Here is a 104,690-nt window from a genome sequence, read left to right as displayed (position 1 = left end):
CACAGATTTCCTCCCAATCTGCTGGATTAAACTTCAACCCCAGATCATACTCCCACACCAGCTTCATATTATCATAATTATCATATTATCATTAGCTTTAATTTGTTCAAAGGGTTTAACAGAGTCAGAGTTCAATATGTCCATAATATTTGACAGTCCCTTCGATGACCATTCAGACAAGCCAATGCTTCTAATTTCTGCTGGTAAATCTGGATTCAAAGTCAACGATGACCAAGAGGAGATGGTGGGGGAGATATTTAGATATTTCTTCACACCTCGCCAGGCCAGTAAATTATTATAAACAATAAAGTTACTTTTGAGATGAGGTATTTGATCTATGCCATTTATAAAGAAAAGAGCAGTTTTTTGAACTGCAATACTAATATAATCTTATTTATTTTATTTTACTAAGGCAAAATTATTATAACCTCATTACATTGTTTAATACTTCCAATTGTGTAATGAAAACACTTAGTTAATCTTCTGTTTCATAACTTAGTGCTTTAGTTTGATGAAAAGTGTTTAATCGACTCTCTACCCCACCAGAACATTTCACCAGGAACAGACCTGAAGCTGCAGCAGCTTCTTTCCCAATCAATCATGACAAAGGTGCTGCATAATGGCAGCCCACTGTTCGCCGTGTGCTGCACAATGGCAGCCCACTGCTCCCCGAGTGCTGCACAATGGCAGCCCAATGCCAGTGTGAAGCATTCACAAGCGTCAGATAGCTACAATAATGTATTTACTGAGAAACAGTGTGGGCTTTCTTATAATAGTGAACCCGGCGGTTTTGGGTTTTGGGTGAAGAATGAGGGGTTAATTAATAAACTAATAGGCAGAAAGCTGTTGGTTTATATATTTAGGGCTGATAAATGCTGCACACAGGGGCATTGGGGTAACTGTTCTTGATCATTATATAAAGATAGATTTACTGGCCGTCCAAAAACTATGTACGTTTTTCTGCAAACAGATTTTGTTTCATAGACCTACGTCATTTTTACATGCAGCACTACATAGTTTCAGTCTGGAACAAGTTGAGTGAGAATAAAATGATATATGACTCACACCACAAGAAAGAATTCCTAGGTTCATATCCTGCTTTGAACTAAGGACCTGATCTTCAAAACATCCACATAAAGAGAAGGTAAATTGCGTAAGCAAAAACAGAAATGCATTTACAATAAGTGGGTGTTTTTCTGGGTGATCTAAAAAGAAATTATGAACAAGGAAAATGACTGATGTATTGATCAGGCACACAAAAGGATGCAACGTGATTCATTTTGTGCTTTAGTCTTGTTTGTGTCCTATAGACCTGCTGAAAGGATTGACAGTCTGTCCCTAAAACTCTAACCAATACAATGTGGCTTCTTGATAATTTGTTAATTAGATTAAATAGTAGCTTAAAAAACAGGTGACACTTCATCAATCTGAGGATGATGTTTTTAAAGGTTTGTAGAAATCAAGTTTATGAATTTCTCCATCTGTCCAAAAATTTAGTCCATTTATTTGACAGGGACTTAAGTAATAAATATCTCAGTTGGTTCTGTTTACATTTTAACAATTTACTACCGTAATAACAAGTAAAAAGGTAGCAATGCCCTAAAAGCTCAGTCCATGGTTTAATCTTGTTCACATTCTGCAGGCGTGGGTTTTCTTTTTTAAGATCTGGGACTTTGAGGGCGTGGAAAACATGCATGAAACAAGCCACACCTTGGTTATCCCCTGATAGCATTTTATTTATTTGGTGAACAAGTTTAGCAAGTCATAGCAAGTTACAGAGGACCTACAGTAGTAGTGTCTGCTAAAAATGGCTAAAATACCTGACGTTTCCAGCTTTGGTAAGTGAGATTTTAATAAAACTGTGCCTGGTCAGTTAGCTGTTTAAATAGTGTAATATTTCAACTTTTTCTGTACAAATTATGTGCATATAAAATATACCAAACTCAATATATTTCTATACACTTTATGTAGTCTTTTTACCGAGTGTTGCTGTTAATCACTTTTTTTGTGCTAATCACTAAGCTTTCTGAACCATGTAAATATTTCATTTTATCAGGAGACTTTATAAACATTGTTGTTGTTACGAGAGTAGATCATGTGAGTTGTGCTGTGTTTCTATAAACAGGATCAATGGATTCCCTTCCAGAGTTGAGGATGGTGTTAATAGGAGGAGAAGAGGAGAGCAAAAGCTCCAATGTTAAAAGTTCAACTGGAAACTTCATTTTGGGCCAGGAGGTTTTTGACATGAGCAGAAGAACAGCTCAGAGTGAAGCAAGGCAGACGGAAATACTCGGTAGACGAGTTACAGTGGTTGATACACCTGGCTGGCTGTGGTCTCATATGCGAGAAGACACCCCAAAACTGGATCAAATAGAAATCCAGAACAGTGTTCATCTGTGTCCCCCAGGACCTCATGTCTTCCTTCTGGTCATTGATGTCGAATCAAATTTATGCCAGCATGTACAGCAATCACTTATGGAGCACCTGGAACTTTTCAGTTGTGATGTTTTCCCTCACACTATTGTGATTTTCACCACAGTCACTTCGGATAGTGATAAAAAGATAGAATCCAAAATCCAAAGAACTCCAGCCTTGCAGTGGATCCTTCAACAATGTGGAAACAGAAAGCATGTTCTCAATATCTGTAACAGAGAAGACAGAGATCAAGTCAGGCTCCTATTTGAGAAAATTGATACAGTGGTGGCAGCCAACGGAGGAAGACACTTTTCTGCTTCTAATGTTAAAGATATGAAAGAAGAGATTTTGGCTATTAGAGAAAGAGCATCAAAAAGGGCTAAGGGAGTGGTGGAACAAAGAAAAAAAGCTAAAGCAGTGCTTGAAGGTAAGTTACGCATTTTCTACATCTAGAAAATAAAAAGAAAATGACTTGCTTGACATAATTAAATACAATCCATTTAATCATAGAGTCTGTGTATTAAAGTATATGCAAAGTTGTTGGCATGTGCAAAGCTGATGATCTTACAAAATCTAAAGCATACTGCTTGTGCAACACAGCGGGACAGCAAATTCAGTTTTTTGTTTGTGCTCCCTCATGAATATGCAAATCACAATATAATGAAATAACCACCAAAAGTATTCCTTATCACACACAAACACCTGAAAGTGATCAAGCCTGAAAGTAATTGCAATAACAGTTCTTGCATCGACATTTAACACGTTTACATTTTTTTTCTCCATTTAGCTCCATACAAAGCAGAGTTATGTTGTATTAATATGTTCTGGTGCTATCCTCATTTGCAATATTGGGTTGTTGAGAGGATTAAGTGAAAGGTAAATCCAGCTGTTTAGATTGTAATCTGATTGTTAATCTTTGGATCCTTCTCTATCAGATGAGGGTCAAAAAGGGTGGAGCAGAGAAAGTTTTCAATTTTAATTTATATTTATTCTTTTAAATATTATTAACTTTTGTTTGTAGCACTTTGAAATGTAAAGTTTGAAATTAAATTTGTTCATCATTCTAACCATTATTTATAAAATACGTAGCATAAACTCAAACTCCAAGTAGTCACGCAATTTACGTATTTAAAAAGACAAACCGAACCGGTTTGCATGACCTATCCTTGTTTTCAGCTATGCAACCTTTGTAGATCAGCTGCAACATAATACACATGGAATCTATTTTTACAGGGAAGTTCAGTGCTCTTTATTTTGGATCCTTTGAGGATTTGCCCTTCAGTGTTTTAAAAGCAACTATGAAGTAAAAGCTGTGAATCTTTTTTTTTAAAGGCACTAGTGGCTCGTTTTTCTTACAGTAGGCTGACAAGAAAGGGGGTATGAGAGAGGGGGAGAGACATGTGGCAAAGGACCACAGGCCGGATTCAAACCCGGGTCACCTGCATCGAGGACTGAGGCCTCTGTACATGGGTCATGCGCACTTACTAATTCTATGGGCGAGAGGCGGGGTACACCCTGGATAGGTCACCAGTCTATTGCAGGGCAACACAGAGACAAACAGGACAAACAACCATTCACACATACACTCACACTCAAGGACAACTTAGAGAAGCCAGGTAACCTAACAGTCATGTTTTTGGACTGTGGAAGGAAGTGGGGTACCTGGAGAGAACCCATGCATGCTCAGGGAGAACATGCAAACTCCATGCAGAAAGACCCCGGGCCGCTGTAAGGCGGCAGTGCTACCCACTGCGCCACTGGGAAGCCCAACTTTGCCACCCTACTTGTTTGTATATTTGCATAAGTTCATTTAGTTGAATAATTTGTACTCAGTCAACTCAATTGACTAATTTTCTTCTAACACAAGATGCTTAAAAAACAAAACTAAAAACTGAGGCTGTAGCATTATTCTGCCCTGCTTGTGCAATTTTTATTTTTTTATTTATTTTTTTTACTCTTGTAAGCTTTTCAATCAATATTTTCCCTCATATTCTTGGATAAGTATTCTTTATACAAATAAACTAAATGGTCACTAGAGGATTTGATCTATCTACAGCAGTCACTGGGATGTTAGAATTTAGACAAGTAGGACAAACAAGTTTGCACACATGCCTTCATAATTAGGTGCAATTGAAAAGGGACTAATTACCTTGAACAGTGATACTTTTGGACTGTGTAAAGAATCCTGTCCTTGAAGAAAACTATGCAGGCCTCTGATGCTGGGATTGGATGACATAAATAGAAAACCCCCAAGCCTCTATCAACAACAAAAACAACAACAATATATCACTCATTCTAAATAAGCCTAAGCTATATGTAGAAAAACATTTCATTATTTAGATGTATCCAATTTATCTTACTCACAAATATATATCAAAAATAGTTAACTTGTTTAACAAGTTATTTATTTCTTTAATCTCACTTTATCTATGTTGGAGTTAATCCTACTGTGGAGGTTTGGTCTTGCTTACTGTTTAGAGTCTGACTGATTCTGCAAGATGTTTTGCAAAAAAATAATTTGTGTGTTCTATGAACCATTCAATAATGGTCTTTAAAAAAATGTTCTATTGTCTCTTACATAAAAATACTTATACTTTTATATTATTGTTCACTTTTGTTTTTTTCTCCAGGTGGAAAAAAGCCACCGGAGCATTTAAAGCTGCTGTTAATCGGTGCACAGGGGACAGCGAAAAGTTCAGCTGGTAATACCATTCTGGGAGGAAAAGTATTCAGTGCAAAGTATAATGTAGATGGCAGAACTACACACAGTAAGACATGCAAACGTCTGGTTAATGGACGGGAACTCACAGTGGTAGATTCTCCTGGATGGTTCTACATCCATACCCTTCAGGAAACCAGTGAGATAGATAAACTAGAAATTGAAAGGAGTGTGTATCTCTGTGCTCCAGGACCACATGCTGTGCTGCTGGTTATTCCTCTAACAGCAGCAATCCATGCATCATATCTGACAGCTGTCCAGGAACACATGACTCTGTTTAGAAAAGACATCTGGAAACACACACTAGTTCTGTTTACTGTGGGTGACTGGTTAGGGGGGAAGACTGTGGAGGAGCGAATAGAGAGTGAGGAAGGTCTGCAGTGGATAGTGAACATGTGTGGGAACAGGTATCATGCCCTGAATAACATGGATGAAAGTAATAGGATTCAAGTAAATGAGCTCATTGAGAAGATTGAAGAGATGTGGGCAGGGAATGAAGATCCTTGTTATGAAGTGGACCTGAACCAAGCAGAACAGATAGAAGCTGAGAAAGAGGCTGGAGACAAGATGGGCATTAGGCTGAAGAAGATTAACGAGAGAAAGTCAAGAGTCCTGAAAGAACTGATAGGAGGTAAAGTCTAATTTTTGTATTTTCTTATATTGAATCCATTTAATGTTATCATGTTCAAAAACATACATTTTACCCTATTTTGCAGGTCAGCCTCTGCCACTCTCTGACATCAGAATTGTTCTTCTTGGCCAGAAGTGCTCAGGAAAGGGAATGACAGGAGACACAATCCTTTTTAAAAGGGTATTTGGAACAGCTTTTAATACAGCTCAGTCAAAAAGGGTAAGTAAATCTGCTCCCAGTTCAGAACTAACTTTATCCATTATGGGAATTGGGACTCATTAGTTCTTTGAAGCAGGTCACAGTTTTATTTTCTGTCTTTTTTAGAACCTCCCCCATGCAACATGTGTGAAACACGAGGGAGACTTTAATGGAGTAAAAGTCTCAGTTGTAGAAACACCAGGCTGGTTCTCAGACTCATCACCACCTGACTGGATCAAGAAGGAGCTTCTCGAAGGTGTCTCCATGTGCTTTCCTGGACCTCATGTTTTTCTCCTGGTTGTTCCGATCTTCAGATCTTTCACAGAGAAAGATCTCAAAGCTCTGGTTGAGGTCTTGAAGCCATTAAAAGAGAGAGTGTGGAGACACTGCATGGTGCTGTTTACCTGGGGAGACTGGCTCAGTGACTTCCCTGTAGAGAACTACATCGTCAGAGAGGGAAAGGTCCTACAAGAACTTCTGGAGAAATGTGGGAACAGATACCATGTAAGAAATCCTAATCGTTCTGATAATGCTGCTCAAGTCACTGAGCTGTTCCAAAAAATTATTGACTTGGTAAAACAAAACAAAGGATTCTTCACAACTAAAGTCAAACAAAAGAAAAAACAGAAACGCCCTTGGACAGATAAACAACAGCAATTCATAAAGGAGGAGTGGAATAAGAGGGAGGAGGAGCTAATTGGGAAAGTGATGAAAGCTTTATCAAATGAACCAGAGGAACCAACGGTGCCCTCGGTAGAGGTGGCACATAGCATGAATGAGTTTTTCATTCCCGACTGTAAGTTTGAAGAATTAACTACTGATTTACCACAAACTCTTGGCTCGATTTATTGTTATTTAATATGATCCTTCTCATTATCTGTTTCAGTGAGTGGAGATGAGACCTCAGAATATGGGAGCATTTCGGAGTTTAAGATTCAACAAGGCCATGGCCGTGTTGCTGAATGGCTGACTAAAAAAGTGAGGGAGTCTGAGATCAGCTCTTGGAGTGGCAACCTTTGTTCCTCAGACACGTCTGTAGAAAACCTTGATTAAAGTTCTCCAGTTGATGAAAATCTTCCAAAAATGAGTTACCCCCCCACAAGAAAATAAGGATGATGCTTTGAAAATGCTCCCAAGTCCTTCAGTGATTAAACCCAGGAACTCTCATTAGGGCCAAAGAACTGCAGAAGAAAGTTTATTTAATAAGTTTTGTCTTTAGAAACAAGCATCTTTATCTGTAACAAATGCAAAATAATATACTGGAAAAAAAAGAAAACATTAATTCCAGAAGAAAACATTTAAACAGCTCCTCAGAGGCACTGGAGGCACTTCTTTGAAAAAGAAGTATATTAATGGTTTAGGTATGGAATACCATCCATACCAATGGTTTGACTGAAATACCATCAGGTGTAATCATCCAGTGAAGAGAGCTGATCCTTCACCTCGTTATTTACACGCCAGTCATTTGACTGAGAAATGCTCTCAGGTTTGCAGTAACACAGGTCAGCCCTGCCACCAGCATGGATCCTCTCTGTAACAGAAGATCACTCAAACCAGAAAAACCCCAGAAACCCTAACATAGATGGGTATCTAAACTTTATTATATTGAATAAAACTGTGAGTCTTACTTTCGGTGCATTATTATTGTAAATAAAAACCTAAAGACATAGTCTATTTTGAATGCCTAAGGGTTATTTCACTGGTCCAGGTATAAGTACAAATAACCATATGGGGGTAGGCAGGACATAAATAGTTGACATGAATGAAAGTTATTGATATTTTAATTATTCATCAACTCTATATCGTAATGAGCGAATTGATTCAAGTTTGACCGGATAATAAAACTTTTTTTTGTTATGATGCATTGCTGCAGCCAATACTGAATTGAAGACACCAAGGAGGATGCTTTGGATGTTTTGCTCTGGTGGAATGAGCATGCAAAAATTAGTCGACTGGGATCATATGGGTTTCCATCTGTACCAAAAGATGTATACATGTCAGTGTATATGTTGATGGTAATCTGCTGCTGTGTATTTGTTTATTTGGGGTGTTGCTTAATCTTTAAAGATTTCAAGGAGTGGGACTTTTCACCTTACACTTTTTGGTTCATGGGTTCATTTTTGTGATGATTGCCAAACAAGGTTGTGAATCATAAAATGTCTCATTCCAACTTTAAAAAACTACTGAATTTATTCATTAAACCATTTTTGGAGTTCAGAGTCACACAGTGAGTCTTACTTTTGGTGCATTATTATTGTAAATAAAAACCTGAAGAAATCATCTAAAGTGTGCCCTTACTGATGCATCAATGCTTCTGGATGTCAGAAATACAGAACAGCACACAGTCTAACTCACGTTGTGTACCACTAGATGCCGCTGTTAGTTTGCAGATTAACCAATCTGAAAATATTCATTATATAGTCTAGCTTCAGAATCACTGTGATATTCTACAGTTCATGCATCTTTTTTTACAAGTCCATGAAGTTATTTTATGCTTCTCTTTATTATGTCTTTTATTGGAACCAGCAATAAAAAAGAAGAACCCTAAAACACATTCTATTGCAGTAGCATGATCTCTGCCATAAAAAAAAGAAAAATCCAGTTTTTATTCTTAGTTTTACCTCTAATGACTCAATTATAACTAACATTCCTCTCAAATAAACAGAACCAAAAAACCCCAAGAAGTAAAGTTCCAGTTTCTTTCAACTTGTTATAAGTTTAAAACATTATAAAACATTGTTAAGGCTGTACTGCATGGCAATGTTTTCCATAATAAAAACTGCCACTGACAATTGATAAGGGCCTATGTTTCTTTTGCCAGAAGGCAGAGTGGACTGTTGTCACTAATTACAAAAACTATCTAAAAGTTCACTGTTACAGAACTGCAGCAGATGGGCATCTTTGGGTCAATCAGATTAAAAGATGAAAACAATTTATATACTTTCAGTTTCAAAGCATTCAATACAAGAAGCTAAAATAAACCTTTGGAACGAAAAAAAACCTCAAATGCACAAATGAATATACTGTATATGTATGTGCCAAAAGGAAACGTCTTCAAACGGATTTGCTGTGCTTATAGTCATTGTGTTTTCTTTGTTGTTTCTTGCAGTAATAGCACTTTCAACAAATCCCAGTTAGCAGTAAAGGTATATTTCTTAATGTCAGGTAAATTTCAATAAAAAACAAGAAAAAACAAATAGTTCAGATAATTTCTTTAGGCAGAAATGAAATATAAGCCTGCTATTGATGATTCATGCTTAAAAGGAAGATTATTTTGCTCATCAGCATACATTTATTGTAGACTATCTCTGGCCCTCTTTAATGATACTATATTGCTGTTTATCTAATAGAACTGTTATGGTTTCCCAGCTACCCCCGATTTTTTTGTAGGATTATAAAAGCTGACTCAAATAAGTTCAATCTGTTTAACTTTGAGAAAATAAATCTCCAAAAGAAGCAGGTTTCATTTTAAAAAGTCCTTTAATTTATATCTTTAAAATTAGAAACATCTGATTTGCATTCTACCACCTCCAAAGGCACAGTCATACTTATAGCGGACCAAATTCAAAAAACACTGCCACCGAACATCTTATTTTATTAACTTCAATTTGTTTTGTACATAAGAAACAACGCACTATAAAAATGACTAAACAGTTTCACTGGTTGAACCACTCTGAATGGTGTCGATCATAGAAAGCCTGGAGTGATATGTTCTCAGCTGTAGTAGCATTAGATTCCATTTTAAAAGCTAATGTGCTGGTTTGAAAGCTGTCAATCCCTGTGCACTGCAGCCATTTAAAGACAGAGCACTAAAATATTCCAGAAAAAAAAATAGATGAAATGTTTACGTCAACCAATTCTGATGAACAGTGTTTAAGAATATGGAGGGTTGAAGCAAAACAAAGCCAATGGCAGGATGGCTGAAATGCAGTGAGATGAGACACGGCGGTGCAGGCCGTGCAGGAAAAGAAGAAAAGCTTTCAGACTTCTCACCTCCAAAGTCTCTGAACTGAGCGATCTGAAATATTAACATGCGATCTGATGCCTACATCTCACCACTAGAAATACACTTAAGACTTCAAGGATGAAGGTGAAAACAAAAAAAACTAGCTTTGTATCACTTTTTTAAAGACAACAGTCAATATGTGCAAAGAGAGCCTGTCTGTGGTAAAGTCATCAGATATAATCGAGGGTTTGATAACTCAACATACAATCACAAATCAATAAAGCACACAAAAATGCTGCTTACAATGTGAGACAACACAGCACCACACACGGCACGAGAGGTTCACTTAGTGACAACAGAATTCAGAGATAGTGGATAAATATACAGTAGGATATTTCAATGTTCTTACTCAGGCACAGTCCTCCTAAAAACAAACCCAGAAAAATAAAAAAAAAAGGAAAAAAAAAGTAGCCACAAAGAAAGAAAAAGGTTTGGCACAAAAATGAGGAAAACTAATGAACAAGGCAAGAAAATAACATCTCAAAGGAAATGAGGCCACAGAGGAACTTATTAGGCAGGATTAAAGCACTTTGAACAAAATGTCACGCATACAGTACACCTGTTGTGAAACTATAGTAGGAGTCCCTATAAAACAGCTGTAGCTTCTGACTTTACAAGTGTGTAGCAGCTGAAAGGAGGCACCCAATAAACACATGTATGTTTTCTTTACAGGCTGATAGAATCAAATCCTCCCAAATGTGTAAGAAAATATCTACAGAAACACTTCCCATTACTTACAATCACACACAACCAAGGGAAAAAATAAACGGGTCAGCTTTCAGAAACAACAGCTTAATGGTGCTGACAGAAAACAAAAGCACACTAAACAAAGCCACCCCAACCTGCTGTTTTTGTTCTGCTTTGTTTTTTTTTACAGCTCTCAGATCAGTTTTTTTTAATATCGTAGCTCTTCACAGATAAGTAACAACCACATTTAGCGCCCACTGTTTGAACTCTGCTGCTCTCCTCTACACACAAAGATTGCAGCATTTAAAGACCACCTACGTATGGCAGTGATGGGTTCAGGTTGGAGGGGAGAGCAGGGGTTTTAACTAGGCAACAGGTTGATGTGATTTAAATAAAACATGCCTAGTTTTAGGTTCTTATTATTTTTTTTTTTTACAGATTCACACAAAAGTTATTCTGTGATTCTCTGTGCATCAGGATTATGGTTTTTAAAGCCACACATCCTGTTGCAGCTGTGAATGTCGTGTAACTCTACAAGTGGTTTTGCCATCCAGGCAGCAGCAGTTAAAAAGAGTTTGGATAGCATTGCACCCACTTAAAACAGTTTGCAGCGACAGTGTTCATTGACTGGATCTACATACATACAGCTATCAAACGTATAAATTAGTGGAGGGTTTTGTACATCTGTGGATGTGACAAACAGGAGCAGGTTAGTTGTCAGCGGAGCCCGTGGTGAAGAGGACTCGCTGATCCGTTCTGGCTAACTTGGCAGGAGGTTCCAGAGACTCCTCTCCAAGAACCGCCCCATCAGGAGGAAGAGACAGCTCCTGGCCTTCTTCCTCACTCTCGTCATCTTCTTCCTCGTCTTCTTCTGTGGATGACAAATGTTAATGAGAAACTATTGATGTTTGAAAGGTGTTACTGGTGGGAATGTGGGAGATCGAATGCAGACCTTTGTCAGGATCCATCTGGTTCAAACCGCGACCTAAACTGGCAAACTGAGAGCAGGACAGGAACGAGTCAGCAAATATGGCCTCTATTTTGGCATTCATTGTTTTTGTCAGATCATGCATCATAGTTCCTACACATTATCGTGTCAAGATTAAATACTTTTTGGTATTTGAGCTCAAGCAACATTTTTAAGCCAATAAGTAAGTTATGAATACAAAAAATGCATGACTTGTGGACAATAGATTAAATTAACAGAATGATTCATTCATTAATGAATCCATAGAAGCATGCATGTAAGTATGGAAAAATTTAAGATAAACTGAGAGAAGAATGAATGTCTTGGTTAAAAAATCATGTATATATAGATGGATAAATTATTACATTAATGAACTTGTTATTTTTAGAAAATTGCAAAATTGAATTTACAGATATTAGTCCACAATCTTCTTTATCTCATTCGTATTCAGACCTGATTTACTCTAAAATGATTCATTCTGTGGATCAGTACCTCTCCCATAACAGCAATGGGGGTTTCTCCTTTAGCCTGGGCCACTCTGTGCTCTATAAGGTAGTACATGTACTCATCGTACAGCAGACGGATCAAGTGAAAGGAGCCAAAACTGGCCGCACTTCGCAGGGTCAGATCCCTGATGACCATGGAACTGGAGGGCAGGAATGGGGAGAGAAAATACAATTAGCCACAATGCAGATCTCCTTTCTGTTACCACAAACAGGATGTAGCACCTCTCTGTACGTTAAACTGTGACACACCCCTTTTGCAATTCCTCATTTTCTATATCCTCAATTCATCATCTAAACATGAGCTTTCTCAGTTCTTACCACAAGAAGTGAAACGGGTAGTTACATAACAGCAACTGGGCTGGGAGCCATTTATAGAACCATCTTTTAATCTAAACTTTAAATGGTTAAAGAGCCAGATAGAGGATTGAAATCTTCTTGAAATGTTTACTTCATGTACTGTCCAATTTAGATTACTAAAAAACTTCAAAACTTCACTTCAAGAGAAAATCCACTGACTTTAATCCACCTTGCCAAATGTGTTTGCTGAAACTGAATTTAGATATTTAAGGAAGAGGAGTTAAGGCTTTAATCCTATATAAACATTTTAAAAAGTTACAGCCTAGAAGAAGCATATATCTTTCCCCAAAAAGCTTTTCTGGTTAAAAATGGGGCTGCATGACATCAGGAAAATGTCTCATTGGGATACTATTGTGGAATATTGCATTTACATTGATAGTGATTTGATTTTAACCCACATTTTTCTCTTTTCTTTACTTTCCTTCATCACACAGTTCCCAACACTCAGTCAGATCAGTCTAGCTTTAGTGTGTCAGCACCTAAAATGCACATCCAGTTTTGGAAACGAAGGCATTGAAAGCACAATGATCAGGCATAATACATCACTGGAACACAGAATTGACCTAAAAATATATGATATCCTACCAAATATTAAAGCTCTTTTTGCAATTATGATACCACAGAAAAGATATTGAGGTGCAATTGATGCGTTATACGTTTTTTTTGTTTAAAGCTCTTTAAAGCAGAACTAAAGAAATTAACAGTAGTTGTTGTTTTTTAATCTATCTGCATGCAGCAGAGCATAATGAGATTGGGTCACGCCCACATCACTGAATGCACACGGCTGTTCAACTGACCATTAGAAAGTTGCTCTGATCTTCCCTCGCTTAAAAGGCATAGAAAATAATCTGTTTGGAATGGTATAACTCTTTTATTGCATATATTAGCATGTCTGTTAAGAAAAAGAATAATCAGCTAAGATTAGCTTATGTTACTCTGAGAAACTGAACTGTAAAACAAGTTCAATTTAGCTGAAGTTTATTCAATATATTTGCTTAAGTCTCAGCAAAATGACTAATTTTGCAGCAATAATGTCAGAGATACTGTTATTCTCACTGGATCTATTCATAAAAATAATTATCTGACTGTTTTACCACCAGGAGGAAAAGCTGTTGCCTTTCAGTTTTGGAGAAAAATTGAAATAAGCTCCTGACATTTATCTTTTTTTTTATTTCAGCTTCAAGCAGCTTTTCAATTTCATACCAGCCACAGCACCTATGATAAGTATTTATTTAAAACAAGAACTCACATTCTGACTGAAATGTGTAACTTGTAAAATAACAGAGCCCTACTCTCTGCTGTCTGCTATCATACCTGTAAAATGACCACTTTAGTAGGAAGAGTTTTGCAGCCTTTGGAAAGGCTGGACTGTGCTGATAGGGTTTCAGGACCTGGGAGACCACCCCATCAAGCCACACGGCCCACTGCTCCAATGAGTTCTGCTGCTGCAAGGTCAGCTTGAAGTCCTGCTCCAGCCGCTGGACGACACGGTCTTCACATCTACACACCCATGAGGCCTGCTCCTACAGAGCATTAAAGAGATAGATACAACTCTAAGGTGAACTGTAAGTAAAAGTAGGTAACGCTAGGCCTAAAAGCTAATGCTAAGTCTGATTGGTGTTGGTGTTGAGACTAACGCACATTTTTACCATCTTAAAGAAACATTTTAAGTATGAAAGAAGGTGATGTAAACATGTTTTAATCAACCTTTAAGCCTTCCTAGTGTTTGTATAAAGACGCTGCTGGTTATTTAAACAGGAAATAGAGGCGATCTTCCTGTGTGAAACGCTTTCTCAGAACATAACGTGTCGAGTATTTCCTGACAGAAAAACCTCTCTGATATCAGAGCAAAAACAATCAAAGTTTACCAAAGCACCAATCAACACAGGTAGTATAGTTGTTTGACCTCACACCAACCGACTTTTATTTCAGATTGGTTCTTTTACCAGTAATATTTTACATGCTCTAATCTCAGAATACATTTCAAAAAGACAAACAAGTGGTAGTGCACTGCTCCCTACCCCTAATTATTGTGTAAATAATCTATCAGGAACAACTAACCTGTATTGTTACAAATTGAAAATATCAAGGGATTCAGTTACTGCAGGTAAGATATTATCTATCTTCCAACAGAACCTCACTTTAAAACTCCTGAATTATTCCTTTGGCAACAAGAGGGAAATATGTGTGCAAAGGCATGCAACCTAAACTTCAATTCAGGTTATAAATCTGCCTCATATCTGTGTAAAACACCTGCAGAATCATTTCTGAGAAATGGAGAAGGGGCTTCCTGGCTTCACTTCACACCTCATCAAAACCACAAGCTACAGCAAAAATAAATGCTCTCTGCACAGAACTAAAACAAAGACTCAAGCCCCAAAAAGGAGGCTGCAGACATGCTAGTGGGATGCTGTCAGGGCGGCAAATGTGGAGCCTGAACCGACCTGGACGTTTGCAAAGTCGACTCGGTTGAGGTCAGAGAGCATCTGGTTTATCTGAGCTGTGTTCTGGAGGACAGCCCGGGCTGCCTGGGCAAGATGGTTTAGACTGGTGTAGCGGCGCAGCGTCTGGGCAAAAGCATTGGCTGATGTCACCTAAGAATAAGGAAGGGTCAGAAAGGACTGATCAGACATAAAACCTACAAACAACCTTTATCAGTACTTAATCTTGGTAAAGCATCTTTTTAGGTGTGCCTAAAATAAGCAAACTAAAAACCTTTTAATGATATCTTTACTCTAATTCATACTTTTCATAAATTATTTGGTTGAAGAAAATGTTTTTATAGCTCTAAATAATATTATAACGGTCCATCCAGGCATTAAAGCAGCTGGATTTTTTATTTTTTTGCAAGCTTTAAGGCCATATTGGAGAACGGTACCTTGATGCGGACCATTTCCTCAGGGATGTTCATCATGGCATTAGTCAGCCAGCTCTCAAGGCTCTTGGCAAAGTTACGAATGGCTTGAGTTAAGGCACCTGTAGGCAGCAAACATGGTTATTAAGTTTTTAATTCAGCAGCTAAATAAAGATTAGTACATGGAAACACTATAAAGGAAAACATCCTATAAACGTCTGTAGAAAATCAGGCAAAAACTTTAGAAACAGAAAAAAGTGTAAAAAAACTAGCAGCGAAAATTAGCTTTCAAGCTAACGCTGATCTTTGCAGAACAACTTGGATCCATGTATATTAAAGTACACTTTCCAGTATCTGTAACTCTATGTGTGGTTATGTAATGCAGAATCTTACTGGGGATGGGTCTGAGGACGTCAGGGATAAGGATCTCCACCAGGCTCTGGTAAAGGCTGTTGTCACAGTCACGACTCCAGCGCAGCACTGGTTCGTACTTACACAGCAACACCAGGCAGGATTTCGGGAGGCGCTTCTCTGACTCATCATGCCTGTGAGAGAGCCGAGTTTGAATGGAAAAGGTACCACTACAATATCAGAAATAATGTCCTCGCTCTTACACAGCCATTGGGGCATCTCCAGCTTGACTTTGGCTGAACCTCCAGAAGGTTTTCCACAGAGTCTCTACCAGTGTAAACTGCAGATTGACCATCACATCCAGTATGGCCTGAGAAAAGACATACAGACTCTTTAAAGGTGATCCCATATTTGGTTAACAGCAAACTAGAATCCAGAAAGTTGTACTTAAAAAGAAAAAAATGAGTAATCGAAGAAAAAATTCCACTACTAAGCTTCTTTTACATCATCTTCATCTCAACAAAGAAGGACTACATTTATTTTTATACAATATAAGGATAAGAATAAAAGGCGTAGAAAAACTAAACTATCACATTAAGAAACAACATGGAGAAGCCAGCCTCATAAATATTTGGTGTAGGAGCTTTGTTACCTCACAGTGTTCCCTGTAAAGCAGCTGAAAGCTTTTTATGTGGTCCAGTTCAATTCCCTCTGGGAGAGACTTTCCATGGAGGTCGATGTCTGGAAACTCTGGCAGAGCTCGGGAAGCATCTGGAGACAGGATACCACCACAGAGACAAATCACATCAAATGCATTTTAAATAACGTTGATGGAGGTACAGTGGAATGGAAGGGGATTGTGGAATTCATCTTCAAGTCCTAAAATCTAGACAAGCCTTAAAAACACTACTCATAAACTCTGTGACCCAGCACAGGATTTTACAGATTTGGATCCATGTTTACCCGTTGGAATTGTCTGATAACTGTCATCGTAGCATAAACCATCACCGAACCCACCCAGGAACTGCTGGTACTGCTGAACCTGGGTGCTGATGTCCACATGCCCTGATCCCTGCTGCTGCTGTTGCTGCTGGCCTGCTCCTGCTGCTGTCCCATTGGTCATCCCTTCCACTTTGTGCACAGGCTTCAACCTGCCAGGAACAAAGGCAGAGACTGAAATAAACCATCATCACATTAGTGTAAAGATAAACAGGATGCATGTTCTTACCTTTGTTTCTGAGAGAATGGCTGCTGCCTCATGGCCAAATGTTGTTGGTCTTCCATCAGGCGCAGGAGAGATGACCCTGCCTTGATTCTCAGTCCATAATAATGGTATTTGGAATTACCCCTAACAGGAGCAAAATGTGTTAGTCTGCTCTCATTTATCAAACTCTACCTTCATTCATTACCAAGTTCATCTTGACAAAGTTGAGAGAAGGGGTGTGATGATCAATACCTTAAAAAACATCTAGAGATGAATATTTTGGCTTAAAAGCTCTAATTTTATCAATTTAATCAGGTTGAGTTATCGAATTCAGAGCTTGACTCAGCTGGGTTAGACACGCTTCTCTCTAAACTTTGTCCTCCCATCCCTGGCTATGTTTAGGGATTTTGTTCTGGTAGGAGTACTAACACCAAGGTTTCAAATATTTAACAGCCTCTAACAGTCTTTCCTTCAGGACAGAGCTGCATTTAGCTCCTTCGTTCTCCCCATTAAGTGTGGCCATCTTCCCCATTGAAGATAAACATCCCCTTTGCTTAAGGCTGCCGCCACAGTGTGGTCAGGATGATTGGCAATTTGAGGCCATGCATGGCGTTACGCAAGTAGGCCACAGAGTTCACCTTAGGTCTCATCTGAACAGAGCCCTTTTGTGTGTTTGCTAAACTCCAAGTGAACCTTTAAATAGCTTTTAAATAAATGTAATATTTTTTCCTCTATTAAATGATGGCCAGATTTGGGGAATTACTCAGTTGATCTATTCCTTGAGCGGATCTGCAGATCTACCATCATGGTGCTCCTGAAGACTGTAGACAGACATGTCTGTACAGTTGCAGTAATAATCTTTTCTTTTTAGATAGCACATTGAACTGTGCTTAATGAGATTTTTACAATGATTATTAACCTCATTCTGCTTTAAAGCTACAGTGTGTAATAATTACAGGGATATACAGTCAGAAATGTAATATATTATACATAACTATGTGATTTATCATCATCTACGAGCTCAGCCTCTTAACCTTAATATTTGCGTTGCCTTAGAATTCGTTGTTTATAATTACATAGGAGCGGGTCTCGCAGCCATGGAGGCAGACATCTTTGCGCTATGGCAGCGCAGAGCCAACAAACTAGCGATTGCGAGATCGCCCATTACGCTCGAAAGTAACTACGGCAAGTTGAGAGAGATGAACTGAGACGGTACTGAAAAATAGATGGCAGTATTAAAATTATCTATGTAAACAAACCTCATCACTTGAGAAGGTAGGTGATGCGGACGTCGTGGAAGACATTTTGTCCCGTAACGCTCGCCGTACTGTTGGGGGGGAGAAGCGGTGGGGGGGAGATGTTCATGTTGCTGCGGTCTGCAGTCTGAACGTTAGATGTCGCTAAAAATTACACACTGTAGCTTTAACATATTACATATTAGCCCTGATCCTGTGTATTTCTGAGTCAACATCGAGCTGTTTGTTCTCTAAAGTTTTTAAAAACACCTATAAAGCCTATACAGAAAAATAAGCTCTATATATACTAGGGGTGGAACGGTTCACAAAATCCACGGTTCGGTTCGGTTCACGGTTTCGTGGTCACGGTTTTCGGTTCGGTATAGGTTTGTTGTTAGACCGAAAAATAAAAAAAATAATAAAAAATAATAAAAATTAATGAAAATTTTTTTATGAAATTAATGAAAAAATCCAAAAAAATTAATGAATTGTAATTATTTTTTATGATTTGCAGAAACCATGGATCATTTCCGCAGGTTTTGCTGCTTTGATTTAATCATCTCGCACATGCCCTCTACGATCCACAAGGAACTCAGAGCGGAGCGGACGGGAGCCACAGCAGAGGCTGTATGCTTTGCTTTGTGCAGGCGGTCTGGAGCGCAGCGGGGCGGTGCGCAGTGGAGTGCTGACGGAGTATGTGGGATTTCGGGATTAGCATGACATGTTGGTCATGTTGCTGTTAGCATAAACAAAACGTGTTGCGCAATGCTTGCACACGGTTGCACTTTTATCCACAGCTTTCTTTCCGCCTTCATCGTAGGTCACTCTAAATGCAAAGTGGTCCCATACAGCAGACCTATAAAGTGCTGCTGGCGCGTCTTCCAACTCCTGTTCTTTCCCACTCGCCATACCCACACAATTCTCCACAACAACTGATTTTTTTTCTGCTACACTTGGCTATGCTGCTTCGCTTCTTCTTCTTCTTGTTTACTACTGGTGGTTGGCTTTGGTCGTGCATGAACCGAACGAAACACACGCGAATCGAACCGAGACAGTCGAACCGAACGGTTCGGACGGTTTTCAAAAACCGGTCCATCCCTAATATATACTGATGTTTCGCAGTGCATCCTCTCCATAGCAGAGTCTGGGTTCTTGGCTGTCTTACCGGGTGCCCAGGCGACGTGTGCGTAGCCCCATGAACACAGAACGAATGAGTTTCCCAAAAGAAGCGGCGTTGACTGGTTCGAGTTTCTGCTCCTGGCAGTGCAGCAGGTAGTGGCAGTACAGAGTGGACCGAGGCAGACTTACTCCTTCAGCCGTCTCATAGTTGTCCAGTAACCACTGTACCTGACACACATGCAAAAAAAGAGAAAAGAGAAAAGGAAAAACAGCTGGTGCGATTAGAAAAACCAGTCAATACCAGCAAGAAACATACAGCTTTTATTTACTTTATGATAAATAGAAATAATACATGCAGATTATATATTTTTTTTAATAATTAGATCGTGACACAATAAATCCATTCACATTGACAGCTCGGTCATCCATTCAGGAATGAAAACACAAATACATCTGTTTGCGTGCCGTGGCATACAACTTTGGTATGCAATGAATCAATGACCTGAAATACTGATGGGATGTCGGCCAAACATGTTTTAGTTCATATTCCTTTCATATGGGAATCAGTATGATGAATTTGGGATGAGCTGTATCGAGTTGGGGCATTTCAAGCACTTTATAAATGCCCCTCATCGCATGCACTGCAATGACATGACAATGATGAGGTCATGGTTTAGTTTTTCTTTGAGGAGGAAAGTTTTCCACATTTGTGATCAGATTGTTCTCATTGACATAACTCCACTATGACATCATCATCGATTGGTGTGCGCCATCGAAGGGTTGTGTGGATGGGAACGGAACGAGTAGAAACTCCTGCGCTTGGCGCCTCTGCATACCTTCTTGTCTGCCGACGGCACGCTACTCTCCTCGCCCTCTGTAATACTCACAGTGGCTGGGGAGGCGCGGGCGCTGTGTGAGTAGTTCTGGCTGTTCCCAGCCGCCCCTCCATTGCTGCTGCTGCTGTTGCTGCCACTGCCCAGCATGTAACCACCCTGGATCACATAGCTGCCTGCTGCGCTACCATTGGTGCCCGCCCCTTCCTCTGACCCGTTGGCCGTACCCCCGGCGGTCACTACAGTGGCCCCGCCCCCTGCCGCACTAGTGGGCTGGGCCACAAACATGGACACACCCCCTGTGGTGCCTGCAGTCACGGCGACTGTCAAACTTGTGCCAGGGGATGAGGCCTGAGCGCCCGATGTTGGCTGGCCTTCGTAATACTGGGCAGCTGTGCTCTGGGTGTACAGGGGCGTCTCAGTGTAGGGGAAGTTGCTGGAGCGACTAAACAGGAGAAAATGAAAGAGTCAGTAAAATGTTTTTAGAGAGCGCAATCCTCTTTTGACATTTTAGGATGTTTATCAAACAAAGATTGATGCTAACATGGTGCTAGTGGTGTAGCTGCTGTCTCCTCCCTCCACATACTGCACTTGGTTGGCATAAACATGCTGCACCGGCACTGAAGCTAGCTGCTGCTGGACCTAAAGGGGGAGCACAAAACAAAATGTAAAATAAATCCAACGACTCCATCTTTTTGGATTTCAATTCCTTCTGCTTACTTTCCATTTGAATGAAAACTGCATGTTTCTTGCACTCACACGCTATGTTCACTCAGTTTGAACGCAGCCCTTTCCCTTGTGTTTCCCTAACCTACTTGGTAAAGAACAGTCCAGAGCCCGCTGCTGCATGTCTGGCCTCCAGCCACCAAGCAGGGCAAATATTGAGGATCTCCTGTTTGATGATGAAGCTGCACCACGTCTACTGTTCTATCTCTGCCTAACCAGACGGCTTCCACTGAAACAGGAAGCTAAAAGTTCCACAGAGACAATGAGCTGACCAATACTGAGCCAAATAAAGAGGAAATTCAACATTTGTTAGCACTCCACTATATCTTAAGAACTGAGCTAAAGCTGTTATGTCTGGTTTATTTGTGCTCACATTTCTACACCTTTGGTGCGCTATTTTGACTTACTTCTTGTGTGATGTGAACAGGCTGTAGATTGGTGACACTGAGCTGTGTGTCTGGCTCAGTTTTGGCAATTTGAGAAGTGGCCTGCACCACCGACCTCTGTGGAGACAAAGATCCACATAAAACACAAAACAAAAATTAAACCAAAAATCCAGTTTAACAAGAATCTTTGTCTGTCGCATGCATTTTTCATTATGTCTTACTAAAAGATCTATCTGAGAATATCTCACCTGCTGGGCTGTCTGCACTTGCTGAACAACCTGTGTGGGAACTCCTGTCTGCACAACAGCTGGAGGTGGGCTAGAATCTGACACGCTGTCACTTGAGTGAAGAGAACCCTCTGAAACACAGATAATGAAATGTTCAGCCTGAATGAGGTGTTCCTGTCATGTAGATATTTACTATCTCTTGTCTGATTCAACTGTTGTCTCCATCCGATTAAAAGTAGAGAAAGCAGTGTACCTTTCCTAGAACCCATATTTAGGAGTAAAATCAACCAAACCTCCAAGACTGATGGAGTTGCTGTCTTTTAAATACAAAGGGCAGCAAATACCAAATGAAATGCATAAAAAGGACCTCAATATACATTTAAGTTTTGGTTGCTGCGTGTTTCAGGGGGAAATTCCAAATTAAAAAAATGTTCAAAGCAACACAAAGAATAATACAGAATTTTTTAACCCCTCTCATTCATAGGCTTTCAACAGCTTCCAGAGCGGATAAAATTGTCTTATATTTAAGTTACGCTGATCACCTGATAGGCGTGACTGAGAATCGGGACCAAAATAATGAAACACACTACTGTGAGAGGCACTGATCATTCTGCATTTTGACTAGCTATAACTTAAAAACTGAAATATTTAAATTTAAATATTCCATGTATTAATTCAATTAATTCTAAAATAGGTCATTATTTGCTTTTATATTGTTAACATCACTTTCAAAATGAACAACTAAACTACAGCAGCTCACGTCCACAGACTGTATTAACCTCAATCCCATGACATTGGGGTCATTTTAGTAAATAATGCTAAATGCTTCACCTGTGACTGTGACAACAATGTACTGAGGGGTGCTTTGAGCGTTTCCAGACTGCGTGGGGGAACCCTGGATCTCTGCCGTCACGTACTGCGTCTGTGATGCGCTCTGGGTTTGACTCCCTGCTGCAGGCTTCTGAGAGGCAACAGAGGAAGCCTGTTCGGTGGGAGCAGTTTGGCCTGTGGGCGTGACGACAGTGGGGGTAGCCACAGTAGTTTGAATCTCTGCCAGAAACTGAGGAGTAGTTGCAGGGCTGGAGGCAGAATCAGGCTGACCTGGTGTAACGGTCACAGCAGCCCCCTGGAGTTGGGCTGGTGATTGCAGCTCCCCTACATAGGCTGAGGTGGCCATCTCAAATGCTGGCAATCACCCTAAAGCAAAACAAAGCAACAAAAAACATATCCGTTGCTGGTTAATTATTACATTTAGAATAACTGTGAAGCTGAGTAAAACACAAATATGATAATACCTTTACAATATCCATCTAACCTGTAGGATTATTTATCTACTTTTTCACATGTTGGGGAATCAGGGTTAGCTCTACATTCTTATTTGTTTACAAAACGCAAATGAATGAGACAGGCCTGATAGTACTGCAGTAGCTGACCTGTTCCAGGAGCAGCTACTAAACAAATGAGAGGGAGGAACAAGGTTGGGAATAAGCAGTTTGGTGTATCATTACCTGTAACCTGATCTCTCTATGTAATGGCTTTCATTCAGTTTTGCATGTTACATAAGCTGGGAAAACACCTTGCTACATTCTCTTATTGTCAAATCATCCTGCTTTCACGATTTCTGTCACCGCATCCCATCGACTGTGATCAAGATTATTGCATCTCCTTACATTGCCAAGTAACATTGATCTATCAGCATTTACCAAGGGTTGCAGTGGAGTAAACACAAACAATAGCATTGATATAAAACTTTACTTTTCTCCAACCTACAGAGCAAGGTTTACCCAAACTCTTCATGGATAGTGAAACTAAGCTTCCAGTTCATGTATGACTTTGTTGGCTTTTGGCTTGCTTATTCATTTACCAAAGTTCAATGACCACAAAAGAGATTGAAACTATTATATAAAGGATGACGTTAAACTTCCTGAAAAGTCCACGTAAAGCCCCAACTTCAACTATGATAAATAAAGATCAGGCGTGAAAGTGTAGTTAACTTACAGGAACTTCATCAATATGTAAAATTAGGTATAAACAAACTGCCAGAATTAGTACATGTTAAGTACATGGTTTAGTTTATTTATAATTTTGTTTTTTATACCCTGTTTGGATAGAAACAGCCCATAAAAACCCACATAAGCAAATCTAATTCCTGTTTTATGTTCACACTAGAAAAAGCACAATCTAACAGGCATCTAAAAATACATATATATTCATGACCAATGATATAAATTGTCTGGAGCTTTTTGTCTGTCAGAATAGCTTTAAAAATAACACCATGAATTTACCAGAACATACAGTCAGTGTAGATTGAAGAGAGAAAAATTGAAAATGATTCCCACAGCAGCTTTAACATCTGAGAACCATTGATCACTAACAACTATCAGATCTTATTGGTAAAATATATCTTTTTGACTATTTCTAAAAGCTTAGTAAATTCTACTGTTAGTTGTATTATTCTCTGTCTTAGATGAAGACAGCAGAAAGAAACAAACCCTTACAAATAGCCCACATGTTGCAGAATACACACCATAATGCTGTAGTCACTATTGTAAGAGGGGAAAAATAATACTCCTATATGCAGTATTTAAAAAATATACTTAGAGCAGCCATAGTTAGAGGTAGTTGAAATGACAAAACTAATCATTTTACCCATTATTCATAATAGGAATATTCATATAGCAATAGGCGAAATATAGGTAGGATTTTAAACTACTTTTGCTCTTAAATGTCGATCAATCTTTCCAGAACGATGCCTCTGAGTCTGAGATGGGGTTTATGGTTATCTAACCATAAAAAACGCAATATCTTCAGGTTAAAGGTTTAGATCTAAAAGGCAACCTGGTTCGACTTGAGTCTGGTCATTAACTGTTAATAAAGGAATACAGTGCATTCCTATAAGCTAAATCAGGGGTCTTCAACATTTTCCAGGCCAAGGACCCCCAAACTGATGGCGAGATGGAGCGGGGACCCCATAATTATATATATTGTATGAAATTGTGTTATATTAAACTGGTCCTATAGTCACTCTATTACAGATGGAATCATGTAATGAAAGTATTTCTGAATCCTGGTTGATGGGACAGGTGTTGTGAATGAAACGGTGCCCAGCTTGAAAGAGCCCCTGTGTGTCGCTGAATGTGTGCATTGATGACTGAAAGACATCTTCTGCCTCCATTTATCTGTTTACTACAGTGTGTTGAATTCATGTTAATGTGTTTTTAAAGACATTTCAATTAGTGGAAAAAAATTGCAAGGGGGTAATAAAAATAAAATAAAAAATCTTATCAACCAAAACTTCCCCGACCCCCATGCAGTACCTCCGTGGACCCCCTAGGGGTCACGGACCCCCTATTGAAGACCTCCGAGCTAAACACCTGCATAACGCCCTCCTTAGCCACGCCCCTCACACGTTAAACGTCTGCCACCTGCTGTCTCAAATTTCACTCATATCTCATTCCAACGCTTTCCGAGCCCAGGCGCCAGCATAAACAGAATTCAGTCATTAGATTTATATACCACTCTCATTTAATCTCCCTATTGGCCTGTACACGTTATTAAACCAATATGTTGTGTGACATGATGAGGTTTCAACATACCGCCTCGTGGACAACATACCCCGCAATATATACAGACAGGCTTTATTTCTGGTTATTTGATAAGATATATCAAAGCTGTAAACGGAACAAAATCCTGTCGTGACAGCTTTCTAGCAGGGTAACTGGAGCAGCAGGCTAACTGGTCTCTACAACAACCGCCATTTTGTACCTTTTGCATTTGACATCGCCATAACAACGGCCCGCTTGACTATGCATCTGTAGCTGCGCCGTCATGGCAAGCAAGAATCCGTGTCATTCGAGGGAGATGTACACACTAACCGCCGCGGTTAACTCGTTACTCGGCCAACGGCTAGCTTTAGGCTAACCTCGCTAAGAGACTCCCGTTATGGCTTCTGTAACAACAAGGAAAAGGCAAACGCACAATTCAGATTGAACCCCAGAGGGAAAAAAATGTTTTAATTTACCTAGAACTTCACGTCCGATTCCACGTACGTTTGCCCCCGAAAGTGAAATATCTTCTTTTTATTTTTATGGTGGATTCAGTTGTTGTTGTTGATTCTCGTTGCTGGGTTCTTGTCGCCAGGGCTACCGTGGCTATGGCGCTTCGTCCTCACCAGGGCAACTGTTGCTACCCACCCGCTGCCTCTCCTCCCCCTTCTGCACGCTGATTGGCTGAAGCCAACCAAATGTTGTTAAAGTCACAGCAGCTGCAAAAAAAGAAGAATAAAATTTCACAAAGCACCCCACGCCCAAATTATCATTATTAAGATATCTTTTTTTTAGTGAGCAGGTTCCAATAAGACAGATGAATCGATTCAAATAAATAACAAAATAAAAATAATACATCTACATACATATTTTTAAAGCTTTTATTTGAGATAGTTTCAATGATTAGTGTCATTTCATGAGAAGTGAGATTAAAGTCTTTCGTGAATAATTAAATAGTGTGAAGTTTTCTATTTTAAAAATGTCATATTATTTTTATGTTTTAGCACACAAAATGAAAAGTAGATAGGAAGGAACAATGTAGTAGAAAGAAATGCATGAGTAAAATGGATATCCTTGATGGCAAAACCCCAAATTTGGGCAAAATTCAGCTATATATATATATATATATATATATATATATATATATATATATATATATATATATATATATATATATATATATATATATATACATACATACACACACACACACACACACACATAGCTGTACGCAGGAAGAGAGACTCTTACTTAGTGTCCAAAACCTTGAGGACCTCTATGCAGAAATCTAAATAAGCTGCCACTGCTAAATTAAAAGGAAAGTCTAATAAAGGATTGTTCTTCTCTATGAAATCTTATCTTTAGTTTAACTGTATGAGAGCTGAAGTAATATGCCTGAAATTATATTAACAAAAATAGTTATTTTTTTATTGATTCCCTTAATCATTCACCAAGACTTCCTGCTCTACAGTCAGCTGTCAAGGATGCAGACTGAGAGTAATGGGAGAACTCTAAAATAATGCAAATATGGTAATGTTTATCTTTGTAGATGTGAATGCAAATGTTTTCTAATTCAATGAGTAAGCTCGCTGAATTAGAAACAACACAAACAGGTTTCATTTATCTAACACTGACTGGTTGTATTTGTCTAGAATTTAGTTTTTTCAATTCTCACTTCCTGTATTGTTTCTCCAGGTTTCTGTTTTGAACAAAGTCTAATTTTAACAAACAATTGAACAAATCTCACTTTCTCACCACGTTAAACAATCAATTATTTTGTTATGAAATTATATTATTTAAAGTTTAGAAAACATTTTTAATGTAATGAATGATGATGAATTCAAAATATAAAAGCTTTAAAATAGTATTTAAACATGCTTAAAATGGCATATGCTTTATAACTGTTATGCTTCCTTAAAGGAGAAATACTGGATATTTCCTTTTTGTTTGTATTTTTTAATGTCCTTCAATCAACAATTAAGTTTTTGAAGAAAAACAGTCTGCTATGATTTCTTGACTTAAGCTCAGGAAGATTAGAATTTGTCACGCACACTTAAAAGGAAATACGACACAAAACATAAGCAATTGATTTCTTTTTGTAACATATTATATCTCAACATATATATATATATATATAAAAAAAAAAGGCATAATACTTCCAGTGTAGGATACCTAATTAGTAGGGTGTTCAAAATGCCATTAAAATGGACTCATTAATGAATCAATTATATTCTAACAGTACCGCTTCAGGAGCCATGGTGATCTGTTAATGAGTGTCAGGGGGGATGCCCTGCCAAAATGCCATTTAGCTTGTATCTTATTCTTTCATTAATTAAAAACTCACCATTTATATTGTAATTTCCTAAACGATTGACCTTTGACTGTGTAGGAATAGATAAAAAATGTATTTTATAGTTTTCTGACTCATGGCACGACTTCAATGTTATCTGAGTCTGAAAATGTCAGCCGTCCTTTCTCTGTCCTTCCTGTTCACCTTTTGGCAGAGGGCTAACTTAAAAGGTCATTTTTAATTTGAAAACATAACATTCAAAAAGTAATATTGGGTTCCATGAAAATCCAAAAACGGCAAAGTTAGAATAATATCAGATATCATATGGATAATTATAGTCAGATAGTCTGATGTTGAATAAACAGTTGTTTAGAAGGTAATGTCTGTAATCTAGACATGTATTTATGTATTCCCTTTTTACACCAATGCATTCTATCCATGCATGGAAGAAAGTGGCTGTTGTCCATCTCCTCCGGTTACTAGTTGAGAGGTGGGTACGCCCTGAACTGATCGCCAGTCTATCACAGGACAACAAAGAGACATACATTAACTTGCTTTTGGACTATGGCAGGAAGTTGGAGTATCTGGTGAAGAATTGAAATATGATGTATTTAACGCATTTTCTTCAGGAACTAAACTGTATGTTAACCAGTGAGTTAGAAATTTGCCTCTATTACCGAAAGAAATATATCTCAAGACTATTACATTTGCAGAACACATTTTAGAAGAGCATAGGACCTTTATGGTACACTACAACCTTTCAATGCCAAGGTTAATGTCTTGATATAGCCCCTTATGAAGTTTAATATGATACAATTTTGACCGGAACCCATAGATTGTTAAAGGACACCTACTGGCCATCCTTTTAAAAAATCTCTCTAGAAGGATCCCTGCTATGAAAGGGTGCATTTCTGCATTCTTTCATATCAGAATGTCCTCTGATGAGTAAGGTATTGGTTTAATTGATAACAACTATGATATTCATGAGGTAAAATTTAGTTAGATTTGATGCAGCATCACACTAAGGGATGGTGAATGTGATGAATTTACAACACATGCTGAAACACAATTGTATCACAAAGACTTCACACAGGTTTGTTGATTATGCCACCTTTGGTCCACCTTTTGTTTCCATAAAGGTCTTCCTGTATATCACTATTTCAGATCTCTTCCTCTGTTGGAGAAGGCCTGCATGCGTAGTGCCATCCCCTCTGAAATGCATGGCAACAAACTCCTTTATAAGCCACACCTGGATCACCTGCAGAGCCACAACTCAAGCAAACTGAGACACAAGAAGTAACAAAAAAAAGGAAAATATATTTTTTTTCTGTCTCAATTTATTTATTTGAGGTACAATGTGGAAAGCAGTGGTAATGGCTGTATGTCTGCTCGCGGCTGGGGTTGGTGCTCAGCCCATGGAGGATCCAACATATGGAGTAAAGCTCTGTGGCCGAGAGTTTATCCGAGCAGTCATCTTCACTTGTGGAGGTTCACGCTGGAAACGGTCACTTAGAAGTCAAGGTAAGACTGGAGAAGCTGGCAAATTCTTGCTTTTCCCTATTTCCTGATGTCTGCATCTTCTTTCATATCTGGGTAACTTGACTTTAACTATAGTTGTATACTTTATATAGTATAGTTGGAGTCAATTCCATATCAATGAATAATCTCCTTTTTTGAACCATTTGATAGACAGTTACTTCTAGAGAGCAAGAAGTGCATTTCATAGTCCAGGTCCTCCTACTATCATATCATCTCTGTCGCTTCTTTAAAGACAGTAAACATAATGAATAAGCCATGTTGCTCCGTCCACCAGATGTTTCAGAAGACCCATTCACCTCCCATCAGGATGAATCTTCAGAAGGCTTGACCTCTGACTTTGCAATCGAAAGCCTCCTTCAAAGAAGCAAAGACCTCAGCTTCATGCCCAGAACCAACCCCGATGGAGCGTTCAGCAGGACCACCCGCTCATTTATCACCGACGAGATACTGGAGGCTCTTCGCAAAGCTGACCGAAAAGGCCGGGATGTGGTGGTGGGTCTGTCCAACGCCTGCTGCAAGTGGGGCTGCAGCAAAAGTGAGATCAGCTCTCTCTGCTGAGGGTTGGTGAATGAAAGTGATGGAAAAGGTTGTTTTTATTGTCCGTCCCACAAATATACACACAGAAACGTGCTTTTTATTTCACCCAGTTGTCAAAAAGTAAATTATTTTTGATATGTTTTATGTTTTGTTAATAAGTACATTTGTTGAGATAACTTCTATGTTTACATATAATACCCAGGAACAAATGTATTTCCTTTCATTCTTGGCTAAATGATTGTCTGCTGCAACTTTTGAGAACTCTGTGTTATGTTTTGTTGGGCTTCATAAACAGTCTGTCATGTGAAATAAGGTCTAAATTTATTTGTGTTACGACATACTTCACTGAATTTTAATTGAACATTATGTGATGTATCAATTTCAGATCCTCAATAACAAAACTGTGTCATAAAGCTATTAAATGCCATACAAACACAATGATGCGTGTCTTTTCTCAGTTACTAAACAAAGAACAATCACATTTCTCAAATCCACTTTTTAGTAAAACACCGGGGAAAACTGAAATATGCGGAGGAAATGATCAACCTTAGAAGCTAATATTCCATAGAACATAAAGTTTGTTTCGAAATGACTTTTGTATTAAAAATAGAAAACTACAGGAGAAATTCTTTTCCCATTTATAGCCATAAAAATTATATGTGTAATTTATTTGTAGTACTATGAAAATAGTGTTATTAATATCTAATTATCTTTCAGCAACAGTGTGCTAAGAAAAAATGTACCTCCAAATAATTCACTTAGATATGTCCCAAAAGGGTTTTGTCCATTCAGACATGCAAAGTAAAATAACATGCCTCATTTGCCTCAACCCCTCCACAGACACTCACAAAGAAACAAAAAGTGAAAATGGAAAGTAACAAAAAAGTGGAATAAACGCAAAACATTTATCATTGTATTTATAATCAGAAGTCCTTGTATAAAATATACATCCAGTTACCGGTATTATCGGCATGTGTGTAACATTAATTTGAAATTATATTGATCAGTTTGAACTATTCCTCTGGTCATTATCACTTTATTATCACTCCTCCACACTGTGGGAAAAATGATTATATTTCAATCTGAATACATTTTACAATGTAAAACTTTAAAGAATGTAAAAAAATTAAGATTTTTTTAAAAGAAAATGTAAATATATGACTAAATTGCCTTATCCAGTGTCAAACTAATATAAAAGAGGGAAACTAAAGACAGACCCTCAGTGGTATGTGGTTCATATATCTTGGCAAGTTGCAGAGAAATGAGACCTTCAATATAAAACCATTAGTTTGACATCTTAATTATTAAAAAAAATAATACACTACTTTCAGTTCCACTTGTCTTTGTGGCCACTCAGTCTTTCTCTTGTCTAGCCTACCAGATTCTCTTATTTGAAACCATATACAGGCTTCCAAAAGGACAATAAACCTTAATTGTCATGATACACAAACCTGTATTGAAAAAAAATAAATCAGGTTAAATTTGCTACTTAGCCAAAAAATGTTTATATAGTTTATATAAAAGTCATCTTCTTTTAAGGAAACCAAATAACTTGATAAATAATATATATCCATATATATTTTAAAATATAAATTTAGGACTGGTTAAGTTTAGATCCTTGAGGACACCTGTGTTTAAGTGGGGGTCAAATTTAAAAATGTAAATATTTAGACATATAGGTATACTTATACAATGAAACAAATTCACAATAAATTGATCTCTGTGTTCATCTTTGTGGTTTAAGAAATACTGAAGTAAAATTTTTGTAAACTCTGACAGTTATAATTTTGATTTCTATAATATATTTAATTAGAACTATTTTTTTAAATTATACATGACAGTATAGAAATGATTATTTCATCCTTGGATAGCAGGGTAGATTAAAGACTTAAAAAATAAATAATCTGTTATAACAGCTAATTCAGTTGCAAAAAAAAAACCCTAAATGCCACATATCAATGCCACATAGCAAACATTTGATAATTATAAGAGCACATTTTTGGCACACATCTGCAGGGGGGAGCTAGATGGGGGGCCAGGGGTGGCCACCCTTAGCCAATCATTGGCCACCCCTACCATTTTTTCCCCCTATAATAAAGACAGTGGCAGCAGCAATACTCTCAATATTCAAAACATTTTAATTTTTCATACATTAACAATGACTTGACAACAAAAACACTGTGGTTAATAATGCACATCAATATACTAACATTAAAGATGATAAATACAGAATTCCTGCTCTTTTCAGAACTAGATTTTCTTATATGGGGTAAAGAGAAAATGCAAGTCATCTAGGAGTCTTCAGTTAATCATAGATAAATAACTATTTTAAACCTAGTAAATAAACAATTTTTGTAGATATTAGTGCTTGTAAATATCAATTTTATGCATAATGATTATTGATAAAAGTAGGTAAGTAATGACAATGGAAAAGATGTTTGCCGCAGAACTCAAACTTCAAATATATATCCACTATAATTTATAACTAGGAAGGATGTTTAATATGTGCCTATTTGTTAGCAAAGGTTGGAGGAAAGTATATTTAGTCTTTATTTGGGAAATATGGATGTTGTGGTTGTTACTTACTTACTTAGTGTCCAAAACCTTGAGGACCTCTATACAGAAATTAAAAGGAAAGTCTAATAAAGGATTGTACATGTAATGTTCTTTTTTGTTTCTGCATGTTTTATTTTTTTTTTCCTACTTGCTTTGATTCTGTTTTATTTTCCTATATTTCAATCATGTAAAGCACTTTGCATTGTCTTTGTACTGAATTCTGCTATACAAATAAATTTGCCTTGACTTAGTTCTCTATGAAATCACATATTCAGTTTTACTGCATTAGAGCTGAAGTAATAAAATATACCTGAAATTATATTAACAAAAATATATATTTTTTTTCTATTCGTTCCCTTAATCGTTCAATACTTGCTGCTCTACAGTCAGCTGTCCAGGATGCAAACTGCAAGTAATGGGAGAACTCTCTAAAATAATGCAAATATGAATATGTTTATCTTTGCAGATGTGAATGCAGATGTTTTCTAATTCAGTGAGTAAGCTCAGTGTAAGATCAGTGTAGATTGACCCTAAGGTTGATGTCTATCCGCTTTCGGCCACCCCTCAGAGTACATTGGTTATTGCATGGGCACCCTTATAAGAATTTTATTGCTACGCCTCTGCACATCTGCTGATCAGTAGGAGGTCCTTCTATCGCATGTCGACATGTGACAGGAGGTAACTGTAATCATAGATATCCATAATGACTGTAATCGACAATTTTCCGTTTGAAAAATGAGTCAAAGTCAGCTACGCGGCTCTAAAGTTGAACGTACACTAGTTTAAGTATGATAGGAAAAAAAGACAGTAAACATGACTGGGTCGCGTGCGCTTTTTTTCTAGTAGACACAAACCATGAGGAAACGCTGTTTTACCCTCGCTCCTATGTCATCGGCAATTCCTGAAAGGGGCGGAGTTTTTTTATATCTGCATTAACTTTACTCAGCTTCTGTAAAGCGCGTCTCTCACAGCCACAGAATGCGCTTCATGCGGCTGGTGACAAGTAGCAATGAGGTAAACATTATCTTGTCTTGGTAAAACATACAGTGAATGTAGTTTCCTATTAACAACGCTACAGAATGAGGGGGAAGTGAACGCAACTGGCAACACATCGGAGAATTTGAATGAATTTGCTGAATTATATATTTTTTTGTTTTTATAGAATCCTGAGATCCAAATGTGATGGCCACATCAACGCCTTGGTGGCTCCTGGTGTTCGCCTTACAGCACTGTTGTTTTTCTAACCCAGGTAAGTTTATTAAATATATAAATGACACGTGTGTTTTTCTTCGCTTTGAGCGGATTTCCTCCTTACTCAGAGCATTAAAACTTTTAAACTGTCTGCATGATTAGTATTGTCTAAATTTACTCATTTCCTGTTGTTTCTTAAAAGCTACATTTAGAATATGTTTGCAGTTGTCTGAAATTTTTGACTTTATTTATTTAACAAACCAATAGTTTACAAAGACCAAAAGTTTACAACATGGGTAGAGAAAAAAATAGACAGAACATGGGGCTAAAAACAAGAACAGATTCAATTTAATTCAGTTCTTTTATATAGCGCCAATTCACAACACATGTCATCTCAAGGCACTTTACAGACCATACAGTCAAATTGATTCAAAGTTTTCTATCTAAGGAAAACCAGTTGATTGCATCGACTCATTGACTCAAATGCAATCCTTCACACCAAGGATACTTGTAGTGACAGTGGAGAGGAAAAACTCCCTTTTAACAGGAATAAACCTCCAGCAGAACCAGGCTCAGTGTGAGAGGCCATCTGCTGAGGCTGACTGGGGTTCAAGGAGACAGAAGCAGAGACACAAAAAGCAGCTCTAAAAAGCGGCCCGGTCCAGGAAAAGTCAGTTCCCATGTTAGAGAAGTAAAGAGAGCACATCAGGTCAGTCACAGTCAGAGAAACAGGACTACACTGGAAAACAGGCCGATCTGCAATATCTATAAGCAAAGGTGTTGATGGCAGAAGCACAGCTGATATTTCTCCCCAGGATGGTGTCTCAGCCAAACAGGAACAGACGAGGCAAAGCTACTATGAGAAAAAGCAGAGAGAGCAGAATGTTAGACATTAAACAGATTCTGCAGAGTGGGAGAATAGAGATAGAATGATGAAATAGGGGTCCCTTTGTCCTTCAGCAGTCTAAGCCTATAGCAGCATAACTATAGCGATAGCCCAGGATAACCTGAGCCACTCTAACTATAAGCTTTATCAAAAAAGAAAGTTTTAAGCCTACCCTTAAAAGTAGACAGGGTGTCTGCCTCATGGACTAAAACTGGTAGTTGGTACCATAGGAGAGGAGCCTATTGACTAAAAGATCATAAACAATAAGGCCAATGAATAAATAGAGCAAGACTTAAAACAAAAGAAAAGTAGAAATACGGGCAGTTACTTTTTTTTTGGCAGAAACAGTGAATGGAAAACTCATGATCAGGATTAGGGGTCTGATTTATCAAGTCCTGAAACTATTTCATGTCACTTTTCCAAGCAAAAGTTGAGGTCTATCAAATACAAACTTTGTGTGGAAATGTGCCAGAGCTCAGCTGGCTCACAAAAATAAACCGACATTCATTCAGTGCTTTGCGTTGACCATTTATGGTTAAAGGTAGGTGTGTAGAGGGCTGAAAATGAGGCGTTGTCCCGTGTGTGCAATTGGGGGCACAGGTGCTACATTTGCTTGTTTTGTGTATGCATGGTTTTAATCAATCTAAAACATCTTTCGGTACACCATTTGTGGCTTTTGGATGTCAGCTTAAAAAATCTCAAAACCCATATATTTGTTTTTTTGCTACCTTATTGAAGAGTTACCACAGCTAGTCAGTTTATCTTTTTCACTGACTTGATACATTTTTGTTTATTTTTTATTTTTTAAATACCGGATGCCTTTCTGATGCAACCAAGATTGTAACTCGAGTCCCTTGCATTAAATGGGAACACCGTTTTTTTTTTTTTTTTACATTGGGCCCTTGATTTTACGTTATTACATCATGTTCTACTCACCCATATTAGTTTTGTGTCACGTGGAGCTGTTCTGAAGATATTCTGTTTTGTTATATCCAAGTAACGTCTTCCTATGAGCAACGAGTTGAAGGCACAAACTAAACTGTTAATTTATTCTTTATGGTACGCCAGCATTTCATAACATGTAGGCGAATCACTGTCCCCCAGACATCCACGGTTATATTTTTTATATTTATATATTTTAAAAACAAAGCAGGGCGTGTATGACATCATATATTTGGCTCCTACTTCCTGTTCCAAGCTCCTATACCCTCACTGGGTCAACTATAAGAAAACTATCCAGTAAGGCAGGCCGTTTTGACATTTATAAAAAATGCTGTCCTATCTTTTGTTCCACTTGTTGGTTTCTAAAATAAGATTCTTCCTGGTCAAACCTACATTAGGGAAGTGGTGGCCTAGTGGTTAGGGCATAGAGCTTGGAATCCTGAGGTTGGGAGTTCAAACCTACTCCCATAGATTGCCACTCTGGGTCTCAGAGCAAGACCCTTAACCCCTGATTGCTTCCTAGGCGCCCCAAGATGGCAGCCCACTGCTCCCCAAGGGGATGTGTTAAATGCAGAGGTAAATTTCACCAATGTGAGATAAATAAAGTTCAATTATTACTATTTTCCATTCCTACTAGTCAGAACTGTACATAAAAATATCCTAAATTTCATTTTTTCCTGCAAAAATTTTACTTCTAACTTTCGGATAGCTAGAAATCTTTACAAATTTTAGGTGGCCCTTGTGACCTTTATTAGCTTAGCTGAATGTATATTTCAGATGTCTCAAATGCATTTCTTCCTAGTAAAAATGCACGTTTTAAATATCTACAATAAAAATGTTCCTATCTAAAATTAACATTTCAGATATCATAAATGTAATTCTTACTACTAAAAATGTCGTCACGTTTCCCATTCACTTGTATTGGGCATTTACTTCTAGATATCTACAATAACGTTCTTCATTAGAATTTCAGATATCTAAATTATAATTTCAAATCCTGCCCTGCTATAATCCAGGGTAGGAAAATAAACTCAAGACTGCTTTGCTAACTCAGCCTCACTCAGCAGACCTAAACAAAATGGGGCTACAGCCTTCCAGAAAAGAACTACAACAAGACAAAGTTTACAGATATGTAGTGAACGACTGAAGGTCTCCATTATACAACCAAAAAACATGAAGGTGCTTATATCTGCTAGTATCACACAGAGTACATGTCACTAAATACTGTTTGTTAAACTCTGTGAGGTGATGTTGGTGGGAACGTTGGATCGAGCTAACCCTAACTTTTGATTGAGAGAAATCCACTTTCATCCTTCTTCCTTACTGCCTGCACTATTCTTACAACACTTATGGTGACCCCATTGATTTTTACATTTTTCCATCCCATTGTTATTTTTCAAATGTATTTATTCTTTCGGAAACCTTGGGCCAGTGTCCATGTAATGTTTTTGGTGACGATGTAGTAAAGTACCATCCCAGCCTGCCCGTTTGCTGTGACTCAGAGGAGTTTATCATGCTGCCTGGGTGAAGGGGTGAGGTGGGGAGCAGTGTGGGCTGCTTATCATGGGTGTGGCGGAGAACTCAAATGAATACCCATAATTAATCAAGGCAATTATGAAGGGAAATAATAAGAGTGAGGAGTAATCCCAAGGTATAAATAAAGTCAGTCTAAGTTCAACAACCTTATTTTCTCTATTCAACTCTGAATTGTTTTTTTATTTTAAAGTAGAAGTGGTCTTGTAAGATGAACACAGTCATTCACACTGAAGCAGCCTTCTTCCTGTTAACTGTAGCTACTCTTTCTTCTGGTAATGTCTCATGTGCAGGTATTGAAGTGATTACTGCAAAAGCTGCGTCGGCTTATGAGAAATGGGTGAAGGTAACAGGCATGTGTTGAATGTAAGAAAAAAAAACGTGTGTTTGAGAGACAGGCGGATGAGCGTGTGATTGACTCACACATCCTTTGTATTTCTTGTGGTATCAAACAGCACACCTATCTTTTGTTGACTTTTCTTTTGATCTGTAGGGAACAAGTTTTTTTTTTTTCTTGCTTTTATTTCGAACAATCTTACCTACAAGATCAAATTTTCACACAACAGTAAAGAAGGCTAGGGGTCTCTTTCTTTTTCCTCTCTGTAGTGAAAATGAGAAGTTGTTAGATTTGGATTTTACGTTATTTTTTTCTGACTCAATCACACTCCAGGAGCTTCACAAAGTGGTCCTTATACGGGTGAATTGTTACTAACATAGGTAGTTATTTACATTGTTTTTTTATGCTTTTTTGGGGGGCGGGCTTTATCTACCCAGTAATGCTTAATACTCCATGTCTGGGTTATATGGTTCAACAAATTTGAACTAAAGGTTGTTTTCTGTATTCTTATCTGTCCACTTTTATGTAATCTATCCACTAAATTCTAAATACAGACAGAATGTTACTCAAAGCTCTATTTTCTAAAGAATAAATGGGCCCAAATAGGGATCAAAAACAAAACAAATGGTAATATGATGAGATACATTGACATTAGAAATTAAAATGTAATTTTTGAACTATAAAGAGGTTTAAAGCATTTTATGGGCTTGCATTTCTATTATTCTCAACATGACTTTGCTAAAGAAAAATATGAATTATATCATGGTTTTATGTTTGTAGGTTTGGAAATAGTTTTTTTTTTCATTTTTAATGTGACTTCTTCAGAGTCACGTTAAAAGGAGTTACTAAGTCAGCCTTTTAACACCCGAAGAACATTTCCATTAGTAAAGGATAAATGTCCAAACAGGATCTAAAAAATCGAAGTCATGCATTTATCTTTAGTAGAATTGATTACTGCAACAGTGCCTTCATAGGTTTAAAAATAAAAACAAGACAGGTGCAGTTGATCGAATTACGCTGCTGCCCGTGTTCTGACTAGAACTAAGAAAGTAGAGCACATCAGCTTGGTTCTGAAGTCCTTCCACTGGTTCCCTGTAGCTCAGACAATAGACTTTAAAATCCTTTTATTAGTCTATAAATCACTGAATGGATCAGCATCTCAATACCTATCAGATTTATTGTCAGTGTATCAACGTCACAGACCACTCAGGTCTTCCAGTTCAAGCCTACTTTGTACACCCAGAACTAGAACCAAACATGGAGAAGCAGCATTTAGTTCCTATGCTCCACTAATCTGGAACAAAAGACTGGAAAAGCGCTGAAAGCCTGAGTTCTTTAAAGTCAAAGGTTAAAACCCATTTGTTTAGAGCTGCCTTTGACTGTTGAAGATAAACTTATAATAACTGGATTATTATTGGTTTAAGTTTAAGTATTTGCTTTACTACCTTTTTTTTGTCATGCTTTTTTTTATCTTTACTTGCTTTTATTCTGCGTTTATTTTTGTTCAATGTTATTTTTCATTCATTTAAAGACTTTGAAGTGTCTTTGTGCTGAGTTGCGCTTTACAAATAAACTTGCCTTGCCTTTTGGTCATGGAATGGAAGCCGAATGGGATAGAATTTGGAAAATTAGCTTGATCCAGTTGTACCATGCTGGAGTTAAAAATCAACTTTACGATCACAGTTAGTCCAGGTTTTATTTTAGTTCTAGAGCTAAAACTGCTTTAGAGCTTTGGTCTCAAGCCCCGGTCCTCAAAAGCTAGTATCCCTCAGTCTTTAAGTGTGTTTCCAAACAAATGAATCAAACATTTAGGTGATAAGTAGGAGTCTTTAAACTATTTGCAAAGTGAAGAGGTAATTCATAGAGATGCACCGATCCAGTGTTTTCCAAGCCGATATCAATACCTGGGCTGAGCGTCTCGGCCGTGATATGATCCGATTCCACTGTTGAATGAATGAACAGTATATCTGGCCATTTGAGTGAAGGCTTTGGCCTTGACATAAACTTTGTTTGAACAAGGTAATAACTTAACAGACATATATGTACTTTATATGTTTTATTAACAAATGAGCAACAAAAAGATATATTTTCATATAAATGGTCTGAATTGGATTCCCAATAGTAAATATAAAAAAATCTATATAATTGATCCAGCTAATTAGTTAATATTGTGCTGATATCCAATCAAGGTATCGGATCAGTGCATCTCTAGTAATTCAGTGAGACTGGGAATGTGCGTAAATGTGGGACACTGGCCCACAGGAATGATAAAGATGAAGCAATCAATTGTTTCACATTTTACATTTGCTTATTTGATGCGGAATGATAATTACAATATGGTACCATGGAACAGAGCATGCACAGATTATATCAGTTTAATACCTTCCTTGCTGTTCATAGAACAGTCTGTGCTACAACATATGTGGTCAAAACCAGTTTATGAGGCAGACATCACAGGACTAAACTTTAATGGGCACAAAGTATATAGAGGAAATGTCCTCTAAAAGAGCAACCATGGAAGGAAAACATTGTCTGCATACATTTACAACTGTGATAACGGAATTTTTTTTTTCCTGTCATGTTTTTTTAACTTAAAAAATGTATGCATGCCCATGTGTATGGCAGAGAAAATCCATCCCTGTTGAGGATTTTTTTCCTTTCTCTATGAAACCCCAGGTCCTCCTCCACCTCCATCTAATCTCCAGTGCCATAGACCATGTAGTGGGAGTCACTGCCTAGATATAAAATGCATTTGGAATCCAAAGCCAAACCTTGATACCTCCACGACCTACAGCCTTCACTGGAAGAAAAATGCAGAGTAAGCACAACTTGGAAACATCATTATCCCCCACAAAAACTAAGCATTATTAGGCCCTGTGTTTTTGCCATGCCCTGTCATGCCCTCTCTTGTTTTGTTTCCAGGGATGAGAAGGTGAACAGGAGTAGTTCAGATGGTCTGATCCGTCGTGCACAGTTTGAGAGCCATGCAGAACTCCTTGTTTGGGTCCAGGCAAAGAACCAGTTTGGTTCTGTTGAATCTGAGCCAGTTGTTATCCACACACAAAACATCAGTAAGCAGTAAAATCTCTTAATATCAGTTAAAATGGTCTCTGATTCTATTAGGAAATATTGAGCCTACTAAATCTGTCTTATCTGTGTCCGTCTTGCTCTTCCCTCATGTCACTAGTCAAGCCCTCTCCTCCTCAATTTCAATTCGGCTCTCGAGATCCATTAGAGATCTTCTGGAACAACAGCTGTGAGAAACTGCAGCAAAGTGTTGAAGACTGTAAAGTTGCATATAATACAGAGGAAGACAGAAACCACATTCAGGTCTCTTTTGCTAATAATTGTGCACCTTCTTCCTTTCTTTAATGAGTTAATAATGAAACTGTTTGCTCATTTTTCTCAGTATGAGGAGGAATTAACTAGCAGCTTTGCACACTTGGATCCCCAGCCCAACACCGTCTATGAATTTCAGGTTCGTTGTAAATGTGACTCAAGCCTCTTCAGTGACTGGAGTGAAACCTTCTCAATAAAAAGTGCAGAGTCTGGTGAGTATTTATTTATTTATAGGTATTTGATTAGAAATGTAAATGTGCTTTATTGTCTTGTGCATGCCTGCTTGGATCAGAAGAATTTTCTTCTTGACGATGAAACTTAAACAGTTGTGAGGACCAATGAACTGTTATCATTAGATAATTGTTTTTGGGTTGGGCAGCAGAGTTATTTGTTTGAGAAGCAACGTTGGAAAAGTTCCCAGAACTTCTCTGCTTATTACATGTTCTCAACAGTCTGTTAATGCCTAATGTGGTCACCAGGGTTTCCATTAGTGTATGTGAGGTTGAGGTGAGGACAAACAGACATGCGTCCATTTTTTTTTTCCCTCATCCTTTATATTGTGGAACTAGTCTTTTATAAACCCTGCTCTGTGAAGTTGTGTTGTAAATTTTAAGTGTTGTGTTTGTTCAGTTAAAGTTAAGATGTGGGATTGCACAAACTCATCAAATTCCTCTTTTCATTGAGATACATCCAGAGGTTAAGAGGTTTTCGAGTTCTCTTTTTTTTTTTTTTTTTTTTGGTTGCATTGAATCAATGAGTGATGCAATCAACTGGTTTTCATTAGAGAGAGAAATTCTGAAGAATATGATTGTTTTACCTGTATACATAAATAGAAAAACACTTTTCTAATTGCAGCTTTTCTCTGTGAGTCTCCCAAGGTTCAACTGCATATTAATCTGTCAGGAAAAAACAACATTCATTCCACAATATTTTTTAAATGTTTTTACGTGATCTGGAAAGTTTTTTTTTCCTGAAAAATGTCTTTAGGTTATGCTGGGTTTTTAACCTTCCTGCCATCTTCATTCACTTTCCAGCCCCAGTTGGAGAAGTGGATGCATGGTGGGACTGTGGGCCGTCAAGCTGTTTTCTAAATTGGAAGGTAAGCTGATGATGAACTTAAAAGACCACTCTATAAATTTTTACTCAGCACCATCTCCTTGTCTCTGGCTTGTCCAGAATCTCTCTAATTCTCAGGCACGAGGGTACATCCTAAGTTATGAAGTCACAGTTCTCTACAATAACGGCACCATACAACTGATGAATGTGTCCACTGACGACCCAAGCAGTCTCTACATTTTTGATGGGATGAAGTGGCGCCTCACTTCACCTCTGAAGGATGTGTCATCTGTTAATATATCAGCCTACAATGCTCTCGGTGCTACAAAAGCATCTCCGTTACCTATGCTAACACCAGGTATATGTTCGTTAGACGTCATTGTCGTTTTTGGGCAAGAAATAATTAATTTTAGCAGGGGATCTCTGAGGCAGCTCTGTGAATTAAAGTTAAAAAAGTGAAAAAACAAACCACTGGACTTTGTTTTACTATTTTTAAGAGATTTCACTTCCCATCCAGGAAGCGTTTGAGTTCCAGGCTTATAGAGTAGCCCAAACAAAAGCCTTGTCATGGCTTAGAAAACATGCTAATTGAACCGAAAAAAAACAGGTCCATCCCCCTTAGTGGGGAGTTGAGGTCGTTGTTGGCCTACAAAACCTGATACTGACCACACCTCTGAAAAGGGAGTTGTTCTCACAGTTCTAGCCTGGAACTCAATGCTAATCTAGAAATGAATAATTGAGAAAGCTTTCTGGGTGGGAAGCAAAACATCTTCAACATGGAAAACAACGTCCAGTGTTTTTTTTTTTTGTTGTTTACTTTTTTTTTTACTTTGTTGGAATGACTATGACCTGAATGACTGAGAATATTCACCAGCATCTGTGAATTAAAGCGTGAAAATACCTGTAGTCATCATATGGCTATAAAATCCCTAAATAAGTTCAGTTCTCTAGCTTTGCTTGGCTGAATTTCTCCCTTTATTTTCTGACTGTTTATGCTACATAGAGGTTTGTCTTTATCAATCAGTTATTTTTTTAGGTCTAACAATAATATATTTTTTCTTCTGTTAAGATAAACAAGCAGACTTTCCAAACATTGACCTTGAAATGAACAGTGAGAACCTCACTGTGTCCTGGAACCCGCCCCCTAATTTCTCTGACCAGGTCAAACAGTATGTGGTGCAATATAAAGACTGTGGGTTGGGGGAATTTGACTGGATCAAAGTGAACAACCATCAGACAACAGGCTTTTTTAAAGGTTTGTCTCTTTTGTCTGTTTTGGTGAACTGTTGCAACTGTTGTTTGGTTCTTTAACAAAGTGAGTCTCTTTCTATAGGTGCATTTAAAAACTACACACCCTACCAAGTGTCGCTGTTTGTCGTGTCCAACTTGAATGAAGTCAGACATCTTGCTACTGCTAGAGGATATTCTTCTCAGAGAGGTTGGCATATTGATTTATCCTCGAGAAGCTCCTTGTTGGTCTATCTTTCTTATGTTAAAGAAGTGATGAACTCAATATCTGTCTCTTTCTCCCATCAGTTCCCTCGGTTGCACCTGTATTCGATCGCTCTGAAATCACTGGCACTGAGATGACTCTGTTCTGGAAGCCTGTTCCCAGCTGCAACCAGAGTGCGATGATCCTGTACTACCAAATTGGAGTGAGCACACAAAGAGGTAGAAAATAGTTCATTTAACTACAATGGATTTTATAAAAATGAAGGAAGAACAAGGTTAGGAAAAACAGAATTTGCCGCTGTATATAATAAACCGATACGCATAGTGGATTAATACCACAGCATTGTGTGTGGCGGTGGAAATGGTTACCTTAATTTTCCGGCCATTTGGACTTAATAACGCAGGAGTTGAGTTATTTTAAACAAGAACATTTTAAAGAAAGTAAATGTATGTCACTGAAATATACTTTAAAGTAGGCTACGTGAAAAAACATTAAGAAATATATTGAGAAATGTGAATGTATGTGATAATATGATGTGCTGATCATTATTAGAGAATTGTTTATCATCTCACATAGGAGGTAGGGTTAGAGTTAATAACTAGAGAAACAATATTTTTATTTCTGGTTTTACTCGCAGAAGTATTGCCAATTCTTCCATATCTGGGAGATTGAAGGGCTGGTTATACTCCCGTGTTTCACAGTGAGCTTGTCGCAGGTATGAAGCAGATATTTTTGATTTATGCCCAATATTGAAGCGTGGTCTGCTCTATGTTATTCCACTCCACAACGCCAGAGGGACAATCATGAACTAGCTGTGGGTCTAAATACGGCTGAAGCGGTGAGGAAGTGGGGGCAGGTTTGTGCGACAACGGAGGGACATGAGGGTGAAAAAGAGCGGGGATCCAGGTGGAAAAAGGGTCCCAGCGTTCTTGCGCACCTCACTCTTCTACCTGGTCCACAATGGTGGTCATACAAACAAAACAGGCCGGTAAGGTACTAAACAGGAAATGCGCATAGAGTAGAGAGGATGTAGATTTGACCAATCAGATGCCTCCTGTCTGCGGTCACTTACAAATTTGGAGAGGTGCAGTGGAGTGTTTGTGGCAGGGTGGCAGCAAATTTGCATTCACTGCGACACACACAGAGACAACCTGGTTTCTAAGTATAAACCAGCCTTTAGGCTATTGATTTCATATGTATGTTAGAATTAAATGATAACTGATTTTTCTTTTTTTGTAGTACTCTTCTACTTGTTGCACATTTTCTTTAAATCAACAAATAAACCTCTGTCTCTGATAATTATCCTATTTTTCCTAGTGTACAACGTGAGTGTAACCCCAGATCATGAAGGCATGACTTACAAGCTGTCGGATCTTAGCCCAGGTGAAGAGTACCAGGTTTGGATAAGAGCTGTGAGCAAGGCTGGGCCCAGTCCCAAGGTCACCAGAACATTCAGGATTAATCCTCATGAAGGATATAGAATGATGTCAGGTATGATATGCATATAAATATCTTTAACTGTTACTATCACTGAGAATATATTTGTGAATTTAACTTTTCATTTTGCTTCTCAGTATATTTGGTTACCTTTCTGGTGGTCTTGTTGGCGGTTATCATATGCCTCTGTGGTTACTTACTAAGGTGAGAAAATGACTGCTACCTTCTTTGAAGACATTTTTTTGAGCGGCCCAATTATGTTTGTTTGTTTATTGTTCCTTTGCTGTGCAGAACGTTTCATATCCCTTCAATGTTTTTACATTATGTCTGCTGATAAAAGTAAATAGATTTATTTTTTTTTTTAAGTATCCTAACCATAAGCAGTGCAAGGATTGAATGATGTGAAATGAGAGGTGTTTGTTTTTGTTTGGGTAAACTGCAATTGCAATATAAAAATGGGTAAACATTTCTTTAAATAAGTGAATTTACCCTTAATTTGAGTAGGTACATAGGATCTGTTAATGGAATTAATATTTTTTACCCTTAGGATAAGATCATTAGATATTATGCGGTTGAAATTTTTTCTTAATTTAAATGGAAATTGTCTTATTCCACGAGTAATATGTGTCATTTACCTTTTCAACTCTAAAAAGCACTTATTCTAAGGAAATGTACTTGGATTTCCATTTTTTTGCAGTGTATTATTACAGCTTCCTTTTCTTGTTAAAAAATCAAATAAACACAGCATGGTGCTCCCAGACAGCATGTCTTAAAGCATAAAGCTCCACCATTGGCCTCTTGGCTGCTCCCTCGCTCAGTCAGTTTAAGTGGGTGGCTGTGATTCCGGATTTTTCCTGTTGTTCTTTTCGAAGTTACAGATTGAGCAGAGCTCTGAGATGTTAAAAGCTTAGGATAAGGTTTTTCTAACTTCCACCTTCTTCCAACTTCTTGACCACTGTATCCCAAACCTGTGTGCTGGATTCCTTGACCTTCTATGATCACGTTTGCTTATTTTCCCTAGGATTCGCATGAAGCCTTACAAATCAGTTGGATATGTATTTTAGAGCTGAAACAATCAGATTTTTTGGGATTAATGGATTATTGAAATAATTGTCAACTAATTTTGTAATCGATTGATCATTAACTTGAGTATAGAGACTCAAAATACACTGGTGCCACTGGGCCCTCTGACCACCATCAGTAGACAATTCAGGCGAAGTGTCTTGCCCAAGGACATGACACTGAAAGCTGGAGCTTGAACCGTCAATCCTTCAATTTCATGGCAAACTCCTATACCCCACGCCACTGTCGCCCTATTTATTTAATTAAATGGCTGATGTGTGGATCTTACTTGGCTGAGGTGAAGCCTCCATCATTATATTGCTGAGAAGTTTGGTAGCCATGTATTTTACCTTTCTTCTTCCTCTTCATTATATTTATTAGTTTTTATTGCTCCATCACATCAAAACCCTATGAAATACAGACAGGTTTGTTTGTTTGTGAAAAGTTTCACAATGTATGAAGGCATTTGTGCTCATTATGGTTGAAGATAAATTAATCTACAGTTTTATCCTAGAACCATTTTGGCAGTAAAAGCACGTAAAACTTACTTTAAATAAGCCTAGGGTGTATAATTATTTTGTCGTTCATTTTTATGTAAAGATAATTTTATTTAGGTTAGTAATTATCCTGTCTGTATTGTGTGAATGTGACGGGCTATGAAAAGACAGGACTTCCCTTTTTCTTGTATCTTGCAATAAGTGACCATGAGGGTGCCTGAAGTGATTTATTGTTTCTTTCTCTTTTTATTTTTGTTTGTTTTTCCAACCAGTTTCTTCCGAGGAGTCAACAAAATGTGGCCTCTCCTACCTCAGTGCCTTAATGAGAAAGTGCCAGATCCCAGCAATAGCAAGATCTTCAGACAGATGAGGCTTAAGGTGAGCAGAAAATCTAATACCAAATTAATCAATTTAAATAGCTTATTAGAGATGCTTTTTACTACTTATGTCCCATGAATCACTTTTATTTTGTTTTTTTACCTACATATACAAAAAGATCATAATTTTCTCTTTTCTTCTGTTTTTGTAGGTTAACGAGCCCTTGACTTGGATTTGCGTTCCTCTTCATGAACCTAGTCCGAAAATCTCTGTCTTGGAAGTTGTTGCAATAAAATCGAAGGTATTTGAGCCAGACGGGATAAGAAAAGAGAATGGTTTCTCTCAGATGGACTGCCAGGATGATCAGAAACAGGATCTTGGCACAGAGAACACAGACAGTACAGACAGCGGATTCGAGAGGAAGGAGTACAGTAAAATGGTTGACTCGGATGAAGAGAAGAATGATGGTTGGAGCTCATCAGAAGAAGAACAGTCTACCTCAGGTTATGAAAAGCACTTCATGCCCTCCGCTTTAGAAATAATGGTGGAGTAACTATGTCTGGACCACAGACATTCATTTTCAGTGTTTTTTTTTTTTTATTGACAGTATTTTCATATTATGAAATATAGTCAAAGGGACTAAGCACAAAATGCTTCAGTTTTATATCGTATTTTGTGACCTTCAACATTTTAAGATTTCTTGTAATCCTGTTTTTTTTTTTTATATATACATATAAATCTAATTACACTTTGTTTAAAAAAAATAAATCTCTTCTGATTTTTATACTTTATTCTATTTTAGTGTCCTCTTTTTTGTCATTCAATATGATTAGTACGATTTTGAATTAGAGCAGAATAGGAACATGTTTTGAACCTTAATTTTATCAACATTAAGAGACTTATTAAGAGATTTAATTCATGTCAGTCTGGCTGATGAAATGAACAAACATCTCTAATATTCTGAGACAACAAAGTTAAGCTGCTTTGTTTGATATGCAAGTTAATCCAACTTTTAAACATGAGGGAAAGAAGAGTGAGGGATCCTGAAGGATCAAAAATCCACTAATATCATGATGTTGCTCCTCAGATACACAGGGATTAAGCCCACATGCTACACAGCCATTGATTTCAGATAGTACAGACCTGTGACCTACAATAAAACCTCACTCAATGGGAATGTATATCAGCAAGGTGCTGTTTTAAAACCTGATTAAAACACAAAAAAAATTGTTTTTAATTTTACTGCAGCCATTTTTCTGCACTAAAGTGATTAAAAATAAAACTCAGTGGTTTATTGTTTCTTTAAAATATCCTAGATGTTACAGCTGTGGTGTTTAAAACATGGGACTTACTGAGTGTTTTTCTTATGAATTCCTGTGGCTCCATAAGCTGCATCTTATGAGAACTTAAAACAGGTAATAAAAGGACTCGAATGGTATTTCTCACCCATTTCAAAGAAGAAGTGGGTAACTCCATCTGGATCAACAGAGTTTAGGTTGCGTTATCTTGATAGCGCTCATTACCAGGCATATTTGCCTTTATTCAACTAATAAAACGAGTTGACAAATCACTTGTCTCTAAATATCAATAGGTTTGAGCATCATCACACTTGAGCAGTATTTTTTATTACTATTGTTATTGGTGTTTTTATTGGGTTTGATAGCAGTGCTCGTTTCTTACTTAAAATAATTTAGGTTTTCACAATTTATTAGGTCAGAGATGTTTTAATATTTTCCCTCTTTATTAAATTGGGAATAAAATATTTTTTTGTTCAGTTTCATTTTACACTCTCTTTATCCACCTACTCTGTTTTAGAATCGTGTAAAATAAACGTTATCTATCAATCTATAAAGGGTTAACAAATCTATTTTAGAGATTTTGCGATTTTAGCAAACCACACATGGCCGCCTAGAGATAGGCAACAGTGCCCCTGTGCTAAAGATGTAATACCAAATTAATTATAGGTTCTGTTGCAGAAACCATAAATGATTGGTCCCTTGGGTCACCTTGTATTGTTTTCTTGTACAGTTTCAATGATGATTTCAAAATCAAGGTGTTAATCACAGTTTTTACCTGCTATATCTGGTTTCTCCTGGGCTGCAACTGGCTCATTGGTTCTGCATCATACTTACTATTTAAAGATTAGTTTTTTGTTTCGCTCTTTTGTTATGTTTCCCATTTGAAAGCATTGGCCCCACCCTGCGCCCCTTGGTAAATTTGGTCTGGAACTGCCACTGAAAACACAGTGAAAGCCTTTATTCACAAATATATATAAAACCTTGGGTTTAACAGTAGTGGTTCAGACAAGTTAATAATTAAGCAATAAGAAAAGATGGTCTGAAATGTAACCAATGACAGAGTTTTGAGGCCGAAACTGCTGTTGGAAACGAAAACAATAAGCCATCTCACTTTTTTGCCAAAATAATAATGATGTTGAAATCTTTTGGAGGCATTCTGTGAACTGGATTTTTCCCTTACTCTGTCTGCTGTCCTTCATTTATATCAAAATGTGGTTTTGGATTTTTTCAGACGAAAGCTGCAAGAGCTAAAATTCTTTTCATATTTTTCAACTTGACACAACACAGTTTCCCTTAAATGTGCTGAACTAATCAAGATTCCCCCCCCCCCAACTTTTTGTACAAGGAATATAAATATAAAAACATTTGTAAATATGTTATTATTCATTAATCACACAAATCTTTAAATATAACATAATATACATTTATCAGGTGATTGATAAAATATATTTTATTGTAAATATGAAAAGGAATCCAAATAGATGAATTAAAAACGAGAAAACACTTCAGTCATAAGTTTTAACAAACGCTGCTAACATAATATCGCGTGACTTCAGTTAGGTAAAATCCTGCGCTTAACGGAAGCCGTTGCAGGTCAATTTAAGTCGGCGTGCTCATTTGAACCAGTGAAACTGAAACGAAGCAGAAGACGAACGGCCCAGCACTGGTTATATCTCGTTCTAACCGATATTGTAGGTACAGTTTCGTGGTGTGTTACTTCATACGAAGTATGTTATTACATTGTTCACATTACGTTTTCGGTTAGACGTTAATAAATCAAACGAGTAAAAGATAATGTCGACGGTAGAGCGGCTAGTACGATTAGCATTAGCAGCTTAGCGGCTAATGGTAGCCGGGAAAACGTGTTCATAGGGTCTGTAATTACCGCTGGATTAATTTTATTAGTTGGTTAGGTTTAATGTGTACTTGGGTGTTTTCGTTTTCAGAATATCAACGTATCTGATCCGTTTACGTAAAAGTCTGGAGTTTAAAGCTCGATCATAGGGCGCATTGTGAGCACTCAGCCGGGAGAACTCCCTCTCCAAGTAGTAGGCCCGAGGAAGAAGGGCAACTTTTGCAGCATCAGGTTTGCTGTACAAAATAGATTAATTAGAATGTGCTAGAAATTAAACCTCAGTGTATTGATCCAGATAAAAAAAAAGTAATTGTGTATTTGATCGTGATAATTTTTTTATAATAGAACAAACACTCGCAGATTTCGTTTGAACTTTTTCCTCACACGCGACCCCTGCGGCTACCCGCGTGTCTTTTGGCCCACCCACTCAACACAAACTACTGCGTTGAAATCGCTACTAAAATGTTGCGCCGAGCTGCGTGAACTGGTGCACCGTGTGGCGTGGGGGTGGGGATGAGATTAACATGAGGTGGTTAAGCCGGGTCACGGAGATTTTAGTTGGCCGACTGGTCTAATAGTTTTGTTTTTGTGCCGCAAACACGTTATATTTAATATCCACGTGCTAGCAGTCTGGATTTTGTTTTACCTGAACCAACGCAACGTGGGCGCTTATTCATTTTTGGCTTTGTGCTAATCTAACTGCACATGTGGACTGGAGATGATGCATTAAAAATAACCTCTGACCTTCTGTGATGGTGTTTGTATTCATACTGTCTGATCCAGAGACCACATGTTTTCCTCCATTTATTTTTTTTTTGTCCCAGTTAATTTCCATGTTAACAAACAATGTAAATTATTTGTGTGTTAACAGGATGGATTGGCAGCCAGATGAGCAAGGACTCCAGCAGGTCCTCCAGCTACTCAAAGACTCCCAGTCGCCCAACACAGTGACACAAAGAGCTGTCCAACAAGTATCCTGCTGCTGTGTTTTTAGTTACAGGCATAGCACTGGTTACAGTTTGGTGACCAGATTCTAATACTGAGTTTACTTAAAGCCAAATGACAGCTTAACTTTCCAATTTAAACATTCTGATATCAACTTTTAGCGTTACTAAAATCACTTCCAAACATGTAATCCTCTTATAGTGTAGGTTCTTTCCCTAAGATTAGAATTCAACTTTATTGTCATTAAGTTTTCCCAAGTACAAAGCAATGAAATTTCATCTCTTGCATTTAACCCATTAAACCCATCCTTTTGGGAGCAGTGTGGGAATGGGGCTTAACTCGGAGCCTCTGGGATCCAAGCACAAGGCCCTAACCACTAGTCCACCACTCCCAAATAACTTAGAGATTCTCAAGAATCTAGTGAAATGGACGTATAATTTAATCAGGACATTGTCCCCTTTTAACGGAGCCTTGAATATCTCATGTTGCATGTAGTCAGAACCCTGTAAGTACTGTTTTGGGAAATTAAGCTCACACACAAATGTTTCATGTTGTTCAGCTACAGTCTAATTTTTTTGTTAGTTTTTTTTTGTGTGAACAAAATGGTCCTTAACTGCTTTACTAGAAACTTGAGCAACTCAACCAGTTTCCTGATTTCAACAATTATCTCATCTTTGTCCTCACAAGACTCAAAACCGAAGGTATGTCTCTTTTTATATTCAGACTTTTCTTTTAAATTTGACAGTTAGGATTGACACTCTGGAATGAAAGTGCCTTAGTCATGTTTAATTTGTCATGCTTTATTTTTCAATAAAGTCAATGTTATTTTCTTGCTTCGTAAACCATGTTTCGGCACATTCTTCTGCAAGTGGGAATGTAAACACTTCTGAAGTACGTTGACGCAGAAGTTATACAATGTTCACTCCTACGCCTCAGCTGCAGGCGTTTAGCTTGGGTTTTTGTCTTATTATGAGACATAAATCAGCTGAATCTAATTGAACGTATAAAAAGAAAAAGAACAAGTTGGTGCTAAATATTGGACCTGTCTTTCCCCCCCAATCATTTGTATGTGTGGAAGAGTTTAGGTCTACATGTTTTCTGTAAAATAACAGTGATTTCTGCATTGCACATAATTCATTTGCGTGTTTGCTGTTCTGTATAACATTCACAAAATTCTAACTTTTTTTCTTTATTGTCCCAGATGAGCCGACTCGCTCCTTAAGTGGTTTGATACTGAAGAACAATGTTAAGGCTCACTATCAGAACTTCCCTTCGGGAGTTTCTGATTTCATCAAGCGGGAATGCCTCAACAGCATTGGTGATCCGTCACCACTTATTCGGGCCACCATTGGTACGTTTTGTGTCGGTGACAATAGAAATCAACTGATTTTTTTTTTTTAAACGCAGAAACTGGTTATTATTAAGTCTAACCGATACCCAATATGTACAGGGCTTGTGTAGGTATACATATATGTTTTAAGACTATATTGATTTTAAAATTAAAACTCCTCTAAACACTTAATTAGGCTAATTCCAGGCTACATATTAGCCATGTTACTGTCTGGATATGATGCATCTAAAACATCTGATTAATCATGAAGGTGTTTGTATTCATACTGTCTGATCCAGAGCCACCTTAATGAATTTGTTTGTATATTGTGTTGGATTTTTAAATCATTTAACCTCCGTCGTCTTTGCTCTCCCAGGTATCCTCATCACTACAATCGCCTCCAAAGGAGAGCTCCAGTCATGGCCGGAGCTCCTGCCACAGCTCTGCAACTTGCTCGACTCGGAGGACTATAACACCTGTGAGGTCAGCACCTATGACTTTATGTCGCTACAGTCAAAACATACAATGTACATACAACGTTCCGAAGCCTTTTCATTTTTAAGTGTTGCATTGATAAAATTGATCAGATTGTATCTTGGCAAAAGTAGCAGTCAAGTGATTCTGTTTATTACATTTAATACAGCTCTACCATGATTATGTGCCCTAATTACTTACCATTGGTGAAACAACCGATAGATAATTAGAAGACAGTTTGAAAGCCAAAGTGTGTGCAGTGATCCTTTGCTCCACATTGATCATCTGATGCCGTTTCGTTCTCTCCTCTGTGTCTCCCGTCTATGTTTGCGTTTGATTTGACAGCCTTTCTGTGTATGTCCGTGTCTCAGGGCTCGTTCGGTGCGCTGCAGAAGATCTGCGAGGACTCGTCGGAGCTGCTGGACAGCGACGCGCTGAACAGGCCCCTCAACGTTATGATACCTAAATTTCTTCAGTTCTTCAAGCATTGCAGTCCAAAGATTAGGTACAGCAGGGAGGAGGAAATGCTAAACATGTCATGAAGTTTCAGATGAGTTTTTCCTGCTCCTGAAGCAATGTTTGCGGAGCAACAGGAGTAGATTGGTCATATGTGTGCATTTACCAGCATTTTGGTTTTCCTTTACATTTAGCTGAAATGAGAGCAATCTTTCCTCTTTAACTCTAAAAGCTGTATTTTTAATTCCTTTTTTGCAGGTCCCATGCCATAGCCTGTGTGAACCAGTTCATCATTGGAAGAGCCCAGGCCCTCATGGAAAACATTGACACCTTCATAGAGGTTAGCTGTGTGATATTTTATTTTATTTTTTCAAAGCTTTATCGATTATATGAACAAAATTGTCCTTACATTATTATAATTTTTTTTTAAGAGTCTGTTTGTGCTGGCAGCAGACGAAGACTCTGAGGTCCGTAAAAACATCTGCAGAGCCCTGGTCATGTTGCTGGAGGTCCGCATTGACCGTCTAATCCCCCAAATGCACAGCATTATACAGGTAGGTTCAGAATGGCGGTTGGTTGTGGTGCGTTTTTTTGCCTTTGACTCATGGTATTACATCTATATCTATTATCCTTTAAAGTATATGCTGCAGCGAACTCAGGATCCCGATGAGAATGTGGCTCTGGAAGCCTGTGAGTTCTGGTTGACCTTAGCGGAGCAGCCCATTTGTAAGGAGGCGCTGTCCGGACACCTGGTGCAGTGAGTAGCCTGTGCTCCTAATATGTAGTCACTGTTAACAAATGCATAAGCTGGATTTGAGTTTAATGTTAAACTTTCTTTATTTTTTATCTTTATTCTTACAACCACAGATCTCATTTGGTTTTAATTTGGATTATTTTATTTTTGTGATTGTAAATGAGTAGAACATAACTTTAAAAGGTAGAATGATGTTGAAAAGTCAGGAAGCCCAGAGGAATGCGGACGATAAAAGGGCCTAATTTGACCTCTTGGACTCAGCAAGCAAAAACAGGCTTTAGGGTTAATTCACACAGAATCAAATAAGATATTTGTTCAGAAAAATCTTGAAGTGTAAAGATGAAGCCGATAAACCTGTAATAGGTATTGTGATACTTATGTTGTGCCAGTAGAAGTGCTAGCATCTCCACAAAGCTAAAGAAAGTAGGACAAGGAAGGTAGAATGATGTAAACGATGAACAAAAAAAAGATGTGGATCAATGATGGAGCAACAAGTAGTGTTGAATAATAAACAGCTTCTAACACTGATCTACAACTATGCAGTTAGTTGATGAGTCGTTTGTATGTGTGAAAACATAAAACGCGTCTTTCTCATTCTGATACCAAGTTCTTCTGTCACTACAGGCTGATTCCTGTTTTAGTAAACGGCATGAAGTACTCTGAAATCGACATCATACTGTTGAAGGTAAGAACAGCGGTCTGTTAAAACATTAGATCAGAGTAATACTGAGGGTCTACATTAAACCCACAGATTCCAAGCATTTGAGTGAGCTGTACAGAGCTTATCAACCAGTGGGGTGCTGAGGCTTTTCTTCCTGATATTTCAGGGTGATGTGGAAGAAGACGAGGCGGTGCCCGACAGCGAGCAGGACATCAAGCCCCGCTTCCACAAGTCACGCACGGTCACCCTGCAACATGAAGGAGGGGAGGGAGAGGAGGATGAAGACATTGAAGATGATGATGAGGACGATGATGATGATGCACTTACAGACTGGAACCTACGTGAGTGAAAAGGAATCCCTATTTCTCAAGTTTTGATGAAAGGAGATTTACATGTGAAGCTAATAGTTTTACTAGATGTTTATTTTTCGGCCGATATTTGCGGCATATGCTTTTTTCTATTCAGGTGAGGATGATGGACAAATCATAAAAAAATAGAAGAGCTTGAATTCTCTAATGAATCAGCTTTCATTGACTGATTCATTAAAAAAATGCAAATATCTGCAGGCTGAGGTGTTTTCAACTGCTAACTGAAACCTCACTAGTTAATCAATCGTTGTCACTTATTTATAGGCAAGTGTTCGGCTGCAGCACTCGACGTTCTGGCTAACGTGTTCCGCGATGAGCTGCTCCCCCACCTCCTGCCGCTGCTCAAAGGGTTGCTCTTCCATCCAGACTGGGTCGTGAAGGAGTCTGGTATTTTGGTGCTTGGAGCCATAGCTGAAGGTGAGTTGATGACCTTTTAAATCAGGGTTGAGATTTTTATTCAGTATAAACTAAATTGCTTTATGGCTATACACCTAATTCTACCACTAAAGCAATAAAATGCTGGAATTTGCATGAAATCGACCCATTTAAGCAAATGATCATTCAAGCTTTGCTATTAGCTATAGACATAAGCATGTAGGGGTATTTGACTCTAGAAACATCTTATGAAAACATCTCCTTTGTCTTTTTTTATCGCAGCCACTGTCGTTGGATTTGGTCCATTGCTGAATAAATGGTAAAAGTAACCTTGTTATTTGTATTCCTATTCAGGTTGCATGCAGGGCATGGTGCCCTACCTGCCAGAGCTCATCCCCCACCTCATCCAGAGTCTGAGTGACAAGAAGGCCCTGGTGCGCTCCATCGCTTGCTGGACTTTGAGTCGCTACGCGCATTGGGTGGTGTCCCAGCCCCCTGACTCCTACCTCAAACCGCTGATGACGGAGCTTCTGAAACGCATCTTGGACAGCAACAAGAGAGTCCAGGAGGCTGCCTGCAGGTGAGCAGCTTCCCTCTCCTCCACTTCTCCTTATGTGGACATGATGAAACACCCAGCTCATTGATAAAACAATGATACACATTGTTCCCATATTGTTTGTTCTGATCCACATGCTGCATACTTCCAGAAACCTCATGAATTTGATCTAGGATGAGGAACATTAAGGATTTCTGCCTTGTGTTTTAGCTCCTTTGCCACCTTGGAGGAGGAAGCATGCACAGAACTGGTTCCTTACCTGAGCTTCATCCTGGACACTCTGGTTTTTGCCTTTGGAAAGTACCAGCACAAGAATCTCCTCATCCTCTATGATGCCATTGGGACTCTTGCGGATTCAGTGGGTCACCATCTCAACCAAGCTGTGAGTGTCTTTTTAAAGTAAAAAGCAAGTCTTTCCTCTTTTCCTTAGATCTTAAATCAAAGCTTGGATCTGATCTGAGAAATTCAGATCACCTTTAAAGGCTACAGCCCATAAAGGGGAAAGGGTTTTGATTATTTTTTGCTTTTGTCTGCTTTTCCCTATTTGAAGTCTAAGGAAAAAAATCAGATTTTTACTTGTTGAATTCCCCAATTTGTCTTTAAATCAAATCTTGGTTCTGTTTTCCAGGAGTACATTCAGAAGCTGATGCCTCCTTTAATAGCCAAGTGGAATCTGCTGAAAGATGAAGACAAGGATCTCTTTCCACTTTTAGAGGCAAGTATCTTTTTATCAGTTCTTCTTTGTAGATGATTAATATCTTCTAAATAAAACAATGGTAACTTCATAAGCTGTGGCGTTTAGATAAAAGCCTAACATTCGTGCTGTGAATTTTCTCTCAGTGTCTGTCGTCTGTAGCCACAGCCCTGCAGAGTGGCTTTCTGCCGTATTGCGAGCCGGTTTATCAGCGCTGTGTCACTTTAGTTCAGAAGACGCTTGCTCAGGCTATGGTAGGAACAGAAACATAATCGAGCAGTATTTCCTTTTTTTTTTTTTTTTTTTTTTTCTCTCATAAACTTAGTTTTGTAAAACCATAAAGCTTCCACTCTCTGCTGTCTCTCCAGATGTATAACCAGCAGCCAGACCAGTATGAGGCTCCAGACAAGGACTTCATGATCGTTGCTTTGGACCTGCTGAGTGGGCTTGCAGAGGGGCTCGGTGGCCATGTGGAGCAACTAGTGGCTCGCTCCAACATAATGACCCTGCTTTTTCAATGCATGCAGGTGTGACCTTTTACATGAATAGTTTGAATATTAGAGGAGAATTTCTGTAGGTCTACAATGTTTAGTTTTAACCTGATTAACCTTCATTGGATTTTTTGCCTCAGGACACAATGCCTGAAGTGAGACAAAGCTCCTTTGCACTGCTGGGCGATCTGACCAAGGCCTGCTTTCTTCATGTGAAACCCTGCATTGGTGAGTCGCTTTAATCCCTAGAAATGGACGCGTTTCTGCTGCTCTCCTGTGTTGTTGTCCAACATTGAGTATTTATTGATTTTATTTTTGTCTCCTTCCAGCTGAGTTTATGCCCATCCTGGGGCTAAACCTGAACCCAGAGTTTATCTCTGTGTGTAACAATGCCACCTGGGCCATCGGGGAGATCTCTATGCAGATGGGTAAGACTATTGCTCTTGCAAGTTTGATTCCGGTACAAAATGTTTTATTAAAGAAATGACCAGAATCTGGACATGATGAAACACCCAGCTCATTGAAACACAATGATACATTTTGTTCCCAAAACATTTTCTGATCCAGATCCTGAATTCTTCATATCGTCAGTCGTGTGTAGAGTTGTATAGTTACAATCTCTCCTTTAACTTAAATATGAATTAATTTCTGCTTGATTGTAATGTGTGTTAATGCAGACATGGTTTAAAGCAGCACTATGTAACCTTTTTACCTTAATAAACCCTATTGAAGCCTTGGACTTCACAGCTCTTATGACTGATCTGAGTTGTTATGGTAAATGGCTTTACAGTATCCCCATTTGAAGCTGTTGACTTCAGTAGCCACATGGCTTTCTTTCTTTTTTTTTTTTATTTATTTATTTTTTTTATAGCAAAAAATTATCTAAAATACAACCTAGACATTTGGTTGTGATCTGTGTCTTCCAAATCCTGAAGAGCGCTGATCTTTAAGGTGCTGTTCAGCTCACAGAAAGCTGTTTACTACACTGTTATTTTCAAAAGGTCCTGCAGGGGGAGCACCACTCAAAAAATAGTGCTGCTTTAAACATTGTCTTAATGACATTGCATTGACAACACAAAGTATTTCCTCAGCTGTATTAAATTTATGATTTCTGCTCTATGGTCTGCTGATCTTAATTTTTTTTTTAATTATTTAATCATGAAAGAGCTTAGATGACAGTTTTCTTTTAAATGTTTCTTTAAAGCTTTCACACTTTTGCATCTTTTAAATGTTTTATACATTAACCAATCTAACTCGTTATCCATGTTTTACTCTTGGATAATAAGTGGATTAGATGTTTTCTAACTTTTAGGTTGTTTTGTTTAAGAGGTTTTCCTTTCTGATCTAATGTTCTTTGTCTCACCCTGTTCTGTGTAGGTGCAGAGATGCAGCCTTACGTTAGTATGGTGCTGCCTCACCTGGTGGAGATCATTAACAGACCCAACACCCCAAAGACTCTGCTGGAAAACACAGGTAAACAGAGATTTGATCATAGATGCACACATGCTGTGTTGGAGAAACACCCAGAGGAGAGATGACCTGAATAACCTGTTTCCTTATGTGTAGCCATTACAATCGGCCGACTCGGCTTCGTCTGCCCTCAGGAAGTGGCACCACAGCTGCAGCATTTCATCAGACCATGGTGGGTCTTTCATGAAAGTTTTCCGTTATTTTACCATTGCAATGCTTATAAGGTTTGTGTCTAATTACAGGTGCACGTCTTTGAGGAATATTAGAGATAACGAGGAGAAGGACTCTGCTTTTCGGGGAATCTGTGTTATGATTGGTGTCAATCCTGCAGGTGTGGTGCAGGTGAGCTCCTTAATTCTGTTAGACATGTGGCAGATTCAAACTTATATTGTGGATCTACCTTAATGTGCTGAAGTAATGAATGAAATCTCTGCAGGACTTTATTTTCTTCTGTGATGCTGTGGCCTCATGGGTCAACCCAAAGGATGACCTGCGAGATATGTTTTATAAGGTAAGGTTTCGATCATCATGGCCTTGTGAGCGGGGTTTCCTGTTAGTCGTATCTTACCACACTGTGATGATCACTCATCAGACATTCGAAAACTGATAACGAAGTGGGGATGATTGTGATTCTGAGAAGTGTCGTGAAATATGCTATTGTTTCAAGCCAGCTAGTTGCACTAAAAACTGGTTCTGATAGACTATTAAACCTCAGGCTTTTGATGCATTTTTAAGTTTGAAAGCTTAAATATATTTTGTTTTCTCTCCTAAGATCCTGCATGGCTTCAAGGACCAGGTGGGAGAGGAGAACTGGCAGCAGTTCTCAGAGCAGTTCCCCCCTCTGTTAAAGGAGCGACTATCAACCTGCTATGGTGTCTAATCCAACCCTTGCTCCACTGACCTGTCAAGTAAGTCCTGGTTAAAAGAAAACCTACAAGAAGACAGTTTCTGGATGTGATGACACACCCAGCTCATTGAGAACTAATGATACATTTTGTTCCCAAACACATTTGTCTGATCCAGAATCCCAACTTTTTCACCAATACGGGTGTTTTCTCTGACAACATAGATTTTGACTGTTTTCTTACTTTCTTACAGGTTCATGAAGGGGGAGGGTAACAGGGGAACTCACTGCACTGCCCAAATCATGGGGAGAAATTCGAGCCGGAGGGATGTGACTGGCCCCCGATTCTCCAGTCTGCGGACGGCCTCCTTTTCCCCTGCGCCCAGTTTGTCTCTGAGGGAGGGTGGGATGAGGGCGGTAGTTAAGGGGGGGTTAATACAGGGATATTTACGTATACCTCTCTAATAAATGCCTCACTGCTAGAAACTCAAAAGTGACTTTTGCCAACTAAAATCCAGGGATCTTAGGTAGGCGGGGGTGGGGCAGAGTTTAGACCTCCGTCTCCACGATTGGGTTGTTCATACCAGTTAGTGAAGTCTGGATGGGGAGGGGTTGGGCTGATGGGTACAAAATAATAATTATCCAAACCAGCAAAATACAAAGCATGTAGAAAGCTCACATGTAGCTGTTTTAAACAGTAAAAGGATCCTTTTACCTCGCACCTTTTTCCCGGCACACGCAAGTCTTTGTTCATATGTACGTTTAGTCGGAATTCTGAATTTCCTTACAAACCGTAGGACTTTTATTTCTTTCCCGTCAACAAAAGCCGTAAAGGTTTAAGCCATCCCAGGTCCATGAAACTATACTGCATATAATCTAGGCTTAAGTTGCATGTTTATGTGAATGTCTTTATTTATAGCATTAATCATCAGTTTTCAGTCTAATGCTTGGTTCAAGTTTCCCCTGCAATCATTCCCATCCCTCCCACCCCCCATTAGTTTTAACTAAGGTTGTTTGTGTTCAGACAGACTATAGATAAGTTGAGGAATAAACTACTGTTTGATGGTTAATGCAGCAACTTAATAAAACTGTAAGCAGATCAAGAATTAACTTTGCTGCTGTGGCTTCGTTGTCGTGATATTTAGGAAATGTCATCAAGGATGAATTCTTACTGGTATAGATGCACTTTTTCTCCTGAGAAAATAGAATTTCTAATGGAAGACGTACGGTAATAATATACTGAATTTGTTAAGCCTGTTTTGGATAAGTGATCTTTTTAGGACTGCTGTAAGCAAAACGATAACGAAAATTTAACACTCAAGAGGGGCTATAGGTTTATAATGCAACAACGAAAAGGGGATGAATAGGATTTTAGGAAGAAGGCAGTACTCATCAGAAAACGTTTCCTTGTCCGAGTTGAAGGGGGTAGAAATGCACCAATCAGGTTTCATTGCCATTATTTTTTAATAAAGCTTTGAGCAGCGGCAATTTTGGTGGATTTTGGTTTATAAAATATTTGTGTTTCACAGATACAAGTGTTTTGTATTTGGATAGTCATGCCATATATGTGCAATTATCAACAGTCGCTGTACAATATAGATTTCCTGTTAAACCAGAATATCATATAGGAGCGTTAAGCTTAACTAAAGCAACAGTCTGCTTTAGTATTTCCTAAAGAAATATAGATCCTTAAGGCGTTGATGGGAGCTGTTGTGCTTCTATTTGTACAGTTTCTAACTCTGGTCACTAAGATATGAAGTTTTCATGGAAACCTCCCATGGGGTTATAATGTGCTGGTTTATATCCCCCCTCCATTAAAGGAAAAGAGAATAAAATGTTTTATCTTTGAATATTAATCCAGTTTGGTTCTTTGTGGTTCTTTAATGAGTAATTATCCACACTGCAATGGCAGATTTCTCTCTGCTGCATTTGCTTAAATAGCTTTTTTTTTTTTTTTTTTTGTTCTGCTCTGGTTTATTTGATACACTTTACAGAAGAGTAGTCTAGGAAGCAAAAATAATACATCTTGATACTGATTTGTAAACATTTACAAATCCACTGTTGGAGGTTTTAGCCCTGGAAGGATCTGAAAGAAATGAAATCAGAGGAAGCTCTCATTCTAATTCCCTTATTAATCTCTTACTGTTAAAAGCATCTTGCAAGAAGGGTGTTGCAAATGTTCACTGACCAGATATTCCAATTATTTTTCTCGGCACGTCTCTAATCACAGTTTATTAAATTGGATTTGCCATTAATTTAAAGGGGTTTATCTGCTTTCTGCTGTACTTTGGTTATCCAGCTTCTGAAACTCGTGAATAATGTTGCCATGCCCCGTTGATACTGTTTAGGTTATGTCTGGGATTATTGGGAGTGAATTTAGTTTTGATTACACTGGTTACCTTATCTATGGGAGTGTTGGTGTGTTTCGGTTTAGCTTTTAAGTTCTTGTCTATAGTTGATTAAAACGGAAGTGTGTGTGTGTCGACCTTTGCCTGTTTGTGACGTTGACAGAAGTACTTCCTAGACATAATTTTCTGCAAGCCCTATTTGAAATTATTCTAGGGAATACAAGCTGATTCACGCCTGCCTCATGTAGCGCTCTGTTTGTTTGCCAGCCAATAAGTAATTCTGTTTTTCAATGTGCATGGACTTGAAAAGCTAAAGATGAAGGCGTTTTCGGAAAGAAAACTTTAAAAAGCAAATTCTATTCCTGCCTAATTAAACCAATGTAACCCTTTTTGGATTATGCATTATATAGGTTAATGTGATTCATTTTTTTCCATAAATGTGATGACTTTTTATTTATTTTCTTTTTTAATTGCTGATAGTGTTTTTGAAAACCTGAAACCACTTTCAGAAGCACCGCAGTGAGACCATGGCTCATTTTTTAGATGTACCGTAAAAGGAAGTGATGGCCGGGGCTCACAGGTCAAATATTCCCAGGATTCAATGCAATGATGCATTTGGCTTGATAAAATAAAAATAAAGTAACTTATCACGTTCAACAATAGCAATATGCACAAAATGTCTTCAATGCAAGTTTTTTCTTTCTTTTTTTTTTTTTCCATTAAGGCTCATTGCATTTTTTTATCTATTTATTTTACTTTTGGTTTTCTATATTGTGCAGTGGTGCACAATTTTTGTTTTGGACTTTAAAAGTTTTTTTCTTTTTATTCTTTTTATTTAAAGAGCGGTTTTGTTTTACAGCTTCTCATCTGATTATGTTAAACTTGATGTGGGCTGATGGCAAGTCGATGCTGGGAGACTATTTGAGGAGGAAAATGGAAAGCAGATCTTTTCTATAAAGCTGGCAAAAGAATTGAATAATTTCTTCTAGCTGAATTGTGGTGTAGATAGGATTTAATCTAATATTTGTAAAAGTGGGGAAGGTATTTTCCTAAAGAGCTTTGAGTCTGCTAAAAGTTTTGTACCGTAAATGATGCATGTATAGAACAATCATTGTATTGAGAGTAACATAGCTATGTTTGGATTATGTGCCACTGCACCTGATATTTGGAATAAATGCCATTCTCAGCGGATACTTAGGATGTTTGTTCTTTTTTCCTTTGGCTATTAAATTTCTACAAAATAAAACCTAAATGAACATCCAGGAGTTGTACTGATATTTGTCTAGAATACAACATTTCTAGTATAGATACATCTCATTACAATGTTGACCTGTTAATATTCAGTAAACTTACAGAAAGTAGTACAATTATTTGAAAGCCAGACCAGTAGAAACAATTTAAAAAGGGACAGTCCTCAAAAGATTTCAATTTCTAAAGCATATCAAAACCAACCTGGCCCTGTGTTACCCTCATATACACACACGCTGCATGATTCGGGCATGAAGTGCATCGACGCATGGAGGCCAACTAACCTGGAATCAGGCTCAACTGTAAGATGGCCACTTTTCCTGAAGCTCATGACAACAGGAAGCTAAACCAAGAACCTTGTGTATTAAATTACCAAAATCATTTGAAATATACTTTTTTAAAAATGCCATTATAGATTACTGCAATGTATTTAAGTCTACTTTCCTAAAAGGGGAAACACTCAAACTATGCCAGTATGATGGTGCAGTTTAGATAATAGATATATCAGTCCCCAGTATGGAGAATTGGCTAGGAAGGAATTCATGACTTTGGCTGTGAATGTTTCAATGGTTAGAATAAAGATTCTTTCAAATAAAAAGGACAGTTCCAAACACCTGGATCTACAAATGAACAGGAATATGTCCAATTATACCAAATGTTTTACATTTATTACATGTTCAGTTTATAGGGTACCGCTGAGTGGCAAAGAGTGAACAAACGGATGTAGACTTTTAAGGTTTCATTTTAAAAAAGGAAATCGATGAATGCACTGAAATCATGACGGGAGCCGCCATATTTTCCCACTCACAGGGCGTATTTCCGTTTCCGACTATCAGCGTCGCACAATGACGTCCGTATTTAAATCTTAACCAAAATCTATTCAGCGCTGCTCTAAAGATACATTTACACTCATTCTATTGCTATAACAAATTATAATAATAAAAAAAAATTAAAATAATTTAGGCTACAAGAGAAACTAACACAAAGAACAAAGGTAAATGGAAAACACCCGGCTAGTAGATGACGTCATATTTGCGCGTCGAAAGTTTTGTTTTGAACGTTGGATCGTTTCAAAATAAGTGGGCTAGAGGAATCTTGTTCTGGATATTTTAATGTCATTTCAACCTAATTACGCATGACAACTTTTTGCTGATAATATTTAAAAAACTCCAACCTTTGCGCTTACAAAATGTATATATACAATTGGATGTTATTCTGATGTCAGGGACTAATTCAGGACGTCTGTTGTAAAGTAATGTTAATGAGTCATGTTAGTTTACAGTTGATGAGCGAGTAATCGTAATAGGGAAAAGAAATGTCTGAATCGGGGAAACAAGCTTCTGATGCATCATTTCCTGACCAGGTGAAACATCAACGCCCTGGCAGCTCTAACGTGGACCTCCAGGGGTAAAGCTTTTCTTTCCTGCCTCTTTGTTTATTGACGTGATGCCATAAGTCACGACTCACTCCGTTTGTTCTCCATTTCCTTTCAGTCTGCCGTCCTCTCTTGGCTCACCACCAGCAGAGGCTATCCGATCTCCATCTGCAGAATCGAGCGACTTGTTGTCTTTACCATGGGAGATCATAATCCACATTGCCTCATACCTTCCAGCACATTGTGTAGTAAATGTGCTGCCAAAGGTTAGATTGTCAAACGGTGCTCCTTTAATCAAATCATCATGAAATTTTACCTTAATGAAGCATTTTTTCAGGCTGTTTTATCCTTGAACTTCCTTAGAATTTGGATTTTAGTGTGTTTTATTGAAATATGTGTGAGGAAAGGAAGGTAAAATTATACATGACTTGTATTTATTTTACTTCTTATATAAAAGCATTCTGAATAGGTGGGTCGAAGTCAGCATGACAATATAGACAACCTCTGTTTTTTTTTCACTGACCAGGAGAGCATTGGTCAGAGAAATAGCCCAGAGGTTCACTTTCCAGCTGAAAGACAACCACACATACAGCTGAAGCTATGCTGGTGAAGATTATCGGTGATCCAGATCATAGTCATTCCAAAAAAAGTGAAAAAACAATCCACTGGACTTTGTTTCCAAGATTGAAGACGTTTCGCTTCCCATCATGGAAGCTTTTTCAATTCAAAATGTCAGAGAGTTGAGTCGGAAGCTTTATAGAGTAGCCTAACAAAGCCTTGTATTAGCTTAGAAAACAGGCACATTGAACCAGAAGAATGGGTCTGCCCCTTAGAAATGGGTAGTCGTTTGGGTCCCTTGTTAGCTTGCAATACTTGAAACTGGTCTATGCCTCTGAAATAGGGGCAGTTAGAGGAAATTGTTGGCCTGGTTGACCAGGCGAGATGTTTTGGTCACCTGCATGGATTGAGATGATCGCAGGAAGGAATCAACTATCACTGCTTTGTAGGTTTTTGAGTGCTGAAACCTGAGTCCACCCCCTGTGTTTAAGGTTCGTTTTTCTTTCCTAACATGAATCGCTTCCTTCCTCTCTTCCTAAGCCAAAACAAGCTTTTTAAGCTTTGTTTTTGGTCAATTCTATAAAGCTTTGTACTCGGCGCCAATTCTGACATTTTGAATTGGAAACAAAGTCAAGTGGATTGATTTCAATTTTTTATTTTTGGAACAGCAAGAGCTACAATAAAAGGGTCAAAATTTGAAAATGGATGTTGGAAAAATCTCTCTATCCAACCTGTTTGCTCTTAAGCTGATTAACAATGTAGGTTTTATTTTATTTTCCTGCAACCTCACATGTCCTGTTCTTTAATGCTCCATCAGATATCCCAGTAAAATATTTTGGAGTTTAAAAACATAAGACAAAAGTGAAAAAGTTCAAGGGTGATGAGTGCTTTAGCATGGCACTTTAATGTCTTATTTTTTTTTTTTACTAATGCTGCTTTCGTGAATGAAGAGACCCTTTTTTTTAATCTTGTTTCAGGTGTGCCGCCTTTTGAGTACTGTTGGGGAAGACGTGACAGCTTGGCAGCTACGGGCACATAGACTAATTGGATTTAGAGCAAGATTTCCAGTTGGACCGAGGGAGGACTTTAACTGGCTAAATTCTTGTCTGGAGATGGAACAACTCATTACCTGCTGGGCAGGTGAAGTGCAACATGTGGCTGAACAATTGGAGGAGAATCAGGAGGAAAGGGATCAAGTGAGGCGGCAGGAAAGAGAGCTGGTTGCTGGAGGACATGATATTGAACCAGATGAGGCTGATGGGATGGCAATGGCAGCACAGGAGGTTGCTTATACTGCTGATGAAGGTGTAGAAGTAGCAGTGGAAGCTGAGGATGGTGAAATGCAGCCGGTGTTTGATGGGGACCAGATGGCGATGTTGAGAGAAGAGTTAGAATGTAGGCTGGAGGTTGGTGCAGCTGCACTAGTTGGAAACGAAAGGATGTGGCTTAATGCCGATGTGGGGGAAAATGTGCCTTATCCAGAGCAAAATGACCCTTCCCACCTAAGAAATATGAATAACAGAGGATGTGTAGAAATGATCCAACATCAATCCGCCAGAAGTCCTAGTCCTCCCCTAGCACTGGAGTGCATTACTCTACCCTCAAGCCACATCGCTGCGGTCAACTCTGTGCTCCTCCTCGGGGGGAGAGGCGCGGTCTGTGCCACAGCGTCCAGAGACTATGATGTGAAACTCTGGGACGTTGAGGCAGGCTCTGATGGTGTGCTGCTGAACAGGCTGGGAAAGAAGGGGGACTTCACCTCTCATCGGGGCTGGGTCTGGTGCCTGGCGTCCCAGGGACCCCTTTTAGCATCAGGGGGCTTTGATAGCACAGTGAGGCTGTGGGACTTACAGGAAGGAGGCAGAGACAGAGGCCTGATCAGGGCCTCAGCGCCTGTGCTCTGCTTGTCCTGTCAGGGGGATGTCTTACTGGCCGGGACCTTTGACAAGAGGATCAATATTTACGACACTAGAGGTAAGGTCAGTTCACACATTGTGCTATGGAAGTATTTTCACTCCGTAAACCTTGTTGGTTTTTTTTTCTTTCTCTTCAGTAAAATGTGATATATTTTGTAAAACTCTTACCCTGCCGCTATGCTTTGGTCAGACGCTTTCTCCCCAGCTCCCTTGTCTGCTTGCAGTCGTTTCCCCTTTTATTTCCCCTCTCTTAGCTCTTACCTCTGTCATTTCAATCACCCCCAGAAGAAGGACCCATATAAAATATCATCTAATCAGCTATCAAGGAAATAAGAAAAACAAATTAAATCAAAGTGATAAATGTTAAGTATGGAAATGAAAGCATCCTATTGGTTACTTAAAAAACAGCCATTAGACCGAAGGTCTGCAACTTTCAAAATCAAAAGAGCCTGCCCTAAGTCCGCCTTAATAAAAGTTACTTAGAGCCACAAATATTACATGATCTTTTAATGAAACACAACTTTTTAGTTTTGTTAAATATCTGTTATCTGAAATCAGTTGCCATTTTAAACAACCAACAGTTTTATTTATACTTTTAGGCTTTAAGACAAGGGAAAGCATATTGAGTTCCTTTCATAAAAAAGGGAGAGTGTTTTTTTTTTCAATTTATTTTTTGATGTGTAGTAAAACAAAAATTTAATGAACAAAAAAGGTGTAATTGCCAAGGTAATAAGAAAAATAGATCATGTTTCCAGCACTTTTGATGTTATTCTTGTAAAAAAAAAAATCTTTTTTTAAGAAACGAGCTAAAGCTTCTAAGACTGTTATTTGTTATTAAACTATATTCATAATCATTAGTTGGCTTATTTATAATTTTTAGCCTCTATTAAGAACCATGTTAGAGTGTCCATGGAGCCACTTGGCGGCTCCGGAGCCACAGGTTGCAGGCCCCTGGATTAGACTGACACACAGCTGACTATCATCACCTAGGATTAGAATCAGGATCAGAAAATGAGAATATACCTACTTTCTCTTGGCGTAAAGCCGGCTAACAAGGAGAACCCAACAGTACAGAGAAACGTATCTTCTACATCAGAATAACAGAAGATGAAAGTAAGGGCCTTTCTTCACATCGTATGATAGTAGGTAACCAGATTGGAATATTTGGATCGGGCTTCATAAAGGTTATCTTCACCTCGATGTGACTCTTGACCTCCAGGAAAAGGACCCACCTCCTGTCAGTATGCAGAAGTGTAGTCCAACCTTTCTTTCACTGCCTCTGTTATCCCACTGCATGTTTCTATTGATTCACAGCACTTTCAATGTCTTTGCTCTATGTGAAAAAACTTTCCTTTTCTTTTATAAAGTAATAAATTGATGGTTTATCATACAGATTGTCTTTTCAACTTTCACAAAGGACTTCTTTGTTTTTGTTCAGCTCCTGAGCCTCTGATTAAAAGCGTCGGTCTCCATGGTAATGCTGTATTGTGTCTGGCTGCGGATGACACGTACATAATCTCTGGCGGCAAGGACTGCACTGTGGCCGTTTATGATCGCAGGGCACTGAAAGCATTGAAAAAAATTAAGGTAGCACACGACTTAACACTAATATTACCGTCTGTGATTTTTGTTTCTTCAGATTTCAGGCTTTTAACCTGAACATTTCTCTCTGCAGATGAGCTCCTTCTTATCCTCTATGAGCTACAGTGGCCACGAGGTTTGGGCTGGGGACAACAAAGGCATGCTGCGCTGCTTTTCCATGCAGACCGGGACCTTAAAGCCCCTCTCCCAGTTTGATGTAGGTCACACAGCTCTGGTAACAGGTATCCACAGGACTCAAGGCAGCCTCTACACCTGCTCGACCGATAAAACTCTCAAGGTGAGTTTCAGGGGTGGATTTTTTTGTAATTTGGATTATTAACCCAGTGCTGCTTATAAACTGCTCTTTTTATTACTTCCCTGTTTTGCAGATCCATATCCCCAGTGGACCACCAAAGACTTTGTGTACACTCTGTCATCCATCTGTAGTCCATGGGGTCAGTTCTATAATTGTTTTACAAACCTATCAACGGTTAATTATGATAATCATTATCCATACTAAAATGATCTGATTGCATTATGGACTATGATGAGAGGAAGCAGCCCATACTTTTACACTTGGTCAATTAGTTACTAAGGAGTGAGCATCATGTAACCCTAATATAAGCCCCATAGAAGGTTTGTGACTAGAGCAATTTCGATCAATATTTAGGCTTACAAGGTAACGTCATTGATACCAGTAGGTGAAATTTGTTTTGCAATTAGAACAGTGCAAACCAAGTCCTTAACAGTGTAAACGCTAGTGACCTTTCCTGACCTCAGCTTTACAGTTTAAATTTTTATCCGGTGAAACTCAATTTCCTGTCCCTTGATTTTGATTAATTCATGTTTGCAGGTAATTTTCCTCAAAATGGCTTATAGTAAATAGAAATAATTTAGGTACTTCTAATTGATGTAAAACCGTAGCGGTTTGATGTGAATGTCAGGCAGTGAGGGAATAAAATCTGTGTTTTTTTTATAGTGTTTAAATGTCAGGTTTTATATTAGGCTTCTACTTTTTAATAAAGCTTTTATGAGAACATCAGAAGTTTAAACAATGACCTTAACTTGAGTTTATTTTTCTGTCTCCCTGTCGCCCTGCTGTGGTTTCTGTCAGCTGAGTGTGGAGGCTGGAGTTCTTGCGTTGGCTTCAGGTGACACTACGGTCAATATCTGGAGACCCGGGAAGTAAAACGTCACTGGAGGGTTGAAAGAAAAGAAAAGAAGTGCATCTTCACTTGTTGACCAATTTTTTTTTTTTTTGTCTTCATTGTAAGTTTTAAATTGAGTTCAGTTGGTGATGAAATGTTAATACATGCTGGATATTATCTGTAATGAAAGGAATGGTGGAAATCAATGAAACCTGCACATATAAGCTTATTCTAACATATTGAGAAGAGATATGATTTGTCAAAGTCAAATAGGTGTGGTATAAAACACTTAAAAATATAAACTAAGAAACATGACAAACTGACACAATTAAAATGAAATTATTACTTTTAGAGAGTGAGTTTAAACTGGTGTAACATGGTTTAGAATGACCGTAATTGTACCAGATAAGACAATTATTAGTTTTTCTATCTTCTAAATATACACATTTTTGGAAGCTTCAAATTTTTTTTTTTGCACTCTCAGTTGTTTACATGATAAACTTATTTTTAATGACGTTTCTGTTGTGTTGAGACTATTTATTGTTATTAAGTCTTTTGTATGTTTTACTCATTTCAGGTTAAAAAACCCCCAAAGAAACCACAATTATTTAAGTGTTTATTGTATTTAAACATTCACAAATAAAATCACAATGAACGATAAAAGATTCTGCTTTTTTTTTTTTTTTTTGTGAGACCAGCTGATCCTCCTAGTTAAACAGATGAGGCAGCTCGCAGTCAGCTGTGTTTCTGGTAGGGATCTCTTCTTGTATCAAAGCAGCACGCATGTCTTCTTATCTTTAAAGGGGTTGGATGAGGCAGATATGCCGGTGAGGAGAGGATCGCTGCGTCTGTGCTCCTGACAGTATTGGACTAAATCAGCTGCTGTGAGAGAGATCTGATCGCACAAATAACAGATATGAGTTCAAATAGTAACAAATCTGGTAAAATAAAGTAATGTCTTTGTTTTTTAAAAGCATAACTATTAACTTAAAAAAAAAAACAGGAAAAGGATACAGTTTGAAATTCACCATGTTATAACTTATGTTTTTTTTTATATTGAATTCAAACGTACCTTGAATCTTTCCATGCCTGCCTCGATTTGGAGTTGATCCACCAGCTTTTGAGCCTGAATAATGCTGTTGCTGCTACTGGTCATCGTTCCTGGCCCCACCAAAGCAAAACGCTTTACAGGCTGAAGAAATGTTGATTTGTAGGGATTCAGAGGAATATTGTACCTGATGGGACGAATCAGCTTTAGTCGTACAGCGTGGGTCTGCTCTAACAGGCTCCTGGCTTGGTCTTTTGACCCATAGCCTCCCTTTTATTCTCTGCTGGGGGGAATTTCAAAGGCTGTGATTTAAAAGGTCTCACAACCCTTTTTTTTTTTTCTTTAAATATCACAAACATCACACATAACTTCACAGCAATTGATGATGAAAACATTATTCTGACTCTGTGTTAAAGTTTGTAAAAAGATTGAGAAATTTTTGAGCATAAAGCATATTTTACAGGATTCTATATACCACTATATAGGCTACTGGACGTTTGTGGTCAGACCATATAAATACAAGTCTAAAAAGACTTTAATTGGAATAAACAATGCATTGAGAGAACCATTGAAAAGGCAGAATTAGACCAGTGTAGGTAAGATGTTTGTGAGAGAATTAGTCAGCACTCTGCAGGCAGGAATCTATGTATTTACCATGCATAAATGTATATGCATTTTACATTAATCTATAAGAGAATTTGAATATTATGGGATTAATAAACTTGAGCTCCATACAGTACAATTCCCAGCTGCAGAACAGTTCTGGCTCTCTTTTTTTTATATAATGTGCACTAATTTTTGATGACTACATGTTTGAATCAGCTTGAAGCTGGATATTGGATATTCAAGCTCAACCTAAACTAATTTGACAAGCAAGTAAATTATTGTGTGAAAGGAGAGGAGAATGTAATGAGTAGCAATATTACAATACAGATCAAAAATAAGACTGAGCTTTTTCCTTCCAATAGCATCAAGGGTTTGCATCATCTGTCCCATTAATAATTTCAGACAGATTTTGAGTCAGTGGGTCACATGACCTGCAAGCTATTGCATAAACATATTCGAATCAAATAATATCTTAAAACATATGTTTATAACCTAAAAAATTAAAATGCAAATGTTTTGAAAGACTTTTTTTGTCCCCCACTGCACCCCCTGCTGGTCGTTAAAGGGATAGAATAGGTGTGACTCCACAGATTCAGTCTCTTTTGTCCGCTCGTGCTTTCCGTAGTCCAAGTTTTACATTAGCAACCCATGCTATGTTTACAAGGCTATTCATCCTTGATTTCTGTGTCATCAAGCACTGCTTTAGAAGTGAACTATTTAACCTCTTTCAACACTAACGTCGTTTGAAGAAGAGGTATGTTTAATGTTTCAGTTTACTTTGAAGTTAGAAGATCAAACAATTGCTACCAGCTAGCATAGCAGCACTGCTAACGTCAGAGCACATGGATCTGGCTTGTTTATTTGTGTATACATATATTATTCTTGGGGGTCTTTCTTTACCCTTTGTACTCTCTTAAGCCCCCTCCCTATATAGTTTATATATGTTCATAAAATATTTATACGTTTAAAAAAAAATAATTACACAAATTGTATGACATATTCTAATGGTGCAGTTAAAGAGCAGCTAGAACAGCACAGCAGTGTTTAAGTTCACGTTTTACTGGAAAATAATGAGGAAATACATCATATATATTTCAACTACATTTCTGACAGCTTCATAAGTGTTTTCTCAAAGTTTTATATAGGTGTTTTCTTTTTCAGTTAAAAATGGCGGACCATGCCCCCTCTGTTGCCATGGAAGCAGTTCTGAAGCCCAGCTCTGACCTCCCGGAAGATATGCCGAAAATCCGAGGCTACGACTTCAACCAGGGCGTTGATCTGAAGGCGCTGCTGAAGACCTACCTGAACACAGGCTTTCAGGCCAGCAGCTTTGCTCTGGCTGTCCAGGAAATCAACAAGATGGTGAGAGAAGGAAGAGGCTTTTAGGGCAGAGGGACTGAGCTGGAGAAGCATCCATCAGGCCTTTCATATCTCTCCCAATTTAGATTTGTGCAATTCATTTCCCCCCTTGGAATGATGGGAGTTTTAGTTTTGATGCATAAAAAAAAGAAACAATGGCAAAAAAAGCTAAATTATTGGTAATGACTGTTAGCGCTAATGGAAAAAAACAAAACAACCAAACACTCTAGGTTATACTCAGTTCTTGAAGGCCAGTATCCTGCAACGTCTCCCTGAGTAAGCAGTAAATTCCTCCTGAATCCTCTTAATTATGTAATTACTTGATAATCGCAATGAATCCTGAGATATCCAAGCATAGCGAGGATACGTCGGACCCGTCCTTGAAATCGGGCAAAAATGAGAAGCATTTGTAGGCCGCGTAACGAGGATTCTTGGAATCTGACCAGACCTCGGCGCTGCTATTACGTACCAGGAGATGATGCTTCTCTTTAGATCTTAATGTCCACAAATCATGACAGAAGGAATATTTTAGTAAAAAGACTGCATTCTATTTCCATTTATTATAATACTGATCAATGTTTGGGCTCATTAGCTTTCCATTTCACACAGGAGAAATTCTTCATGCAATGACCATAAAAAATAAAAAGCTGAAACAAAGAAATCTTCCTCAGTCTACCTACAGCAATCCATTCCCGATATATTTGACATGTTTCTCAATATTTCTCATGAGCAGAAAGCAGAACAGCATCTTGTTCATAGAATGTCATTTCAGAGTCAAGGTGGGATTGAATATTTTTTTGAATTTGGTTCTTTAAAACATTTAACATTTTATTTTATGCATTAGATTTCTTCTTTAAAAGTTGCACAAAATAACTCTAGAAGATTGTACAATAAAAAACAAACATAAAAACCAGACAACAAATAAATAAACAAATACTACAAAAAATCCTGAAATACACATAAATCAAACCTGCTTTGTTTTAATGTTTTTTTTGTGTGCAATAAATACTATTTATAACACACACAGATAGAGAAACGCCTCGAGCTGTCAGAGCTAGGTGAAGAAAATGAGTCTGAGGTGTCCTGCGAATCCTCAGGCAAGTCCGGCTGCACCATCTTCCTGGGATACACCTCCAACCTCATCAGCTCTGGAGTGAGAGAGAGCATCCGCTACCTGGCAGAGCACAAAATGGTACAGACGGGTTTGTTCATGCACACCTAAAATGATTAAACCATACGAGGTGAATGCAGCGGTTTATATCTGCATTGTTTTTAGGTTGATGTGATTGTCACCACAGCTGGAGGCATTGAGGAGGATTTCATCAAGTGTATGGCTCACACTTACTTGGGAGATTTCAGTCTTCCTGGCAAAGATCTGCGCCTGAGAGGCATTAATAGGTTGGTAATGTCTGGTGGGGTTCACTGAAATGTAAATAAAGAGCATTCCTACATTTAAAGGGAGAAAGAAGATGGAAAAAATTGGCTTGGTGGCTTAAATTGATGGTTCCTCTGCTGGAACCATGTGGAAATGATGGGTGTAAAGAAGGCCTGCACCAAGAGAAAAGATGAAACTGCCTGGAAAACTGAAAAAGGAAGGGGGCGGAGCTAAGAGCACAAAGCTCAAGTACAGCAGAGATGGAAGGGAAGTGCTACATTTTCAGTTAAACTTTCGACCCTTATTCTCATGTTAGACACCAAATTCTGCAGATCTCTCTGCATCCATTTCTAAACAGCACAATATGTATATATTTTTTTTCTTTGGGCACCTCAAAAATTTTTATCTCACAGAAAATTGCAAAATAATCAGATTTAAATAGGATTTTTTCAATAAAAAGAACAATAACCAAGATGCAGGGTAAATTGTCCTTTAATTGTTTCCCGTCTGTCTCGCCCTTCTTTGTTCTCACTGACTGTAGAATAGGGAACCTTCTGGTGCCCAATGATAACTACTGTAAGTTTGAAGACTGGCTGATGCCCATTCTGGATCAAATGTTACTGGAGCAAAACACAGAGGTGGGTAACTAGGTTGTCGTTCAGATATTTAAAATGTTTGCTCTACATATGATTTATTTTTTTGATAGTTTCTGACTTAAAATGAAACAAATATTGTTTGTTTCAGGGAATCCGGTGGACTCCCTCTAAAATGATCCATCGGCTCGGTAAGGAGATAAACAACCCTGACTCAGTCTACTACTGGGCTTACAAGGTTGGCGCTAAATAATGAAATGATCCATGCAACTTATCCTGTGTGCATCAGCCCAGATTGCTAAATGTTGTGTTTTGGGATTCAGAATAACATTCCAGTGTTTAGCCCTGCACTCACTGACGGCTCTCTGGGCGACATGATCTACTTCCACTCGTTTAAGAACCCCGGCCTTGTTCTGGACATCGTAGAAGGTAAAGGCAAAAGTGCTTTAACACAGTGATGTCAGTTTAGTGGTTCGGGTTGTTAATTTAAGTTTGGTTGTTTTTTTTTCAACAAGATATTCGGAGGCTGAATGGGATGGCAGTTTTTGCCAAGAAGACAGGAATGATCATCCTGGGAGGAGGCTTGGTGAAGCATCATATAGCCAATGCTAACCTCATGGTAAGTAAAAATCTGTGTTCCTTTGTTCAAACCTTGTTTTTATCCGTGTGATTTAAAGGTATAGTGGAGGATGTTATTTTTCCGGGTGGGTCATCAAAATAAATGGTCCTACTAATTGTCAGTCATTCTGTTGTTCTGGTGATATGTTTATGTAAGGCCGTCCTACGTGCTCGTCCCCATTTTCACTTATGTGGTGAGTCTGACATAGTGGAAAAATTACAATTCTTCTTTTGGAAAGTAAGCTTGTATGAGCGATGCAAACAGAAACTTTAAACAGAGGGTGCACGAGGAAAAATGGGCTTGTGCACGCTCTTGCATGTGTTTAATAGGTGTTCTCTCTCAGGAATGGGTACAGGGTTGTGCTTGTGCAAAAATTCGCGAAAATCCTCCTTTATACCTTTAAATGTGTATTTATTATTTCTAAAAGCTTTCCTAAAAAAGCCCACAAGGGTTTTGTGATAATATTTTACAGAGTAATAAAGTTTATTCCTGTAAAGACAACCTGAAAAAGTTTCCTTCCTTTTTTTTGCCTATCTTTGACATGCTTTCAGAGGAATGGAGCTGACTACGCTGTATTTGTGAACACGGGCCAGGAGTTTGATGGTTCGGACTCAGGGGCCCGACCTGATGAGGCTATATCCTGGGGAAAGATCAGAACAGACGCCAAACCGGTCAAGGTACACATCCTCCTGTGCATCTTAGCTTCCACTGCGGCCGCTTGGCTGTTTATTTAGGTTGTTTTGTAGCTTCTAACTGTTTCCTTTAGGCTTTTACTGTACTTGGCATCAATCAACTCTTCTTTCCTTGCTGAAGAAAATATCTCCATAGCATGCTAATGCCGCATCATGTCTCACCATGGGTCAAAGCACCCAGTCCAGGCCGTTGATTTCAACACAGCTTTGCTGCTCTGTCCCTTCCAGCAGCAGCACTGGTGGTTTCAGTGGTTTTCACTGAGGGCTGTCAGAATACAGACGTTTAAAAAAAAATGCACTCCGCTTTTTTAATATTTCTTTTCCTTTTTTTCTTTTTTTTTTTAGTTAAAACTTCTCAAAACTATTTATCAATTGGTCATTTTATAAAATGTAGCTGCCTTGCAGCAGGAAGAAGCTACTGCCTGAAATTTGCAGGTTCTCCTTGAGCATATTTTGACGGGATGTTTTCTGAACATTTATTATTTAAGGTTCAATAATTTAGCTTTTATTTTATGAACACCAACAATATTGATTTGGGATATTTCACCTTATATTACATTTATTTCTAGAGATCACTAGACATAAACACTACAGAGCTGCTTTTAGCAATTACACACTTTAGCCTCTAGGTGGCATTGTTGGATTGAGGCTTGTGCTGTAATTATAGCTATTAGAGATTTAATCTAAGGTCCACATATAAACACAGCCTTTATTTTTGTATTTTTAAAATTAAAGCTACATTAAGCCCCCCAATATATGAATACCCTGACAGATTTAGATTGTGTTTCCCTTCTCACTTCCTTTAATAAAAGAATTGAGATGGGCAAACCCTCAAAAGAAACTAAAACTATGTATGTTTTCTAAGTTTAACATTAAGTGACATTTTATTTATTTTTAAAAGCACATTGGAGCTCATGTGTACCCCCCCTCAATAAGCAATTAAAATGATGTTATCCACAGTGCAGCAGTCAAACCCTCCTTGTAATGCCTGACCAGCTTTCTGATGATTTCTCTTGAGCTCAAACTCTGAGGTGGGAGGCCTCCTTCCCATCACCCTAATCTTTAACCCCCTCGACAAATTCATTACCGAATCCCACTTTGGACATTAAAGCGTGTTTTTTTGCTCCAGTCAATACTAAATAAGACATGATCAAATTAAAAGATGAACCTAAATCTACCAAGGATATGAATTACCCCTGGTTTAACACAAACGGCTGTCCCATGAAGTAGTTACTATGATCTGTTCTTGGTTTCCAGGTGTATGCAGATGCCTCTTTGGTTTTCCCGCTCATCGTCGCTGAGACCTTCGCCCTACAAGCTGACAAGCTGACAGCGGGACAGAAAGCAGATTAAATGGATCATGCAGCCTTAAATGTTCAGTTAAACCATCTTCCTGCTTTAGTCTCTTAGTTATGTTTGTTTTTCCACATGAATGATAATATGATATGCTGCTTTTCATGCTCTTTTTTTAATAGATTATTACATTTTGGGTCAAAGTCTTTTTAATGCTTCCCTTGATATTTTGGTTGTGTAAATAAGTCGGGGTTTTTTTTCTCTCTCTACCTTTAAGACGGTTGGAATAGCAAGCCTGTAATGCTATTGCATGTACCAAAGAGATTTCCTTGAATGCATTGGATTTTAGCTTTAGGCTCTGGGTATGTGGAGGCTGGACTTATTTATACACTTGAGGCATGGCTGCTATTAGGAACTTGTCCTAATGAATTCTTAGTTTTCCTGTTTGACAGTTCATTTTAATGTCTTTGTGTTTGGGTTTTAGTTTAATAATTCAGAAAACAATATCTAACCCTGAATGAAATGCTGTTATTTTAATTTTTCTGTGTGTTTGATCTATGTGGGAAAACCATGGAAGTGCAGCTTGTGAGTTGCGCATGAGGTTTGTAAATAGTGTAAAAAGAGAAGTTTGGAGAGAATGTTCTGTGTATTTGGGGTGTTTTAAGGAATAATACAGTTAAGACATTGTCTGTGATGTTAAAAACAATTTTCATCCCTTTGTTTGGTTTAAGATTGTCCCAAGAAGTCATAGTCAACGGGAAGATATTTTATGAATAATTTAGTTTTGCATGGAGACAATTTGTTGGCTTTGAAAGTGAAATATTCTTCCAGTCTGACCGAGTAAAGGATTTCAGAATAACCTTTGCTTAAGTTCCTGTTTTTTTTTATTTCTAAATGTTTTCAAGGCTTTCTGTTCCATGTACAAATCTAGAATGTTGTTTTATTTTCTGGCTAAAATAAAACATCCTGCTCAAAGAACTTTTGTCTATTTTCCTTCAGTCATTGAAAGATGTACAGAGACTGTGTGAATGCATGAAAAACCTTCTTTAATATTTTGGTTTATTTTTAAACTTTGGTTCATTATGAGGGACCCAGAACATGCAGCTACAGTATAGGCAATGTTTTACTGCAGCATCTTGAAAAGTTAATTTATTTCACTAACTTAGTAAAGTTAAAATACAATATGACTAGCGGCTAATGGAAATCAAAAACTTTTTGGAAACTGGAGAATAAAACGGGGAAAAAAAAGTAATCTGCTGCTGTCTGTCCACCCTGTTTATCACGTCCAAAGTCACTGCAGCTTCAGTGGGGTTTCCCTCATGCTTTGCTCTACTGACGAGCTTTTTACCAAGATTTTGCTTTACCTTCAATGCCAGTACCTGCCTCCATGACCACAATCTAATCTAAACCCCATAGAGGTTTTAATTTTTGTTATTTTGAATCGATTCTCATATTAGATCCTAAAGCTTGGTTGAGATTACCAAGCCTGGCATGATCTACTATTACTTTATTAATTTTCTTTTGCATAACGCAACCTTAGTATCAATATGTTGCAGCTACACAGTCATGGAATTTAGGTAGCAAATAAAAAAAAAATGTTTTTAATACCAACATGTCAATTTGAAATCAGACCAGATATGATTTAAATGAATTAACTCTAAATCTTCTCAGGATTATTGTCAAAAAGAAGGTGAGGCACCACAACTACAGGTGGGCTGAAGCCTGGTGTTAACAACCTGGGGCTTCCTGGACAGCAGAGCCATAAGCTGATCACCATCTAGGTCATGTTTCATGAAAAGTTGCAGAACTTTATGTAAAAAGAGCCTAAGTAACACAACTTTTAAATACTTTTAGTAGGCAGGCAGTTTGGTATCAAACATTTTTATTGGTTCATTTCAATTCAATAATGTTATATTAAAACAGAATTTTTAGTTTAGCTTAGATGTAAGCAACAAACATCATAGGTAACAGAAATAACCTCCTCAAATATTCTTACTATTTGTCACTGTGTACAGTTATAAATTGAACTAAATGAATGAAAAAAAAAAAACTGACCTGAACTTTTAAATACAAAGAATGTGCCCCTTTTTGTAAAATTGGAGTACTTGCAGCCAGCTGACTGACAGTGTGCAGTAACAGCTAGGGGCTACACTATCTTATGTTCCTTAAAGCCAGAGGAAACTCCAGTTACCTCCTGAGGTATCTCATAATAAATCCAACTTGTTCTTACTACTTGGTGGAACATTCAAGCTTTTACTATATATTACCGTGAGGCTTTGAAACTTTGGTTTATCTACATACCGCTATGCTCTGGTTATTCCATCTTCTAGTGGAGTTTAAGATGGATTAAATGCTGCAGTGACAAGCTGAGGTCATAATGCTGCAGCGATTTTAACCTTTTAGAACCTCACCATCCTGGTCATTTATTTTTAAAGGATTGAAAAATACGTTTGAGATATAGTGCAGTCTTTGAGAATTTTACAGCCAACCGTTTCCTTTTAATTTTATTTTTAGCAACAAATAAAAAGAAAAAGCTTTCATGCACACAGTTTTTAAAGGTGGTTTGATCCATTTGAAAAGCCTTTGGTTTGTAAACAGGTACACTCCATTCTCACTTTATTAGGTCAATGTGCAGCTAAACCTCGGTTGAGTGTGTTATTGTCGGTTTAGTCGGTTTAGTGATGCTGATTCATTTCCTATCGTGAAAAAAAAAGAAATGTATTAGCTAAAAGAAAATTCAAAGCCTGAGCTGACATTTAAAAGGCTGTTGATGAGCCTTTATACTAAAGAGTGACTCAAATTTCCTGTTATTAAATACATATAGCTGGATACAGCACAGCCTTGCTCAATAACATCCTGAAGTTTGAATTGTTTGCTAAAAGCTTCAGTATATTTCAACATACAAACAGAGATTACAGGCTCTACATAATTAGACTTTCAGTACGCCACACACTATTTATTAAATAGTTGAATTATTTTTTATTTAACAATTGCAGATACATCTTTAGATTCTAAATAATCAATTATCCTAGAACTCTGCAGCTGTAAGGCCAAACTCCAATAAAAAAAGTATTTTTTTTTCATATACCCTCATAGTTTGGCCCAACACTGTCCTTACCATAGCAGATTTAGATTAGCTGATTTTTTTATTTTTATTTTACCATCATTCTTCTGGCTACAGGTAATGGTTGAGAATCTGTGGTGGGTGGAAATGATTAGGGTGATAGTGAGGAGGCCTTCCAACCACAACCGCTTGAAGCTCATTGTGAAAAAAAAATGCATATTATTATATAAACAGCAGCTATGAGAAGCATCGACTGTGATGAAGGTTGTTCAACTCTATTATTTAGAAGATAAAGAAAAAATAACTAGATTTTTACCAATTTTGGTTTAACTGTAATCAATTCGAATAATTTAAATAACTGACTGTATTAGTAGTTAATATAGCAAAATATAACATTTTAAAATCTGCAATTCTTTTTGTATTTATCAAATATTTCCTGTACAAATTTCTGTAATAAATGTATTTATTTATCAACAATTTTGCTACAAATTTCAAACCACCATCCCGGTTTGATTAAATCAGCAAAAGGCTACGTCATCCACAGACCAGCATTAGCCTCGCCTTTTGACTTTGATTAGACTAAATACTACACAATAGGAAATAATGAAATAAAACTACTGTTGTGATTAACTCTTACCAGTTGATAACTCAAGTACCGCTTTTTTATTTTAATATTTTTAATTTTATTGACTGAATCAACATTTGTTAACAGGTTATTTTCAAAAATGACTTTGAATCTGACAAACAACCCTGATTGAAAGGCATATAAAAAAATATAAAATAGGATTGAAGTGAATTAATTCTTTTTTGTCACATGTGAGCCTGGATACGTCAAAAGTTGATTTAAGTTTAATCAGCGGGAAAATCCAGTAGTTATTTTAGTCACAAATATAAATGAAAGCTTACCAGCTTAATGCTCTTTGACAAAGGATGCTTCAGGTATGCCTCATGGGGAAAATGTTTGAGGCAAATGAGAGCATCACATCATCTGCATCTAATTGGTACTTGCTCATGCATTTTTAAATTTGTCCCAGCACAGAGGAAGAAAATCTATGTAAGGCACAGATATTTCCTTTTACGCACGCTGCAGAGGCGACCACAATCTCGTAACAATGATCAAGACATTTCCCTCTGCAGTAGATGACTTTGTTACAGTGAGAAGGGATATTTCCTGTGGCTAATCAGCGAGCTCATATCCTTCTCACTGAGTCACTGCTGCATTCACAGTTCACTTATATTTCCAAATCCTTAGAATGGAAATGTGGGGTGGCTTTCTGTTTCAAGTGTGTCTATAATACGTTCACTGACGTGTGATTTGCTTTTTCCTAGCAAAGCTTAGCCTCAAGCCACTGCTGACCTTTTCCTATTTGGAAACAGAGATGGAGGAGAGGAATTGGAGCCGGGATAAGGTCAGAGTTCCTTAAAACCACGACTCCATATGCTCACACACATAAATGAACAGGGCGTTCCTGCCCATAAGATGCAAACTGCTTTTCCATCCACTGCTCCTGCAGCAGCACTGTGCAAGTGTGTTTGCTTAGAGCTTTGACAATTGAAAAGATTCTTTTTTGTCTTTTCTTTTTTCAAAGGCATTGTTGTATGGATTTTCAGCGCTTTACAAACATGTTTACCTTGTACTTAACAGGGAGATTACCCACAGACAAAGTGGGCTGGAGACAGTGGAGTCGAGACCCTGCACGTGTTTGTCTGTGGATGAGCTGTAGTCACGCTATGATAATATTGTGTGGCGCCTGTACAGTGGAGACAGTGCGCCCCCTCTCCTCCCCTCCTCTGTGGAACAATCAGCACACTGTGTTGCAGCAGTCATAATGGCAATAATGTCTTCTTGCAGCCAGATTGGCAGCTTTTTTATGATGAGAACCAAGCAGCCAGACAGGGAGGGGGAGCGCTGACCTGCTGCACAGCTGTAGGGTGGGGCGGATCAGCAAGAGGTGCAGGAAAGAGAATCCAAATATACAGCAAACAGGCCCAAGGATATTTTCATATATATATATATATATATATATATAGTTCTTCTGAAATAGGGTGTGCCTTCTGAAATGCATAGATACAACGGTAAAGTACTCATATATGCTGATCTTTTCACACTTTCTTACATTACAAACCGGAAACTATAACGTATATATTTGGGTTTTTACGTGAAAGACCAAAACAACTGTCAAATTGAAGAACGTTATGATTTGCTTTAAAACGTTTTTTACTGATACAAATCTGAGAAGAGTGATGATTCTTAGACCCTTTTATTCCGAAACCCCTAAGTAAAATTCAGAAAATGTAGAAGCTATTAGTGTTTCATTTATTAATGCATTATAATGATATATCAGAGATATTGATTAAAAATTGCAATTTACATTTAAAGACCTGTTCAGCAAAAGCATCAGAGGTTTGTTAGAGAACACTAGAGAACACATCAAAGGAGAAATGCAGTATGGTTACTCTAAAAGGAGAATGCAGCTCCGACTCAATGGGTAACAAGTAATTGAATCAGCTTAATGTATTTAGTTTGTAAGTTGCCCAGTTAAATACATGAAGTTGAGCAAACTTAATTCAGCTACTGAAGTAATTAATTTAAATTGGAGCTGCATTCTCTTTCTACACAGCAGGATTGTAAAATGCTGACTGAATGCACAGACCTGGTAGAATCTTGCAGCTTTAATAACAGTACAAAGGTTCTACAGACTGTAAAAACTAGTGAAAACAAATGCAAGCCACACTTTTCAGATTTCTATCTGTAAAACAAAAGTGATACCTATGTAATATGTTCTTTCCACCTTTATGCCACACTTGGTTTCACAGTATTTCATTTAAAACCAAAACAAAGAGTTAAAGTGTGAGTTTGTGAGGGGACAATATGAAAAGCTATAGGAGATGAGAAAATATTGAGTTTTTTGTTTCTTGCTCTTCAGGCTCCACGACTTTTAAAGTCAAACTTCCAATTTAAACGTTATTAAGTGTAGCCAACAATTTTTATTTTAACTAATGATGCTGCTCTGATCTTTAATTTCATTCCTGACAAAAAAAAAAAAAAAAAAAATTTAACATAGATATATTAATAAAAAATATGGTGTGGTTTAGGGAATGTTTTTAGACTACCGAGGCTTAAAGGAATAACTCCTATATTTTTATATAAGAGAATCAATTTTTTCAAAAAAGGACAAACATATTCTAAACTAAAAGGCGATAACTATGATAAACACCTCCACACTTCCAAGCATACATTTAGATTTTAATAAATGTGCCTCATTTCATATTTGCACCGCCCAGCTCAGCCTTTATTTACCTGTTTTGTTGCCATTGTGACTCCCGCCGCTGCTGCCTATTGGCCAGCCCGCAGAGGTAAGTAGGTGAAGGAGTTTTAAGTGCGTGGGTGTGACAGGTACGTGAGTTACAGAATGAGGCGGGGCTGCAGAGCTGCCACGGAAAAATAAACAGTGACATAGAGATGTGTGTGTGTGTGTGTGAGCAGGGGAGCAATAAAGGTATAGAAGGCAGTGATAAGTGGGAAGAGGAGCTGTAACAATGAGCCATTGTTAATTGTATATTGGCCATAGTAGCAGCTAAACACAGGATCTGGTTTTCTACATTGGTTTATATTTGTTTGGGTTTTGGTTCTTTGGTTGGCCACATCTTGTTTTTATTTTTGTAAAAAGGTAAATTGATTTCACTTTAAAATATATATATATTTTTGTTTATTTATAAAAGGGACATTAAATATTTAAAATATTTTGAAATACTCACCTCTGCTGTTTCACTCTCCAAGCAGGTGTGTACAGGACTGTACCATTAGATAATTGAAGAGGGAGGAGGTTGATCTGATGTATGGTATTTTCTTTATTGAGTTTGAGTATTTGTTTGGATTGAATTAATTTATTTGTTTCTGTATTTATTGGTAAAAGTATTTCTTAAGTAGTTGTTTGTTTAAACCAAAATTTCCTTTTCTTCTTATTGTGAAGCTGAACAGTCTTTTTAAAAATGGTTTCTTCCAATTTAGTTCCTCCTCTATTTAAGAAACATGTCTGCCATTGTTCTTGGTTGGTGTGGTTTGGTTGATGTCCTGCACAAGAAGAAATTAAAATTTTGTCTGCTGAAAACTCTACAAAGCATGTTCTTCTTTCAACCAGTTTGGGTCCCACCTCCAAGACTGCTTGGCCTCCTGACAAGCATGTGACAGGAGCAGAAAGGAGAAAAGAGGAGACTGAGCTACAGAGAAGGGGAGGAGGGGACAACTCCTCTGCTTTCTCAGAAACAGGAACTTGCCCGTTGAACCGCCGTCCTTTGTACGTCAGCGGCTTGATGAGGGACACGTGTATCTGTTGCTATGGTAACCCCGCCACGATAAACATCCGGATGACATCTCCAAGAAGGACGATATAACAAAACTTGCGATAGGTTGAGTACATATGGTTGCCATGTTTGGATATATGATGAGTTCTCGCACGAGTCTAAAGTTAGTTGAGGTGTAGGTGTTCAGAGGACATTTTAAAGCATTTTAAAGTTATGCTTTGAAAGTTTTACATACCTTTACAGAAAATGATAAATTCACACTAATCACTCAAAGATTACAAAAATGAATAAAAAAAATAAATAATAATTATAATAATAAATAATAAATAATTAAATAATAATAAATATAAATAATACATATAAATAATAATAATTTATACAATTTAAGACATTATAATGTAGTAAAATAAGATATTAATTTTGATTTTTTGTTTAAAACGAGAATAAAAAAAAATATTAAAATGTCTCAGACAAATTAAAGTACCTTGCCCATAAACAGTGAACCATCATACCTGTCGTCAGGTGCAGAATGATTACTTAACATTTTCTAAACATTACAGAAAATTACCCGATTTTAGTGATTGCCTCAAAGTGTTGGGGAGCTCTATCAGGCTTATTTAATTCACTAATTTATATTTCCACTTTTTTAATTGTCTTATTTATTATTACTTTTGTCATTTTCGATTGATTTTGCTGGCATCTGATTTTTTTTATATTCTATCTATCTATCTATCTATCTATCTATCTATCTATCTATCTATCTATCTATCTATCTATCTATCTATCTATCTATCTATCTATCTATCTATCTATCTATCTATCTATCTATCTATCTATCTATCTATCTATCTATCACCAGTATGTCCGTCCATCCGTCTTATTTTGTAAAATTACATAATAAAACACACCCGTTTACCTCTGCATACTAACTCTATTAATGTATGAATAACAAGTCAGAGGAAAACTTTACATTAAAACAGAATCAGAAGATTTGGATAGTTAAAAGGAAGAATAACTGAATATATAATTTATTTATGAATATATATTTATTTATGATTTATGTGTGTTTATTGGACCACGACTTTAGAAGTGCTAGACTTGGCTGAATCAATACACAGAGGTTTTATGTTTTTATGATGAATATAGAACTTTATATAATGAGTACAAGATAGGATAAGGGAAAATTTTTTTTATTTACAGGCAAAATCAAATTCAGATAAAAGAGAATTAATAGATATGCACAAGAACAGCAAAATGTGGACAAGAAACCATTACCAGCCCTGTAATTTATAATTTTTTTTTCAGTTTTCAAGCAAGCTTTTTTTTATTAGCCAGAGTAAAGACTTAACTTTCTGTTCTGCTTGATTTAAGTGCTATTTGTAAAAACATTTGTCTTTCCCTGTTTCACCAGATGCTTCAACCTGACTTTCACATTTTCTATGCTAGATTAACTTTTTAAAACAAACAAAACAAGAAAAAAAATGTGAATCGGCTGCAAGGTGAGACACCTCCGCTGTCTGCCACTCTGACTTTCCTTGATGTTTTACTTTGAAGTCTCACTGAAGTCAAGCTAAACATAATGCTCCACTAGCACGCAACATTTAAACCAAATCTATTTGGTCATTGTATTGTCTTAGTGTCTAATTACCACAGTCAATGCTTCTCATACAGCTTTGTGTAAAGCTTGCTGCATTTAAATACAAAATTGCAAATAAAATATTATCCTTAGAAAATGTCAATACTGTCTATGTGTTTAGTAGGCGGCAAACAAGAGAGTAAACATTTTCCAAGGCAAATGGGCTGATCTGTGGGACAGAAAAGAAATGATTGCTGAGAGATACACGTCTTCCACCCGCACTCTTCGTAGTTGTCTCTTAAAATTGCTTCCAGCTTATTTTGGTCACTTTACACCTTTTAATATTACAGGCCTCACAATATAAATATAGCTACACAAATAACACTGTGCAGGTCTTAATTTTAATGATAGCTCTTCAGGCACTCTGATGTTTAACAGCAACAATGTTTTGTGGGAATTGGGACTGTGGGACAGAACATATATCCTGAAGGCATTAGCCTCAGCATAACAGGTCTGACAATGCCCAAGGCTTCGAAGCATGCAGACTGTGCAGATCTCCCAGAAAGTTGAAGGTTAAAACTATGTAACTACCTCTTTAGGAGTTTTTTTTTTTTTTTTTTTTTAATGCCACCTAAAATTCACCAGGTGCAGCTTTTAACTGCAGATTATCAGGTGCCCGGAGCATATTTTCATTTCCTCTGACTGACCTAAAAAAAGAAGGCAGTAAACATAATTGGAGGGAAAGAGTGAATAATGCACTGGTGAGATTTACTGTGATGTAAACGAGGGAAGGAAGAAAATAGAAGACACACATATTGATGGCTCAAGGTCATATTTTAATACATTTTAATGTTCATGAAGCAATACACAACAAAAAACAGGTAGACAAAAAAATCATAACATAAAAATTGTTGGCATGCAGATAATTTTTATTTTATTTACAGCCATTTTACCAGCAATGCACAAAATAAAGACAGCTAACAGCCAGTAAATTGAATATGAAGACTAAATAGATGTAATAGAATACATTATGAGAGAAAATGATGTTTAAACGTGATTCTTTCATGTTTAGGTGGAAGTGGAAGTGAGAGCAGTCCCCTGTTCCTGCTGAACTGAGCCAGCCGACGTCACACACTGATTATCAGCACAGCAGGCACAGGAGACTGACCCAGCGGGGGTGAGAAAGGGGGACGACAGAGGTAATTTTTCACACACAGACAGACACAATCACACATGATCACACAAACAGGCAGTGGTGCTCATTTAAAGAAAGAAAGAAAAAAAAAACAGGTGGAAGTGTGAGGAAAACGTGAAGATAAGCAGAAAGTCAAACAAACACCCACTTTTTCAAAGCAACCTGGACAACCCAGAGAAAGAAATTATGACAAAGAGGACACACAGCTCTCCCTACAGGGACCATGCAGATTCGCCGTTAATGAGACAGCTGACATTTAGCAGACACCAACACTGATGGGGCACAAGTTCAGCAAAAATTAACAGATTACAGCTTATTTCTTGAAACGCATAGATGGCAAACCATTTTTTTTTTGTTCTGTTTGTGTTTAAACAGACACACACACACACACACACACACACACACACATAGATTGTAATATGTCGGCTTCTGACAGCACTGTACTGTGAGTCATCTGTGAACCCATGTACTCCATCACACATATACAGTCAGCTCTGAACATGTGGGGTTGATTTGGAAATAACGAGGTGTGAGACTGAGTTCGGAAAGTTAAAGAGACAATTTGAGAAAACCTCCCATTTTATTGACATCTGATTATTTCTCAAACAAAATAGAGAAAACAACCAAAACAATTTTCACGTCTTTACTCATTATGGTTTAAAGAGAGCGACGGATACCAACCAAATCTCCAGAAAATGACAGTAATTAGAATGTTTTTGAGATTTTGCAGAATTATTGAATTAAGATTTTTTAAAAGGAGGTTCGTAATCTTAACATCTCATCTGGGATATTTTCCTAGTGTCTTTGTTTCATATAAACTAAGATAATAAAATCAGAGACAGAGTTGGACTAAAAACGACTGCTGCCTCCAAAATATTAATGACAGAGTAGAATCTTTTTCAAAAACGGACGTGACGATGACAGTACATCTTTACATGGATGATGATAATTGTTTTTGAGGTCAGAGGCATCACCCCATGGGATCTTCCAGCTTTAATTAGAGTTCAGTAATGTTAAATGTTCTATTCTCATTTTATGAATAATAAATAAAGACTTTCTCTGACTTCCATTTCTCAAAAAAATCCTCTAATGTAGACGTAGCTTCACTTTAAAGGGTTATGAAAGAGTGATCACATAAACCACAGTAACTGTCATTGTTAGTCTCCAGGGAAACGTATCTGGATTTATCTGGATACCAAATGAAGACACCAAGTGAAGGCTGCACTTCAGATAAGATATGCAGTTCTCATTACCTTTTAACTAAACCTTGCTCCACTTACCTTTAGGGTACTTACAGTATGTCCCCCCCAGCGTTTTATTGTCATTACACTGTCACAAGTACAGAGCAATGAAATTAACTCTCTGCATTTAACGCATTCCCTTGGGGAGCAGTGGGCCGCCATTGTCGGGCACCCGGGGAGAAGTGTGGGGTTAGATGTCTTTGTTCAGGGACCCAGAGAGGCAGTGTGTGGGAGTGGGGCTCAAACTCAGAACCTCAGGATTCCACGCTCTATACCCTAACCACTATGCTGCTACTCCCTAGGAGCACCCTGTAGGAGTATTAGGAGTGTATTTAACTGCTCTGAAAACTTTATTCCACTTTGTTAAATTAATCCATAAACCCTCTAAATAAAACATAGTTTAATATCATGATATAACTTCAGGAAGAGATAGCCTGACGCTTGGAGAGGGCACCTTTAAAAAAAAGGACTTCTGACCAATGCACCTGCATGCATTGATCTAAGCCTTCATAGTTAACAGAGTCCCAATTTAAGACTTATTCTGTGGCTTGTGTCTGAGCTGGGACAACCTATACACACAATAACTGTTTTATTTTTTTTAAAGATTCTGAAAGCAGCATCAAAATTTCACTTCTCTTAACATTTTTATACTCTCTGTGGCATTGGAAATATCTTAAATAAGGTCCTGGCCAAGACAACAACCACACATATCAGGGCTTCTGTTTGTAAAAAAACAAAAAAACAGCTGATACATAAAAAAAAAAAACACAAATAACGCAGTGATTTAAACACAGTGACTTCTAAAAAAGAGCAACGATATTGCTCTTTCACTGTATTATTTCCATCTGGAGTCCTATTAGTTTGGTTCAACACTTAGTAAGTTGCTACATAAAAATGAAACTTATGAGTTGACTGTGGTTTTAGTTATTCATGAAAAAGTTGGCTGTCTGGTCTTTGATGATGAGAATCGAGTGTTTGAGGTTGGAAGACCTTCATCTTTGACTCCCTGCACACATTCTTCTTGTGATTCATGACAGTCAAGTCAGAATTTTTCCAGTTAATTGAAACATCTAGACAGCTGTGCTTGTTGTGCTTTAATTATGTATCCCAATTTTTTGTAACACTGTAAAATGTGAATTATTTCAATCATAACTATTAAGCATTATTTCTGAATGATTTATTTATCATGATCACCCTTATAAATGATACAATAAACCAATAAAGCAGAACCTCCTGCCATATTTCAGGTGGGTATTTTAAATTCAAGAAAGGATAATGTGATTAGTATGGAAATTATATATGTAAGAAACACAATTTAAATAATTGAAAATATTCCAAATGAGCACTTTATTCTTTTACTTATTTCATAAATCAACAAAAGGGAGTGTCAATCAAAACATTTTTGCCATCTAGAAAAATGATATCAGTGTTTGCTCGCTGGATACCTGCAAAACTGGATATTATACATGCAGAAAGCTGAAATGGTGAAGCGTGGGCGAATAAGAATGGTGACCTGAGAGAAAACATGCAGACATCGCTGTAATAGCCTGATAGATAACTAGTTAATGCAACACATAAATGTAATACGTGGAACATTATCTGTTAGTAAAATCTTGAACTAAGTAATTGTTTTTGCTTCACTCTAATCTTTATGCAGGAAGATTTATGAGTCATGCTGAGTTTTTTTTATATTTGATACAGCCGTGGTATGAAGTGTGATGCTCATCTGTAGAGCTTGTTGCCCCTCCCTGACCTTTAGTCTCCCACCTGCAGGCTGTAGCCCTGTGGCGGCAGAACTTAACCACTGTGAACATGGAAGGCACTCACTGTTCACATGTGAGTTAAGTCCTGCAGCCGCACAGCAAGGCTTGAAAACCAGCATCTGCCGGTGACGTTTGTGTTGGTGTGTGAACATGCAAATGAAAAGCATGGGTGTGTCTGTGAGTGAGGTAGTAATTTTGAGTCTCTGTGTGTTTGGTGCGTTCGTGAGAAGGTTGCTGCTTTTCTTCGTGTCAGCCATTGGAAATCCCTGGCAATGTGATTCAGTCCTGTAGTCTCAAAAATCACTCTACCAGGAATTCCCCTGGCCAGCAGAGACGTCTAGGTGATTCGTGGCAAAAAGGATCATGCAAACCTATGAATAATAAACACCAAAATAGAGCTCCAGCGTCATCTATACCCTTGATGTATTGTCCCCCCGGCTGCCTTCTTACGCAAATCCTCTCTTTTATGTGTCTTGGTAAACTCTCAGGTTAGAAAGTGTTATATGTGTATACATGGCTCTCTTCTGCTCCCCTCGGCCTCTTATAAAAATAACTTGTCAATGACAGAATGGAGAGTTGGTTAAGAAGGAAGTGGCACTCCCTATAAAGTCGACTACCCTTTTTGTTCTGCCTCATTATCTGTGGGTCTTGTGTGGAAAACTAGGAATCAAGTTGAATTCTTTCTGCTTCTTGTTATCCCAAAAAAGAAAAGAAAAACCTAAATGAATCACAGGATTTTGAGAATATCTCTAAAAGAAAAAAGCAATACTACTCATTTCAAAAGTAACTATATCATACTCTAAGTTCCCTAATGTGCCATTTCCCTAAAGTCGTTTTTTATTTTCAGCCACATTAATAATCCGCCGTCTGCTAGGTGTTAGTCAGTGGGACACGTTTGGGGAACTCCAGAGTCTAAATGGGTTTCAACCATCCGCCCTGTTGGAGATCTGCTCTAAACGCACGGGGAAGCTTTGGCTCCGCAATCAGCATCACTGATCTGTTGCAGTTTCAGAGAGCTTTGCAAAATAGTAGAAAACTTCCTCTTAAATAAACCCAAAATAAACAAAAGTACTCCAACAAGGAAATTTTTTTTTTTTAGTCCAATGAACTCATAAAATAAAACAGTGATTTCATCGGCTTTGATTGCTTCTGAGTAGTGCATTGTCTCATTTTGTTTACAAGCACATTACAAAAGTATCTGTGGATGGCATGGGCAGAATGACATTCAAGAAAAGGTTGTATTCTATCAATAAAAACAAATTTGATTTTTCGCTTCGGACGTTTTACTTGGTTTCAGTTCTATGCCAAAATACATCCACCTGGTCACAAAGAAAAAAAACACCAAGGTCGCCTAAGGTCCCAGCACCCTTCAAAGACTGCGCACTAACTCCCCTTTAACTCCTCTCCCCGCTCAACCTTAAACCCTTCCATCCCTCCCTCCTTTCATCTAGTGGTGGCTCGACTCATGCTGTTATTTTGTCTGCCTTTTCATCTTTTCCAACCAGCCCCCCCAACCCCACCCCTTCACGCTCCCTCCTTCGAACCCACAGCCATTAATGTCTATGAGCTCATTCCTTCCCTTTTCCTCTGTAATGACGGCGTATTCGGTTGACAAGGGCTGTCCAACACCTCACCTCAAGTACTGGCTTGAAGAATCTCAACAGAGCTTATGTCCCCCCCCCTTTAATGCTGTTCTCATGCCTCTTTGTAATTAGGTGTTTATTGTGGTAAGAAACAATCACGCAAAGTTTTGGCACGTGGGTTGCACAAATGTGCCGACGTGTTGCATCTTGATGTAAGTGTTGAGTAGGAAAACTTGCATCACTGGGTGATGATTTCCAGCAGATGCACTCTAGTAAAGTCAAAGGTTTTCTTTTGCAGTTTTCGTGCACTATGGCCTTGTTTCTAGATTTTTTGATGGCTTAGGGTGTGCAGTTTACATTATGTGTGTGTTCCACTCTTCATACACAGGATATATAGAGATCCAAGTGCAGACGTGGCCACTGGCTGCTTTCCCTTCAGCGTGAGTCCCGATTTGACATTGTCGTTTACACAAGGCCGCACAGTTAAGTGGAAAAGCCTATGTTGAGACAGCTGGATCTTGACCTCTTGTTGTTTCAACACGTATCAACCTTCCTTTCTATGGCTCACAGGCTGAATCTACCTCTCCAAGCACAATATGCTCACCATCAGCAAACAAACAGGGTTATGTCAGTGGGGCTGCTGGGCAAACATTGTTTGTGCCTTAGCTGGGATTTCACTGTCTCATTAATGGGTAAAAGTGCAAATACATAAAATCACACATGGCTTTTACCTTAAATTGTAAAATACTTCTAACTTGACAGGGAGACTTAAATTTAAAGTATTTTAATCCATTCCTCATCTTGGAAAATTCACCCGTTCGATAACTCGTATACCTGTTTTTATCTCAAACAATTGTACATAATTTCTTTTTTCTTTGCATTTCAGTATTTTACTGAATTTGGGGAATTAATGATTTTTGAAATGTTGAAATCTTAAATTGAAAGGAAAATTAATTTTTAACTATTTTCTAAAAGACGTACTTTATCACCCCATAATTCTATTTATCTGTTTTGTCTGATGACTCATTTGAATAATGACAAATTTGTAGCCCTATTCTAACCTAATATGTTGAAAGCGGTATGTTTTGGTAGAAAATATTTACTACACTCATAACACAAGACCTGAAACAAGTATATAAGCAGAGCAGTAGAATATGAAAAAAATAAAATTGTTGGTTGTCAAGGCGGCTACAAGAAGTCGGATGGCTCCGTTTCATTCCAGTAAAAACTGAGAAAGACGCAATCAAAGCTACAAAAAGTCCACCTTGGCAAGGGAAAAACATGATCAGTGCTCCTCCAGGTGTAATGGATGAGGATTCAAGTCAGGGCTTGAGCTGAAAGCTTACTATAACGTCGGAACTCCTTTTCTAGAAAGCAAACATACAATGTTTGCTTTTCATAACTGCCGCCATATCCATTACACTTCTACATACTCAACTTTTTCAATTTTAAAACGTGTAGACTAAATCACCAAAGTTATTCTCCACATCATTTAGTTTTACAATAGATCCATTACTCGAATGTCTCAGGCCTCCACTTAATAGTTGTTTTAGTACAAAAGCAAAACTACTGGAAAACCGTAAGGCACATCCCTGGATCTTTGAACTTACACACCTTACACAGCACCACACCTTAGCTCACTAATCATACAGGGCACGTCTCGGTTTGTGTGTGTGTATGTGACCGAGGTTCTGATTTTGTTTCAAGTTGCGTGTCAGGGTGTAATTATTTCAAAGGCCGTGACATTCAGCGACATTCAAACAAGGGATCTGGGTCCACTGCGGGCCTAATCTGTTGCAGTTTTCTGGAATCAAAGGCAAACAGTCACCGCCTGGCCTGGACTCATTGGAAGAATGTGCCACATGTGGGACATTAGTCGTTTAAAAAAAAAAAGAAAAGCTTTAAAGGGTTGTTGTGCTTGAGCGAAGAGCCCAGCCCAAGCTAGTGGTCCACTCCCTGTAGCCCAGTGCTTGTAACCCTATCCTCAGCCTGGTTCATAGCCAAACACCCTCACCACCACCAGCCCTGTACTTAGTGCACAGCTGCCCTGTTGCCATTGAACCGCACATGCACGAATGGCTGCAGAGGCTATACTCATACACTTTTATTCCACTACGCCACCGTTTCCTGAGCCAGGGCCCAGTCGTACAGATTCCTGCCAGGCACACCCACTCACCCACCCAACAACCTCACCAAAGCTTGTCTGGATCTTCACCCTCCCTCCTGCTACTCTTCCATCCCTCCATCCAAACATTCAGCCATTTAACCAGCAATTTGTTTTCTTAGAACTCATTTAACCTCTCTTCATTCTTTAATCTTAAGCCACAATCAGACACACTGAAAACTGAATAAATTATCTTATTAAATGTGTTTCATCTTGACCCTTATCTCATCTGTCCTTGCTGCGTCAGCCTCATGTGAACTTCCTTCTGCTCTTTTCATGTCGTTCACAACCTGATTTAGTTTTACCACCACCCTCAAGAGAAGAACCAGACAGGACAGCGGACAGGGAAACAGAGACAAGCAGCCCTTAAGTGCAGCTGAAACCTTTTCAGCTACAGTTGTGGCTGGATTCTCTTCCTTTCATGGAGGTTTCGGAGCACGCACACTTACAGGGCCTCTGAACAATGAGAGGAATGTCTGAGGCAGCCCCGGCCCTGCTTCGGCACTGCCATAACACCCCGTCTGCTGCTTTTTGAGAACTTTTTATGACCTTTGTTCACACTATATGGTGCCAGCAAAACACCCAGTGGGGAGAGCGTACACGGTCTTGAAAGAACAGGCACACAACAAATATAGGCAGATAAAGAAAGACGGAAAGGGAAAGCAGACAAACAGGTAGAGGCTAAACAATTAAGCAGTCAATCACTCAGATGACTGGTAGACTCTAAATCAACAGCAAACGCAGGCAGCCATGCAGAAAGTCAGCCATCCCATGCAAAGGAAGTATTTACATCTGACCTTTGTAATGGAGCTGCTCCACAGAGGCAAGCCACACAACAGGGTAATATTCCAGTGCTAATATCACTGTACATTCAGGAAGACTTTACACACATTCTGTACCGATCAACAGGCTGCAGCAGCTTCTGTAGAGTCTTTCCCTGTCAAAGATCAGTAGTTCAAGAGGAAAAAAGTCAAAGAAAATTATGGGTTTTCCACAGTTACATCTATCCACAGTAACATATGTACATAAAAGTAAAAAGGAAGACAAGAAATCCTCAAAGAAGAGGCAGACGTGATGCTACACCAACCTGAAATAAGAGTTTTTATTCCTGCTCTCTGCCCCGGGTTTATTTCTCTCCCGCTTTCCAGCGTCACCCTGTAAAGTTGAAGTTCAAGAGTTTTGCGCCTGTCATTCTTTTTGTCCTCTTGTCGACTGGATCCTGCTCTGGCTGCGCAGACAGGAGCGTGTGTGAATGCGAGAGTGTCTGGGAGCCAGACAGGGTGTGCAGAGTAACCGAGTAGGCGGGTTCACATGCAGGGAATTCCTACCTCTTCACTGAAGACGTCAGAGAGGACGCACCCTCTTCTCTCCCCCTGCCTGTCCTTTCCAGTTGTGCTGTGTACTGCCAATACTGCTGCTGGAACACAGGCCGGGGGGCTCTGAATTAATCGGCCCTCTGCTGCTAATACAGGAGCAGAGGCAGTTTGAGTCAATAGCCAACAGGAAGAGCACAGAGAAATGTGCAAGGTACAAAAATACAGATGTGTCCTTTGCTGTATACGATTCAAATTGGGGAAGCTGTAGTTTAGATATCTTTGTATTTTTTATGATGATCAACTCATCTGAGTATGCTATTATTAAATGATGATAAAATCTTATTATTTTAGTATAATAATAATAATAATAAATAATAGTAAAAAAATTTTTTACATATCAGACAAATGTGCCAACAATAGGGATTTGCAATATTAGAAAAAGCTGAAATTACAATATAATTGTTAAACACTTATATTGCAATATTGATTGCATATCTAGATCTAACTGGCTTACATAAATTTGAATGCAAGACATCTTCAATGAAACACCCCTGCAATATTAAGGAGCCCATTATGAACGCGATGGAGAGCTTATTGAAGTAGCAATGACACTGATCTAAATGTTTTCATGTGCTCTACATTATTTAATAATCGCTCTGACATTTGATTATATGTTTTTAGCAGATGAAAGGTGGAACTTTGCATCCTTTAGTTTTCTAGGATAAGCTTCTATTTAGTTGCATTCAATATCTTCCAATCTCTACTCAGCGTCTGTGTTCCTGCTAAATAGAAGATGCCCAACAGCATTACGCTGCAACCACTGAGGAGGTGGTGTTTTTAGGGTTAGTTATCCCCAACACATGGTGTTTTGCATGTATTCAGAAATGTTCAAACCTGGTCTGACCTGATGACAGAACCTTTGAGTTTTTCCTGTTTCTGTTTTTTGACAATTTATCTTTCTTTATAAAATAGTTTTGGCTCTTGTTCGCTTTTAAATGCAGCGACGGGGAGCACACAGTTCATAGTCCTCTTGACAGAGTCTCTCACCTGAATTTTATTTTTGGGCAATAAAGTTAGAGTTGTCACAATAATAAAATTCCATACTCGATATTGATACCTAGAAAAATATTCAGTACTAGATACCATTTCCGATTCCATGGGAATAAAAAATGCCAAGTAATTGAAGACATAATAAACATATTTATTGACATGAAAAACTTCCCTTTTTTAATCTCAACATGGCACATGCTTTCTAACAGAATCCCAGATTATATTAGTGCACAAATAAATGCAAAATAAACAGCCCAAATATAAAACAATGACAACATTTTAAGGTTGTCTGAGGTGTTCTTCTTTTAAAGGTCAAGTAGTTTAGAAATCTAAAATTACCAATAGCAAAAATGTGCAAACACTTGTATTTGGGGTCGATACCCCAAATACAAGTATTTGGATACAGTGTTTGAGTATAAAAACCCTATTTAAATGACAGTGGTGCTGAATACTAATAAATACTAGATTTGATAATTTACATTTTATAGAACAGCATGTAGTTATCTTTTGTAATTTTTGAACTGTGTAACATTTTTTCTCATTAAACTCTTGTAATTTGGTCTTGTCTGCAATGACAACAGTTGTTGAGTTTTATTCTATGGAAATTTAAAAAGAATGTATAGAACAGCAAAACAGGGCCAGTTTATTTCCAGATCTGCAGATTTAAGTCTGAGATCAAGGTTTAGATCAGGGGTGTCTGCAACCTCTGCAATTCAAATAGACACCTTTGCCATCAGGGCTAAAATATAAAGTTTGTCAGGAGCAAAAATAAAAGCCTGGGAATTATTCATTATTAAGATTTTTTTTTTCATGTTTTCTCTATTTTTAGAATTTAGAAGAAAACTAAATTCAACCTTTACAAAGAAACAATATTTTGTAGAATGAGGAGAGCTAAGTAAGCCACCATAAATATAAGAGATGAAGAAGGATAACTAACACATCTAAACGTTTAAAGCACATAGGAAAATCTAAAAAAAAAACAAAACATTCAGTTACTAACCCTTATAGCATAATGCTGTAGATGTTTTATGCATATATTCCATGAAAGCATAAAGAAAAAAACCTTCTTATTGCTTTGAAAATTAAAATATTTCCTCATTTGGCTACATTAGACCCAGAGTAAAGGGGCCAAAGAGACGTTTGTTGCTTTGGAGCCCCAGGTTGCAGACTCCTGATTTAGACGATAGCTAAAAATCTTTATATCTGAAAACTTTAACTCTAGTCTGAGCCTTAGACCTTTCTGAGTTTTGGCTGTTTGTGCATGGTCTGATCAGCTCATGTCAATAACAGTTAACACCTACAAACACACACACTCCCTTCACAGCAGCTTTCTCCACAGGGGTACAGTAACACAAGATGCTGAGAGGGGCTATTAGACATTTTACAACTTCCCGTTCTTTCCCCCAAAGCCTCAGGCCATATGTGAGAGAGAGGCAAAGTCCTGAGCAGACGACCACGCCCCTGAACGACAGCGTCACACATTCCACACACATTTTCGTCTCCAAGCAACGCATACACTCAAAACTTAGTGAAATAGCTGTGCCAGTAAAACACATGACCGCGACACGTCGCTCATGTTCAGATGGGATAATGTTTTGTTTGTGGACTTGTGTTTCTATGTTGTCTTAACTGAGGGGATTTACAGCTTTGCATAACAGTCACTGCAACAAACACATTGACTGTTGGATTGTTAGTCAGCAATACAAACATGTGCTATATGTAAATTTATGTTTTATATACATTTTTCTTTCTTCTCTAGGTTTCCTTCCCTCTTTTAATCATTGCACTACATATATGTGCTTTTTGTTTAGGAGAAGCCAACTGCCCCTCTGTGACCCAGCGAAACATTGTAATGCATGAACAAATATTGCAATACACATTTAAATCGTTTTAACTGTCATGAAACAAGAAAAGAAAAAGAACCCTCTGGAGATCAAAACCATGTTGCGTGCTGTGCACACTCTCTCGTCATCCTCCGCTATACAGACACGATAATTTGTGGCAACACACGCAAGCCCAATACTGTAATGACTGAGATGAAAAAGATCTGAAACGGAGATGCTGCTCATCACGAGAATCGTCGAGACTGCTTTCATTTCAAACCAATACCAGTTCTTTCAGTCTGGCTGAAATATGAGCCAAAAAATGTTGGTATGAAACTGTAATCAATGCCACAGCTTTCGACTTTTCCATCGGTTGCTTTTGGTTCTTCTTTTTTAGTCCAAAGTCTGGTGCTTAATGTTCTTTCTTGCAGGCCAAGAGAAGATATTTGAAGAGTACCGTTAAATGAGCAGACTTTGCCTCCCTGTTCTTACAGTACGCCTGTTCTCTGGTCTTTATGATACGGCACAATGCTATCAGTTTGGTGTTTTCTATTTTGCAACGCTGACTTTCTAAGTTCCTTGATGTAACTGTAGTGAAGAATGTGGGTTTTTTTTTATCTAGTGATGTCAAAAGTACTTCAACTTTAGTAAAACTTGATGAAACTAAACTGAAATATACTACAGTCGGTACTCCTTTGTTCAAAGTACAGGTCCTCTGTATACAATGAATATGAAAACTGGATGTGTGTCTGTACACATGTTTTGGTGTCTTGTAAAGATACATGTGTGTCACTATGGGAGCAGTTCATTTGGTGATATTCCAAATAATCCGAATGTTTAACAGTTAGTCACACACTAAATAACTATTCTGGGCCGCTGATCTGAACGATATATTATATCAACTTCTATCTGGTTGTTATGGTAATTATACAACAACAGCAGAGAAAGAAATGCTTTAACTCAGAGAAAGTGTTATTAGGCGTGTCAGCTGATCCGAAAGGTACCAGCCCTCCTTACCAAACCAGACACATAGACAAAAGGCCTATTCTTATAAACGTGGACATTTTGTTCTGCAAAGAAATTAATAAGTTAACATCAGTTTATTGCTAAAAGTTGTTTATGTTTATAAAAGATATGGTATGTCAAGTATTATTTTCTTTGAAAACAGATTGCAGTGACAGTAATTCTTCATTTACAGATATCTCACTCCAAGCTTCATTCTCTGATGTAATCTCAAAGAAACGGTTTATTTCACAGACCTCACCGCTGTCTTGCTGTCCCCGTATGTTCTGCATCGCATGACTTTCTATCTCGCCTTACCTACATAGTGCCATAGTTTCAGTCCATGCAACCTTTATGTCTTGAATCACAAAGATGCAAAAGAAAGTACACCTTTCCATCAACACTCTTAACACAGTCATCACATCTGGGCATTTAATCATACTGCTGCAATTGCAGATTGTTATTTCTTTTATGAACTCATACCTTTTCTCAGTTTTATCCTTACATACTTTCTGCAGGCCTGCACATGCTTCTCTCCTCTCCTTTATACGATTTTGACCAAAGTGGCCTACGCCTTTAAAAAAGATATTTGCATTGTAAAATGTGTTTCATTAGCCTTTTAACCACAACAGAATCCAGCCAAGTCACTGTGTGGACCTTTTCTACCACATAGCTAAGCGTTCAAATACATTTCCATGATATTTATTGTGCAAACGTTGAGTAGTCTCAGCTTATGTTTCATGCATGCCTCTGTAACCTCCTAATTATTACCGTAGCAACAGTGGATAATTAAATATGTAAAGATGTTAACAAACATCTGATAAACTACAAACACCTATAGCGGCTTTAGCTAAACCTTTTAGATGTTATACCTATAAGTTCAGATTTGATAGGTATTTTTACTTCATTTTCATGCTTTAAGCTGTTGCCCTCTGGAAGAACATTCTTCTGATTTTACATTTTAGAATTCTAAAAACTTACAACAAGTGCATCAAGACTTTTTTTTTTGTGTGGTGAGTTCTATGTGTGTATTTCTATTATGGGGAATTTCCATGCGTTTTTGTATGGTAGCTAAAAGGCAGACACAGAAATCTAGAGCTATACGGCTCTCTTAATCCACCTGTCATTTCTTCATCCCTTTTTTCATCATACTCCTCTCCACCCTGCATTTAAAGCCTTAGTTTTTTTCCACCATTTTCTTGCTTTCTTTCCCTTTTCCTTTAACCCCCTCCACCCCTGAGACAGTCCTAGGACATTTTAGGTCATGGCATTTCTGTAGCTCCTCCATGTTGAATTGTTGTTGTTTTAGGAAACCAATCAAGAACTGGGTCATTATGTTCAAGAAGAGATCATCTCAGCGTTGTCCAACTTATGAGCCAGTAAAGAGGCTCTGAATGAATCCACTTGACTTTTAATGCTCTTTCCTTATTTTCTTCTCTCTCTCTCTTACCACTCCTCCTCCCTTACCTCTTTGGTATTATGTGTAGGCAGTTGCCGTGGTGACAGGACACACAAACAGTGTGGCGGTAGACAGGAAGTGCTGTGGAACCACAATGGCGTCACTGCGGCTGTGCACTCGCTCTCCACTCACTGTCTCTCTTCTCCTCTCTTCCCCCCGGCCTGCTTGCATGCTATTATCCTTAGCAAGCTCAACTGAGACCACACCGCTGTGTCTTTCTCTTATTTCTCAATGTTATTAGCATTGCTTTTTCAGCTGTCACTCGCTCCCTTTTTCAGACTTACTCAACATTAGTGGCGCTTGTGCTTGGAAAATTGCTGTCTGATCTGTGGTGTCTGGAATGCTTGGTGTTAAGTTGATGAGCTGAAATGCTGTTGAGCTCTTTTTGGGGCTTTCACTATTCTTTAGGACAAAGACAAAAATAAATATAAATCCCTTTTTTTTTGGTGATTTTACAAAGCTTTAAAACGTGGCTAGAGATCATACATGTATTCAGGATTTTCTAGCTTCATTCATGATGAGGACAGTCCAAAAGTGAGTAAGTTAGAGACGGATGTAGTGGAGAGAACAAACTGGAATGTGTGTGGTCCTGTTGCAGACTCTTACATCAGACAGGCATTTGTGTACAGTGTACATCCCTCCTGCTCTCCCTCTGTCTTTTTTCCTTATCCCAGCCCTAAATATACTCCTCTGGAAAAACCCCTTGAGATGATTCCGCCCTCCTCGACGCAACATGCTAAAAATATCCTGCCAAGACCACCTTTCCAACCCCCCTCTTGGTGTGGTTTTCTCTCTGTCCAGACTCTAGTCATTTTGATCGCTGACCCCACTCATTTGTTCCTATCTAGCACTCAACACCAGTTCATTATCTTACACTATCCCAAACTATGGCCCCCACTTCGAGCCCCCCAGCTCCAATCTGGCCTCAATCTGTCTAATAGAGGTGCCCCTTGCCATCCCCCAAGGCTTCTTGGTATTTCTGCTGACATAAACAGCTACTCATCCGTACCGCCCATGCATCCATCCAGGCAGTAGAGCAGACTTCCAGCTAAACCAGTCCATTGACCTCCAGGCTGACCAGATGTTAAAACAAGGTCTGTCTGTGGGTGAAGCCTGGTGAACAGATGAGTTCCCATGAAACACATATGCAGAATATGTGAGGATCTTATTCAAGTAAAGAAACTGAAATGTTCATATTCAAATTAAATGGATACCTTATGGTGTTTATTAAGCTATTAAAAACAGTTATTTTATTGGGAATGAAAGGATCTATGGAGATATTTGAAAAAAACGTATGTACAGTTATCTCTGGAAAAGAAAGTGATATGATTGCAGCTGAACAATAAAAATCAATCCGGTTTTACTCATGAAATGAAAAGGTATCAACAAAACTGATGAAAAATAGAACACCATACCATGTTATCCTCTTAAGCTGAACTTAAATGAGCTGCTTCTTTTAGTCATCTACCTTTTTCTTTCTTTTTCTGTTTTTAATCTCACAAATCAAAATAGAACATCAGAATGCATCAGTAAAGTAATAAATGTCATGGAGTGTGACAGAAACCTCTTAGGGTTTCTACTGAAGGCCACATCCCTAAAACAAGACATCAGTGAGCTCACATTATGAAAACCACTTCACTTGAGAGAGAAAACAGAAAGAAAGTGTACAGTGTAATATTATCTTTACATCTTAGCTTTCAGATTATAGGTAGTCAGTATTTGTACAATCATACATCATTGTCTTTTTTGGATAACAGTATTTTTTTTTATGGCTTTCTACCATTTATCAGAGAAGATTCCATATATTTTCCATATTCATTCCATAATTTTGCACCATGTCGAAAAAAAAAGTACTTAATGGTAAATGCTTGTCTAGTATTATAAGAATGCATTTGGCAGTTCTTAACAAAATAATTATAGAAACCATGAGGTGACTGAGCTTGTTTTATCATAAAAACAAAGCTACATGTTTGATAAATATAAATTTCATAAACATTCAACAGCTGTAATTTGGAGAAAAGGAGAGCACTAGCTCTATCAACTTTAGAAAATGTTGCTACTTGTCTATAGCGTCATCATGAAAAACATTTCCCTCAGTTTTGGCTTTGAATTGTTTTATTGCATGTTCAGACAATTTCACTCCAACGCATCTCGATAGGATAAAGATTTACGCTTTGGTTCATCCCTAAACTTTCTATTTATCTTAGGTCATTGTGATGTTGCAAGGTTCATTTCTGCTTCAACTTTAAAAAATTGGTTTTAGGCCTTAGAATCCATGATGGATTCAGCTGCCTAGTCCTTCTGTGGGAAACCAAGACTATTTTCCTGTTGTCCATTTTTTACACACTCTCTTATTCTGATCTTGTCAAAAAGCATTATTCAATTGTTTTGAATGTCTCTATCCAGTTAAATGGCTGATAAAATATTATTTCACCTTTTTAACTCTTTATCAAACTCTTTCTTTGAGACCCTCTAATTCTAAATAACAGCAATTTGTAGAAAGATGTTCCATTCAGTTTTATGCTTTGACATCCAAATGTTCAAATACATTATGAGAGGATACTGTTTAGGCTTGTCCTAATTTCTTTAACATATGTGCATGTTTTCTTTATCCCCAGTACCCCAACTTAAGTGGTTCCTAGAAATATAAATTCTAAATATATAAACTGCTTTGATTGTTTTTCTAAGTCATAAATTGCTACTCAGAGTAAAAAAAAAAAAAGATTTCTAATTGGGAGAGAGGCTTCCTACATCTGTCCATTAAGCTCCTTAATTACAGAAATATCCTACTGATTTTTTTTTCTGCCTGTGCATGTTTTGTGTAGTTGGTTACAGCCTCCTGAGCAGATTTAAGATTAATAGCTAGACATAGAATAGTCGTTATGCCTTTGAAGAAAAATAAAAAAAAAGTGTGTTTTAAAACCTAAGATAAAAATGTTGGACATTATGACATTTATTGCATTTACTGATTCCTAAAGGTGGTTAAAGTTGAGGGAAGTTGAGGTTGACCAAACGAGTTAACCGAACATGTATTTCCATGCCAATGTTTAAACGAGAAACTGTGAATCTTTAAAATAAGAAAAAATAATCAAAGCATTTTGAGTGACCACCTTTTGTGTTATTTTCTATGTCATATTTTCTCAAAATGGAAATGCCCTTCATGTTCATGATCCTTTTGAAATGAACAGAGGTTAGAGGGATTTTATTTTGGCATTGTTGTTTCCTGATCAAGTCATGTGTGAACATATGGCAACCCATTAGTCTAAAACATTTTAAATGAACCCCCTCCATTGCTATTTCCGTTTATTTTGCTGTAGCTTTTCAAACACCTTCTGCATGTATAGAAGTAACATGCCTTTCTTCGTGGATCATGCTGATAAATAAAACACATGTTTATTGGCTACAGATGGGGGCTGGACTTCCCGAAAACCTCAATTTTTTTGGTCTTTGAGTAGTTTAGCTGTAGGTAGTTATATTTATGCCACCATGCTGTAGCTGGAAGCTTTTAAAGTAATAGCAAACAATGTGCCAGGTGAGTGTTGAACAAATCATGCCATGTTTTTTGTTTTACCTCGGCCCTTCCAGTGGGAGACAGGTGTGGAATGTAAAGTAGGTTTGCTTGCCAACCATTTTACTACAAGACAACACTTTTTAAACTCATAAAAAAATACCTTTTCTAAGGAGAGGACCCTCCTCTTAAAAAAAAGACTGGTTCCCAGCATGCTGCCCTTAATCCATTATAGATATTGGAACATATTGTACTCTGCTCAAGGCTATTTGTTCTTAAGATTGACTCCACTGCTCCTCTCCTAATTGCTGTATTTAGAATATTATCACATTAACTTAACAGATAAATCAGGAGCTCCACAAAAAAAATTCATTCAGGAATGTGAATGGAAACAAAAAAAAGGGAACTTGCTTATAAGAGGAAGTACAGCTAGTAACAGACTAATTCTTAAGAATCTAAACAGAGTGTACTGACTTAATGTTCTATTTATGTCTGAGAAAAAGCAAGAAAAAGCAGCATACTGTAGATGTTAAACTGCAGTTTCCCCGGGCCAAAAGGAAGCCTATCTTTGACCACATGGTATTCCTGTTCCTGTATTTGACGGCTGACATCATCTTCAGTGACACACTGCAAAGTGACTTCCTTCGTCCCATTAATCACTCGTCTGCTAAGAGGCAACACATACTCTTCTCAATTCCTGAATCATTTTTACAGCTCCACACCACATTCCACCGTCCCTTGTTAGCTCCTCGGCCCATGGAAGCATTTTTCCCTTGTCCGTCTCCCCACTTTGGAGTGACCTCTGACCTCTTTTGTCCTCATAAGACCTAAAATAAATCCATGCGATGCTTTTTCCACCTGCTTCTCTTGGGTATGGGGAAGAGCACCATACACTAATATGAGTGTGTTTTTATTTAGATGTATGTGGTAGCTCTACACAAGGTAGAATGTAAATGTGAACTCAAGGGAAGAAATACTGTACATTGTTATAAAGCAGTTTTACAACTGAAGATCTCAAAATTGGCTGTATATTTATTAAAACACCAGTATTTGTTGTACGGTAGAAACACCTTTAGCCACTTTAAGGCCTTTTGGGTTTGTGTTTACCAGTTTGCACATCTAGAGACATAAACTTTTGCCAAATCTTCAGTGAAAAGCAGCTCAAACTCAGCCTGGTCAGATGATCAATATCTGTGAAGAGAAATTTTGAAATCTTGTCACAAATTCTTCTTTGGATTTAGATTTATAGTTTTATGAGACACCATTTATCTCCCAATCAACTCAATCTAGTTGCTGAAAATAAGGCTGCATTTTGCTCCCCCCACCATGTTTAAGGTTGGAGATGTTGTGTTCAGACTCATTACTTTTCCAG

At 38.0% G+C, this 104,690-nt stretch overlaps 8 protein-coding genes, 1 long non-coding RNA gene and 1 other non-coding gene across 13 annotated transcripts; 7 read left to right on the top strand and 3 right to left on the bottom strand.

Annotated features, from left to right (window-relative positions):
• Positions 1 to 1,747: 1,747 nt before the first annotated feature.
• On the top strand, positions 1,748 to 8,235 carry LOC119777672 (GTPase IMAP family member 8-like). Its single transcript, XM_038276645.1, has 6 exons — positions 1,748 to 1,838; positions 2,126 to 2,842; positions 5,046 to 5,765; positions 5,851 to 5,984; positions 6,090 to 6,759; positions 6,850 to 8,235. Exons 1-6 carry the CDS (start codon positions 1,808 to 1,810, stop codon positions 7,014 to 7,016), a joined length of 2,439 nt encoding a protein of 812 aa, XP_038132573.1. The 5' UTR covers positions 1,748 to 1,807; the 3' UTR covers positions 7,017 to 8,235.
• A 1,189-nt stretch (positions 8,236 to 9,424) lies between these two features.
• rfx1a (regulatory factor X, 1a (influences HLA class II expression)) lies at positions 9,425 to 25,617 on the bottom strand. 3 transcript variants are annotated; one of them, XM_038276642.1, is made up of 18 exons: positions 25,443 to 25,617; positions 22,253 to 22,618; positions 21,443 to 21,552; positions 21,216 to 21,311; positions 20,627 to 20,724; positions 20,086 to 20,527; positions 19,296 to 19,477; positions 16,920 to 17,039; positions 16,655 to 16,842; positions 16,344 to 16,462; positions 15,955 to 16,061; positions 15,734 to 15,885; positions 15,365 to 15,462; positions 14,931 to 15,080; positions 13,801 to 14,009; positions 12,116 to 12,269; positions 11,609 to 11,654; positions 9,425 to 11,527 (listed from the first exon to the last, which is right to left on the bottom strand). In XM_038276642.1, the coding sequence occupies exons 2-18, from the start codon at positions 22,596 to 22,598 to the stop codon at positions 11,367 to 11,369; spliced, it is 2,778 nt and encodes a 925-aa protein (XP_038132570.1). In that variant the 5' UTR covers positions 22,599 to 22,618; positions 25,443 to 25,617; the 3' UTR covers positions 9,425 to 11,366. The 3 variants fall into 3 exon arrangements, with proteins under 3 accessions (XP_038132570.1, XP_038132571.1, XP_038132572.1); XM_038276643.1 differs by having other exon boundaries at positions 16,709 to 16,842; positions 25,443 to 25,616; XM_038276644.1 differs by having other exon boundaries at positions 16,709 to 16,842; positions 20,137 to 20,527; positions 25,443 to 25,615.
• Positions 25,618 to 28,533: 2,916 nt separating this feature from the next.
• Positions 28,534 to 29,770, top strand: rln3a (relaxin 3a). Its single transcript, XM_038276696.1, has 2 exons — positions 28,534 to 28,777; positions 29,070 to 29,770. The coding sequence occupies exons 1-2, from the start codon at positions 28,612 to 28,614 to the stop codon at positions 29,351 to 29,353; spliced, it is 450 nt and encodes a 149-aa protein (XP_038132624.1). The 5' UTR covers positions 28,534 to 28,611; the 3' UTR covers positions 29,354 to 29,770.
• Positions 29,771 to 32,564: 2,794 nt separating this feature from the next.
• On the top strand, positions 32,565 to 46,636 carry il12rb2l (interleukin 12 receptor, beta 2a, like). Its single transcript, XM_038276641.1, has 15 exons — positions 32,565 to 32,902; positions 33,051 to 33,137; positions 39,454 to 39,595; positions 39,700 to 39,848; positions 39,965 to 40,107; positions 40,187 to 40,328; positions 41,151 to 41,215; positions 41,293 to 41,530; positions 42,242 to 42,427; positions 42,506 to 42,610; positions 42,709 to 42,843; positions 43,943 to 44,116; positions 44,200 to 44,266; positions 45,894 to 45,999; positions 46,151 to 46,636. The coding sequence occupies exons 2-15, from the start codon at positions 33,071 to 33,073 to the stop codon at positions 46,490 to 46,492; spliced, it is 2,061 nt and encodes a 686-aa protein (XP_038132569.1). The 5' UTR covers positions 32,565 to 32,902; positions 33,051 to 33,070; the 3' UTR covers positions 46,493 to 46,636.
• A 2,170-nt stretch (positions 46,637 to 48,806) lies between these two features.
• Positions 48,807 to 62,120, top strand: LOC119777668 (transportin-2-like). Of its 2 annotated transcripts, none has more exons than XM_038276639.1 (25): positions 48,807 to 48,928; positions 49,964 to 50,063; positions 50,663 to 50,738; positions 51,239 to 51,388; positions 51,744 to 51,850; positions 52,213 to 52,346; positions 52,556 to 52,637; positions 52,729 to 52,851; positions 52,936 to 53,054; positions 53,676 to 53,736; positions 53,879 to 54,053; positions 54,345 to 54,497; positions 54,810 to 55,035; positions 55,222 to 55,393; positions 55,640 to 55,726; positions 55,852 to 55,959; positions 56,074 to 56,232; positions 56,337 to 56,424; positions 56,526 to 56,624; positions 57,574 to 57,669; positions 57,763 to 57,838; positions 57,909 to 58,008; positions 58,103 to 58,177; positions 58,439 to 58,574; positions 58,765 to 62,120. In XM_038276639.1, exons 2-24 carry the CDS (start codon positions 49,965 to 49,967, stop codon positions 58,544 to 58,546), a joined length of 2,673 nt encoding a protein of 890 aa, XP_038132567.1. In that variant the 5' UTR covers positions 48,807 to 48,928; position 49,964; the 3' UTR covers positions 58,547 to 58,574; positions 58,765 to 62,120. The 2 variants fall into 2 exon arrangements, with proteins under 2 accessions (XP_038132567.1, XP_038132568.1); XM_038276640.1 differs by having other exon boundaries at positions 48,837 to 48,932.
• LOC119777707 lies at positions 49,805 to 49,875 on the top strand. The gene has a single exon (XR_005279949.1). It is a non-coding gene; the product is annotated as a small nucleolar RNA SNORD41 (small nucleolar RNA).
• A 1,190-nt stretch (positions 62,121 to 63,310) lies between the features above and the next one.
• Positions 63,311 to 69,337, top strand: fbxw9 (F-box and WD repeat domain containing 9). The gene is made up of 7 exons (XM_038276637.1): positions 63,311 to 63,513; positions 63,600 to 63,747; positions 65,017 to 66,013; positions 67,394 to 67,542; positions 67,631 to 67,834; positions 67,926 to 67,991; positions 68,651 to 69,337. Exons 1-7 carry the CDS (start codon positions 63,422 to 63,424, stop codon positions 68,723 to 68,725), a joined length of 1,731 nt encoding a protein of 576 aa, XP_038132565.1. The 5' UTR covers positions 63,311 to 63,421; the 3' UTR covers positions 68,726 to 69,337.
• A 19-nt stretch (positions 69,338 to 69,356) lies between these two features.
• Positions 69,357 to 69,994, bottom strand: LOC119777667 (guanine nucleotide-binding protein G(I)/G(S)/G(O) subunit gamma-7-like). The gene is made up of 2 exons (XM_038276638.1): positions 69,757 to 69,994; positions 69,357 to 69,579 (listed from the first exon to the last, which is right to left on the bottom strand). Exons 1-2 carry the CDS (start codon positions 69,838 to 69,840, stop codon positions 69,454 to 69,456), a joined length of 210 nt encoding a protein of 69 aa, XP_038132566.1. The 5' UTR covers positions 69,841 to 69,994; the 3' UTR covers positions 69,357 to 69,453.
• Positions 69,995 to 70,933: 939 nt separating this feature from the next.
• dhps (deoxyhypusine synthase) lies at positions 70,934 to 77,248 on the top strand. Its single transcript, XM_038276636.1, has 10 exons — positions 70,934 to 71,092; positions 71,500 to 71,700; positions 72,725 to 72,889; positions 72,974 to 73,095; positions 73,614 to 73,710; positions 73,817 to 73,903; positions 73,989 to 74,094; positions 74,181 to 74,284; positions 74,836 to 74,961; positions 76,234 to 77,248. The coding sequence occupies exons 2-10, from the start codon at positions 71,506 to 71,508 to the stop codon at positions 76,327 to 76,329; spliced, it is 1,098 nt and encodes a 365-aa protein (XP_038132564.1). The 5' UTR covers positions 70,934 to 71,092; positions 71,500 to 71,505; the 3' UTR covers positions 76,330 to 77,248.
• A 12,082-nt stretch (positions 77,249 to 89,330) lies between these two features.
• LOC119777664 lies at positions 89,331 to 94,408 on the bottom strand. The gene is made up of 2 exons (XR_005279945.1): positions 94,248 to 94,408; positions 89,331 to 94,097 (listed from the first exon to the last, which is right to left on the bottom strand). It is a non-coding gene; the product is annotated as an uncharacterized LOC119777664 (long non-coding RNA).
• Between the last annotated feature and the right edge of the window lie 10,282 nt (positions 94,409 to 104,690).

Source organism: Cyprinodon tularosa, unplaced genomic scaffold (assembly GCF_016077235.1).
Source record: "Cyprinodon tularosa strain WSP-4 unplaced genomic scaffold, ASM1607723v1 ctg126, whole genome shotgun sequence".
NCBI lineage: Eukaryota > Metazoa > Chordata > Actinopteri > Cyprinodontiformes > Cyprinodontidae > Cyprinodon > Cyprinodon tularosa.
Note: the sequence above shows the minus strand (reverse complement) of the source record. Positions and strands in the feature narration are given on the sequence as shown.

Bases quoted from the DNA above. Each gene is read 5' to 3' on its own strand.
- LOC119777672 (XM_038276645.1), top strand. From the start codon at position 1,808: ATGGCTAAAATACCTGACGTTTCCAGCTTTG. The intron at 2,843-5,045 runs GTAAGTTACGCA...TTTTTTCTCCAG, and splicing joins AGCTAAAGCAGTGCTTGAAG to GTGGAAAAAAGCCACCGGAG. The intron at 5,985-6,089 runs GTAAGTAAATCT...TGTCTTTTTTAG, and splicing joins ATACAGCTCAGTCAAAAAGG to AACCTCCCCCATGCAACATG.
- rfx1a (XM_038276642.1), bottom strand. From the start codon at position 22,598: ATGGCCACCTCAGCCTATGTAGGGGAGCTGCAATCACCAGCCCAACTC. The intron at 15,081-15,364 runs GTACCGTTCTCC...CCTTATTCTTAG, and splicing joins AGGAAATGGTCCGCATCAAG to GTGACATCAGCCAATGCTTT. The intron at 11,528-11,608 runs GTCTGCATTCGA...TGTCATCCACAG, and splicing joins CCAGATGGATCCTGACAAAG to AAGAAGACGAGGAAGAAGAT.
- rln3a (XM_038276696.1), top strand. From the start codon at position 28,612: ATGTGGAAAGCAGTGGTAATGGCTGTATGTCTGCTCGCGGCTGGGGTT. The intron at 28,778-29,069 runs GTAAGACTGGAG...TCCGTCCACCAG, and splicing joins ACGGTCACTTAGAAGTCAAG to ATGTTTCAGAAGACCCATTC.
- il12rb2l (XM_038276641.1), top strand. From the start codon at position 33,071: ATGGCCACATCAACGCCTTGGTGGCTCCTGGTGTTCGCCTTACAGCAC. The intron at 33,138-39,453 runs GTAAGTTTATTA...ATGAAACCCCAG, and splicing joins CTGTTGTTTTTCTAACCCAG to GTCCTCCTCCACCTCCATCT. The intron at 40,329-41,150 runs GTGAGTATTTAT...TTCACTTTCCAG, and splicing joins AATAAAAAGTGCAGAGTCTG to CCCCAGTTGGAGAAGTGGAT.
- LOC119777668 (XM_038276639.1), top strand. From the start codon at position 49,965: ATGGATTGGCAGCCAGATGAGCAAGGACTCCAGCAGGTCCTCCAGCTA. The intron at 50,739-51,238 runs GTATGTCTCTTT...TTATTGTCCCAG, and splicing joins CACAAGACTCAAAACCGAAG to ATGAGCCGACTCGCTCCTTA. The intron at 54,498-54,809 runs GTGAGTTGATGA...ATTCCTATTCAG, and splicing joins GCTTGGAGCCATAGCTGAAG to GTTGCATGCAGGGCATGGTG.
- fbxw9 (XM_038276637.1), top strand. From the start codon at position 63,422: ATGTCTGAATCGGGGAAACAAGCTTCTGATGCATCATTTCCTGACCAG. The intron at 63,748-65,016 runs GTTAGATTGTCA...ATCTTGTTTCAG, and splicing joins TAGTAAATGTGCTGCCAAAG to GTGTGCCGCCTTTTGAGTAC. The intron at 67,835-67,925 runs GTGAGTTTCAGG...CCTGTTTTGCAG, and splicing joins CGACCGATAAAACTCTCAAG to ATCCATATCCCCAGTGGACC.
- LOC119777667 (XM_038276638.1), bottom strand. From the start codon at position 69,840: ATGACCAGTAGCAGCAACAGCATTATTCAGGCTCAAAAGCTGGTGGAT. The intron at 69,580-69,756 runs GTACGTTTGAAT...TTGTGCGATCAG, and splicing joins CAGGCATGGAAAGATTCAAG to ATCTCTCTCACAGCAGCTGA.
- dhps (XM_038276636.1), top strand. From the start codon at position 71,506: ATGGCGGACCATGCCCCCTCTGTTGCCATGGAAGCAGTTCTGAAGCCC. The intron at 74,095-74,180 runs GTAAAGGCAAAA...TTTTTCAACAAG, and splicing joins TGTTCTGGACATCGTAGAAG to ATATTCGGAGGCTGAATGGG. The intron at 74,962-76,233 runs GTACACATCCTC...CTTGGTTTCCAG, and splicing joins CAGACGCCAAACCGGTCAAG to GTGTATGCAGATGCCTCTTT.